This window comes from Serpula lacrymans, assembly GCF_000218685.1.
Source record: "Serpula lacrymans var. lacrymans S7.9 unplaced genomic scaffold SERLAscaffold_10, whole genome shotgun sequence".
Classification (NCBI taxonomy): Eukaryota; Fungi; Basidiomycota; class Agaricomycetes; order Boletales; family Serpulaceae; genus Serpula; species Serpula lacrymans.
The window spans coordinates 513736-635631 of record NW_006763299.1 but is presented as its reverse complement, the minus strand read 5'-3'; the positions used below and the strand labels follow the sequence as shown (position 1 = coordinate 635631).

At 45.9% G+C, this 121896-nt stretch overlaps 42 protein-coding genes across 42 annotated transcripts; 21 read left to right on the top strand and 21 right to left on the bottom strand.

Moving 5' to 3' along the window:
• Window positions 1-652: 652 nt before the first annotated feature.
• On the top strand, window positions 653-1663 carry SERLADRAFT_440287 (uncharacterized protein; the record flags this gene model as incomplete). Its single annotated transcript, XM_007320743.1, has 1 exon — window positions 653-1663. The coding sequence occupies one exon, from the start codon at window positions 653-655 to the stop codon at window positions 1661-1663; it is 1011 nt and encodes a 336-aa protein (XP_007320805.1).
• Window positions 1664-2136: 473 nt separating this feature from the next.
• SERLADRAFT_340011 (uncharacterized protein) lies at window positions 2137-2424 on the top strand (the record flags this gene model as incomplete). Its single annotated transcript, XM_007320742.1, has 2 exons — window positions 2137-2290; window positions 2330-2424. Coding segments are annotated over 2 exons (249 nt in total), but the record flags the coding sequence as incomplete, so codon positions are not given.
• Window positions 2425-7741: 5317 nt separating this feature from the next.
• On the top strand, window positions 7742-8780 carry SERLADRAFT_472834 (uncharacterized protein; the record flags this gene model as incomplete). Its single annotated transcript, XM_007320741.1, has 3 exons — window positions 7742-8193; window positions 8246-8350; window positions 8405-8780. The coding sequence occupies 3 exons, from the start codon at window positions 7778-7780 to the stop codon at window positions 8652-8654; spliced, it is 771 nt and encodes a 256-aa protein (XP_007320803.1).
• Window positions 8781-8859: 79 nt separating this feature from the next.
• On the top strand, window positions 8860-11180 carry SERLADRAFT_451135 (uncharacterized protein; the record flags this gene model as incomplete). The annotated part of the gene is made up of 8 exons (XM_007320740.1): window positions 8860-8904; window positions 9028-9180; window positions 9262-9393; window positions 9449-9693; window positions 9807-10149; window positions 10209-10298; window positions 10393-10602; window positions 10729-11180. 8 exons carry the CDS (start codon window positions 8860-8862, stop codon window positions 10759-10761), a joined length of 1251 nt encoding a protein of 416 aa, XP_007320802.1.
• A 101-nt stretch (window positions 11181-11281) lies between these two features.
• Window positions 11282-12767, bottom strand: SERLADRAFT_472831 (uncharacterized protein; the record flags this gene model as incomplete). Its single annotated transcript, XM_007320739.1, has 5 exons — window positions 11282-11708; window positions 11767-11835; window positions 11936-12092; window positions 12148-12620; window positions 12669-12767. 5 exons carry the CDS (start codon window positions 12696-12698, stop codon window positions 11463-11465), a joined length of 975 nt encoding a protein of 324 aa, XP_007320801.1.
• Window positions 12768-12931: 164 nt separating this feature from the next.
• Window positions 12932-14622, bottom strand: SERLADRAFT_472830 (uncharacterized protein; the record flags this gene model as incomplete). The annotated part of the gene is made up of 9 exons (XM_007320738.1): window positions 12932-13054; window positions 13103-13235; window positions 13288-13653; window positions 13708-13976; window positions 14036-14111; window positions 14169-14299; window positions 14350-14401; window positions 14464-14508; window positions 14571-14622. 4 exons carry the CDS (start codon window positions 13724-13726, stop codon window positions 12979-12981), a joined length of 594 nt encoding a protein of 197 aa, XP_007320800.1.
• Window positions 14623-14742: 120 nt separating this feature from the next.
• SERLADRAFT_362607 (uncharacterized protein) lies at window positions 14743-19090 on the bottom strand (the record flags this gene model as incomplete). The annotated part of the gene is made up of 11 exons (XM_007320737.1): window positions 14743-14770; window positions 14846-15023; window positions 15084-15260; window positions 15318-15518; window positions 15574-15759; window positions 15813-15882; window positions 15962-17302; window positions 17356-17733; window positions 17782-18092; window positions 18150-18375; window positions 18428-19090. 5 exons carry the CDS (start codon window positions 19088-19090, stop codon window positions 16580-16582), a joined length of 2301 nt encoding a protein of 766 aa, XP_007320799.1.
• Window positions 19091-20090: 1000 nt separating this feature from the next.
• Window positions 20091-21412, bottom strand: SERLADRAFT_409827 (uncharacterized protein; the record flags this gene model as incomplete). Its single annotated transcript, XM_007320736.1, has 4 exons — window positions 20091-20381; window positions 20444-20595; window positions 20879-20966; window positions 21017-21412. The coding sequence occupies 4 exons, from the start codon at window positions 21410-21412 to the stop codon at window positions 20091-20093; spliced, it is 927 nt and encodes a 308-aa protein (XP_007320798.1).
• Window positions 21413-22092: 680 nt separating this feature from the next.
• On the top strand, window positions 22093-23140 carry SERLADRAFT_472826 (uncharacterized protein; the record flags this gene model as incomplete). The annotated part of the gene is made up of 5 exons (XM_007320735.1): window positions 22093-22499; window positions 22550-22640; window positions 22689-22838; window positions 22897-22947; window positions 23003-23140. 5 exons carry the CDS (start codon window positions 22342-22344, stop codon window positions 23129-23131), a joined length of 579 nt encoding a protein of 192 aa, XP_007320797.1.
• A 144-nt stretch (window positions 23141-23284) lies between these two features.
• SERLADRAFT_440278 (uncharacterized protein) lies at window positions 23285-23912 on the bottom strand (the record flags this gene model as incomplete). Its single annotated transcript, XM_007320734.1, has 2 exons — window positions 23285-23736; window positions 23795-23912. 2 exons carry the CDS (start codon window positions 23910-23912, stop codon window positions 23285-23287), a joined length of 570 nt encoding a protein of 189 aa, XP_007320796.1.
• Window positions 23913-24430: 518 nt separating this feature from the next.
• Window positions 24431-25113, top strand: SERLADRAFT_409825 (uncharacterized protein; the record flags this gene model as incomplete). Its single annotated transcript, XM_007320733.1, has 2 exons — window positions 24431-24563; window positions 24626-25113. 2 exons carry the CDS (start codon window positions 24431-24433, stop codon window positions 25111-25113), a joined length of 621 nt encoding a protein of 206 aa, XP_007320795.1.
• A 197-nt stretch (window positions 25114-25310) lies between these two features.
• SERLADRAFT_472821 (uncharacterized protein) lies at window positions 25311-26167 on the bottom strand (the record flags this gene model as incomplete). Its single annotated transcript, XM_007320732.1, has 6 exons — window positions 25311-25525; window positions 25579-25688; window positions 25748-25795; window positions 25855-25890; window positions 25960-26004; window positions 26055-26167. 6 exons carry the CDS (start codon window positions 26055-26057, stop codon window positions 25489-25491), a joined length of 279 nt encoding a protein of 92 aa, XP_007320794.1.
• A 222-nt stretch (window positions 26168-26389) lies between these two features.
• Window positions 26390-27087, bottom strand: SERLADRAFT_472820 (uncharacterized protein; the record flags this gene model as incomplete). Its single annotated transcript, XM_007320731.1, has 3 exons — window positions 26390-26546; window positions 26801-26901; window positions 26970-27087. Coding segments are annotated over 2 exons (240 nt in total), but the record flags the coding sequence as incomplete, so codon positions are not given.
• Window positions 27088-29965: 2878 nt separating this feature from the next.
• Window positions 29966-30602, top strand: SERLADRAFT_409823 (uncharacterized protein; the record flags this gene model as incomplete). Its single annotated transcript, XM_007320730.1, has 4 exons — window positions 29966-30082; window positions 30125-30254; window positions 30309-30438; window positions 30500-30602. 4 exons carry the CDS (start codon window positions 29966-29968, stop codon window positions 30600-30602), a joined length of 480 nt encoding a protein of 159 aa, XP_007320792.1.
• Window positions 30603-34650: 4048 nt separating this feature from the next.
• Window positions 34651-35481, bottom strand: SERLADRAFT_451130 (uncharacterized protein; the record flags this gene model as incomplete). Its single annotated transcript, XM_007320729.1, has 3 exons — window positions 34651-34884; window positions 34947-35313; window positions 35377-35481. The coding sequence occupies 3 exons, from the start codon at window positions 35431-35433 to the stop codon at window positions 34853-34855; spliced, it is 456 nt and encodes a 151-aa protein (XP_007320791.1).
• Window positions 35482-36409: 928 nt separating this feature from the next.
• SERLADRAFT_472813 (uncharacterized protein) lies at window positions 36410-37017 on the top strand (the record flags this gene model as incomplete). Its single annotated transcript, XM_007320728.1, has 3 exons — window positions 36410-36649; window positions 36710-36774; window positions 36825-37017. 2 exons carry the CDS (start codon window positions 36469-36471, stop codon window positions 36745-36747), a joined length of 219 nt encoding a protein of 72 aa, XP_007320790.1.
• Window positions 37018-37029: 12 nt separating this feature from the next.
• Window positions 37030-39578, top strand: SERLADRAFT_472811 (uncharacterized protein; the record flags this gene model as incomplete). Its single annotated transcript, XM_007320727.1, has 3 exons — window positions 37030-37631; window positions 37691-38021; window positions 38077-39578. The coding sequence occupies 3 exons, from the start codon at window positions 37117-37119 to the stop codon at window positions 38200-38202; spliced, it is 972 nt and encodes a 323-aa protein (XP_007320789.1).
• Window positions 39579-40344: 766 nt separating this feature from the next.
• Window positions 40345-43364, bottom strand: SERLADRAFT_451125 (uncharacterized protein; the record flags this gene model as incomplete). The annotated part of the gene is made up of 6 exons (XM_007320726.1): window positions 40345-40673; window positions 40729-40756; window positions 40809-41733; window positions 41787-43006; window positions 43062-43270; window positions 43298-43364. 6 exons carry the CDS (start codon window positions 43362-43364, stop codon window positions 40507-40509), a joined length of 2616 nt encoding a protein of 871 aa, XP_007320788.1.
• A 280-nt stretch (window positions 43365-43644) lies between these two features.
• Window positions 43645-44071, bottom strand: SERLADRAFT_395149 (uncharacterized protein; the record flags this gene model as incomplete). The annotated part of the gene is made up of 2 exons (XM_007320725.1): window positions 43645-43894; window positions 43947-44071. The coding sequence occupies 2 exons, from the start codon at window positions 43962-43964 to the stop codon at window positions 43718-43720; spliced, it is 195 nt and encodes a 64-aa protein (XP_007320787.1).
• A 118-nt stretch (window positions 44072-44189) lies between these two features.
• On the bottom strand, window positions 44190-45870 carry SERLADRAFT_472803 (uncharacterized protein; the record flags this gene model as incomplete). Its single annotated transcript, XM_007320724.1, has 5 exons — window positions 44190-44329; window positions 44378-44503; window positions 44557-44715; window positions 44768-45051; window positions 45104-45870. Coding segments are annotated over 5 exons (1359 nt in total), but the record flags the coding sequence as incomplete, so codon positions are not given.
• A 2642-nt stretch (window positions 45871-48512) lies between these two features.
• SERLADRAFT_472802 (uncharacterized protein) lies at window positions 48513-48924 on the bottom strand (the record flags this gene model as incomplete). The annotated part of the gene is made up of 1 exon (XM_007320723.1): window positions 48513-48924. A coding segment is annotated over one exon (354 nt), but the record flags the coding sequence as incomplete, so codon positions are not given.
• Window positions 48925-50405: 1481 nt separating this feature from the next.
• On the top strand, window positions 50406-54094 carry SERLADRAFT_451123 (uncharacterized protein; the record flags this gene model as incomplete). Its single annotated transcript, XM_007320722.1, has 12 exons — window positions 50406-50519; window positions 50576-52364; window positions 52423-52534; window positions 52586-52704; window positions 52762-52792; window positions 52844-52988; window positions 53051-53278; window positions 53328-53390; window positions 53454-53569; window positions 53625-53680; window positions 53734-53920; window positions 53976-54094. 12 exons carry the CDS (start codon window positions 50406-50408, stop codon window positions 54040-54042), a joined length of 3027 nt encoding a protein of 1008 aa, XP_007320784.1.
• On the bottom strand, window positions 54093-54799 carry SERLADRAFT_395141 (uncharacterized protein; the record flags this gene model as incomplete). Its single annotated transcript, XM_007320721.1, has 6 exons — window positions 54093-54133; window positions 54201-54323; window positions 54379-54482; window positions 54533-54569; window positions 54623-54655; window positions 54713-54799. The coding sequence occupies 6 exons, from the start codon at window positions 54729-54731 to the stop codon at window positions 54117-54119; spliced, it is 333 nt and encodes a 110-aa protein (XP_007320783.1).
• Window positions 54800-54956: 157 nt separating this feature from the next.
• SERLADRAFT_440268 (uncharacterized protein) lies at window positions 54957-57963 on the top strand (the record flags this gene model as incomplete). Its single annotated transcript, XM_007320720.1, has 13 exons — window positions 54957-54962; window positions 55016-55094; window positions 55144-55163; window positions 55220-55282; window positions 55338-55444; window positions 55503-55872; window positions 55932-56165; window positions 56213-56494; window positions 56545-56937; window positions 56989-57126; window positions 57179-57274; window positions 57330-57809; window positions 57868-57963. 13 exons carry the CDS (start codon window positions 54957-54959, stop codon window positions 57961-57963), a joined length of 2364 nt encoding a protein of 787 aa, XP_007320782.1.
• A 117-nt stretch (window positions 57964-58080) lies between these two features.
• On the bottom strand, window positions 58081-58603 carry SERLADRAFT_440267 (uncharacterized protein; the record flags this gene model as incomplete). Its single annotated transcript, XM_007320719.1, has 2 exons — window positions 58081-58505; window positions 58558-58603. 2 exons carry the CDS (start codon window positions 58601-58603, stop codon window positions 58081-58083), a joined length of 471 nt encoding a protein of 156 aa, XP_007320781.1.
• Window positions 58604-58731: 128 nt separating this feature from the next.
• Window positions 58732-61050, top strand: ATP1 (alpha subunit of the F1 sector of mitochondrial F1F0 ATP synthase,ATP1; the record flags this gene model as incomplete). The annotated part of the gene is made up of 10 exons (XM_007320718.1): window positions 58732-58840; window positions 58900-58951; window positions 59056-59142; window positions 59196-59243; window positions 59301-59945; window positions 60004-60236; window positions 60289-60404; window positions 60459-60604; window positions 60659-60729; window positions 60781-61050. The coding sequence occupies 10 exons, from the start codon at window positions 58781-58783 to the stop codon at window positions 60952-60954; spliced, it is 1632 nt and encodes a 543-aa protein (XP_007320780.1).
• Window positions 61051-61318: 268 nt separating this feature from the next.
• On the top strand, window positions 61319-64649 carry SERLADRAFT_440265 (uncharacterized protein; the record flags this gene model as incomplete). Its single annotated transcript, XM_007320717.1, has 16 exons — window positions 61319-61413; window positions 61477-61609; window positions 61682-61688; window positions 61747-61975; window positions 62026-62080; window positions 62145-62156; window positions 62210-62418; window positions 62474-62732; window positions 62793-62879; window positions 62934-62947; window positions 63006-63087; window positions 63177-63279; window positions 63345-63587; window positions 63640-63845; window positions 63900-64025; window positions 64083-64649. 16 exons carry the CDS (start codon window positions 61319-61321, stop codon window positions 64647-64649), a joined length of 2427 nt encoding a protein of 808 aa, XP_007320779.1.
• A 166-nt stretch (window positions 64650-64815) lies between these two features.
• SERLADRAFT_451117 (uncharacterized protein) lies at window positions 64816-68099 on the top strand (the record flags this gene model as incomplete). Its single annotated transcript, XM_007320716.1, has 13 exons — window positions 64816-64874; window positions 64934-65126; window positions 65197-65282; window positions 65333-65393; window positions 65444-65695; window positions 65745-65988; window positions 66049-66249; window positions 66312-66405; window positions 66471-66563; window positions 66620-66755; window positions 66803-67513; window positions 67563-67763; window positions 67810-68099. 13 exons carry the CDS (start codon window positions 64816-64818, stop codon window positions 68038-68040), a joined length of 2562 nt encoding a protein of 853 aa, XP_007320778.1.
• Window positions 68100-68255: 156 nt separating this feature from the next.
• On the top strand, window positions 68256-69729 carry SERLADRAFT_472782 (uncharacterized protein; the record flags this gene model as incomplete). Its single annotated transcript, XM_007320715.1, has 6 exons — window positions 68256-68497; window positions 68560-68577; window positions 68633-68754; window positions 68807-68906; window positions 68958-69242; window positions 69298-69729. The coding sequence occupies 6 exons, from the start codon at window positions 68363-68365 to the stop codon at window positions 69655-69657; spliced, it is 1020 nt and encodes a 339-aa protein (XP_007320777.1).
• A 143-nt stretch (window positions 69730-69872) lies between these two features.
• Window positions 69873-71552, top strand: SERLADRAFT_472780 (uncharacterized protein; the record flags this gene model as incomplete). Its single annotated transcript, XM_007320714.1, has 7 exons — window positions 69873-70227; window positions 70287-70333; window positions 70390-70614; window positions 70675-70739; window positions 70799-71011; window positions 71067-71231; window positions 71296-71552. 7 exons carry the CDS (start codon window positions 70037-70039, stop codon window positions 71446-71448), a joined length of 1059 nt encoding a protein of 352 aa, XP_007320776.1.
• Window positions 71449-73013, bottom strand: SERLADRAFT_472778 (uncharacterized protein; the record flags this gene model as incomplete). The annotated part of the gene is made up of 6 exons (XM_007320713.1): window positions 71449-71762; window positions 71814-71883; window positions 71937-72226; window positions 72281-72387; window positions 72441-72596; window positions 72653-73013. The coding sequence occupies 6 exons, from the start codon at window positions 72984-72986 to the stop codon at window positions 71703-71705; spliced, it is 1017 nt and encodes a 338-aa protein (XP_007320775.1).
• A 93-nt stretch (window positions 73014-73106) lies between these two features.
• Window positions 73107-74836, top strand: SERLADRAFT_472774 (ribosomal biogenesis protein; the record flags this gene model as incomplete). The annotated part of the gene is made up of 7 exons (XM_007321157.1): window positions 73107-73244; window positions 73298-73407; window positions 73466-73569; window positions 73631-73743; window positions 73796-74168; window positions 74220-74382; window positions 74442-74836. The coding sequence occupies 7 exons, from the start codon at window positions 73183-73185 to the stop codon at window positions 74519-74521; spliced, it is 1005 nt and encodes a 334-aa protein (XP_007321219.1).
• A 186-nt stretch (window positions 74837-75022) lies between these two features.
• Window positions 75023-79904, top strand: SERLADRAFT_362598 (uncharacterized protein; the record flags this gene model as incomplete). The annotated part of the gene is made up of 22 exons (XM_007320712.1): window positions 75023-75155; window positions 75219-75281; window positions 75341-75473; window positions 75525-75619; window positions 75678-75817; window positions 75864-75964; window positions 76023-76110; window positions 76167-76265; window positions 76318-76549; window positions 76604-76973; window positions 77030-77542; window positions 77605-77719; window positions 77770-77841; window positions 77908-78040; window positions 78092-78201; window positions 78251-78418; window positions 78470-78539; window positions 78588-78676; window positions 78724-78906; window positions 78963-79117; window positions 79177-79185; window positions 79239-79904. 22 exons carry the CDS (start codon window positions 75023-75025, stop codon window positions 79255-79257), a joined length of 3090 nt encoding a protein of 1029 aa, XP_007320774.1.
• A 1207-nt stretch (window positions 79905-81111) lies between these two features.
• Window positions 81112-82454, bottom strand: SERLADRAFT_472770 (uncharacterized protein; the record flags this gene model as incomplete). Its single annotated transcript, XM_007320711.1, has 4 exons — window positions 81112-81454; window positions 81506-81912; window positions 81971-82061; window positions 82117-82454. The coding sequence occupies 4 exons, from the start codon at window positions 82368-82370 to the stop codon at window positions 81274-81276; spliced, it is 933 nt and encodes a 310-aa protein (XP_007320773.1).
• Window positions 82455-82639: 185 nt separating this feature from the next.
• SERLADRAFT_362596 (uncharacterized protein) lies at window positions 82640-83849 on the top strand (the record flags this gene model as incomplete). Its single annotated transcript, XM_007320710.1, has 4 exons — window positions 82640-82732; window positions 82791-82931; window positions 82996-83274; window positions 83336-83849. The coding sequence occupies 4 exons, from the start codon at window positions 82640-82642 to the stop codon at window positions 83729-83731; spliced, it is 909 nt and encodes a 302-aa protein (XP_007320772.1).
• Window positions 83850-83972: 123 nt separating this feature from the next.
• SERLADRAFT_472767 (uncharacterized protein) lies at window positions 83973-85095 on the bottom strand (the record flags this gene model as incomplete). The annotated part of the gene is made up of 2 exons (XM_007320709.1): window positions 83973-84837; window positions 84894-85095. 2 exons carry the CDS (start codon window positions 85068-85070, stop codon window positions 84421-84423), a joined length of 594 nt encoding a protein of 197 aa, XP_007320771.1.
• A 2010-nt stretch (window positions 85096-87105) lies between these two features.
• SERLADRAFT_440254 (uncharacterized protein) lies at window positions 87106-88514 on the bottom strand (the record flags this gene model as incomplete). The annotated part of the gene is made up of 4 exons (XM_007320708.1): window positions 87106-87378; window positions 87430-87711; window positions 87790-88053; window positions 88107-88514. The coding sequence occupies 4 exons, from the start codon at window positions 88512-88514 to the stop codon at window positions 87106-87108; spliced, it is 1227 nt and encodes a 408-aa protein (XP_007320770.1).
• Window positions 88515-107722: 19208 nt separating this feature from the next.
• On the top strand, window positions 107723-108199 carry SERLADRAFT_395107 (uncharacterized protein; the record flags this gene model as incomplete). The annotated part of the gene is made up of 1 exon (XM_007320707.1): window positions 107723-108199. One exon carries the CDS (start codon window positions 107761-107763, stop codon window positions 108076-108078), a length of 318 nt encoding a protein of 105 aa, XP_007320769.1.
• Window positions 108200-115336: 7137 nt separating this feature from the next.
• SERLADRAFT_472765 (uncharacterized protein) lies at window positions 115337-117082 on the bottom strand (the record flags this gene model as incomplete). The annotated part of the gene is made up of 7 exons (XM_007320706.1): window positions 115337-115932; window positions 115991-116147; window positions 116202-116287; window positions 116349-116456; window positions 116533-116653; window positions 116719-116806; window positions 116949-117082. The coding sequence occupies 7 exons, from the start codon at window positions 116989-116991 to the stop codon at window positions 115759-115761; spliced, it is 777 nt and encodes a 258-aa protein (XP_007320768.1).
• A 273-nt stretch (window positions 117083-117355) lies between these two features.
• On the bottom strand, window positions 117356-119833 carry SERLADRAFT_472763 (uncharacterized protein; the record flags this gene model as incomplete). Its single annotated transcript, XM_007320705.1, has 11 exons — window positions 117356-117686; window positions 117743-117874; window positions 117938-118021; window positions 118075-118164; window positions 118215-118542; window positions 118660-118831; window positions 118912-119077; window positions 119275-119432; window positions 119487-119581; window positions 119639-119666; window positions 119723-119833. 11 exons carry the CDS (start codon window positions 119745-119747, stop codon window positions 117606-117608), a joined length of 1359 nt encoding a protein of 452 aa, XP_007320767.1.
• A 131-nt stretch (window positions 119834-119964) lies between these two features.
• On the top strand, window positions 119965-120620 carry SERLADRAFT_440245 (uncharacterized protein; the record flags this gene model as incomplete). Its single annotated transcript, XM_007320704.1, has 4 exons — window positions 119965-119982; window positions 120037-120341; window positions 120393-120483; window positions 120549-120620. The coding sequence occupies 4 exons, from the start codon at window positions 119965-119967 to the stop codon at window positions 120618-120620; spliced, it is 486 nt and encodes a 161-aa protein (XP_007320766.1).
• Window positions 120621-120933: 313 nt separating this feature from the next.
• Window positions 120934-121788, bottom strand: SERLADRAFT_472759 (uncharacterized protein; the record flags this gene model as incomplete). Its single annotated transcript, XM_007320703.1, has 4 exons — window positions 120934-121133; window positions 121187-121315; window positions 121364-121523; window positions 121594-121788. The coding sequence occupies 4 exons, from the start codon at window positions 121762-121764 to the stop codon at window positions 121066-121068; spliced, it is 528 nt and encodes a 175-aa protein (XP_007320765.1).
• Between the last annotated feature and the right edge of the window lie 108 nt (window positions 121789-121896).

Below are 121896 nucleotides of genomic sequence, written 5' to 3'. Positions count from 1 at the left end.
CCAGGAGACTCCTTAGCGAGTCCTCCTGTTGTATACCAACAAATTCTCTGCAGCTCAAAGGGTAACCACTCCCCATTCACCACCTTATAGTGTGTTCCTGTGTGCGCCAGAGTAACTAACTCTTGGTTGTTACATTAGGACTTGCTCTTCTACTCTCTCGCATGTTGTGCAAAAAGTCCCACTGGGCACCCGGACTCCAGGGTGAAGGAGATTTGGTTATTGGTTGGGAATATCCCGCATAGCAGATAGGTGCGCTCTTTGCGACGGCCTTGTAGTGCTTTGGGAGAAGAACCAAAACCTTCGATATGCGGCCCCCAGCGTTAAGGGGAGTACTTAGCTCAGCAGTCAGCGTGGAACCACTGTTGATTAGAATTTACATACAAAACTTCACTTTCTCTTTCCTCTGACCAGGCCGGGCACTTGCCTCCGCCAGTCTGGAGAAGGGTTGACAGCTTAACAAGCGGACCACCCCCTGACAACCGTTCGGACCAGGGTTTAAATACTATAACTTTTATATAAAATTTACAAAATACTATAGTGTGGGTAGTCGGAGATTGAGATCCAATACTCAGCTGGGAAGAGGTAGATCCGCAGATAGCAAGCGGAGACCCCCAGTTACATTTTTTTTACTTTACAAAGAGAACAAGTCGACATGTCGTCGCAACAAGATATCAATGCCCTGCTGTACGCCATGCGTACACAGATTGCAATGTTAACCTCACAACTCGCCGAGCTACAGACAAACCCTCCTGCGGCAACCCCCTCGGTAGAGAAAAAGTTCAATAAAAAAGTTGAAGTTGTCGCTGACCCTGGCGCCTTTGAAGGAGACAGAGCACAATTCGCCGAGTGGTGGATCAAGCTCCAGATTTGGGTTAAGGCAAATTGGGACACATTTGCCGACAACTTTGAGGTAGCCACTGCAGTGCTATCTCGACTAAAAGGACCTGTGGCGGGTCGGTACGCCCAAGTTAGATTACAGGAGTGCTACACCACGGGAGTGTGGCCGACCTGGGACGATCTCAAGAAAGAGATCGAAAAATACTTTAAACCACAAGCTGAGCGTGACTGGGCGCGTCAGCAAATCTGTTCCTTCAAACAAGGAAATATGAGGATGGATGACTATGTTACCCGGTTCCTGGCCCTCTCCATCCAAGGAGGGCTTGAAAATGAACATGCAGTAGAACTGCTGGAGTGCAATGTGAACCCTTGCATTGCAGAACAAATCTACTTGCAGGATACAAGAAACAAGAACTTGGCCTTGGCGGCTGAGGAAGTACGACGAATCGGTAGAGCCATGGAACTTTACCAAATGCACCATGGTGGCGGGTCCACCACCAAAAACAACAAATCCCAGAGGCGCCCTGGGTCATCAAACCATCAAAACCATTCTCACGGGTTCAAGCCGTTCGGGCTGCAACCAGGGCAGGGAGCCCCTATGGATATCGGCGCGGTCCAAGGAGGACAGATGCGCAGATTCCAGGGGAACTGCTATAATTGCAGCCAAGAGGGACACATGTCCCGAGACTGCAGAAAAGGAGCGCAGGCTGCCCAACAAAAAAATAACCAAGGGCGCCAGGCGCGCCAATTAGAGTCCGAAAAACCGGACGATCGGCTCCAGACTCTGGCCGGTCGTTCGTACAACGAAATCCGGGCCTTCTTCTAAGATCAGCAAGCTGCTGAAATGAAGGCTCAGGGAAAAGAGTTCGGAGCTTAGGTCACTTGGGTGCCTTCGCTCCTATGAACAATGAAGTAAACCACAACAAGGTGGCCCCTGCTCCGGGGTGTTGCACGAGCAATAAAGGAAAGACGAGGATGGCTCCCCAATTTGTAAATAAATTTCTAAATTTGTTATCTGAAGTATGTACTTGTATGAAACATTGTGACTGTAATATTTATGATACTACCGCTGCACCAGCGTCTCCTTTGGAGTGTGGCCCCGGCGAGACAAACACTAGGGTGCTTGATTCTGGTAAAAATAAAATAAAAAAACATGTAACTTTCAATACCCCTTTTTCTTCACTGGAGCCACCCTTTCCCGAAATCCCAAGGCGTGTGTTGATGCGCACGTATTTATTCCAAAAAGAGATCTGTTTAGATGTTGGTGTGGAAAACCTTGCCCGGGGCATAGTACACCCGACCAGCACACTGCTTAATTCAGGTGCTAATGGAATCTTCATAGATCAGGTCTGGGCGGAGCAAATTGGACTCCCCCTTGTAAAATTAGATGTATCTATTCCCGTCTATAACGTTGACGGTACGCTGAATGCGGGTGGCTGCATCACGCACAAATGTTCCTTTGTTGTCGAATACCAAGGACACAGAGAATGAGTCACCGCCAAAGCTACCCGACTAGGGAAGATTAATTTAATCTTGGGCTGGACCTGGCTATTTAAACACAATCCTGAGATCAACTGGCAGACAGGGGTTGTCACATTGTCATGTTGCCCTCAGGAGTGTGTGAACTTGGGTAAACCGAATCATGTCCGTCACAATGAGCGTCTTGAAAAGATAAACGCTGGTCACGTTTATGAACTCAGATCTTTAGAAAAGATCGACGATGATGATGATGAGGTAAAACCCGAAGAAGAGATTAAGAGGCTGGTACCTGTTACAATTAACATACCAGCACCTACTTACACTTCACTTTTGTACTTCTACTTTTATTTTCCAAGTCACATGACCAGTCATGTGACCATTTACTTTACTTTACATTTTCGACTTTTCATAGTCACATGACCAGTCATGTGACACATCACCTGACCAATGTCTAGACTCATCATGTGACCGGTCACATGCTAGACATCGGACTTTGAACTTTATTTACAACTGTACAGTACCTCATGTATTTTAGTATATATACAAGAGCAATACATGGGGAAGGACTCAGCAAGTCCTCCTGTTGTCTAACACAACTAACTCACTACAGCCTAACGGGTAACCACTCCCCATCATCTTCTTTATAGTGTGTTCCTGTGTACGCCAGAGTAAATAACTCTTGGTTGTTACAGTACCTCCCGAGTTCCATGGCTTCTGGAAAGTCTTTTCAAAACACAAATCAGAATGCTTCCCAGAGGCTAAGCCTTGGGACCATGCAATAGATTTAAAGGACACTTTCAAACCGAGAAAAGGACACATAATTCCCCTCTCTGCTCCAGAAAGAGATGAGGTCTCAAGTTCCATAGATGAACAGCTTAAGAAGGGATACATCAGACCTTCCAAAAGCCCTATGACGTCCCCGGTGTTCTTCATCCCTAAAAAGGATGGTAAGAAGCGTTGTCGATGATGAGAACTGCTGTTAGAAAACCACACACAAAAACAAACTAACACACAATCCTCCCAGATTCCATGGAACTTGTTTATGGGCTTTGCCTCCTAGAACAGTGGAGTGGTCTGGTTGTTCGTGGGGTGGTACGTATAAAGATCCTTCAAAGTAAAACCCAGAGGTGTATGAGTGTGGGTTTTGAGGAAGAGGGATAGTTGAATTTATAGAAGATAGGTGCTTAGTGACAAGTATAGACGAGCACTACCTTGCTAATCGTAGCACAAGGTAGGTTTGAGAACAACAAGATGACGAGGTTCCCAGCGATAGCAGGCTCCTGACGCACAAACTGTAGTGCTCAGAAGGACTCTAATCAAAAGGGATGACAATGACTTCAAAAGTGGGAAGTGATGATGACAGCAGTTGATAGTGGTAGCAGTGGGAAGTGTTGTGACCACACTGGATCACAAGCAGCAGAGTAGTGAACTTGAATTTAGAGAAGAAGTCTGGAATGGAGTTCTTGTTTTTTTTACAAGGTAAAATACAGGGGTTTATATAGTAAAAGAAAAGTAGGCTATGCACAGTATAGCTGTGCAAAAAGAATGAGAAAGAACATGAAGGAAGGAATGTATGCTGACAAATCCTGCGTAGGTAGTACAGGACAAGATTGTCAAAAAAGGAAAAGAAAGAGATAGAACAATGAATGCTGTGAGTAATGTCACAGGTTTGTACAGCCATAAAGTAAAGTCCAATAGCAAAAAGAGAGCAGGAAAATCATGATGTCATGGGAAGATGCAGTAAAAAAAGGGCAAGGCAAAAAAAACACTATCAGTATCAACACAGTTCCTTTATTGTCAGTCAGGCATTCTAAAAAAATATGTGTCCATAAAAATGATTCAAAAATCAAAAATAATCGCACTGTAAATGAATGTTCTGCTGAAGAAAAAGAAACTGGAGCCACCGGTCCACCACCTAGTCCAAATCCGATAGTTCCATGGCCGTACCAATGGACTGGTTGTGTTGGACCACCTGATCAAACGAGGGAGGGAGAGGAGTAGTTCCAATTTGGAACAAGTGAGTCCCAGGCAGCGTGTGGTAGGTGTAGCTGTAGCAAAGACGATGGACAAAAGATAAGTGTACCCAAGTGAATAGGACAGCAGGTGACATCAGAAATAGTGGGGGTGCAAATAAGATGAGGAGGAGGAGGGTGGAGGTGACGAAAAAGTGGATTAGAATGGGGATCCAGAAACGACCGTCAGGTGAGAATAAAAAGGAGAGGAAGGGGCCCATGGTGGGGCTAGGCAAAGGAAGGGGAGTAAGGGAAACGACAAAAGCGAGGGCGCAATGCAATGTGTAGCCAGTGGCGACGCGAAAATTTGCCGAAATGCCGAAATGCCGAAAGTACCGAATGGAAAAGCAAAGGTGAGCGTGACTGGATTGCCTAATAGAGGTGGTGCTGATCAGCCACAAGTTTGAAAAAGGCAATATTAATTACTATTCCACGTGGCACTGTGCCTGTGTGGCGCAAAGGCGAGTCTTTTTGAATATTCGCTTCGTTATTGACACCTGTCCATGCTACCAATCAACTTTGGTGCATGACAGCGTCAAAGGAGTTAGGGCCTTCCTTGGCTTAGGCAATTTCTACCGAAGGTTTATCGAAAACTTCACAAAAATCACAAGACCGTTGAACGATCTCACTAAAAAGGACATTGTTTGGCACTGGGGCGCCAAAGAACAAGAAGCTTTTGACAAGCTTAAACAGGCATTTACAACGGCGCCCATATTAGCATTTCCAGAATTAGACAAAGAGTTCCGGCTAGAAACCGACTCTTCTGATTTTGCTACTGGGGCTATTTTGTCAATTAAATGCCCTGACGATCTTTGGAGGCCGTGTGCCTATTTATCACATAGTTTGTCGCCTACAGAGCGCAACTATCAAATTTACTACAAAGAGATGCTGGCCATCATTAGAGCCTTAGAGCACTGGCGGCACTACTTAGAAGGTGCTAGACACCAATTTGAAATTTGGACCAATCATAAGAATCTGGAATATTTTATGACGGCCCAAGACCTGAACCGAAGACAGGCCCGCTACATGGTATACTTGTCAAGATCTAATTATAAATTAATTCATAAGCCTGGAAGCTCTATGGGGAAAGCAGATGCTTTGTCCAGAAGAGAGGACCATGCCAACGGCATCGAAGATGATAACAAAGGTGTCACCCTGATAGACCAATCAAGGGTTGCCAATGTTAAAATCGGGCAGGATTCCGATCTTCTGGAAGTCTTCAAGAAAGACATTTCCTCAGAAGAGAAGGCACTCCTTGATGGCAACAAAAATTATCTATGGGAAGATGGGCTCTTCCATTTTAAAGACAAAATCTATGTGCCTGAGTCCACAAGGATCAAGGCAATAGACAGACATCACGACACTCCAGTGGCTGGGCAACGAACAATGGAGTTGATCTCCAGAAACTACATGTGGTTTGGCATGGTCAAAGATGTACAGGAATACATAAAATCCTGTCTGAGATGTGCCATGGCTAAAAATTCTCACCAACCGCCAGCCGGTAAACTTATGCCGAATCCTATACCAGCTGGTCCCTGGCAGGATATATCGGTGGACTTCACAACAGATCTGCCCGAGTCAAATGGGTATGATTCAGTAATGGTGGTAGTGGATTGCTTCTCCAAAGAAGTGGTATTCATACCCACCAATAAAACCATTACCGCCGCTGGCACGGCAGATTTATTTAAAGATTTTGTATGGTCTATCCATGGGTTACCAGAAACGGTTATCTCCGATAGAGGACCTCAATTCGCTAGCGAATTTACGAAAGAGTTATGCAAGATGCTGGGCATTAAACCTAAATTATCAACAGTGTTCCATCCGCAGACTGATGGACAAACGGAGAGACTCAACCAAGAGTTGAAACAATATCTCCGGATATTTATTAATGACAGGCAGACAGATTGGGCCAAGTGGCTAATAATAGCCCAGTTCTCATATAATATCAAACAGTCATTGGCTACAGGAAAGGCACCATTTGAGGTTACTAGATTGTACCTCCCCAGAATGGGTGTAGAACCTGGCAAAAGCAAGAACGAGGCTGCTGAGAACATGGCAAAAGATATGAAGTCTGTTTTGGACGAAACGTGCAAGGCACTATTTAAAACTGCAGAGCAGATGAAAAACAGGGCAGAGTGTAGACGCTCTAAGGCCCCTGACTACAAGGTCGGCGACCTGGTCTGGTTAGATACCGACCACTTAAAATTTAAAGATCGGCAGTCTAGAAAACTGACCGAAAAGTGGATTGGCCCTTACCGGATTAAGGAAGTCAAACCCAACGCGGTGGAACTGGAACTCCCAAAATGAATGAGGGTAGTACCCACGGTCAATATAAGCCGTATAAAACCCTACAAAGGGCCACTGCCGGGACAGCGTGTAGACCGGCCCGGACCGGTTGTAGTCACCCAGGAAGGTGAAGAAGAATTCGAAGTTGAACGAGTGGTGGATGCACGCTTGAAGTGTGGCAAATTAAAGTTCCTAGTCCTATGGAAGGGCTATGGAGACGAGGACAGAACGTGGGAACCAGAAGCCCATCTGGACAATTCCCGCGACACTGTTCACAAATTTTATTCTAAGAATCCCTCAGCTCCTAGGAAGCTTAGAGGCATGGATTCAAGTCTTTTTAATTCTCTTTTTCAACCTATGCCCGAAAATTTAACCACTACCTCCGGTATTTGGTCTCGCCTGGAAGTCGAGCCTTAGAAGGGGGGTAGTGTTACAATAACACAATTTTCGGACCTTCCCTTTACTTTTATTCTCCGCTTTAACCTTGTACTTTAGCTTTCACACATGGTGCCACGCGGCACTTCCCCTTTTGTCCAAACCCCTCTTTCTCGTGCCATGTTGACCTTTCTTCTTATTATAGATACAACTCTCTCACACAGTGGAGCTGGCCATGCGGGCTAGGCCCCATGACATCATCAGCCACTGCCACTATCAACTGTATAGTACATATGTACATATAACCCTGTAGTAGTATATATACCCCAATAGATCCAGGAGACTTCTCAGCGAGTCCTCCTGTTGTATACCACCTAACTCTCTGCATCCTAAGGGGTAACCACTCCCTCTTCGTTCTCTTTATAGTGTGTTCCTGTGTGCGCCAGAGTGACTAACTCTTGGTTGTTACAGTATCTTATTAATATTATGCCCCAAGCAATCTAATCATACTTCACAATTTCAATCCAACTATCCCAAGTTGGGTGACTACCTGAAATGGACATGTCTTCTGAACCAGCCTATCGGATGGCATACCGCCAGGAAGTTCACAATTGCAAATGCGCTTCAGCATAAGCGAAAATTTTGTACTTTGCAGATGGACTTGAACATTTTGCCTGTCGGAGTCCTAAATTAGCTTCTGTGACGGAATCGTGACTAAGTGTGATTTTCTGTGACGCCGACCTGCAACGTCCGAACTGACGTAGACTATACCTGTAAGAAATTAAGAAATGGGTCAAACAACGTCCTCACCAAAATCTCTCGAGTCACCTTCAAGTTGTCCCATCCAACACCAAACACTTGCCGCTTCAGGTTGCCCGATCCAGCATGACTCCTCATCCAAACCACAATGCCCCATCGACCACACCGCTACGGGGCTCAACCCACTCAACCAAATGCCCACCCTCTCCCAATCGCCCGCCCCACACCAGTCGCTAGAGTTGCCGACGCAGCGCACCGAGTCGTCCATCCCGCGTGACCCAGCTGCGAAGTGGGAGTACCCGTCGCCACAGCAATTCTACAATGCACTGGTGCGCAAGGGATGGGAGACGCCCGAGGAGCATGTGGAGACGATGGTGGATATACATAATTTTTTGAACGAGCAGGCATGGCAGGAGGTTCTCAAGTGGGAGAAGAGGACGGGAGCGTGAGTCTCTTTCATCAGTGAAGTAGGACACCGCTTAACATTTTTTTGAAAGTGAGGAAGAACCCCACCTTGCGCGCTTCAAGGGACGACCAGGGGAGATATCACCAAAAGCACGGTTCTGGCTATTTGCTGGCTGGCTTCTCCCGTCACGATTCAAGTATGCGCCTTGCTTCGTTTACATTATATATTAGTATTTACCACTTGGCTTTAGTGCTGAACCGCCATTCGATCGTCATGACTGGGTGGTTCGCCGTCCAAAAACCGGGGAAGAGGTTCGTTATGTGATCGACTACTATTCCGCACCAACCCAGTCAGATGGCGCGCCCGTGTTTTCACTGGATGTACGACCTGCGCTGGACAGCTTTGGTAGCGTAAAAGAGCGTATATCGGTAGCTACGGAGGAGGCATGGTCTACGTTCCGCGAGACAAACAATTCGCGGCCAATAGGACGTGATTCGTAGACGACATGCACTAGGATATTGAGTATTATATAGACAGCATAGCTACTTAATTACACCGCTCAGCCATTATTGAATGCACTTGCCATTGATGATTTTCATCCGTTCGGCAAGAGAGGGTTGTATATCCGCTGTGGCCACGTGACTGAAATAATTTTCCTGAGGAATGTCTGGTTTTGCTAGAGAACGCTGTCTGTCGCTGTCTACGATGCTTCCCCGCCACCTCCGCAGTGCTGTCCTTGCCCGCGCCCATGTCCTTCCCTCTTCCCGCTCATTCCCCCCGCCCTTCCGGATAGCCCCGCTCCCCCATACACGCTCCCCTCCCACCGCTCGTCCCTTCCACTCCTCCTCACCCCGCAACAACGACCTCCCAAAGTCTCCATTCCAGACATTCGTCGAGGTCTTGCGCGAGGAGCTGCGTAAAAACAGGGAGCTGCAGGACAATGTCAAGCAGCTGCAGGGAGACGTGGATAAGCTCCAGGACTCGGAGGCCATGAAACGCGCAAGGGCGGCGTATGAGCGTGCAAGAGTCGGTGTTTTTTTCTATGGCTGCCTTGCAGTTTGGCTTGAATAGTCATATTGACCTCTCCTTCTACCCTTTCTCTTGCAGCTGACCTCGAGCATAAAAGAAAACCCACGGCTCCGTGCTGCAGCTGAAGAGCTCCGAAAAACAGGTGTCAAAGTCGGGGACGCCGTCTCTGAAGCCCTCAAAACGATGGAAGAGAGCGAGCTTATGCGTGCAGTGCGTCTCAGTTCTCCTTTGTTATTTAATCCATTAACTTTTTGCGCTGGTGCAGATTTCAAAAGCAACAAACGCCGTCTCATCTACGATCGCTCACACCACGGAACCCATACGGAATACAGCAGCCTACAAAACGCTTTCAGAAACGCTCGTCGATGCGCTCGACGATAGCGGTTCTGCAAAGCACGCAGGGTTCGAGGAAAAAGAGGCTCGGCGGAAGCGGAGACAGGTCCGTCTCGCAAAAGCAGGCAAAGGCGGGGGTTTGGGGACTGGCGTGAAACCGGTGGAAGAAAACCCAGAGTGAGTCCTCCAACCTACCAACACGATCACCACGTATATGTATATCTTCATTTGATCTAATTATGAATACTCACTGCGATGCTTGTGCTAATGTGATTTTATGAACCTCTCAGAGCTGGTCAAGCTATGGTCCTTCACAAAGATTCGCCACGCCAAGAAGCATGGAACAAGCTCAAGGAAACCAACCCCCTCCTCCGGCGCCTCGTCTCTCTCCGGCAGTCTTACGACGAGTCTGAGAATCCGGTTGTCGCGTCCATGCGTTCTGTCACCGACACCGTAGGGTCATGGTTTGACGAGAACGAGACGGCACAGGTGACGAAGCTCATGCGCACGCTCGATCCTGCATTCAACAAGGAAGGCTTTGAGCGCGAGCTAAGAGAGTACATTGTGCCTGAGGTCGTAGATGCGTATCTGAGTGCGGACCAGGAAGCATTGAAGGCGTGGTGTGGAGAAGCTGTGAGTGTTCTCTTCATGTATGCGCACCAAATGCCGTATTTATTGGATCGTGTGCGTAGACGTATAACGTCCTGTGGGCTACGATGGAGCAATACCTCAAACAGGGACTTATCAGTGACAGCAAAGTCCTCGATATTCGACAAGTCGATGTAAGCATGGTCAATCACCTCCATGATTAACTTGCCGCTCATGCATCTATTACTGCATTACTGTGATATGAACTGGCTGCGTGCACACGATTAGGTATCTGATGGCAAGATTCTGGAGAACAACGTCCCAGTGTTCGTTATCACGTTCGCCACTCAAGAAGTCCTGCTCTTCCGCAACGCAAAGACGCGCGAAGTCATTGTGGGCGCTGAGGACAAGGTTGAGCAGTGTATGTATGCAGCCGTCGTGACGCGGGTGGCGGAGGAGCTCGGGAACGAGCTCACTGGTGGTTGGAAGGTTGTGGAGGTAAGTCGAAAAGTCTTTTTCCCCCTCACGTGTCTGCCCTCGCTTTTTTCTGCATACTTTATATTGTGTCATCATTCAGTCACTGCGTCTGCTTTACGACCATTCATACTGATCAACTTGTTGTAGATGGCGCGAAGGTCTTCACGCGCATATCTCTAAGCACCAGACGAAAGCCCTATCCCCTCACCATGGACATTTTCCTCTGGCGTCTTTCGCGTTCTCACCACATCCCCTATTACATCGCATCACCCAAACTCCTTTCGGACCAGGGCGGATATTCCCATCCCTATCCATGTCGCAGCGTCGGACACTCCCCACTCCCACTCCACTCATCACACATACGCAAACCCAATTGCACTCATAGTAATACTCAAATACATATCATATTGTGCTCGTCTATATAGATTTACGGCTTTCTATCCCTTTTTTTTTGCTTTGCTTTGCGGGAGATCTGTTTACTTTTATGGTTTGGATCTGTGGTGCTTCTTTGGTCGTTTGCACATGCGCCGTACAGCATACGTACATGAAAGAGTAAAAGGTTATGCTGGCAATGACAGAACACGCTGCGTATTTGATCATGCCAAGTTCACTTTATGAAAAACGCGTGTATGATAAGAGTCAGTTGTACACAAATTATTTTTATACTGTGAGAATTTGGGGTCAAGAGGATGGTATTATGAACATGAGATCGTGATACATGCAGCACGGTCCCACCAATCAGAAATATGTTCGCCAAGATCTACGATGTCCAAATATGCAACTTGTAATTATAAACACACATGAAATACAGCACAAGCCCATGTGTCATGGGCACACTTGTGTCAACCCCATGTTCTCGCTCGCTTGCGAGAAAACCTAGATCAAGGAAGAAGGTACGACCCAGACGCTCCCGGTGCAGCGATCGGTGCATTCATCGAGGGTCCTTGAAGCGTATACGCGCCCTGCTCACCATGTCCGGTGACTTGCGAGTGGAACCCGCCATGCCCGAGCATCGTCTCAGGTCCAGGTATGGTGTCATTACTCTGGGCGTGTCCCTCCCAAGCGGGCTGTATGCCGTCCGGTTCAGCCAGACCGGAGGCAATGACCTGACCGCTCAAATCGAGAAACTGTGAGGGGAGAAGTTGGTAAAAGCCCAAAGTACGGTTAGTGGACGACGATACATACGACGCGTTCCTGATCGAGGGTCTGGAGATGGAGTGCTTTGACGTTGTTTTGCATGTGTACGAGAAGAGTCTGAGAAGCGACGGTCTGTGTAAGTATGGAAAGTCCACTAAAATAACAACATAGCAAAGAAGGGCGAGGAGGAGGGCGTTGAAGCTGAATCAGTACGCACCCTGATGGACCTGCTGCCTAGGCCGCGGTAGGAAGAGACGCGCTCGAAAGCGAAAGGCTCTGTACCAACGAGCCTCAGCTGTTCGTGCAAATACATGACGTAGTGTTCGAGACATTCGAGGTAGTGCCTCTTTTTATCATGAGAAGAGATAGTGTCGCTGCGGTCGAATACTTAGGCAAACATGGTTTAAAAGAATAAAAGAAGAGACACACGGATCAGTGGCAGTGAAGCCAAGCTCCTCAGCCATGGCACGTTGGCGGGTCTTGCGCTGAGACTCTGACTTGCGCTCGCTCTGGTCGGGACCCTGTCGTTTACGGCGAACAGCCGCGTTAGCAGGGTCGGGCCAGTCATTGTGCTCTAGGTGGTCGTCGGGCTGCTGCTGCAACTGGGTATGCTGGTGAGAGCTGATGCCACCAAGAAGTTCGCTTGGAGTGGGGAAAAGGACCTGGGGATCGTGGAAGTGGTGGAAGGGGTTGAGGATGTCTGTGCTCAGCTGTCTGTATTGGTCGGCGGGGACTGTGGGAACAAAGTCATTGTGGACATTTGGGTACTGCAGGGACTGGGTGGATGGATCCGGGTAGAGTGGGCCGGGGTTGTACGGATAGATGTCCTGGGGGTAGTAGACGGGCTGGACGGAGTCTGGGTAGTCGGGAATAGACGAGGAAGGCGAAGAAGTGTCTTCGGACTGGGAGAGGCGGTGAGCACGAGTCTGGGAATGGGCTGGGAGACAGACCTTGTATGGGTTGTATGGGTAGACGGACATGGCGATGGAGCAGAGGGACACACGAGCATGGCGATATAAGTAATAAACCTGAAACCTTTACCGTTCGAGTAATATTAACCTTTGCTAAGAATGGATCGTCGAACCTTCTGTGGCTTCGACTCCGCCAAGTCCCGAATACGTCTGAGCGGACGCGGCGTTTCGAGCGGAGTACAATGAGTAACTGACCTTCCTTACTGGGCACGACCCGACGATTCGAGCGTGAGAACACTCTGAGGTAAAAACAACCACTCTATTGCGAAGACGTCATCTACAATATGCGCTATAGATCGCGGTCCCACGCCTGCCCAGACCCATCCAGTCGATCGAACTCGTAGACTCGTCCACCAGAGTCACCTCTGTGCACAAATTAGTCATGCAATCTCCACAAACAACAGACTACTCACACCACCAGACCCCTCTCTCCCGCGAATGGATCCCCCAGCGTAAAGTGCGCCACATCATACGCAACCTCAGCCACAGCTTTTCCATTCGTGTACTCCCCAGACGCAACCCCCACATCCCACATCCGCACGCAGCCTATACGCCCGTCAGTTCGCACTCCACCAGCACCAGCTATCGAGCCACTCACCGTCATTCCCTCCCGAAACAAGCCCCAGCTTACATCTATCTCTCCCCATTATCCACTGTGCTTCTACCACTCCATAACTCTTACCTGCCACTCCTTGATTCGGATCTTCGTGCGAAAAGCGGTACAGCGGTCCCCGACCAAGGTATCGCGAGTCATACACATGCAGAGTGTTGTCGCTCCGCCCCACCGCCAGAAAAATCCCATCAGGACTGAATGATGCACAGTTCACCTCATCATGGTCGTCTGCTCGATGGAACTCATGCAACTCGATCTCGCTAGTAGCCCGTCCCGTTTTTCGTCGCACGTCGTATATCCGAACAGGATGCGACCCAGCCTCGCCACATGTGAACAGCGCAAGGTTCTGACCTGCGACAATCAACATCAGCTTCGGACCATGTGGACGTTCACAGCATAACTTACCTCGAGCATCAATAGCCATCGCATCTCCTGCTTCCTTGGCACCGAGTACGAACGCCTCTTTCTGTTTGACAACGTCAAACGCGCGATGATATCCATGGTGGTCCTGTTCCCTATGCGGCTCTGAAGATGCGAACAGATAGGCAGCTGTCGCCTCCCGGCCCCACACAACCGCACCCGTCGCATGACATGTCACATTCACAGGTGAGACGTTCAACACTGCAGTGCTCTTCCGGCTAGAAGGCTGGAAAGACGGATAAATGATGATCTTTCTAAAACAGAGAACGATCAGGCGGAATTGATTAGCATACGGAAAGAGTAAAGGGCATACCCATTTTGGCATGTGACCGCAAGCACCCCACCATCGGGCTTGTACACGAGATCGAGCGGAACTCCGATGTGTTTGACTGAGAAGCAGATGTAAATAATCTAATTAGTGATAAAACCAAGGTGTACTAGCTCACCCGTGTTCAGTAGTTTCACCACTTGCGAAGAGGAATCAGGGGCGTCCGAATCCTCGCGTCCTTCGCTGTCAGAACCGTATTCCCACAATCGGACGGTACAGTCGTTTCCGGTCGAAAGAAATCTCGTGTGGCTAATCTGCAGTAAGTACATACCATAGTGTGTCGAGGATCGAGAACGTACCACTGAGGATCGAATTTAACATCGTTCACAGTATAGTACTTTGTGACCAGATCTCATCAAAAAAAAAAACACGTCAAAATAATCCAAATTCATCTTCTTCGGGTTACTACTTACTCCCATTTGCTGATCTCGAGGCACAATGTCCACGGAGTACGTGCTCTGATCGGTTATATTGTCATTAATACTTTAGATAGCGTTTCGAAAAAAACTCGATATATTACCTTGCTTCTTATGCGAGAATAACAGGGTACCATCGCGGTTATAAGGATCCACTGGCTCTGTATCGCGTCGTGCAGTCAGGAACATAATTCAGTACAGGCACAGACAGTAGTACCGTCACCCCTGGATGCATCTGTATGTCCTCCCAGTGCAGCGGAACAAACGACTATTGCTCCGGGAGCCTGCGCAATCTTGTTGATAGCTGAAACAAAGCGTCAACAAGATGTAGTAAAGGTAAAGAGCCATGTCCAGCAAATCACGGATTCCAAATACTCACAGCCGGATGCTTTGTGGAAAGATCTCACAAGCCCGTACTTGTCGAACGCCTTGTCTTTGAAAAGGTCGTGTAGGCGTCGCGATAGATAGGTCCACGGAGAAGGATTTGGCATCCTTTCCGTCGGGTGCATCCTAGGCCGCGGAGGCTTGGGGCGGCGCATGCGTTTCGATACTTCTAGCTAGAGACGTCAAAAATTTTAGTACTAGCTCAACGAAAAAAAAGTGAAGCCGGGGTTTACAATTTTCCAAGTCGGTGTGTTAAGATAGTCTTCGGGCATATTATCGGGCCATTCAGTGGGATCATCGATATACATTTCATGCCTCCTTTGGGGCGGCGGCCTTTCTGGTGACGGCGGAGCCGGAGGGTTCTCATTGGGGCATGGACTCTCTACTTCACGTCGTTTCATCGGCACCCACTATATAGCGGACGAAGGTCAGATGATGAGGGTGACGACCTTTTGGTTGAAACTGACGTTTTTCTCCTCAGACAAGGTGAGTGAGGCCATGTAGAGCAAGTATTCTTCCTCAGAGTCGCTAGAATCTACGGGGTCGGTTGGCATTGTCGAGTCTTCAGAAGACTCTGCGAGGAAACGGGCGCTCTTGCCATCATTGCAGTCATGCATTACTTTGCGTTCCGAGTCGTCGTCAACTGGAGTTTGCCATCTGGGTTTCTTCTCTCGTCTCCATGTCAGAACTGTCGTGCAAGAGAAAGTTCAACTATATGCACACTTTTATGTAATGAGTCTCATCCTCGCTATCACTGCACAGATTAATGACATCTCCATAATCTGGTTGTTTCCTCTTGAGGTCGAGACGGTTCGGTGGAGCATGGAGTTTTGCATAGTTTGCAATTGTCGCGGGGATCTTGCCAGGTGGATTTTCAAAATGCGCGCTATGCGCATTGCGTTTTCGTAACTGGAAGATTGATCAGTGCCGCTGAGCAACGGAGGGCAAATACACAAGCATACATGAGATGACTCGTCCATGAAACTTCGTAGACTCGAATGGGGGACACCATATGCAGAAGAGGGCCTTACGCTTGACACGTTCAGTCAGCACGACGCATACTCCGACTGAAATGAAGCAGCTGAGCTATGATAACAGCACGCGCACGCACCGAGCTACTTTTGGGAGTGGCTGCAGCCTCGAGGACGAGGCAACACGCGATGGGTCTTCGTTGCCATCCAAGGTGATAACTGCGGGCTTGGTACAGATATATTCGATTTCAGACGTGAAGGAGTCGACGTCAATGATCAGAGACTCTGCTTTAATAGGGCTAGGCGGCATTGTAGACGGTGAAAAGCACGATGGATGGCCTCCAGAGTGCCGAATGCTCCCAGTCACGTCAAAGAGGTTTCTGAGTTCGTATAGCGCTTATCGTCCCAGTCGTGCGTAAGCTATCCCAAAGAGAACAGAACAGTGCTCCAAAAAGCAAGCATCCAGAGGCTACAAAGGTAGCGGTAATGATTCCTTGCCAGCCACAGAGTCTCGGAAGCATTTGCCTCGAAGCAAAGGGGACTCATCACGTGACGTTTTCATGATAGCCAGAAATCAGCATTATTCTGCTTCCACATCGTGTCACCGCGTCTTCTCGAGTTCGTGAATTCTATCAAACAATCGTGTGCCTAAGATTATATTACATATCTGAAAATCTACCCAGGAAGTAGTCAGGTCGCCACCAGAAAGAGCCACGGACCGTGCAAACACAGTAGACCCTGATAATCATGAAATGGATTCATCGATTTGCCCTCAATACCATGTCCTCCAGTGTGATCGCGCGATATTCATCACCATCAGGAGCCCAAACCGCATCATCCTGAATATAGACCAGTAATCCGCCTTTTCCACCTACAGTCGATGATACCCGGAAAAGCGGCATCCTAGACTTCTCGTGGGCACGACCAGCAGGCATGAACAGCAAATTGTGCAACGAGGCAAAGTCCTCGACGATGGAGCGGAAGGTAATTTCCTGTACGCGGGCAGGCCGTGCAATGACTGGCGGAGTGCTGTGTTTGGCGGCGGCGGCAGCACTGGCTGCCACTTGCTCTGCACGCAGGTCTGGGCGCGGCAACTTTGTCGGTGCATCAGGACCCAGTTCGATGGCCTTGTTCATCAGCTGAAGCCCACGTGTAAACCCACGAGCGACATCAGGCATAGTCTGTACACTCTCAGGGAATGATCCTTTCCAGAATGAATACCATTGTGCTACTTCTTCGAAGCTGACTTTGGGCTGTATGAGCCAAATGTGAAGGACGTCTAGCCACTTGGGGAAAAACTCGGACTCGAGGAGCTGGGAGAATATGGATGGGCGAATAAGATTGGTCCATGATATGACACGTTCCAGAGGTTTCATGTCTTGGTTTCGGGGATTAATGCGGAATTCATCCCGAAGAAGTGCTCCAAGTTTAGGTATGACGTTCTTGAGTATCATGTTATCCCAGTCAGTGGGATCAAACACCTAGGCGATAATAATATAAGTCACAGCCCACTCGTGGCGATCACGATGCTTACCTCTCTCCAAACGCCGAGATCCTTCGGTACCTCGTCCTTAGCTGTCCAAGATCTGAGCAACGATTTCACTTTCCTTCTCGCATCTCCCATAACGTCTTCAACCCGCAGACCAAGGTGAGGTAACCACGGAAAAACAAGTGTCTGCAAAGAAACCGAATCCCGTCTGGGATTCCAATCAGCAACTGCCTTGTGGACTTTGGGGAGTATAAGCTGATCGAGCATGTTGTCCCGTACGAATGGCGGTAAGAATGTAGACCAAGTCTCATACAGTTTGACTGCTGGATGGGGGTCTGTGGGTTCCCAATCATTGTTTATACATGTTCGTATCTTAGGCAACCAGACATTCCAGAGGAGGCTCTCGAAGGGCGTCATAGGTTTCTCCACCAGAATAGGCGGTGGCGCAGCTCTTGCACCATAGATATCAACCTGTGTTTTAGGTGTCTCGTCAACAACGTTAACTTTGAGTGCTTGTTTCCAAGACCGGAAAGTCGAAACGAGCCCGAACGGATCTTGAAGAGGATTCCATTGTGCTATCGTTCGCCTGACTATAGGGGTGATAGCGGCCACGACGATCTCATCAAGTTTATATTGATCGAACTCGAGTGCAAACTGGGTTAGCAATTTACTGAAATGAGGCGAAAAGACATCCAAGGATGCTTCGTAGACAGAGGCCAGCTCCTTTGCCTGTGAATTAATCTCATCAACCACTAATGTGACTTGTTGCATCCGTGCAATTACTGTATAAACCGCGCATGGGTAAGAGAAGCCTATTGATAACGGAGATAAAAACATACAGTCTGCCTCGTCTGCTACTTTCTTTTTGAGGCGAGCATCTTCCTGTACAATCCATTTTTTCCGTTCTTCCAGTGCCTTAGCTTCGCGTGCGAGGCCATCAAGATCGGTTCTGCACGCATCTGCAATGAGGCGTAGGTTATGTCGAACTTCCGGTATTCGAGTAGGATCGGTGGATGGAGTCCAGGATGACAATGATATGTCGGCGATGGAAGCAACTTCACGTGGCTAGAAAAGTTGTCAGTATAAAATTGATCATAAGCTCATACAAACGACGTACAGTTCGACCAGTTGCGTCAATAATCTGTCCAATGTTCGATGAAGCAGGCTCTTCGCCTGCTTCTGCAACAATCTGCTCGTAGGTCTTGTGTTCCACCTTGACCTTGACCTTCTTTGGTCTCTTCCATGCATCGGACTTCTTTTGCTGTTGATCGCCTTTCTTCTTCCTCGGCTTTACTTCTTCATCATCACTTACTACTTCACCACGCCGCCTAGCCTCAAGTTTAGACTGCTCCGTCTTTTCCTTGAAGCCTTTGAATGCAATACCCATGCCCTTCGGCCGTAGCTTACTCTCCACAGGAATCACTATGCCTTCACCCGTAGTGCCCAGCCCAGTTCCGGCTTCCCAGCCCATCTTTGCTAGCATACGAGCGCCGAACGAACCTCCAATTTTACTAAAATGAGCCTGCTCATGGGCGGGTAAAGGAGTTGCTGGCTTGCTGGCAGATGCAGATCCACTGCGAACAAATGAACGTTGCGTTCGCGCGCTTCCAAAGGTAGAAGGTAAATCTTCTACGGCAACCTGCGCGACAGTTGGTGTAGGAGTTGCGATTGGAGCTGTACGGGCAGAACCTATACCACCTTTTGTAAATGCAGAAAATGAGGACTTGTTTTCAGTTTTTGACCCTGTTGAGCCTATTCCACCGAACCTTGGTCTTTCCATCTCTTCCTCCTCGTCCTCTTCCACTCGCACACGAGGAGATGGTGGCCGCGATGGTTCGTCTTCTGCTGACTCTTCATCGCCGCTGTTATCATCAGCCTCCTCCTCCTCCTCCTCCTCCTCCTCCTCCTCCTCCTCGGATTCATCACCACTGGACTCTACGGCATTCTCGCCATCAATGTTTTCCGCCCCTGCCTCTGTGTCCATCGATTTGTCCAGGTCTACCTTGTCTCCAGCCACAAAAGAAGGGGCTTTCGTCCAATCACTTCTTTTCTCTTGACTACCTTTTCCTTTTCCCTTCCCCCTGAAGCCTTCATCTTCACTATCCTCTCCAAATACACCATATAGCGCATCTTCCTTGCCGTTCTTTCGACGCCTTTTCCGCTGGTAAGGATCAGACCATAATGAATGCTCTTCTCGGGCAACTGGGTCGATTCCATCAAAGTCCATATCGCCGTCTGACCCCTGGGATGAGTCTGAATCGTCGTCATCCATCATTTGTCGTTTTCTACGCGCCATGCGCTCAAAATGCTTGGGGTGACTTCGGCGGTACTGTTGGGTCCGAGTCTGCTACCGCACTGCCAGTGGCTCTGAACTGCAGGTGGTTTACGTTACGTAATCTTTTGCGCTCAGCGCCTTTTCAAGGAAGGTGTTTCTCAGTAGTAAATCTAGATTTATAACTAAATACTACGTGTGAGTATACATGATAGTCGATGTATACCTTTTATAGTTTCTCAGAGGTACTGAGGCTCGTTGTGCGTGAGGCTTAACACGCTTCGTCAGCTCACGACACGGAAGGCTTGAAAAACCGTGATATTTGGCTATTAAATTGGCATGCTTTAATTCGCATCCCCATGCTTGTACACCAGTGGTTCAAGCCCTTTGGCCACGAGGGCACTTTGGGACTCCCCGTTCTTTGACACCACAGCCCAAGCATTCATGTATCCAGTCATGGCAATCAAAGAGGCAAGTTACGTCAACGCACAACCTAGATGTGCGAAGATCAACATTGCAACATCCCTCTAGGAACCTCTCGTGTCTGCAAAGGTATGTCGTTGCTGTCTCCCAGGCCTGGAGCAAATTTCAGTGAATGGATGCTTTCGTCATGGTCGACATGGTCCTGTGATGCAGAGACTGAGAGTGTGTTCGTACGGCTATCCTCCTGCTTGTTCCCTTTGTAGGTAGCCTTACTTTCTTGTTTGGCCACAAAGGTTGATAGAATGGCCGATTCCGTGTTACGGGTCCAGGCCTTTCCTTGAGCAACACGAACAATAATGAGTAGTGGAGCTATGATCTGTTTTTGACACGGGATGATATCATTAGTCACGATTCTGAAGATAAAACGCTTGTAATCACCTGCACTTCAGCTAAGGATGCTAGGAATACGAATTGCACTGGATTGTTGATGGCGTATAGAACAAGGAAAATAATTGACCACAGTGCATAGAGTGCTGAAGATTCGATTAGCAAAGTGGCGATGCCTGTATACTGAGCTGCATGAGCCGCCCCTATGTGATCTTAGATGAGAGCTAGTTAACGTATCTGAGACAAGCATGTGTCACCTAGGATAGTTTGAAGATGTCTTTTGTGCATGAGAAGGCGTATTGTTATCAGTATTGTGGTGATGATGTTGAGTGACAGCGAGAGAACGTAGTATGGCAGTACGAAGCTGACTGCCACTTGTGACCAGAGAGATTGGTTTGGCAAGGACGCTTGTACTAGAACAAAAAATCCCATAACTGCAGACGCCTCAGTCCCGTAGATCACGCAAGGATACAAATAAAAATTGACCTATTGAGGCAAGAAATAGGATACACGGGAAAGTGATGATCCAAAGATTGTACCGAATATTTTGATATAATATGATGAAACGCCAAAGCTAAAGAGAACATGAGGTCACTACGTCATTGTAGGTTAAGGGAAGCTTACTATTAAACCATCGGACATCCAGTTAGAGACGGTGTAGCTTACGGAGCCCAAAATAGTGATCGGCTGGGAGAAAATAACGAGGTCATAGGCGGCAGGACCAGCAGAATAATCACGATGATTGACATAGGCAAGCTGAATGGTCCGAGAACCAGAAACCGTGTATAGTGTGCCGAAGATGAACATCACGGACATATATCCGAACAAAAAAACAGAAGTGCGCTTCCCCCCTGAAGTTTTGAACCTTTGGTAAAGGAAATGAACGCATGTGACATAGAGAGTGAACATGATTCCGTAGGAAACGCCATTTATCGTCGTAGTACCTATCAGGTTTGTGCTGTCGTTGAGAATGTCCCAGGCGGATTCATCAGGCACGCCTGCAGAGATATTGAGTGCCATGATATCTATGGATCGAGAGTGGCAATACTAAGTACTGGTACTGACTATTATATGTAGCCCTTTAAGAGCGCCCGAGGGCTTAGACAAACCGAATACTGATACAACGAGTGTGCCTTCGTCAAAATTGCAGTGTGATGGCAAGTCGTAAGTTCATCATGAATAACCTGAACGCACACACAACGATCCAAGGAGATAATCATCAATATTATTATCGTGGAAACGAACAACTTCGAGTTGAAAAATGGAATTCAACGATTCGCCCATTTCCAAGTTCCGAGCTATCTTGAAGTAGAAAATACCATGATGCTGCTAGCCGCGGAGTTTCGAGCTTGAGAGGCAGTACTAGTATCACGTATTGCTCCGTTCATGTTACCAGTCCTGTGCCATATCAGAGCATATCACTCACCAATTCCTAATCAACTTGATCCCGTTAAGCCATGCCGATAACAAAAGCCCTGTCTTCTGTCCTTCCATGAGAACACATCATGATCATGATGACGGCCCACAATCATAGAACGCAACTGGTTTCCTGATTACTGTATCAAGATTCTGTCGTTATCGGATACAAGTCACTGCAAAGATAAGTACGTTACTTGATACAATAATATCCAATTTAAACCTCAACGTCCACAATTCGTAGCGTTGGTCACGGGGGATAGAAATCACCCAGCATGTCTCAAGGGCTAAGCACCGAAGATCACCCAGTCAACATCGTTCGCATAATTGATGCCCAGGGTTCGTTATGCAACTACGCCATTACTTGCAGCCTTGACTGACTTGTGGCATGTAGACACCAGGTTAGAAGAGGCCGTCCATGTGCTGCTTAGGGCATTTGCCAAAGGTGTGAACTGTGTACAATCAATATCCGTATTATCGAATTGAATTTTTACTCACAATAACTCCCGTGACTAGACAAAATACTTGATACTATGACTGGCTGCGTAAAAGAACTACGCGAGATGACACTACGTGCAATCGTCAGTGCAACCGTCATAGGTGGCCACTTTTACGTCGCCCTAGATCAAGAATCGGGCAAAGTTTTGGGTACCGCATGTTGGTACCCACCTCAAACCGATTTTCTTTTGGAGTGCGTATTTTTATCTATGCAACATTGATTTCTTATCCAATGCATACCAGTGAAAAGCAGCAAAAGCAAGAAGATGTAGTAAACCTACTCCGTGAGCTTGGTACCAACCATGCTCAATTGTTTAGTTGGTGGATGAGCACGGTGAGTGATTTGGCCTAGACTTAACCATTCGACGTTGAGCAAAAAAAGCTTCTCCCGAAATCGACCGAAATATATAACAGTGCCTTGGGCAACAATAATTTTATCCTGGAAAACTGGAACCTTTATTCATTTACCGTAGAACCTGCCTATCAAGGTAAAAGAATTGGTTCAAAGTTGCTCAAGATCGGTGAAGACGGTGTATGTGTCATCTTTCAGTGAATCTTGCTCTGCTCAATAGACTTACGTGTCCTTAAAGGCCAGAGAAATGAAAACGTCGGTCTGTTTTGGAACAAATAGTGGCCCGCAGGTTGCCTTAATTTTCAACTGTGTTGATATATGTTCTCACTCCTTCGTCTGGATAGACTCAACTGTACGAGCATAAAGGTTATGAGATAAAGGGTCAAGGTGATATTCCACCTCCTCCGGGTCATGAGATAGAGGGGTATACAATGTTGGTTTATGTCCAGTCTTTCGTGCATACCGAGGCTTGAGTAGATTAGATCATTTCACTGTATTATGCTACGATATACTTTCTGCAACAAATGGTCTTCACACATGTATAACAATAAAATGTCATGCACGATGATACTTCTTTTGCGTTGATATGAGTTGATTTAGAGCTACAACACAAACTACGAACATATTTATTCGGTACTATTACCAGTGTTAAAGTATACTCTATTGTTTCTCTCCGCCTCCTCATATACTTCTGTCCAATCCCGGCAGACCGCTTCATACCCTTGAGCTGACTTCGCTGAACGCGTTGTTACGGATTCCAGTCGCAGATTTGGGCGACATAAAATTGTTTGTCGCAGGTAGTTAAGGCAATGGCTGAGGAGTGCAGATGGGATGAGAGGGAGGGAGGGATCAAGATACTCGCGATGGATAATTTCCAGGCATTTTAGTTGGTGGAATAAAGTTACTGTATAGACATCGGGCGCCTCTCCAGGATTCTCGCTGACGTAGACGGTGTGTCCACTGAGGGGCATAAGGTGGGCATATTCTTGCATCCCATCCTCATCAAGCTGATAATGGGCAGTATTATAGATATCCATAACGACAGGGTCTCCTGTTGATACAGTAAAGATATGTTGTTCTACAGAATGAGCTAATTAATATAAAGCCAATCAGACCGTGATAATGAAGGTACATACTATTAGTATAGACTTCATACTGCTCGACATATGTTCTGACTATGGCAACGGCGAGTAGCAAAAGGGAAACCGAGATCGCTGCAGCATACCCCCAGCTGGAACGAAATGGCAAGGCCATTGTATTAGTAGCCAGAGCTATTCGGGTGGATCAAAGAACCGATGTTTGCAGTGAAACTATTTCCCCCCTCGAGTTTAGATCGAAGGATTATTGCGTGTATAACACTGAAAACATGCATTTCGCAAAAGGCTTTCACCGAGGTCCAATTAAGCGAAAGCACTGCGATAAGTAATTACTGTCAATGTGTACCATCATGTCAACTGTGATAATGCTGATGAGTACGAAACTGATCATCAAACATAACACCGGCGCACCCAAATAACCACCGTTCCTGTGGAATGTCACCAGCTCTGTGATGTAAGTGATGCGATGCATGAGGATGAGGGCTGTGAACCGGTTTCAATACATGGGGATACTGACAATTTGCTGAGACGCGATGATCGCATGCCAGAAGCACTCCAAGATGCTGAATGCCGTAAGGCATCTGTCCAACTTCAACGCCTCAGACAGTTTGATGAGCCAGAATGATATAACAGCATCTTTCGAGAACATGTTGTGCGTGCCTCAGATCTGGTACAATGACCGCACAGAAGAAACAACTTTCATACTGGGTGCTCTGGCTGCTTGTCGTGTCGAATTGCTGCATCACGGTTTACCAATGCCTCGACTTCTATCGAAAGCAAAGACAAGACTTCGAGTCGAAAAATCTAAGTGAGCTTTTGAAATATCACCTTTGGTTGAACTTGAAGGCTGAAATCAAAATATTGTTAAAGCATATATAGGAGACGACTACCCTATCGCGTTTCCTGTGAGAAAACTTGATACGGTAGCGTTGACTCTGCAAGAATCTGTCCATTTTACACTCAACTCGACCTATTCACTACTGGACAAGGAATGGACAACGCTCACAACACATCCGCAAGGATTGGGCCGTGTACACATGGGTCCTGACTATAGGATCTTCGCACTTGTTTTTTCTCACCAACTTCACTGTATCCGCGAGATGGAGCGTGCTTTCATGCATCGTGACCACTCGATACCGACGTCTGGTCATTTTCGACATTGTCTAAACTACCTGCGGCAGTCATTTCTGTGTGATGCCACAGACAGCCTAGAAAAGGGAGACTTTTTGAAGAGAGATTTCAATGCAGATAGGCTTGGGGATACACTCATCTGTCGAGATTGGGAAAAGGTGTACAGCAAGATGAGCGACCAGTTTTCGCAGTGGCTGCGGTGGAAAAAGGGACATGGGAAGTTGTAACTAGCATAAAGGAGCGGCGTAACTTGTGAAAATATAACTTAGAGTAATATTAATATTTCAGTGTCGGTGGGTAGACTGCTTTCCAGCTGCTGAACATAAATGAACCTGGAATAAAACGTCTGATAACCTGCAAACAAATTAGTCGTTTTCATCGTGCGGTTTTCTATGGATCGTTCATTCTGCAACTGATCCAATCAAAAGAACAGGATGTATGTAAGTACTTCTCCAACGCACCAGCCTCGAGTACTAGCCAATTTTACCTGCCAAGCCCTGATATCAATACAATGTGGAGATTGTCTGGATTCATGCCATGTAGATGATCATGGATTGCATAACATAGAACAAAAGAGAAATAGAGAAATAGCCCATCAGGTTTTATGCTTCTGTCAATTCCCGTAATCGACGAACGGTGCTAACGAGAGAAATTAATTTCGACGACCAATGAGAATAACTAACTCGACGCACCTCCGTACAGTCGCAGCTGCTGTGGTAGAAACAGTCCACGCGCCCCCTGCAATAACTTTTTTACATGCGCTACAATTCCAGATACCAACAGCCGTGCGTTTCACAGAGTCCTGGAAAGTTCAAACATAAGAATTTATCACACGTACCTGCATTCATAAAAAAGGCCTACCTTGCCACAAAATGTACAGGTGTAACGAGCATGTTGTGTGATTTCCATCTGCGTATCCCATCTCGGTTGAGACTCATTCTGTACAGCCCGAGAATACAAAAACGTACCTTTTTCACTTGCTTTCGCAGAGAGGCACCGTAACGCTAGATATGCAGGACCCATAAGACTCAGAAAACCACTATCTACTACCATATCTGAATGGGTGTACATACCGTACCATACTTTCCGGTAACACCAACTTTGCGTGTACGTTTAGTCTATCATGTACAATCAGCACCACATAATGCAGGTATAAAATGCTACGTACCATTTTGAGAATCTGTGGGTTGTCAGTGTCGTCTACTTGTCGTAGTCGGTACTACCTGGTACATTCACTTTCGGGAGGATCGAGGAGGTTTCCGGTCGACTGTACAGGTGCAAGCCACTGCCAGTTTATTACTCGGAAAGGCCCCGAAAAGTGAGTGGCTGAGGACCCCAGAAAGCGCGATACCATCGCCGACTCCCATTTATGGGAGAAGAGCTTTCAAAAATTCATTTCTCAACTGCTCGACAATGTTTTCTCACGCCTCATGTGACTGATATGTTTATTAGTATAATAATATCTTTGTTCTTACACTTGAAGGAGTAGTGTAGTCTCCCTTGCTTACCTAATTCAATATATGATAAGTCGATATGTTGTAAATAAGGTCTGCACCAAAGTAAGACCATTTGGCATGAACCCCCCCTTCGGTGCCAATAACACGAATATTGAGCTCTTTTGCACCTTGATTTTAAACTCAACCGCTCCGATTGAATATGGCTGAGCATCACAGTAAAGGCTAGCTATTGCTTCTATCACAACACAATGGGATCCACACCCGTGTACAGTGATTCTGGACCTTCTGGGCATGCAACCAATCAGTATGCTTTCCAAGTACGCCTTGGTAGCTTAGTTGGTAAAGTACCAGACCAGGAAAGCTGGAGTCCCAGGTTCAAGCCCTGGCCAATGCATGTTTTCTCATACTGTAAACAAATGAATGTCATAATTTGTCAGCTTCAACCAGCGTAACTCACCACTTAGCCTTTGTGTGAATCGGTAGAGTTGATAGTGAAGCTCTCAGATGACGAACAACACTAGTTTCAAATTTTTCTTCCATCCCAAACAGATGCTGAGCCATTGAGATAGTGAAACTGTCAGCCACTCCAATTAAAACACTGCTACAAATTGCAGACACACCTGAACCAAAACATGGGCAAAAAGAAATAGGATGATATTCAGAGTTATATGGGTTCAAGGTGCTACATAAATTGTCGTAGTTGCAATGCAATAGTAGGGATCATATACATAATATTTGTTCTCTACAGTAGCTGTTTCAGCTGAAACCTTTATGTGATTTTTTCTGGTGTGACTAGTCACAAAATGCCGAGTTCAAACCGGATGTGCTGCTCATGGTGCCTTCTCTATTACTACCAAAGCAGGGGTTCCTGCCAAAGGTCCTTACTTCGGACCAGACTAGGAGTAGCATAGAGTAAAATGTGTATTTTGAATATCTGAAGTTGTAACAACCAAGAGTTAGTTACTCTGGCGCACACAAGAACACACTATAAAGGTAGTGAATGGGAAGTGGTTACCCCTTAGGCTGCAGAGAGTTTGTTGGTTAACAACAGGAGGACTCGCTGAGGAGTCTCCTTGATCTATTGGGGTATTTATACTAATACAGAGTGTTTGTACCTATGTACTGTACAGTTGATAAAAGCAGTGGCTGATGATGTCAGAGGGCGCAGCCCATGTGATCAGCTCCACTGCGTGAGAGACTTTGTGTCTAAAAGAAGAATAAAGGCAGTGTCGTGCGAGAAAGTGGAGTTAGAACAAAAAAGGAAAGTGCCGCATGGCACGGAGTGTGAACTATAGTAAAAGGTTAAGGCGGAGAATGAAAATTAAAGGAAAGGTCCAAAAATTGTGTTATCGTAACACTACCCCCCTTCTAAGGCTCGACTTCCAGGCAAGACCAAATACCGGAGGTGGTAGTTAAATTTTCGGGCATAGTTTGAAAAAGGGAATTAAAAAGTTTTGAATCCATGTGAGGGATTCTTAGAATAAAATTTGTGAACAGTGTTGCGGGAGTTATCCAGATGGGCTTCTGGCTCCCACGTTCTGTCCTCGTCTTCATAGCCTTTCCATAGGACTAGAAACTCTAATTTACCACACTTCAAGCGTGCCTCCACCACCTGTTCGACTTCAAACTCTTCTTCACCTTCCTGGGTGACTACAATTGGTTCGGGCCGGTCTACACACTGTCCTGGCAGTGGCCCTTTGTAGGGTTTTACACGGCTAATATTGACCGTTGTCATACACCAAAGTTGATTGGTAGCATGGACAGGTGTCAATAACGAAGCAAATATTCAAAAAGACTCGCCTTTGCGCCACACAGGCACAGTGCCACGTGGAATAGTAATTAATATTGCCCTTTTTGAACTTGTGGCTGATCGGCACCACCTCTATTAGGCAATCCAGTCACGCTCACCTTTGCTTTTCCATCCGGTACTTTCCGTGTTTTCGCATTTCGGCAAATTTTTGCGTCGCCACTGGCTACACATTGCATTGCGCCCTCACTTTTGTCGTTTCCCTTACTCCCCTTCCTTTGCCTAGCCCCACCATGGGCCCCTTCCTCTCCTTTTTATTCTCACCTGATGGTCGTTTCTGGATCCCCATTTTAATCCACTTTTCCGTCACCTCCACCCTCCTCCTCCTCATTTTATTTGCACCCCCACCATTTCTGATGTCACCACTTCCTATCCGCTTCCGTCGCCGATCCGTTGACTACCACGTGCCACTGCTGATATCAGCAAAGCCCCGGCGGCCGGTTCAAATAGGGCAACAGGTCCATCTTCATGACGTCGATCTGCCATCATATACTATCAAAACATTGGTCGCTCGTCTTGCCTGGTTGGAGCGTGGGTGGGTAGTTTTTGAGCTGGAGAAGGTTCATCCCCTTGCGTCGCCCATGTTCATCGCTGTCCCATTCACTTGGGTACACTTATCTTTTGTCCATCGTCTTCGCTACAGCTACACCTACCACACGCTGCCTGGGACTCACTTGTTCCAAATTGGAACTACTCCTCTCCCTCCCTCGTTTGATCAGGTGGTCCAACACAACCAGTCCATTGGTAAGGCCATGGAACTGTCGGATTTGGACTAGGTGGTGGACCGGTGGCTCCAGTTTCTTTTTCTTCAGCAGAACATTCATTTACAGTGCGATTATTTTTGATTTTTGAATCATTTTTATGGACACATATTTTTTTAGAATGCCTGACTGACAATAAAGGAACTGTGTTGATACTGATAGTGTTTTGCCTTGCCCTTTTTTTTACTGCATCTTCCCATGACATCATGATTTTCCTGCTCTCTTTTTGCTATTGGACTTTACTTTATGGCTGTACAAACCTGTGACATTACTCACAGCATTGATTGTTCTATCTCTTTCTTTTCCTTTTTTTGACAATCTTATCCTGTACTCCCTACGCAGGATTTGTCAGCATACATTCCTTCCTTCATGTTCTTTCTCATTCTTTTTGCACAGCTATACTGTGCATAGCCTACTTTTCTTTTACTATATAAACCCCTGTATTTTACCTTGTAAAAAAAAACAAGAACTCCAATCCAGACTTCTTCTCTACTCTCAAGTTCACTACTCTGCTACTTGTGATCCAGTGTGGTCACAACACTTCCCACTTCTACCACTGTCAACTGCTGTTATTGTCACTTCCCACTTTTGAAGTCATTGTCATCCCTTTTGATTAGAGTCCTTCTGAGCACTACAGTTTGTGCGTCAGGAGCCTGCTATCACTGGGAATCTCGTCACCTCGTCATCCTCGTTGTTCTCAAACCTACCTTGTGCTACCATTAGCAAGGTAGTGCTCATCTATACTCGCCACAAAGCACCTATCTTCCTATAAATTCAACTATCCCTCCTCCTCAAAACCCACACTCATACACCTCTGGGTTTTACTTTGAAGGATCTTTATATGTACCACCCCACGAACAACCAGACCACTCCACTGTTCTAGGAGGCAAAGCCCATAAACAAGTTCCGTGGAATCTGGGAGGATTGTGTGTTAGTTTGTTTTGTGTGTGGTTTTCTAACTGCAGTTCTCATCATCGACAGCGAGTCGGTCTGGGATGAGCTGATGAAGAGGTCAAAGGCCGGGAAACCAGTGGGGAAGTGCAAGGAGTGCAAAATGTCGGAGGTGAAGAAAGACGCCGCGAGACGTGTTGCAGAGGCAGAGGCTATGGGCCAAGAGGATGCAGTGCCGGAAGATGATGTCGCGCAGGCTGATCAGCCCGATATTCAGCCAGTGAGTGATTGGTGCTGTATGTATCGTGTTCTCTTGTTGCAGGACGACTTTGTGAACAAAAAACCGATGCTACAAAAATACATCGAGGGGCGCGGTCACATTTGCATGTATCTGCCCAAGTTCCATTGCGAACTTAACCCTATCGAAATGCTATGGGGATTTATGAAGTACCGTGAGTCTTTTCACTCCCGTTTAATTCAAATCATTCTTATTCTATTTGTACCAGGCTATCGCAAAGTATCAGATGGCAAGTTCTCGACTGCCAAAGTCCTCGTGCCGCAGTGTCTCAAAATGTGTGACACAATCACGATCCGACACTTTTTCCGTAAGACATGGCGCTACATGGACTCATACTCGTGAGTTTCTTCACTTCTATTTTACATATACATCCTTGGTTTAATCATGAGCAACATTCAGGAAAGGACTTGATGCTTATCAGACTGCATTTGCAGTCAAAGTGTTCAAGTCACACCGTAGAGTCGGTCATCCTGCCGAGATTAAGGCTCTCATGAGCCGCTGATAAGGTCCCCGCCCGTTCCTCGATACTTACATGCATGTAATGCTGCATACTCTACCAGAAAGCGATGTTTCGGTACCAATAGTCATCACAGTCTCAATTTTTGTCGTGATTTTTACTTTGTTTGAATTCATCGCATTTTGTTCAGCATACCTTACAGTAGTATCTAATACGGTCCTATTGCAATAGTTTTCGCAAAAAAACATGGTATTTCCAGCGTGGAATAATGAATGTGTGTCACTGACATTTGAGGCGCCGAAAAAGTGTGTCGCGCACTGTAATACAGAGTGTTTGTACTGTACAGTTGATAAAATCAGTGGCTGATGATGTCAGAGGGCGCAGCCCATGTGACCAGCTCCACTGCATGAGAGACTTGTAGCTAAATAAGAATAAAGGCAGCGTAGCGCAAGAAGGTGGAGTTTGAACAAAATGGGAAGTACCACATGGCACAGTGTGTGAAAACTACAGTATAAAGTTAAAGAGGAGAATGAAAATTAAAGGTCCGAAAATTGTGTATCGTAACATCATCTGTAACCACCTTGGAATCTGTGTGCTTCAGCTTTCTCACCCTCTTTAGTTTCTTAGGCCAATTTTATCTTTTAAACTCCCTCTATGCTTAGCCACTCACACTCAGCCTTCCATGCCCAATCGGCCTGGTCTTGCCTTAACTCCTCAACAAATCTCTGCTGTCATGTGCTGTTAATTTTCCTTGGGGTACAACTTTGATCAGCTGGAGTCCTTTCTCTTGTCACTCACATTGAGTATTTGATTCAATTTCTGCAAGGTGAGACCTTGGATTACAATTTGTGCATTCTGTCCTGCACTTATCTTTTTGTAAGAAACAAGGTGTTGCCTTGCTAGCTGAAGTTCTTCCTCAAGCTGGTGTGCCCATTCCCACCAACACTCATTATCACCAACATCTTCTGATAAGAGCTGAGTGGGAGCCAGAAAACTCCAGTTGGGTTGTGGGAGAAGGAGAGGCTTTTGAAAGACTGGTGCTGGTATGGTGAGTCCCTTGTGCATTCTTGCTTTGGATACAAGAAATGAGCCTTATGATGTCTGGGACAGTGAAGCAGCCATCTGTTACATCCTCTTTGAAGGTGTTTTGGGGGTATTAAGAAGTTCAGTGTCATGGCAATGATGAAAGGGTGATAGAGTATGTGGAGAGGTTTCAGAAGGTGATTCAAAGCTTTCATGGAATTAGGATGGCCCTGCAATGGGGAAAACAGGGTATAAGTGGATAGGGACAGCTCAAATAAAGTTGGCTGATAGTTTGAGAATACTAACAGCATAGCACAAGCTGGACTTGGGTAAGGGAGAAAGTCACCATAAATTGAGGTCTCCATGCTTGGTTTCATCTGATCTGGTTTGATAACTTCAGGGTCAAAAGGATGCACCTCCATTACCCAGAATGCTGTCTTGACCAGATCAGGTGTAAAAGCTTGCAAAAAGCTTGCCCAAAAGTGCCAGTAAAGTCTGCTTTGCTAACCTTCTTCCAGTGCAGTGCCTGGAACTGAGTAACCTTATCTCCAAATTCAGCCTTTATTATTGCAAACCACACAACATCAAGACCCTGAAGAACATGAGTATAGTGTGGTGGGTAGCTGAGGATGCAAATGTCGTCGTTGATAACATACTCAAGAAGCTCAGGAGTGAAATAGGAGCTATGTCCATCTATAAGAAAAACTTGGGTCCTTTCTCTAACTTTCTCCCTTGTTTCAGGGTTGAAGTCATGAATCATCCAATCTAGACAAAGCTCACCATATGTCCAGCCATTTGGTGAGTGTACAATACTATAGGCACTTAGATCATGCCATGCAATGGGATTATGAGAATGTCACTTATGAAGCATGAGCTACATTGTTTTCTGCCCATTTCTGCATGAAGTTCATCCCTTTATCGATGATCATTGTTACAATCAACATACCAGCACCTACTTATACTTCACTCTTCTGTACTTTTACTTTTCATTTTCCAAGTCAAGTGACTGATCACGTGACCATTTACTTTACTTTACATTTCGGACTTTTCATAGTCACATGACCAATTATGTGATGCATCACCTGATCAGTATCTAGACTCACCATGTGATCAGTCACATGCTAGACATCAGACTTTGAACTTTATTTACGACTGTATAGTACCTCATATATTGTAGTATATGTACTAAAGCTATACATGGGGAGCGAGTCCTCTTCTAGTGTCTACCAACATTAGTATGACAACCTCCCCCCTTTGATAGGTTGTACCACTATTCATTTGAGTTGTAGCCTCTATAGTTGTTCTCCAGTGCCCCTAGATAGAATCTTGTTGGTGTTTTCACAATCATCGGACAAAGTATGGTGCCATCAGCACATATAGTGACTAACACAGTCACATCCTTGTAATCACTTGAGCCTGCAACATGCTGAAACTTGACACCATGACCTCCAATGCACTGATGAGTGTGAGTGGTTGATGACAATGGGAAGCCAGATTCATCCATCCCATATATATCCTTAGGTTGTATACCTTTCTTTACAATATGCTCCTCAACTAAGTTGAGCCAATGCTTGACATTCAGAGGATTGAGTGCCTTGATTCTCTGAAAGTCTGAGTGTCAAGGCTTTTTTCCCCAATGAGTTTGCAACTGGTCATGGTGTCAATCAAGAAATAGGAATACCCATTGCTTGCCTATACAGTCTGACTTCGGAACAAAGTCTTGTCCCTTCCTTCTCTTAATAATGGCATTAGCATAAGCCACAATTTTCTCAAGTCAAAAGTGGAAATCCATGTTTTGCTGATTTGAGAAGAAAATGGACCATTGTGAGCTCTTGTGCAGGCAAGACCTTTTGTTTTTCTCCATTAAATGCAAACATTGACATTGTTCTTCCATGGTTGTGAATAATTTTGTACTGTGTAGGAATGCCAAATTCTTCTGCAATCATTCTTACTCCCTTCCTTTTCTCACTGGGAGGCTTTGCCAGCTCAATACAATACATGACAACTATTATGATACACAATTTTTGGACTCTTAAACCTTCAATCCCCGCTCCAACCTTCTCTCTTGTGCTATATGGCACTTTCCTTTATTTTCAAACTCCACTTGTATCATTCACTTTCTCATACTGCACTGCTTCTCTTTATTTTTTAGATACAACTCTCTCATGTAGTGAAGCTAGTCACATGGGCTGCGCCCTATGGCATCATCAGCCACCACTGTTATCAACTGTAAAGTACACATGTACAAATAGTTTGTAGTTGTATATAAGCCCCAATAGATCAAGGAGACTCCTCAGCCAGTCCTCCTGTTGAATACCATCAGCTAGCTTGGTCCTAAACCTAAGGGAGTTTATCCACTCTCTCACTCACCCCTCTTTGCTTGTTCTCACTATGTGTCAGAGTATGAAAACTTTGGTTGTAACACCAACAGCCTGCTCCAGCATGTTTTTCATTGTGCAGAGCTGCTTGATATGCTTTACATGTTTAGATAGAGCACAGAAGACCATGGTGAATAAGGCAAGTAGGCACCAAATGAAGGGGAATAGAAGTAGCAGTGTACAAGAAGGATTTAAAATGTGTCCTCAGATCAGACACACTCTGCCACTCTTTGTCACACAGCAGTGCCAGCAAATCAACATTTCACAATGATTTCTATCTACAGCCCTCAGTTTTGCATAGATTATTTCTGTTCATAGAGATATTTTGTGCGGAAAATCCTGTAGATTACAGGCATACTCCATTCTTGTAGTAAAGCTGTATCAGTTGTAGCTACAAAATTCATCCAAAAGTTGCTTCTTGGTGTAATCTTGTGAAATTCCACAATGATTTGTGTCCCCAGCTTTAGTGTCACTTTGGATTTCATTCTAACTTTGTAGATACATAGGCCATATACCAAAGAATGTCCTCTGATACTAACAAGAGAACACAATCAAATCCGACAAAGTTTTATTGACAGTGTGAAAAGGAGCCATAGTACACTGTATCGATGAGTTCTGAAAGTTGCCATCAGTGTCATGATCCTGGTTTCAAGTATGACTTAGTGCAAGATGTGAGAATGTCGGGCGTTTGCACAGCTGTCAGAGTCTAGATATTCGGTACAGGCTTTACAATAATGGTCAAAAACAGGAATGTACGATGCAGTAGTAGTCTCCCAATGAGCCTATTAATCCAGAAGAATTTATGAGATGAAGGAAGTACACCATATATTGTGATGGCGATTTCTCGATTTGAGCCCGGGCCTGAACTAGCACTAGAACTCGCATATTACGATGTTAAACAGATGTGTGTTGGGTAAGAAACACAGCTGGTACGGAATCAAATTCCTCAGCAAGATCCCGACATGGAATAAACAAATGCCGAACTGACCTGGGTTTGATTGCCCCTTGGTTTGCCACCAGTCAACGTAACATTCACCGCCAGGATTCTTCGAGCTGCTACATGCAAGCTCGAATGTGATCACCTCATCCGTCGCACATGTGAAGTTGTGACTCCATGTTAAACCATAATCCACCTTTATATCGGCGATCTTACCGATAAAACCAGGACATGTTTTGTAGGACAAGGTACTAGCATCCATAGCACCAGATGCATCAAGGCGGTTCAGTTCAAGCACTAGTGAAGATGGCTCTAGTGTCGTAGATGACTTGCTTGCTACTGATGTTGGAAGGACAACTTGCAATTGGCAATGTTCCATCCCGAAGTCCAGTGCTCTGAATTGTAATATAGTTGATATCTATGTTACAGTTAAACGAACGGTTAGTGCGATAACACGATAGTATATCTATCGTAGACTAACCGTTGGAGTAATGTGAACCCTTCGGTCTTCCGGCGATATTGTCCCGATAGGAGTCATAAGCCTTCTGGGATCGCCACCATTAAAAACCTTCTCCTGTGCACCCTTGTCTACCTGAGTAAGGAGGAATGGGTAATTGACAAAGTGCTTGTGCTGAAACGATGCTGAACGATCAATTTGGTCAAAGCCAATAAATTGGGAGGGTCGGCGAAGTTTAGCAATTTCCTGCTTTGCTAATCGAGGCGTGTTCGAGAGGAACGCATACGGATGCGACTCATAGCGTGAGTGCTGTGATACAGATACGAGGTTGACAACTGTGCAAGTAATGCAGACCAGAATAGCCCAAAAGGGGAGTTTCGGGTCAGTATCCCTGCGACTGAGATTGCCTTCGTCACCTTCGTCACCCGCTACAGACGCGAGTGAAACGCTACTTGTAGATGTCAGTTGATACATGTAGGCTAAAGTTCAAGAGGAAAACCTGACCTATAAGTTCAGGGACGATGGAGGGCAAGCGTCATGATTAATGCATTACAACGTCCAGCCTTGGCTCGGTTAGCAAACATTGCGTTGAGCCTAGTCAGAATCTGTGTCAGATCAGATCGTGTGTTTTCTATGCAGCTGCGCGCATCAGTGTACTGTACTCACTGGCAGTGTACATGTTAGCGTAGTGTTCCTGGAACTTGTAGTTTTCCGGTACACTTTTTGGCTATGATATAAATAAATCCATCAGCAGGATGACAAGCTATATCGATGTTTGGATGGCACGTACAGCATTTTTTGAACACTTCCAGATCACAGATGGGGCTTATCAGTGGCTTATCTTCAAACTGATGCACGGCTGTACTATTTCCTTGATCTATTTCCTAGGATCAGAGCGTAGGGTATCAGAAATATCGCAAAATTCGGTTTTTATATAGCCATGTCGCAGGCTTTTGCACCTTTTCTGGCCTGACGTCGACGGATGCCATACATGGTAAAAACAGCTTTTTGACAGAAGAATGAATGTCATAAATAAAACGTTAGTGATAGATCCATGATATGAAACATTTTCTATTTCATTGATACGATTCAACCCTATGCACTGAAAGTTTTATAATGGCTGGCAAAGGTCTCGTACCCGGTTTAACGGTATTCTTGCAGCTTAACACCAATCTCCAGCTATCCATGTCGCCATTCTCTGTTAGCTATCGACTCTTTGCACTCCTGCTCGCTGTTTCAACTCTGACACACGCTGGAGTTATTGAAAATGCTGATTGTCCTGCAATAGAAGACGGTGGTAAGTTGGAAACTTCACCTTGAGCTGCCATATGATTTCGTAACGCCACCTATATCGCAGCACCTCCCACGTCTGACATTGGTTTGTGCCCATTCTGATGCTATACCCTTCCCCGTTCGAAAACAGTACGCATGCTGGCTTTCAACTCCACATTATTCCAACTGATGGTTATAAGGACCCCGGATGATCCCTAGGGAAGCCAGGTTGCCAGAGCGTTGGTGCCAGGTTGCGAACATGTAATTGTGTAATAACCCAGCGCATGACATGTACAATTGGTGCAAAGGGGAAATCCGAAACGTAACTCAGAACGCGGTGAAAAGCTGTGCGGCAAGCTTACGTACGCTGTAAGGAATGATGTGAAAATCGAGAAATTGTCGTACGGTGGTATTCAAGCCAACACTGCTACTCCATCGACATAAGTTCTGCGAAATCTGAGCATTGTGCTCCTTGATCCCATCCCTCTCGCCATGAACACAACATGCCAATCTTTCTATGACGGCCAGGATGTATGTACACCGGTGACCGATGTACCATTTTATTTCAGTTATCGTCCGACATTGCTCAGAGACATACCAGACTATGCCCTAGCTCTCGCTGCCCCAGTTCTTGCCTACTGGCTGCTCTCTTTTTTTTTTCATCTCCTCGACATATCCGGGTGGAAATGGCTGGACAGATATCGCATACACGAATCCGCTGAAGTCAAATCTCGCAACTTGGCTTCACGCTGGGACGTCGTCTGGGCCGTTGTTTTGCAACATTCTGTTCAAACGATGTTAGGAATATTCTGGTTGACGGATGCTCCACCATACACACTCTCTGGCCATCAGGAAGCCATGTCAACCATTGGTCGGATCCTAGTTTCCATCATTCATCGCACCATAGGGGATGAAGCAGGTCAGGATTTTCTGGAGTCAAGGGGTGCTGGGATAGTGCAATGGCTTTATTGGTGGGGAATCCCAATGGCTCAACTTTTCTTTGCTATGTGCGTCTATATGCTATAAAACTCCTTTCTCTGATCGTTTACTAAAATCACCGCTTTAGGTTCGTAATCGATACATGGCAATATTTCCTTCACCGCTTGATGCACACCAACAAGTTCTTGTACAAGCATTTACATTCTGTACACCACAGGCTATATGTCCCTTATGCTTTCGGGGCGCTGTATAACCATCCTGTGGAAGGCTTCCTTTTGGATACGATGGGTGCCATGGTTGCCGAGTATCTATCCTGTTTGACCATTCGTCAATCAATCCTCTTGTTTGCATTCAGCACCTGCAAAACGGTCGATGATCACTGTGGCTATAATTTCCCGTTCGACCCTCTTCAAATACTCAGCACCAACAACGCAGACTATCATGACATACACCATCAGGTATATTATTTGGCTTGTAATACCTTTTCGACGCTGACATCATTACTTTCATTAGACAATTGGCATCAAGTCCAATTTCTCTCAACCGTTCTTTGTTCACTGGGATACATTATTGGGGACCCGCATGACCAGGAAAGATATCGAAACTCGCAGGAACAAGACCAAGACCAAAACTACTTAACACACGCCCCTTTCACTTCTATGTACTTTTTAGATCTTTATTTTACTTTTACTGTTACTTAGCTTTCATACTTCATGCATTCATACTTCGTGCATTCAACATAGGTAATTTCCGTAATGTAATACGCTCGCGCTGTTCTGGATCCAGACCGATGACTACTATCTATATTCTCTAAGGCTTTGACAGACCCGGATTGTAAACATCATATTACAGTTTATAATATACGCCATAGTCAACTGGTGAAGTAACTGAGCCTGGGTGCATGCAATGTTCCGTAAAAGACCTTTGAGGCTTCCAAGAATCGTAATGTACGGGTATCTGAGGAACATTAAGTAGGTGCATACAAAGTCTTGACCTCATAATCGACAAACACTCAATTGCGCGAACTATTCCAAATTTCCCTTTGAAGAATAGGAAATCTGTGATTCGGGTCTCTCTTTGGCTTGATCTGGTCCCACTAGATCCAACGACAGTGGACCGCTGACATCACGTACTACCACCCCTGCAGGAAAGTCGCTTGCTGTCGTCAATGGACTAACGGGCTCTGCTACAGATTCTTCAACAGAAGATGTATCAGAGAGTCCATTGTATAGCGGGACCTGCTCGCGGAGCTGAGACTGTCGTAGGGGGGAGAATGATTCTCCAGACGGTGCGGACCGAGAACTAAAAAACCCTCCCAGCTTCTTCGCCAATGGAGCGTTAGAAGCGTTGGAAGGTGCCGGAACAGGGATGTTTGATGGAACTGTCTTCGTCGTCTCTTCCCCTCTCCAAAGTTTGAAGCCCCACCCCCCTCCAGAAGCACTACTCTTGTGCGTCTCTGCAGCGGACCGGCCGGTGCCCGCAGGGCTGTTGGATGTCTTTCTGACCAGATCGTCGCCTGGAATTGGTTGCTCGCCAACCTTATACTCCTGTATAAACTCTCGAAGAGCCTTCACGCAAGTCTCTGAAGCTTCTCTTGCTTCAGATGTCTCCCGTAGCTCATGCTTGACTTCCTCCAATTCAGTCTTAATGGCCTTGAGTTCCGAACGCAAAGACTCTGACTCGGCTATAGCGTTATCGTCTGTGTGATCATCAAGATGTTGCGGTGATGTGCGTCCGAAGATCCCTGACATTCGTCTAGAGTTTCCGGGGACGCTCGTGCTGTTGTCAGGGAACGACAAATTAGGTATATGAGGGCTTGATAAAATGTTGAAGTTGGCATCGGAGACCGAGGAAATACGTCTATGACTGTTGATACGGGAAACTCCTGGTGAGCTGGGCGGGGCGAAGGAAGTGCGTTTCGAAGACGAGGGACCTCCAAGTCCTGGAAGACTCGCGCGAGATAAATCAAGTCCCACAGGAACTTGGCTCGCTCGACGACTCTCAGTTTGCAGCCTCATGAGACCGCGCCTAATGTTATCAATGTTATATATATTAGTCTGGAACATCGAAGTAGAAGAGTGGACAGCTCCGAACCTGCTTTCCTCCACCTTCGTTCTGAGCATAGAAATGGCATCTTCATCATCCTTAATTTTAGCATTGGCTATATCTAGTTCCTCTTGCATTCTGGTATATTTCTGCGTCATGTGGGCCAGCGTGTCCTGTAAGCCGTTCTCGCGACTTCGGGTTTCTCCCAGCGAAAGCACGAGATCATCGCGCTCCTTTGTGATATCTGAGAGTGACGTCCTGAGCTGCGCGACAATGGAGGCAAGGACATGTGGATCAAGCGAATGTGGCCTTTCTGCAGTGGGCGAGTCGAGCGCATCTGGCTCGTTGTTGAGTTGGTGTTCCAGCTCAAGACTCAGGTCGATGGAGTAAGTACGAGGATTCTGCTCCTCGCCTTCGGTTTGTTGAGCAACAGACATGGCCGTAGAAGTCTGAAAGGATATAATGACCCAGTCCTGACTATAAGACAGGCAGTGTGGTGGGATGTCAGAGTTGCGCCGTAGGCAAGTGGCAGTTGTTGGCCACGTTACCCGCCTGACATGTGGCAATGTTACTACGCGAAACAACTTGAAATACGGCCTGTTTGACGTTCAGCGCTCAGCTCGTAAGCTTACCATGTAGCATCAGAGCATAGTAGGCGACATTGAGAGCATTGGATTATCAGCATACGATGATCCAGGAAGTACGATAATTGTTTGGTTTGTGCAGGGTATAAAGTATGTCACTTTTAATTTCATTTCGCATGTACAGGAACAACGTTACACCAGTACAAATTTTGCGTTATCTACCTAATCATAACATCCCACAAATACAAGCAATATAGGACCAAAGAAAGCTATAAATCAAAATCCGTTGTCTAGCTTAGCATCAAATTTGCTTTTAAGCATGTGTAAGTGCATCCACGCATATTACACCATCACGCTCGCTCCAGGGATAACCCCACCGGTGTAACCATTCTCGAACTCCAGTAGCTAGGCGAGCGCGCGATGCACCACGAGCAACGTCTTGAGTCCCGGTATGTTTTTCTTCACCGACAACCACATAGGCTGTACATACATGCATGTCAGATCAAGTGATTAAAGTGTAATTAAAAGTACGCACCCAGTCCCAAGAAATGTTCCTGCTCCAACTATAACAAAACATCAGTCTACAGCGACTTGTCAATTCACTATGCCACTTACCGAAAGCAGGAATTCCTCAAGGATCTCTGTGGCTTCATTGGAATGTAATCCGTGTAGATCCAACATGGTTTCTGTCCTCTCATCGGAGGTCAGCTTACCCTCGCCCCCAATATCTTTTCGAGCAATCCCTAGACAAACACCCAAACCACCTCCTGAAACCCGACCCCGGGCTGTTCTGTCACCTATGTCATCAGACCAACTCAGCTCCCTTGATTTTACGGCCTGCTCAGAAAGGTTTGCACGTTCCCGAACCAGTTTACCTGCGGCATCTGTCATCTCGGTGCCCATTTTGGTGTTCAGATCATGCCCCTCTCTGCTAAACCTTTTAGCAGCTGCACCATCACCGCGCCTCCATGCGTCTGCAGCGCGTGAAAGGCAAGCATTGCGAGCAGCGCCCAGCTGCAGTGCCCGTGAACGATATGCCATGTATAGACTACTTATCGATTCACCCGTAAGTAAGGTGGGCAATAGCGAAGGAATGCGCAACTTCAAGCGAGGCGATGGCCTTGGTGCAACGATAGCAGATCGGTGGTGCAGGTTATCGGCTGAACTACCCATAACTTCGCGGCGCGCAGCCAGTGTAGAGTCTGACGGAACGGGGACCTGCGGAGCACGTTTGACAGCAGCAGCGAATCTAGTTCTCCCGGGGTCGTGGTGAACCACTTCGTCGCGACCGTATCCATGTCCTCCCCTCTTGCCTCGGCCTGCTATAGCGTTACTGGTGGCGAGGGCAGGGTATTCATCCGGTGGTGGACTAGGCGAGGGGTTCGACGTATTGTTCGTACCTATATTTGTACGAGAGAATGCATTTGTAATGGTCGAAACGTCGACATCTTTGGGTAAATGATGCAAAAACTCGCAATTATCTTGCTTTGCACAGGTACCACGCAACCAAAAGCGACACAGAGCCCTTTCAAGATCGTGGCTATAAAGAAAGAAAATGAAGGTGACGGCAGCAGTAACATAACTGACACCAACCTGAATCGACAGTCCGCCCGTAAACATTCTCCCGCCACGAAGTATCGACAAACTCGGTTACCTCCTTGTACTGGGCGGCCTTGAACTGGCCTTGGCATGGGTCGTGCCGGAAAAGCAGTTGGAAGGGTATACCCAGCTCTACCAGTACGTACAGCTCCTCCTGTCCCCTCTCTGGAGACTAAGGTGACGCGACCGCCCATTGGCTGCACTCTGATTTGAGGTCCGGGGTGCTGAGGTAAGGTAGGTAGTGCACGATCCACAAGCCACGCCATAGCACGTTCAAAGTCATAGCCATTATTCGCCAGAGCTTCTTCGAGCTCTGAAGGGGCGAGAGTTGAACCGAAGACGGAACTTAGGACATCAAAAGGCGTCATGCCATCGGTCAACAATGCAGCGGCCTCATAGTCTGTTTCCAGAGCAGCATTTCCAGGATCATATGCATCTTGGTGTTGTCCTTGATCATCATTCATATATGGACTTCCAATAGAGGCATCAGATGACGGAGTAGCAGACCACTGTGAATCGAAATCGGTTATTGTTATGGGATGGAAGGATCGATTGGTCGGCTGAGTGGCAAAAGGATCGAAGGGATCGTCGTCGTCATCCTTATCGTTGGGACGTAAGGAGGAGCGAAGAGAACTCGGTGTGAGTGCTCGAGGCATAAGGCCCTGGTCAGGCATCAGGGGAGCTGCTATAGCCAGGTTTGAGGTTGCCCTCAAGGAATTATGTGCCCACAAATCTGGAGAAGGGGTTTCGGTTCTATAACCAGGAAATGAGCTTGGGTTTGAGGATGCTGCAGAGAGAGGTCTGGGTATTGGTTTGAACTCGGAAGCTTTAGCATTAAGCAAACGAGGTGACGATAACGGTGATGAGGGTAAACTCGACGTAAACTGATTGTAAGCTTGAGTTGCCTGAGCGTGCGCAAAGGTAGGAGAGTTCATAGGGGATTCGCTACGGGCAGACATATATGAAGAGGCTACACCAGCACCACCCGCCAGAGGAGAAGTTGCAGGGGTGTGAGGCCTTCTAAAGGCTATCGCGAGAGGAGAGCTAGGGACCGAATTTGGCGTGTCCGGTCGGTTTCCACCGACTCTAACAGAGTGAGACGACGCGCGAGATGAAGGTCGCGATGGACGCCGAGTGGGTGTTAAGAAGAGAAATGGGACTCCAGCAACGTCGTCGCGATGTTTATGCATCAAATCCAAAACATGCTGTTCCACCTGAAGTATTATCGTCAGGAATACAATTTACGAACTTGAGCAACACGACACTGACCATATCATTATCAACGCCAAAGGCATCCTTCAGCAGCGCCTTGAGCTCATCTTCATGCTCACCATCGAGCAGAGCAACGACTTTGTTGACAAGAGAGCTGCTGACACGAGTGGTATCGTCGCCCTCCGCATCACTATCGTATCCTTCCAATGGCTTGTGTTGACGGGCGATAGACGACAGTTGGGCACGCGTGTGAGGAAACCTGGGGACTGATAAGTCCTGGCCTGTTGCTGAACCAGTATCCGAGATACTCCCAGCCTCGAGGCCAGATAATACCGAGGGAACCAAAAGACTCTCCGGCATGCCTTGATAGGGCCAATACAAAGATAATTAAGGCTACGAATTCGAAGACCCAGGTTGGATTTCCAGTAAAGACATGAAAGCTAACAACAGCCCAAATGCAACAATTACTTCTGTTTGCTCCTTTCGTGAGACGCCCTTACTGTTTTAGGTGACTACGGATACTCTACCACAGCAATTCGGAAAACATATCGTCCCTTACCTCGAAAAATACGGCATATAAAAAGACTCTCAGACTAATGTCACTAAGAAATTCGTGCTAGTGCTGGTTTTTTACTCCAAGATTAAAATCATGCATTGTATCAATGACCACCCGAGTCTAGCATGCATGCTCAACGCCTAAGAGTTCCATACTGTTACAAATCACTACCAGGCACAGGTGGAACACCCTCCTCAACTAACTTTCGTCCCCAATCAACCCATCGATGGAGACGAGGATGTGAAATCAGCTCTTGATGACGCAGCAGAAACTTCCCAACCTGGCGGCAGAAATCAGAATAGCTGGTGTTGTCTTCCTTGCGGACCTTTGTGTGCTATATATTTCGCACGTGAGTGAGAGTCAACACATGGAGAGAGGATGCAGACCTCATACGTGTCATGCATGGTTGTGAACAAGGTGACCAAAAATCCTACAAAGGCCTGATTCTCGGCCTTCAGGCTTCCATCACTGGTATCGAGACGTAGCCTCGTAGAGAGGTTGGAGAACACGACTGACCAGAACGACATCAATAAAACACTACATTATGAAACTAATGAGATTTACCATCCAGTACTTGCAACCGTGTCGCTTTAAATTGAGCCTTCGAAGCTTTATAATCCGGTGAAAGGCCTGATACATCGACTCCGCGAAGCAAAGGATGGTGGAGTCTGTCTATGGAGAACAACAAAGACATATATTCATGTTCGAGCGTCACGGTGGCAGAGACGATGGATTCTAGTAATACTTCGACAAAATAATCCTTGTAGGACTTCTAATGTTCAATAATCATATCCTGAAAACAATTAACCATGCTTACATTAAATGCGCCTCGATCAAGTTGGAGAAGCGTAAACGTGAATCGAAGGCCAACTCTTCGACGCCAGGCAGGATCAATAATCCTTTCCCAAGACTGAGGACCAAGTTTCATGAACAACGACCAATCCTGAGCAGCTTGTCGGTAAGACAAATAGGGGCAACATTGAAACGAAGCCTCACTCTTTTTCGATTCTGGACCAAAACACTAGCACATCCCACCCAACAATCAATCCACTTATCAGCGGTGCGGCAGTAGTCTTCTATTGAAGGAGCAGAAACATCGCTAAAATGTTTGCAAACCAACCGATATATGGCTGGTGAGATGTGTTTGTCGATGACCTATGCCAATGGATTCGATAAAAAGATCTACTCGAACCGAATACATTCGTACCTTGCACACCGTTTCTTCCTTCACTTTGACGTCAGCTACTAAGGAGGATCCAGTATCGTCGCCGAGAGCAGCCAATAATTCTGGATCATCCAAGTCCCAAAGCAGTTGCCCATATTCATCTTGACTTTCCTGGCTTTCTACGGACACTGTGGTTGCCACAGGAGCATTGGGGATGACCGATGTGCGAGCATCCAGGAAGGACTGTACTAAGCGCCTGATTTCTTCACCTGTTTTCGACAAGCTTGCAAGATTCGTCGAGGCAGAGAATATCTGTGTGACCCATGCTACGGATGAAAGTGAGATTTTGAAATTACATGCGTATCAATGAGTACTTACGACCCTCCAGTAAAGCTGGGTCGGGATACTCAGCCGGCTTTTGGGTATCGTCCATGCTAGGAGTTTCGATGATACGACGAACAGAACCGAGGAGAACCTGAATGGCCAGAATAATCCTGTCTTTGACAGCATTTGTTGGCTGAGGTTTACCATCTTTGCTTGCCGGAACGTCCAATTCTTTGAATTCAGAGAGGAGTATTTCACACATCTCTGACAACCAAGCCAGAAGATCATCTAATGGCAGATAATGATGTCGCAACATGATAGCAAAGTGCATCATCCCTCGGATACATGCAAGCCTGGTGGTATCATCAGCTTCTTTGAAATTTACGTATCGACGAGCTTGAGCTAGTCGACGTCGAAGGTTCACGACAACTGGATCGAGATGAATGGCGACCACTAAAGCACTAAATCGATTATAGAGCATGGAGAGCTCATGTGCACTAGGCGGCTCGGCTTTCGTGAATGGAACAGAACCGACCGGAATGGCTAGCTGAAGTAGCTTCCTAACTTGGGATGATTTCATACGACGGGCATCTTCGTCACCATCCGGGTGATCTTGCGATGCCTGAACGATGAGTTTCAAGAACAGCTCGAAAGCAGTCTCGCCGTGATTACTTTTGGATAGCAGATTCAAATCGTTCTGCAGCATGAAAGTAGGGAAGTCTGGTCTTTCCCGAAGCAGATTGGCGAATTTACGACTTTTGAAAACTTCGATGATTTGGTTAAACACTGTCAACCCATCATCGAGGCGCCATTGCCACCTGCTCCATAGCAAGAAACATCTAGAGATGATCAGATGAATATACTCGTCCCGACTACCGAGGCTACGATCTGACAAAAGACTGTCACTTTGAGGATCTGCGGTCAGCCGAATCTGCTTGAGAGCGAAAGATACAAGCTCCCAAGAAGCAGGCAATCTACAGTGCGACGTGGTCATTCCATGAATCGAAAACTGGGACAGCGCACAAAAACTGAAAATGGTATGCCAAATGAACTCGCTCCTGCTGGGACTGATTTGAGGAGACTTCTGACTATCGTGCAATAGTTGGTATACAGTCCTCCAAAAAGGATGGCTTGGATGGCCTTGAGGTAGATCGTTCGGAGTATCGCAGCTGGAAACTAAATGGAGTAGGCAGATCCACAATTCGACTGCACGTTGAGCGGTCGAAGCGCTACTCAGGCTCCCTGGCTCGCCATCGATGGAATCGAGAGACTGGCGTAAACCAAATCCAAGCAGCCGACGTGACAAGGGTAGGACATAGTCATGAGGATCGATATTACACGAAGTCCAACATCCCTGTTTTTTCTTAAGAGCAAACATGAGACGGAAGGAAACTTCGATTGCAAACCAGTATGCTTTCAATAAGATCGCACTTAAAGGCAGTTCATCCAAGCGGGAGATTAAGCTATGTATGTGTTCTTGAACAGGGACAGCGAACGTTGTACACTCCCCCTCGTCTGCGGTGGTAGCAAACCAAGAGGTAAAGTGACATATTACACGCATGACGTTTTCCAGATCTCTTGGTACCTCTACATCGTCGAAGTCTCCAAATCCTCCGAAGAGTTGCACGATATTGTCGCAAACTGACGCCAAGGCTGATGAGAATGAAGAAGATGGTGTCGTAGGCCCTAGATCTACACCTTGAAAGCTGTATGTGATCGGTGCAGTGACGGGGGCTAGACCGGAAATTAGAGATGTGAACTGGTGGAGATAACCTTTCCCAATATATGTCGTGGCATCAAAAGCCATTCCAGAAGCGAACGGGTGAATGTCGAGGTCAACTGGGATATGACGGGACAGGCGCGAGGTTGGCATTGCGAACTCGAAGATGGATCTCTGAACTGCTGTAGAACTCTTCGCAACATCATGCATCATATGCGGCGCAGCATGGGTTCGCCGTCGCCTGGGAGGCGATAACCCTGGAGTGGAGTGCCTTGGAATGGAGTGCCTTGAGCTTACATCGTTTTCTACAATGGGACTTTTGTATCGAAGTAGTTCCTTAGCTTCCTGGTAAGCAGCACTGTGATGTACTGTGTCCTCATTGTTATTATCGCGATAACGAGATGTGATACGTGTACTATCCTCGGGTATGACATACAGATGATCTTGGATATCTGCATGTTGTCGCTTCTTCTTGGATTTAAGCTTGACATTTTCTGCGTGATTGTCCTCAGACTCAGCCCCGGAATAATGATTGTCCTGCGAAGTTGAACGTTGTCCCCCAGATGAACGAGATGGTCGATGTTCCCGACGAACACGAGGTCGATGACCTCCAGCTCCCGGCATACTTGCTCGTTTTCTGCTGCTCCCGGAATGGCCATGAGTGGTAAGACGAGTTTGGATGCTTTTAGACGGGCGAGAGCGGATGTGTGACTTCTTAGGTCGACGTTTGGATATTCGCGTGTTGCCTACTGCTCTGGTTCGTGATAACATCCAGTCGATGAGATTCTCCTCGCGGTGAGGACGGGAATGTGACGTTGAGGGCCCACTGGCGAGCCACTCGCTTATGGTATCATCGTTGACATTATCATCGCTACTGAAAACCTCGTCTGAGCTCGCGGAGAGATCTATATCACGCCTAGTTCCCCCATCCCTTGCTCTCGACTGCATCTCGACAATCTCTACTTCCGAGTCAGAAGAAAGCCTTAAGTGTTTCGTACCATGCTGAGGCGCCTGTGGTTGTTCTATGTCAGAACTTTCGGAATCTCCTCTGATCTCGAGATCGTCGAATCGGGTCCGAAATCGAGCCCTAGCTTGGCCTGGTAATAGTGGTCCTTCTTCCGCAGTTGTACGCTGCCTCTGAGACACCTGGTTTTTCGGTTTTTCTATCATCCGCGTGATCATGGCAGCCGGCATCATCCGCTTTAGAACACGAAAGCGTTTACGATCTTCTGTATCCATATCCCGACTCAAGTCCGTACTGGACGATTCCTCGGAGGAAGAATCTTTAGATGATTTGCGAGAGCGGTGAAATGACCGGTTCCCTATTGCATCATCACTTAGCCCTGTACTTGATTTTGGGAGGCTTGGTGATGACGACTTAGGGAATGTGATATTATCGTTATCCATATCACTGGGATCACCATATGCATCGAATTGATCTCCTACGTCGTCAGAATGGTGGAAAATAGGGGAATGAGGCAGGTTTTCAAGGCGAACTTTACTAGATGTTGCACTCGCCGATTGTAACAAGGGATCGGTGATAGGAGTAAATTGACGTCTCGACCTTGGTTGGCTATCAGGCTAGGAGCAAAAAAATACGATCTTCAGCGGCGCATATCAAGTTGGCGGAAATCCTCACATGGGAGACTAGTGGTGGTGATGGAAGAGGCGCTGAACTCCGATCTCTCTCGTGTCCACGGTCATCCGTAGGTTTGAATGGGAATGCCCTCAATCTCCTCGCCTTGCCTGGCATTGGTCTCTTCCCAGCTCGCCCTTCTCTCGCTTTGCGTGCTTCGCGGATTAGTTTCCGGGCGTCATCATCGTCATCGTCGCTGCTAGATAATTCTTGCAAAAATCTGGGCTCCCATGAGGAGTTGTGTGCTTCGTGTCCCGACCCTGCTTGGATATTTTCATCAGGAAGAGGGACTCTCTGCTTCCCTCCTCTGCGCCTTCCTGGAGAATTGCCTTCGTCACTAGGAACATCCTGCGGCATCGTCCACTCTTCTTGAGTCTCCTCATTAGCCGGATCCCTGACTGTGGACCGAGCGCCTCTCGTTGGACTGGCAATTTTCACAATAGCATCGGGATTGGAGCGCATTTGTTGCTTATAAAGAAGCTTGTCATATGCATAAGGGTTCAACTGTTTTGCTTGACGAGTACGCAAACTATACCGATTACTGTCCAGACCTTCAACTTGCAGGGTATGTATCACTGGTGGGCTTCTCCGTTCATTGGATCTTTCCGGGGGAACTAAAGGCTGATGATGTACCACCGGTGTTGATAGTGAAGTGAGGCTGGACGTGATGAGCGTTGGAGAGGATGGCGGGATGGTCAGTGGAGATGAATCCAATGGCAGCTCTGATGATCCGAACAGAGTATGCGATGTATATTGTGAAGTATCTGCTTCCCTGGATTCTGAGACACGTCGCGGGGGAGTAACAAGAAAACGAGAATTGTGGTCATGAGCTGACGACGTATACAGTAAAAGCGGATCCACAGAAGGCGAACGTGGAGGAGATATGTTTGGATGATATTTTTCACCATGGGACCGGACTCGAACATGATCTTCCCTTGCAGAAAGCTCTGAATACGCGTTTATTTCGCCGCTAGCCTTTTGTGGTGATACCGGTAAAACCTCAATGGAGGGTGCATCACAAGAAATACTACTAGGTTGAGCGCTCCTATTCCTGACAGCTCTGGGCGATGAAAACAAAGAATTCGCGCTGAGGCTTCGTGTCAACCGTTCTCGTACACAAGTGTCGCGTGCCGGAGGTGAAGACTCGATGGGAAAGAAAACATTCGCAGGGTGCGGTATATTTGTATTAGTCCATCTGGTAGATTCCGGCGCACTCTTATCGTGTAATGAAACCGATCCATCAATCTGACATTAAACAGGGGCGAAACAGGTGAGGTCTATTGAAAGACTATTGTTAACCATACTTACCTTTATACGCTTCCTCGGTGATGGATGATCATCCTCAGTCCAATAATCAGGATGAGAATACGCGTTAAACGCCGTGATGGCTCCTTGAGGCGCGTCGGACTTGGTCAATGGTACAGATTGTCGTGGCCTTGAGTCCTGAATATGGATGGTTGCAGATTGCTGGTCCCAGTTACCCAATTCGAGCTCCTCAATGTCAGAGGTTTCCACGACTTCATCATCCTCCATTACTTTACCAACAATAACACCAGGCAGTAATAATTAAGAGAACAGACCCCAGTAACTGAGTGCTTCATGACATGAGCCACGACTGGGCAAAGCAAAAGACTCGCTGGAGGCGAAAACATGCGTGAGATTATGTAAAGTCACGTGCTAGGCCCAAAAACACTTTATGTCTAGCGCCGAATAATCATTTCTGACGGTCCTACGCCAGACTGCAACGTCTAAGCTTCTGAGATTTCCATGGTAAAATGACCGCAAGATGGTAATTTCAACAGTACCGAAATGGACGCCCAAAGTGGTTTAGAAATGAAAAAGAGTCAGACAGTACTTCCGTGAGTGAGAGTGAAGACAATTTAGGAAATACTGCATAGCCGTGTGCCGTATGGCGTCAAAGCTGCGGATGGTCCTTGAAATCCGTGTCCAGCTTTCTACAGGCTGACATATCCTGAATCTGCAAAGTTACTGGATATTTCATGAACGGCCGACCTGATAGACCTTTGGTTGTGAAATGTACATTCGACAGATGGAACAAGCGAATCTTGTTTGCATCTGCTCGAAATTGTTCTTATGAGCTTTTGAGGAACAAGGTCAGTATCGTCCATCTGCTAGTTCTTCAAGCGATTTCCAACACGGCTGTGTTCAGGTCGAACAATGTTTTTCTCTCTATGCTGCTCCCTATGTTATCGCGTACAAGGATGATGACGGGGAAGTCACCGACATCACGACCGATACAGACCTCACAGAGGCCATTCAATATTTCCAAGCCGGCAGTGACGATCCCCCGACATCTTCAGCTGCGTCGATACTATCTGGTCGTAGCTTTGGAAGTCGTAAAATCACTTTGCGCGTGCATATCACTGTCGATTACGATGGCCCTAGCCTATCCGATACATCTTCCTTGGCCAGCATGGAGGAATATAAGGGAAGGAGCGGTAGTCAGCTATCGTTTTCCTTCAGCTCGTCTTCGCCCCCAGAGATTGACGATGATTCTGTGACCGTCAGTTCCAGAGACACTGGAGCACTTCAAGCAAGTCAACCACGTATTCGTGCCGCGTCCTCAAACATGGTAGAATCAGCGCAAGGTCGAACTGCTCGATTTGACGAGAACTATCAGAGCACAGCTTATTCTAATCAGTCTCGCGGATATGGTGAATACTCTGGATCCAAGGAAGAGTCATCAATCACGGAGAGAAAGACACCGAATGGGGTTGACAATCCTTTCTCTGATGATCATCACGCGGAAGCTGCATCCCGCTATCCTGAAGACCCAATGGCTGTCTTTGAGCGCCTCAAACTAGAAGAAGAAGCTAGAGATACTGTATCGAACTCTGATCATGCGTTTTCCATCTCAGCCAACAATCGTGGGGCGGCATGGCTGAGGGACCAGAATGCCCGTACCATAAAATCAATGCTCGGAGCAACCCCAGAACCTTCAGAATCCGACAGCATGTCACTATCTTACGACCATCAACCAGTTCCAGAGCCCATAGATGGTGACTTGGCCTTACAGCGAGATCCTCGTGGAAAATACTACTACTCATATACATCTACCTCCTCCTCCTCTGCCTCGCAAATTCAGGATTCGGGATATGACGATAGTCCAAGCCTAAAATACAGGACTTCAAATCCTTTTAGCGATGCCGCACCCCCTCGCCCCACATCCATGCAGCTGACTTGGTTGGCCTCTCAGCAGAAACCACCTAAACCACCTGCGCCTTCTGAGGTAGCTAGTTACCCTCAGACAAACGGACATGCCCCACGTTTGCTTCCTCATTCTTCCCATTCCGAGCCCCTGCCATTCACAAAACATTTTCTTGAGGAACCAGACGACATCCCTCCTGAAGTTCTTCAAGTCATCGCATTTGCAGGCCCTCCCGCAGAGCAACTCACCAATTGCTCCCAATGTTCAGCTCCTCTAGACGCTATACGATATGTATGCTCGACTTGTGGCGAGAAGAAGCCAATGATGCACTGGCAGCACCACAACTACACGAAGGGCAAAGGGAAAGTATTGATTGATGACGTCCAGAGCTTTATCTATCCACCCGTGGCTCACCGTACGCTGTCTTCAACTCCTTCACTGTCATCTCATGATGGCAGTAGCGAAGGTAGTTCACAAGGAAGACAACACTATAAGCCCCTTCCATCACTGCCTCAGAATGCTAATTCGTCCTCGAGTCTCACAATTCACAATGGATTTGCAGAACCCATGGTTGAGACAGGCTACGAATTGTGTTCTGGATGCATTGAATCCGCAGGTATTATTCACGCTTTACGTGGAAGTTTACCGCCTGGAGAAAATTTATCACCGTCGTCACCGGAAGATGCACGTGTGTTATCACAATGGCGCCGTTCTGCCCCTAAGCAAAAGGGCCAACTACGGCACGCCTACGTTGAGAAGGTATGGGGAAGTTGGGGCTGGGAGGACGTAGGTCAGTATACATCTTTCTTTTCCACCAGCATGGTATTGATGAACATGTGATTCGCTAGAACAAGATGACATGCAAGGTTGCAAGTGTTCTACATGCAATACTGCAATTATTAACAAGCGCTATCAATGCGCCTCGTGTCAGAAGTTCAATTTGTGTCGGGCCTGTTTCAGGTGAATATTACATTGCTTTTACGCTGATTTAACTGCTCACATATATGATAGCCAGGTACACGATATACATCCCTCTCATGCTTTTCTTGTGGTATCAGAAAAGCCTTCGCGTTCTTACAGTGAGCCGGATTATCTCCCTGCGACAACCCACCACAGCCTTGAAGAGCGATGTGAGTAAAGTATTGGCCTGAGTTTCGCTTAAGTATTCATCAATCCCCTTTCCTAAGCCATGATGCACCCGGGAGTTAAATGTGCTCAGTGAGTGATGATGCCACAACCTTGGGAGAAGCACTGACATTATTTTCCTAGCTGTTTGCAAGATATTGTTGGAGCTCGCTTTCATTGCGCTATTTGTGACTCGGTTGATATTTGTTCCAACTGCGAATCTGCTGGTCTTCCCGGAAACCTCGACTCAGCTGACGGAGGACACATTTCTTCTCACATTATGATCAAGGTTTGCCTATCATATGACTCGTCGGTTATTTACTGACACACCCTAATGTATGAAATTTTCAGATTCCATACCCTTTGGAAACGACAGAAGTACAAACTGTCAGCCGCAGAGCTGTCCACTTGTGGACAGGTCGCGATGCAGCCCATGCGTTATCTAATCCGAAATCCAAATCTAGTTCTGTCTATTCCAGTCATGCTCGCACCGTGGTAGGCTCAGGCATGAGAAGCCCATTGGGTTCTCCAAATGGGAACACAGTCGACCACCATATATTCTGTAGCGGGTGTAACACGGTATGCTGAATGTTGTAATCACCGACACCTTTTACTGACTTTTCGGTAGTCGATCTCTGGAATTAGATATCAGTGCACAACGTGTCCATCATCACCCACATCATATAGTTTGGTTAGTGTCCCGCACCCTACATGGAAATCTTTGCATTCTGAACTCGCTCTTCTATTGTTGTAGTGTGCTTCATGCGAAGAGATGTCTTACAGTTTGCATGACCCTATGCACATATTCTTTAAATTACCCAGACCTGTGCAGCGGCCCTTGGAGTCGACATTCCCTTTCTTACCAAAATTGTGCGCTCAAATCCACGTTTTCGAGGAAATGTTTCTCATCGTGTTTTACTTTTAGGTATAAAATGCCTGCTGGGCCTGTGGGTGGTCTGACAAATGGTACAATGCCAAATGGTACAGTGATAGTGCAATAGACAATGTGAGGATATGCTGATTCTTTCTCCTAGATTACCTAGATTCTCTATTGCATGCAGCTGCACTCTGCGACCGGTGCATGGAGCACATTCAAGGCGCTTGGTTTAGATGTGCATACTGCGCGAAGGACCTATGTGGAGACTGTGAAGCACTGGATACTCATGACGACAAGCACATATTCATGGTTTTCAAAGCTCAAGTTGATATGCCGCATTTCCGGTGAGTTTGCCAATTTCTTTCATTGTCCAGATGGCTAAACCATGGATTTCTCAAGTCAAATTGCAAATCTGGAAAACCCCAGTGATAGCCCACCTATTATTCCTTATGCAGTTTACCGTTAATGACCGAAATTTATATTGTACTCAATTTTGTTTTAACATTGCATGACATTGTAAAATACATGAAATGGATATTTCTAGCCTTTCTTAAACCCTTGAAATCCAGTTAAGTAAGTTAGTGATTGAGAAGAAAAACGAATGGATAACCATGGAGTTCTTACCTAACCTACGCCTCTCATAGAACAGATCCGTTCTACTGGCACCCAAGTTTACGATTTTAGGACAACCATCGCGGTCCTTTTCTAACCGAGTGCATTCAGCACAGTAATATGCATCTGAGATTCCTATGATGGAGATGTTGGTAAAACAAAAGCATTGGTCAATAGAAAGAATGCCTACCAGGAGAACCACATATAATGCACCTTCCTCCGTACGTGCCAAAGTTGCATTCGTCACATATGCGTACGAGTGTTTCTGGCCGGACATATGAGTCACATACTGGGCTTCAGGACCATCAATAACTAGTAATTATAACAAGGAGATGCTAACGTACCATTTCCCGTCACATTTCTCACATAGTCGTCCAATAGCTGCATAAGAAATCCTTCAGCGACTACATGTAGTGTTAATATAAGACACTTACCAATACCAGGTTGTCGCCTGCACATGATGAGATCTATGAACACAATGAATGAATATCATTTCCATATACAACATTTCTAATGACACATACCTGGGTGATGCTTTGACATATCGATTCACTGAGAAGAGGCTTGAAGGCTACAAGATGAGTGTTGAGCGAAAGAGATGGCTGTTCATTAATTCCAGCCTGAGTTGCCAAATCTGGGTGCTTTGCCATTTTGCAACTCCGACGTGAGGAATCACACCTCACTGGAATTCTCACTGAGCTAGGCTAAGAGTCTTCAACCTTTACAGCCACGTTTATCGTCTGACGGTGATTAACTATTCGGACAAGTATGTGGGTAAGTACACACAAGCATATCCTCGTAGCTATCTTGATTGATCAAGGTCGTAGACTGAGCATCGAAACCCCGAGGGACGTACTTACTGGTTTAACACCGGTACAAGAGAGAGCGTTTGGGAAAAGCCAGATGGTCAGTGCAGATATATTCTATGGGAAACAGGATCTAACTGTGCTTTTAGATCTTAAAACACCCTTTGAGGTAACTGATTTTTTCTGCTATTCTTTCATTTGCTGATGGAAGGGTCTGCTATGTAGCGTGCACTGGGTCAGACAAAATGGAAAGAGTATTTTTCTGGTGGTCGAAAATATTACTATAATGTACGTCGATCTTGTTTCAAATTCTCCTCTACATGCCACAACTGACGCTCTGCAGACCGACAACAAGGAATCTAAATGGGACATGCCCGATGAATTGTTACTTCTCTTGGAGAAAGTTGAAAAAGACAGTGCAGCTAATCAGCCTGCACCTTCTGCAATAGCGTAATCTTTGTTCTTCTGAATCTCCCTTAGCTATTCTTAAAACATTCTTTTATCTCAGTCCAGCTCAAATAACCAGTTCAAATCAAGGAGCTATGGTCCCAGCCGGATCAAGTGCATCTCCGATAGTGGCGAACCCACAGGCGACTCAGTTGAATGGAACTGATGGTGCATTAAGCTTACACACAGGTGCACTTCCCTTGACTCCTGCCAGTGCTTTGCCTGTACGGCCAAATCTTCCAGATGACCCCGTTATACCTCATAATGGATTTTTGACCGTCGAAGAAGGAGAGAAGGCTTTTATGCATCTTCTGAGAAAAGCTGGAGTTGACGCAGATTGGACTTGGGATCAAACCATGAGGACTATCATTACCGATCCTTTGTATAAAGCACTGAATACACTCGCCGAGAAAAAAGCTGCCTGGCAGAAGGTAGATGTTTTCTTCTATTCTTGTAATGATAATCCTCTAATGCCCTATGTTATGATCAGTTCACAGATGCACTGAAAGCAAAAGACCGTGAAGAGCGAGAAACTCGCTTGTCTAAGCTTCGTCCAGCAATACGGAACATGTTGAGAGGCAATCCTAATGTATTCCACTACACGACATTTGCCACTGCAGATAAGATTTTTTCCCAGCATCCGATCTGGCAACAAGCTAAGGTTGAGGCTGAGAGAAAGCTGATTTTTGAAGAATATGTCTCGGAGCTGAAACAGCGTGAAGTGGTATGGTCTCCATGTTCTTATATGCACATCATCTCACCTGGATTTAGCAAGAAACAAGGGCCGCTCGCGCTCGCAGCGTCTCAAAAGTGGTTTCCATTTTCAAGGAACTGGATGTGGATGTTTTGACGCGCTGGAGAAAAGCTCACGAACTTGTTCTTGAATCAGCTGAGTGGAAAGAAGATTCAGAGCTCCGAAAACTGCCTACGCTTGACATTCTCTTGGCTTTTGAGGATTACAGTCGTGTAAAGGAAAGAGAGTTTGAAGAGCAAATGAGACGTTCCCAAGTGGAGAAAATACGAAAGGAGAGGAAAGCAAGAGAAGGCTTCAAAGTAAGCTTGCATTTACTTGCCCCAGTCTAGATAATAATCGTCCTTGTTAGAACCTGTTAGCGGAGCTGGTCGATCAAGGTAAAATCAAGGCGAGGACAAAATGGAAACAGGTCTACCCATCATTTGCCAAAGATGAGCGCTATCTGAATATTCTGGGAAATCCTGGTTCCAATCCTCTCGAGCTTTTCTGGGACTTAGTTGATGGTCTAGATCAGAAGTTGGACGCCAAAATCGTAATCATAGAAGAAGTCATGCGAAAATATAACTCTGACATGACGCCGAGGACAGAGGCGGACACCGAGCCAAAGACGCTTGATACCAGTACAAAGGTTTTTACTGTTGGTCCCGATACAACGTACAAAGACTTCAAGACCGTCGCTTCCCTTGAATCGGATGTACTTCAGAAGTTAACAGAAGCCGACTTCCAAGAGGTATATGATAATGTAAGCCCTTACTATAATGCAATTGATCAATAATGTTAACGCTTCTTTTAGTTACATCAATCAGCCCTGAGAAAGCATGCCGACGAAAAGAGACGCATGGAGAGGAAACAGCGACATCTACAGGATGACTTACGTTATGCTCTCAAAAAGTTGCCTGAACCACTTGATATCACCTTGGCATATGAAGCTGTATTTAACTTTTTCACATTGCTTGATTGTGTTCTGACACTCCACTCCATAGGCTGTCCCACTTATTGAACATCTCCCAGAATACAAGGCAATATCAGAGGAAGAGGGGCGGCGTGCAGCTTTCGCAAAGTTTGTGAAGAGACAAAAGGTTTGCAGTCCATGTGTTTTATGCCTTTCTGATTGCTTACATTTATCTATTACAGGAGCGTCTGAGAGAGGCTGCTTCGGAGGATGGTGCATCTACGACGAGCCGAAAACGTAAGGATCCACCCCGAAGCGGCAAGGATGACCGTGATCGTGATAGAGGAAGGGACCATGACAAAGAAGCTCGTGTTAAACACCACCACCGAAGCACAGAAGATGACAGCTATGGACATCCTCGCGACCATGCAAGGGAACGTGACAGAGACCATTCTAGCCACTATGACAAGGATAAGGAGCGAGAACACCGGTCCAAACATTACCGTGATGACAGGGATGGACGGGACGAAAGATCGCGTGACAAGCGCAGTTCGCGTTCTGACCATGCCTATGCAAGTCGAGACGAAGTACCAGCTGAAACCATAGAAGTGGTTCGAGATCAAAGAGACAGAAGTGCTTCAGCGTATAAAGACGATTTGCACGAGAAGAGAGACTCGGGTACCTTGTACGACGATAAGACGCATGCCGGAAGAGCGGAGAAGGTGCGTCGAGTGTGTTAGGCCACACTAGTTGTCAGTAGCTAACTATATCCTGAGCCAGCGAGCCAAGTATCATCATGAAGATGATAGAGAAGCCAAATCAAGTCGACCAGAGAAGTCTATCAGAGAAGAAACTCCCGAGGAAGGAGAGATATAGGCTTGTTATGCAAAAGTGCAATAGTATAATCGCAACTCTATCAGAAATTATAATGAATATTCGGATTGCAATACATAGGTATTGAGTAATACTGCTTGAACAACTTCACTAGTAGGGCTATGATAACTGTGATACGTCAGAAATATGTATAGGTCCTATACGTAGACGCGTATAGGGATGCTTGTTTTTTATGGTTTTTTGGTAGCCTTTTCTCCTCTTCTTCTTAAAGACGACTTCCATCTTTCCCTTTGTGTGCTCCACAACAGTTGCCTCCACTTTAACTTTGTCGGTAGGTATGTCTGGATTTCCACGAATGGTGTACTCGCGAGAGCCCAGCTCGTGTATATTTGATAGCGAAATCACGTCGCCTACTTTAACATCTTTGAGATGCGGGACGGTTAATAGGTCACGAGGTGAAAGAAGATATTTGCGGCCTGCGATGGACGCGACGAAGTACTGGAAAGGCTGTGACCGTATGAGAGAGAGTGCGGCAGAAGTCGAGCCGGGCAACGATGGTTGCGCGTGGAGAGAACGTACTCCCACTACCCAGAGTTGCAATGAGTACAGTTGCTTATATTATGAATGCGCACCAACCTTTTCTGATGCTCCCCGAGCAAAAACGGGCTAACCAGCTAGACATTGAAGACTACAATGGTTAGAAGACTCAGCAAATAAATAATCCATATGAGGTGCCGCCGTCGGGATATATTTCGGGCGGCGAATGAAAATAATAACTTTGATAGTTTGTCCCGAGAATTCCCTAACACCGACTTACACTTGTTCCTTCTACCAACCTCATCTTTTCTTGTCGCCCACGATGCACAGAATCGCCCTCAGAAACTCAGTACGCAGGACTGCGTTGGCCGCTGCTCCCAAGGTGCGCTTTTTTCTTCTCGCGAAACGCTGAGCCCGACCGTGAACAACTTTTTCACCCAGAGCAACGCTCCCGTAGCACTCGTGTCCCGCTCTTATGCTACTGCCAAACCTGGTGGGTGTTTAGTCAAGTTTCTACACGTATTGTATCTCACAAAACCTGTTCCGCACGCCTGTCCTTTCAAAATTTTGGGTGTTTATTTATTACACGTCATTTAGCTGCATCTGAAGTCTCTTCTATACTGGAGTCTCGTATCTCCGGCACCTCAGTTGGTGGAAACGTTGAGGAGACCGGTCGGGTGCTGAGTACGTATTTCTCGTGTTCGCTCAACGTGGCGAAGCAACTCAACATGCATCAGGTGTTGGTGATGGTATTGGGCGTGTATGGGGCCTCAAGAACGTGCAAGGTTTGTGTTGTCGGGTAAAGTACTTTATTGGCCACGCTGACAAGGCGTTCTTTGTAGCCGAAGAGATGGTGGAATTCTCGTCTGGTGTCCGGGGAATGTGTCTGAACTTGGAGGCAGACAACGTTGGTGTTTCCATTTTCGGTAACGATCGTCTCATCAAAGAGGGCGACACCGTTAAACGTACCGGTCAAATTGTCGACGTCCCTGTCGGACCTGGTCTTCTTGGACGTGTCGTCGACGCTCTCGGAAACCCCATTGATGGTAAAGGTCCGATTGATGCTGCCGAACGTCGTCGTGCCTCCCTTAAAGCACCTGGCATTCTTCCCCGTCGCTCGGTCAACCAGCCTATGATGACTGGACTTAAGCCTATTGATGCCATGGTACCCATTGGTCGTGGCCAACGTGAGCTTATCATTGGTGACCGTCAAACCGGTAAAACCGCCGTAGCAATTGACACCATCTTGAACCAAAAGCGCTGGAACGATGGCAAGGATGAGGACAAGAAGTTATACTGTGTTTATGTTGCTATTGGCCAAAAACGTTCCACCGTAGCACAGTTGGTAAAAACTCTCGAGGAGAATGATGCCATGAAATACACCATCATCGTTGCTGCGACAGCTTCCGAGGCTGCTCCTTTGCAATACCTCGCACCTTTCTCTGGCTGTGCCATGGGAGAGTGGTTCCGGGACAACGGCAAGCATGGTGAGTAAAGCGCTTGCTCGACTCCATTTTTGAACTCATCATACTTCCATATTCCTAGCTTTGATCATTTACGACGATCTATCCAAGCAAGCCGTCGCTTACCGCCAAATGTCTCTTCTCCTTCGTCGTCCTCCTGGTCGTGAGGCTTACCCTGGTGATGTTTTCTACCTCCACTCTCGTTTGTTGGAGCGTGCTGCCAAGATGAGCGAGAAGTTCGGTGGAGGTTCGCTCACTGCTCTGCCCATCATTGAGACTCAGGGTGGTGATGTGTCTGCTTACATTCCTACTAACGTATGTTATTTTTAAACTATGATGGAGGCTTGTATTGACTGTAGTATCGCAGGTCATTTCCATCACCGATGGTCAAATTTTCTTGGAGGCTGAGCTCTTCTTCCGTGGTGTGCGTCCTGCTATCAATGTCGGTCTTTCCGTGTCCCGTGTCGGCTCTGCTGCCCAAACGTAAGTAAAGTCCTGTTGAACTGTTTTTACGTCATCTAATCAGGTCCCAACCAGCAAAATCATGAAGAAGTTTGCTGGTTCTCTCAAACTTTATCTCGCTCAATATCGTGAAGTCGCTGCATTCGCTCAATTCGGTTCAGATCTCGATGCCTCCACGCGTTTCCTGCTCTCTCGTGGCGCTCGTCTAACCGAGCTGTTGAGTAAGTAGCTTTTTGACCACGACCACGGGGATGCCGGCTAAATATTAGCAATAGAACAAGGTCAATATCAGCCAATGCCCACTGAGATCCAGGTCCCCATCATCTATGCCGGTGTTAACGGTCTTGTAAGTGATATACGATTATCTTGCGAGTCACTGATCTAACGTGTGACGCAGCTCGACTCGATCCCTGTTGACCAAATTACCCGGTGGGAGGCGGAGTTCCGCTCGCACTTGACTGCCACTCAGACCGCATTGCTGGAGGAGATCTCGGCCGGCAACGTTACACCTGAGATGGAGGGCAAGATTAAGAAAGTTGTTGAGGACCACGTATCATCGTTCACTTCGTAGACTCTCCTCGGTTTTTTACGCTGACGAGAATAAAATTACACTTATACCTCGGCGTATCTCATGACTATAAAACCCCGTTATCTTTCTGCTGTTTCTGTGTTTGCATAGGATTCTGATACTGTGAGAAAGGGGAAGATTTGCTATGAAACATGGGGGCACCTCGGACCGATGAGTTACGGGATTGGAACTCCGATAGGGATTCGCTATGAGGTTCTGTTTACAAGGGCAGAGCTGCTGATCTGTGCTAGTTATAGTGCAGGACAGTCGTACCATTGGTCTACTCGACACGAGTATGAAATCTTGAATGAACGCACCTTGACCAAATTCAACCACCATTTACCCTAAACCACCACCATTGTCTGCCATGTCCTCCCCAGCGTACGCCAATTTTGCAGATATACTTCCGTCTGTACGCCCAAAACGTAGGAGTGCCGCTTTATCTTGTGCCGAATGTCGTCGGTATGTGCCTAATATCGTGCCACTTCTGCTGCCTCTGCTGATATTTTCATCTTTTACCATTAGTTTGAAATTAAGGTTTGTTTATGTGTCCCCCCTGAGGTATCCTAGTCGCTCAGCGCCCTCCCCCCCAGGTGTAGTCGCGTTTTCCCCTGCAGCAATTGTGTTAAGAAGGGTTGTTCCGCTATATGCCCGGACGGTGAGCTGGTGAATGTTGATAAGGCTCCTGAAACCTCATCATGCTTCCTAGGTTCTTTGACTACGGGGAAAGGAAACAGGTTTGTCTCGGATTACCATACTCGTCTTGCTCCTCACATCCTTTCAGATTTGTTCTAGCAAATACTGAAGTCCTCCATGACAAAATCGGCCAACTCGCACATCGAGTAAGACACTTAGAGGATGCACTTTCTGAAGCACATGCTGCCAGATCCAGAGATCCTCATCCCCTTCTTGCACCGGAACTGCTCAAGATCAAGAGTCCCCTAGAACGTGAAAGGGATGATCCACAACCTTCTTCTGAGTTTAGCAAAGAGACAAATGAAGCTGCCGATGCCATTGGATCTCTGTGCGCAGCAATACCCCCTCTTTCACTTAGTTACCTCATTGCCTTCATAGGTCAATATCTGATCATGGGAGAGCTACTTTCTTCGGAAAGGCTGCCAATTCATGGGTTTGTTCATGAAGCTCAATGAGAATGAAATTCTCGCGCTGACGTCTGATCTCCTTGCTCACAGTATCTCCTCCAGGTATGTTATCTCCTCTTATTCGATCTTTCGAGGTGCTATATCTACTATAATAGAATGAAGAGGGTGGAGATCATCAAGAATCCCATATCTATCAGGAAATTCCTTTACCTTCTGACCTGCCATGGCTAAGCCATGCATTTCCCTTCTCCTCGAGCATTGCAAAGACCGCTGAGCAAACACGAGGAATCATTCTTAGCTTGCTTCCCTCTTCTGCAGTTGCTCGACATTATATCGGCATATATTACAGACACGCAGCTTGGATGTACGTTGCCTCTCTAAATCTCGTCGATTCGTTACTGAATCACTTTTCCCAACAGGTATACGCCAATCGGCGAAGAAGAATTCTATGAATCGATATTTTTCCGAATTTACCACCCTGACCTCAGTTCAAATCATGACCCTACGAACTCTCATCGTCTTGGAGTTCTCTATCTTGTTCTTGGTCTGGGCATATTGTTGGATCTTGACAAACCCTCCCATTCTCTTGAAGCGAAGCAATATTACCAGTTGGGTCGTGCTGCGCTTTGTCTCGATTCTGTCCTGGAGGAGCAATCCATAATAGCCCTGCAAGCCCTGGTAAGTAGTCATCTACGATATATAGCTTCTGATGGTGTCTGATTCTGATACCCTTCTCAGCTCCTGATGTGTCACTTCATGTTCCTTTCTGACATCGAAGGCCCTCGGTGGGCATTGATGGGTTTGGTGGTTAAGATGGCTCATAGTGTAAGGTCTAATTGACGTTTCATACCACCGAGTTGCTTACTTATCTTGGTGTAGATTGGTCTTCGTGAGTAAGCTATTATCGACTGTTAGAGCATATTCAAACTTGGTGTTTCGAGATCGCGATAGTGGCAAATGGAATCTTGATCCGGAAGAAACTTCGAAACGCAGAGCTTTGATGTGGGAAATCTATACCTACGACTCTTGGCAAGTAAGTCCGCGGCGCTAATCGTTTTCTAGGGATTAATTTCCTTAGTTTTTTGCTCTTTCATGAATTCACATTAAATAATTATATTGCAGAGTCTTACCTTTGGACGACCACCGTCCTTTTCTTTGGCGCATATTGATTGCCAGATGGCATTTAACACAACACAGAGCGAAACAGGGGAGATTGAAATGAGCTGTGCGTGACATACTTGAGAAAGGAGGCAGTTAAAATATTGCTGACTTTCCCCCCTCTTATTTCAGTTGCTGCTTGGAAACACCGCTTCTCATCTCAATGTCTCAGCATCGTGCAAGACCAAGCTTTTGGCGCGCGGACTCCGAGTTACAAAACCATACAGCATCTTGATAAACAAGTCCGAGAATTCTACTTTCCTCCTTCGCTACAAGTGCCAGGTTTTGGAAACACGAAATTAGGCAAAGAGGTGGAACAGCCACCAATTCAACTAACCATGCAAAGGTATATAGCCTTTGCTATAAAAGAGATCAGTGAGCCTCCTGTCATTACCTATTTTCGGAAATGAAATCATTAATTTTACAGCTCTATTTTACATGCATCGCGGTTTTTTTGCACGTGCAATTGAGGAAAACCCTGACGATCCCCTTGGAAGTAAGTATTCGCCGTCGGTATTGGCGGCGTATAGCAGCGCGTGTTCGTTTGTGGGATTGATTGAAAGTCTCTTCGCCCAACAACCTGCTCTCACCGAACGCATGTGGTTTTTGTTCACGCACGTTTTTTCATGTGCGGTAGGTACCTCTAAATGGTCGTTTGGTATTCTATTATTAACAGCTTCGCCCTAGATTGTTCTTGGTGCTATCGCAACCAAGAGTCATATGGCTCTGGCGCCTTCTGCTTTGTCGCATCTGGATTCAGCTCACAAATTGTTCGAGCAAGTATCAACGAATCCGCGAGCGGCGAAAATAATAGTAAGCTGTCCCTTTCTCATAGAACATAAGACAAGCTAGACTACTGTATTTTTCCAGCCCATCATCCAGAATTTAAGACGTAAAGCCCAAGTCGCTGCCGTCGAGGAAAAGCCCAGAACAAATGACAACTTCCGAGCTAGCTATTTTGGCCCTGGTGCTATCAAGCATGATAAAGAGTTCTCGTCGCTAGGTGGTATGACGCGGCTGGTTTCTCGGAAAACCCCTTCGTCTCCCCTTTCAGACTTGTCAGGGAAAGAGGAGGCGCTGGTTTCTCTGAGTCCAGTTTCTGTGTCTTCTCAACCTGCTTCAGGGAGCCCATCTCTTCCGATAAAGGAATCTACACCTCCTTCTGCTATTGAAAGTAATGGGCAATGGCAAACATATGGCCATATTCATACTTCTGATTCGGTCGCATACCCTATTGGAACATATCATTCTGAGCAAGATGTGTACGGGGGCAACCATCACGATATTCATTCCATATCTCAATATCCAAGTTACCCCACATACAATAATCCACCTCTGAAAGATTGGTACTCCACGCCGCAACCTATGCAGAGCTCACCAGACAGCTATTACGATCCAAATGCCACTTGGCAAAGTTTCGTTGCCCAATACCGATAAGTTGTTGTGTGTGGGGTTAGGGTTACATTTGGTCACTGTTGCCTGTTTTGCGTTTGCTGTATCTATCGCATAAGTAACATAATCTGTAAACTGAGCACTTGTCTTGTCATTGTCACTTTCCAAATATACCACAGGCCTGGTTATCACACATACGCACCTTGATGCAATGGCCGTGCCAGATGCCCGGACTCGAAACAAGATACGTTTGAGTCCAACGAAAGTGTCGTAAGTCGTATTCTCTGTCGTGTCTGTTAATCGTTCTAGCTGACGTGCATGTGGCATAGTGTACCAGGCCAGCTTTTGCAAAACGTACTCGTCTCCAACGTGCTCTATGTCTCAGCTCTTTATGTTGCAAAGGAATATTTGCTATCATTCGATGTCGGTATTTTCTGGGTCGTCATGAGAGTGCTGGCTTGTGGAGGGCTCGGTGTGATAATATGGGAAGGGTTGACTGGAACGTTAATGAAGAAAAATAACGTCAATATCGAGGAAAGATTCCCAGTTCTACCATGATAACAGAAAGGCTGAATCATTCCTGCTTGAGTAGTGGTCTGCTCTTGGCTTCTCTTCGGTATTGGTGCTAGTGCAACAAGGCATGCTTTACACAGCATTAAACAACATTTCATCCACTCGGTGCGCACATTAATTACATAGCATGCACCACGTACTCAATACTTTCCCAGTGTGATCATGTTCACTCACTTTTCTACAATCTGGGTGAAGCCCGCGTTGGAGCCCACTTCAGTGAGTGAGACTAGATTTGTTCAATGGGTCACTCACAAGCATATATTTAGCTATGGAAGAGCCTTGCTATAGGACTAGCCTTCGTGATATCTATGGTGTCGGATGTTGTGTCATCGGACCGTACTACATCTGCTGTGCTCATGAGCTATGGTGCCCTCGTGATATATGGACTAGCCTCTATTGCTCTTGAACACGTTTATGGAGTTCTATCGCCTAGCGTTGGGTCCCCATTTGTCACTGCTACGAGCACTCTCGGAGCTGCCTTGCTTGGCCTCCCACTATATGCGTTCCGGAAGGCTATGGTAAGCATTTGTCAGTATTTCTTGAATTCTAACTCAACACTTCTGTCAGTTGGGCTACCCACCTTCGCCTATTGTCCCACTCTCTCATTTGGCAACCCTCCCCCTCTTAACATATGTGATGCTGTTTTTGACTTCGTCTACCACTGAACCGCATCTCAGTTCACCACAATCTTCCCAGTATTTTATGTTATCATTTCCGTCCGCCTTTATCACTGCCTCTATCATTGGATCTGCTTTCTTCTCTCACTACCCGAGCTTAACTGACTTCTTGATTGCTTCAATGCTTTATTACGGTGCATACTCCTTTGAACATATTGTTCGTGTTAATAATTGCTTACAACCGATTAAAACAGGTATGCACACCGGAAATAGTTACACATTATCAGCTCCACCAGGAACAGCAAGTTCACGTTTGATGCGGACATACCTGAAAACGATATTGGCCAATCCCGAATCCAGAAAAATATTCTACTTCTTGATGTTGAACATGTGTTACATGCTCATTCAAATGCTTTACGGGGTATGGACCAATAGCTTAGGCCTGATTTCAGATGGTAAGCCATCAACCTTGCCATGCAAATCACTTTTACGATCAATGTTGACTTACTATGTTCAGCGATACATATGGCATTTGATTGTATGGCCATTGGTGTAGGTTTGTTCGCATCTATCATGGCAACGTGGCCCTCGAATGAACGATTTACATATGGGTTAGTCCAGACTTTTTCTTCAAACAAGTCATCCCAATAAACCTATCGTCACGGTTTCTTATCAGGTACGGGCGGATAGAAACTCTGTCAGGGTTCGCAAATGGTATTTTCCTTATCCTTATTTCTGTCTTCATTGTATTTGAGGCCATTCAACGGATGTTCGTATTCCAAATTTCATTTGGTCTGACTTGTCTTACCATCAGTGATTCTATAGCCTTGACCCCCCTGAAATGAACACTAGCCAATTGTTGTTGGTCAGTTCCTTAGGATTGGGCATCAATCTATTTGGGATGTTTGCCATGGGTGGTCATCACCATCACCACCACGGCCATCATGACCACCATGACCATGTACGACTTTAAACCTTATTTTCTGACCGATGCTCATTTTAGTTAAGGGCGACCACGACCATTCACACCCAACCAGAAGCATCGATGAACATCATGCTGAACACCAACATGGAGTCAATGACATTTCTGAGACGACTACACATTCACATTCTTCTGGGCATTCTCATGTCACAACTCAGTCGCACTTACACTCACCCGTGCTGTCAAACCGGCGTTCTACAGCTTCCTCTGTTTCTTCTTCTCGTGCCCCTTCTCCAAAGCCTCATCTATCTGGGTCTCCGGAACACGAAAAAAAGCTGTCGAGAGCCCCTTCACGCTCTCAAGAAGATTCAGAGGGTAGCCAAGGCACGGGCTATCACGAAACAGTAGGATCCCAAGAGCGAGTGCATCACATGCACGACTCTCCAGAAGTAACAGAGCGGGGAAAGCCATTAGCTGATGCAGTCTCTCATCACCACGAGAATGATAATTGCTGCACAAAAGAACACGACCATGGACACCATCCTTCTGGTCCCACGCAGATGGCTCACCATGATCACTCAGACCACCACTCAAATCATGAGCATCATGATCACCCCCATACTCATCATACACATGATCATTCTCACCACAATCACTCCCACCACGACCACTCGCACGACGATCACTCACACGACGATCATTCTCATCAAGACCATTCTCACCATGACCATGACCATGGACACTCGCATCATGGGCATAGTCACAACATGCGAGGCGTTTTCTTACATGTCATGGCTGTAAGTACAAAATTACTCAACTCGTTTATTGTAACTTATTTGGTCGTAGGATACCCTTGGTTCAGTAGGAGTTATTGTTTCGACACTGTTGATACAGTTTTATGGATGGACAGGCTTCGATCCTATCGCTTCTCTGTTCATCGCTGTTTTGATCGCTGCCAGTGTTATACCCCTTGTCATCGACACTGGTAAGGTCCTTTGCTTGGACGTAGGGGACCGTGAAACTAGCATTCAAGCCGCTTTATCGGAAGTAAGTAACTTTAACTCTTGATGTTCCATTACTCAACCTTTTCCAGCTCAACTTTGTGGAGGGAGTGCATTCCTATACATATCCCCGATTTTGGCCCAAGGATCCGTCAAGCCTGATAGGCTCCATTCACATCCAACTAACGCCATCTGCTCCACACGACCCAACTGGTACACAGAATTCTCGTGTTCGTGTAGACCGCATAGTGGAACGGGTAAAGAAAACTCTACGTCACAAGATAGGTGGCCTGGAGGAGCTGACAATACAAGTCGATGGATGAAGCACATCTCGTCTCGTTACAATTGTTTAATTGCATAGTAATATATAATCATTCGAAATATGTCTGCCGAGCCTCTTAGTGAATCCCTGAGGTCGGCTTGAGCTTTACCACTAGACTTCTGAGCATAGACGCGTAATTACGAAGTCGCACTACTGGATGTGGCTGTGTTGTGATATCGTATATGCACGCGCCGAGACTGAATTGGAACTTTCCCTACTCCCACTCAGTTGTTTTATTCATCGAGGCTGTTGTACTCTCATATCGTTTTAACAAGTGGCATAAACCAGAGACATAGAGGAATCATCTGGACTGAACACAAAACATGTCAAATACTGCAAATTTTCATGCTTCTGGAACAAACCACTGGGGTGGCCCGAGTGCTAGTGGCTCGCTGGGAACATCACTGAGTGACACCTTTGGACAATCGAGGACACATTATCAAGCTGGATACATGATGGTCAGTGTCTTTACGCAATTGAAAGGATTGTAAAACAATGCTGACGTGTTTTTGTTGTCTAGTCTGCCGCGCAAAACAGCGTTAGTCATTTCATAGTCATTCTCGACTTTTATTAAGCTTGACAGCCTTCATTAGCCTTTGTCACAAAGCAGTCAACGCGTCGACGAGATTCCAACGATACAGACCAAAGCCAAGCTAAATCATGGTCTCACTCGCGTACCTAACTTTGGCATGGAATCTATGTTCGAAGGCAAAAGGTGGGCAGCACCAAAGTCGTTTCCAAATCGTGTTATCTTACAAAATTGTTAGACAACGACAAGCGATTGCTGACGAAGATGCACCCCCTACCAACTCCATAAACGAGATTCCTCAAGAGTTACCTTTCTATGCTGAGAGAGGTGTACCAAGAGTAAGTCTCATAAGCCGATACCTAGTATCTGCTGGAATAATTTTCACGCAGAACGTTGCGATGGACAGCCCTTTCAATGGCTCTACGTCTCGGTCGCCCACAGCCCCTCAACAACACCAAACCCACTATATCATCGTTTTTGGTTATCCTCACGACAAGTACAACGTGACAGTTGACTATTTCAAGTCTATGGGCGATGCTACAGACCCCGAACCAAACACAGAGATTGTGAACTGTTTTCGAATTGGTTATAGAGATCCTGGGGAAGCCCTGAGAGCTGTGCGCAGAAATGGCGAAGTTCTTTCTGGCAGCTGGATGGTGGGTGTGAAGTGGGCGGTTAGTCTTCCATAAATCACTAGTTTAAAATTTTCCTAAGGTGACCTTTGTCTAGGACCCAGCACAAGCTGAGGCAATGCTTGGGCGCTCGTCGGGGTTCGCTTCCGTCTTCTCTTCACCACCTGCCGATTATTTCCCGTCGCAAGGTTCCTCTAATTCCATGGCAGTCGATACTTCTCCTCAAAAATCAAACTCTATCGCCACACCTGCGGTGGGGACGCCAATCAGACTTGCACCATCTGTCGCAGCGTTCCGTAAAGGGGGATCGAATCTTTCACCAGCACCAAAGCAACAGCAAGGTGGTGCCCAAGGCACTCCCCTGGCACCAGGGGCAAATATGCCTAGTGCTCTTAATGGCCAATCTCCTTCCAAAGGGATGATAGGACAGGTGTCTGATCTTATCTTCGGATGGTGAGAGTTTACCACGAGATTTGCTTGGGCTAGGAGGATATTCCGCCTATTACTATAAACTAAATAGTTGTAGCTGAGGTGCAGGTAGGCATAGTGCCTCGAGTAATAAGATTTCTGTTGTGATTGTGGCACTCGTGTTATGCATCTACAAACTAGGCTATTCTGGGTACACGACTGTCATTCTGTCACTTGTATGATCCTTGGTCCTTATGGCAATTCATGGTCACTTGTTCTAACCAGAACCTTTGGTTTATTTTGATCTTGGTCCCACAAAGGAGGGTCCGTAATTGTGCTTCTTCTGAGTGAGTGCAGCCGCAATAATTTCAACGCTGTAACTACCACCAGGGAGTTAAGCGTCCTCCAAGTTCCCCCACGTCCAAGTTATGTTGCGTCTTCGCCGTCGAACCGACACCGAAAAAGGACGGAAAGATGATCCTCAAGAAACCGAGAGCGTCCAGAGCGATGGGAGAGGTGCTGGTAAAGCCCGACCTGGCTCTGACTCGGAGCGGCAATCTGCTCTTTCAGTCATCGACTTCTCATTAGCTCTTTCATTGGTTTTCGGTGGTTGCTGCACGTACGTAGTACTTTTGAGAGGAGAATCAGCTCTTACTTAGATCAATATATTCTTCTCAGAAATGTCGTGGCTTATGAAGATCTCCTTAAAATGAACCGTCGCATTGGTCAGTGTTACGGTTTTTGACCACTATTCGACAGCTAATTGACAATATACTCATAGGTTCTGCATTGACGTTCTCTCAAGCACTCTTTATCACCGTGCAAGCGCTTCCTGGTTTCCTAGATTGGACCCATCCGGATCATCTACCGCGACTGAAAAAGCGAACAGTACCTCTGCGTGTTTGGGGCATCCAAGTTCTATTATCGACCACTGGATCACTATTGAACAACTGGGTATTCGCGTTCAATATACCATTAACCGTGCAGATAGTCTTTCGGTCGGCAGGTCAGTACTCTTCACTGTATAAGACTGTATAAGACAGTGTGAACTCATCCGGACCCTCAGGGCTGTCGGTTTCCATGCTCTTTGGCTATCTATTTCTCAAGAAACGATATTCTCTATTACAGGTCGTCTGTATACAGTTCTGCTTTTTTTTATTTGTCTGTTATGTATTCATTTGTGTCGAAAGTTCTCGGTTCTTCTGGTCTCACTTGGAGTTGGCCTTGCGACAATATCGAAACCGTCTGCTACAGCGGCCTGGTCACAAGATGATAGCGCAAGATACTTTGTTGGGATCTCTATGCTCGTGTTCTCGTTATTCGTGACAGGAACCCTCGGTTTGCTCCAGGAACGCACGTACAAAGAGTATGGGCCATGCTGGAAGGAAGGCGTTTTTTACACAGTAAGTACTAACATAATAAATGGACCTTCATAGATGGCTGAGATGAACCATATAGCATTTTCTATCCCTCCCGTTTTACTCATTGCTTGCCCCAGACATCATCCAGGGCTTTCGTGGTCTCTCTACAGTCCCGGCATTCCAGCTGTATCCATACGTGGTCCTCACAATCAATCTATTCTCTCAACTGTTCTGTGTCTCCGGAGTCAACAAGCTAACCTCTGTGAGTTGGTCCAATTTTGCCAATGTCACGTCCGTCTCAAACGCTATGCCCTCCTGTTTTTCAGCAAGTTTCCTCAGTCTCGACCAATCTTATCCTTACTGTGCGTAAAGCTCTCAGTCTCTGCATCAGCGTGTGGTGGTTCCAGAACGGGTGGAATGCGGACCTAGTATTGGGAGCAAGTCTAGTTTTCATTGGCTCAATGCTTTTTGCTCTGTGATTTTCTTTAAAATAGGTTTTGTTTTTGCAAGGTGAAACTAAAGTACAAAAAATGGTATTCTACATATATCAATCATATACCACGAGGCTCCATCTCTTGATTAATCAAATAAGTCTTTGGAATACGCAGATGAAGGGATCCTCTACAAGAAAAAAATTACTTTTGATATCTCATTACGAAGATCATTGTCCCTGGAAAGATTACAGATTACAGTGGAAATGATACATATACGCAGTATCTTCGGTTGTGATTTTCTACTGCTCGTTCAAGTTGTTGAGGAGAGTCGTGAGGCACCTTTTGGTGACCATGTCTCCCTAATTTTTATGGTTAGCACTCTGACATACAAGGTGGAGAATGACACAAACCTTCAAAAGAGCACTGAAAGTCTGGTCTCGCAAAGGCTCCGGAAGGCAGGCACGCAGTGCCTCCCTAGCTCTAAAAGCGTTGTTATTAGCGGGGATTATCCGAAGCGCAGTGGTATAACATACCTGAGGTTGTCGCTCAATCTCAGATAACACCTCACGACATGCTTGAGAAGCCTAACTGCCTGGGTCTCGACCAGTTGATTGACCATGTTGCTGAGGACGGTTCCAACAGCGTAGAAACGCTCATAGGTATGACAAATATATGTCAACCCAGTTTCGTCCAAGAGGATCTTCTGCACTATGAAGATAGCTACAGTTTTGGACAGTTCCGATCCGGTTTCCATGATGCGAAGGCACAGTGGTATAATTTCAGTAGAAAGGAGGAAGTGGATAACAGTGTTATTATCATTTTGCTTATAAAAATTCGTGTTAGTAAGCTAAATGTGTATCCTTGGGACATATCATACCTTGACGAGTGCGCCGATTACACCGAGAGATGTGAGTCTTAAATATTCAAAAGGTCGCGTTTTTGAAGTTGTATTCAAAAAGGGGTAGAGAAAGAGAGGGATGTGAGCTTCCGTGGACGTATAAGTACATGAAGCAACAGGTGAGTGTGAATGTACCGACCGTTCAAGAACAATTGACGGGTTTCGCTGTGAGAAGCAACACATTGTAGAAGAGCGAGGGCGTTGCACACACGATTCGATACGTGTGCGGTGAGGTTTGGGGGGGACAAGAGGGGATAGACGGACACAATTTCTTGGAGGAGAGCCGGCATGATTCCTGCCCCACCAAGAGAGTGTTAGTTAGACCACGGGGAACAGATACATGCCACGCACCGAAGGAATGCCATAGGATAAGAGCGAGGTCATCATACTGCTCTCTTTTCTTGCTCAGCTCCAGCAGGGCGGATTCTCGCACGGCTGGGTCCATCAAGTCGATTACCAGAGAGTATATCTTGCTCTCCTCCTGGGCTGCCGAGTTGTTTGACATGGTACTTCCCAGAGTCATGAACTGGCCCACAGACTGGTGTGGGACGGGATGGGCCAGCATGGAGGAGCCTATGGGTGGGGTCTCTGAGTAACCGGATCTCGAAAGGGCACGCTGGTATGGATTGAGCTGCCCCGCATGCTGCAGATAGGAAAGTGGTCTTGGGGAAATGAGCCCAGCCATGGTTTGGTCTGCAGAGACGGCGGGGACGGTTACCGAGCAGAGCCTGCTGGAAATGCGTATGCTTGGCTCAGCCTCGCGATTACCTCAGCACCTCAATCCGGTCAGTCACAAAAAATACTTGGATAGAGCGCCGCACTCATCGTCGTCCACAGCGACCAAAGCCCCTTGCTCGTCGCTCCCCTTCTCCTGAGCAACCATGCAGAGCGACGATGTTATATGGTCTGTGATCAACACTCAGTTTTGCTCGTATAAAGTCAAGTATGTCTTTCGTACCGTTTTTGTACTCTGCAATTTCATGTTTATCCTCGCAGAACTGTAACCCAAAATTTCTGTCGAAACGAATATAATGTAACAGGTCTCTGTACCCGTCAATCATGTCCTTTGGCAAACTCGCGATATGCAACTGTACGAGAAGTTGATGGTCAGTGGAATTCTGCTCGTGTGCTATTCGCATGACGTTCATCTTAGTCTCCATGTAGGTGTTCTATACCTCTTTGTCAAGACTATAGAACGTGCCCATTCACCAGCACACATGTGGGAGAAAATAAAGCTATCAAATCAGTATTCGAAAGCTTTGGAGCAGGTCAGTTGGTGTCTTGTCGCGAACTGTCCTGTACAATCTGACCAACCCCTGTTTTAATCAGATCGACAAAGAGCTCATACATTGGCCCAATTTCACCATCCACAAGTGTAAACAGCGTGTCACTAAAATAACACAGTATCTTATCAAAATGCGTCGTCTGAAGTTGACCCATCAGTACGTCCATCCTTTAGTCTTTTCTGGTACTCGAGGCTTAGCGTATATACAGGCCCAAGCTGGTTGGTGTGAAGAAGAAGATCGACCGTAGAGAGGCAACTCGAGAGAGGAAGGCGTTATCCGCCGCACATTTGGAACGTTCTATCGAAAAAGAACTTATTGAAAGACTGAAATCAAAAGCCTACGGTGATGCACCTTTGAATGTTAACGAGACCGTGTGGCAGGCAATCCTTGACCGTGAGAAGAAGGTAGATAGAGACCTGGAGAAAGAGGATGGCAATTTGGACTTGGTTGACGATGAAACGGATGGTGAAGAAGAAGAGCTGGAAGAGGAAGGAGAATGGGGAGACAGGGAATTCGTGAGCGACTTGAGTGGTGAAGAAGACGATGATGGTCTTAGCGATCTGGAAGACTCTGATGCTGCGGTAAGTGACCAGATCCGCTGTACTACCGACACCCTAATAAATGTACCACAGGCTGGGGGTTCGGACGACGAAGGAGGTGATTCCAGTGGAGAAGAGTCTGGTGAAAGCGAAGAAGATAAATCGCAAAAATCGCCGGTGGCACTTGGCAAGCGGAAAGGAAGGTCAGGACCACAACCTAAGATCCCGCGCAAGAAGGCAGGGAAGACGAGTCGAGGTAAGTAAAAATAACACATTTTTACTATGGTACGCTTACACCAACTGCGCTATACACAGCAGGACCGAGGGTTGAAGTGGAGTACGAGCAAGAAGTCGAGAGCGTCCCACTGCGTCGCTCGGCTTTGGCTAACTGGTAGAGTATTGTGTGGATGTCCGCTCAAGGTGAGGCATCCGGGAAAAGAGTATTACCACTCCGTCGCCATTGGCAGAGATACCTAGATCTGCTCTGATTTATACATCCATGATGGTGAAGCTGCGTTTTACTGGGCTGGGTAAAATTAGTTTACATTGTACAACACTACGTACTCAACTTGAGTACTTTCTGTAGTCGTAATTAAGGGATACTATACCACACTCGCAGTTGGGTACATGCCCTGATTATAACGTTATCGGCATGTACGCTAAATCCCAATATGATTTGATCGTCTCGCGATCGGACTTGGATATTCACGCCAATACTTCACTGTGGTCGTCGAGGTTTAGGATCTGATAGGAGCTTTCAGCATATCGCTATCTTTGAATCTTGATCCCCAGGAGTTACTGCGCGTCAGTCCGCTTGTATTCACAAGATCTACACATCCTCATACCGACACTTAAAGTGAACGATGGAAGTTGCTGAGCGGCACATTCGGTCATGGATGGTCTCGGAGAAAGATCAGGAAGTTGAAGAAGTCGTATCTGGTATATCTAACGGACAAATAGCACTTCTTGACATCGTAAAAGCTCTCGGAGAGTATTTGACTTCAGAGGAAGATAGTCTGCGCACGAAAGGTATCCGAGTCGTTGTTTTCACCCATCATCCAACTTACCGAATTCATTCTCACTTCAATACAGGCGTGAATTTCCTTTCTTCTGTGGTAGGAACATATCCTCCCGATAAGCTAAATCGTCAAGCAGGTGCGATCATACTCAAATGGTTCACACTCTTATAACTTTACTGATATTATGTCCGGAAGTGCGAGTTCTAGTGGCATTCTATCGCAGTAAACTGGAAGATACGGAAACGATTACTCCCGCTCTGAAAGGACTCTCGTTTCTTGTCAAATCACCAGCTTGCAATTCAACCGATGCGCTCGACATACTCTCGTCGTAATTTTCTATTCACTACTCTCGAAGATCCATATCTAAGCAGTTTTACAGCATCTTTGCACATGTTAAGATGAATGTGCTTGTGCAGTCTACCAGGTTTTTTGTATTTTCAGTCGTGGACACGCTCCTTGCCAATCACCGTGATGGTAGGTTCTTCAGTCTTATGGCATGCCCCGTCTTTTTGTTCATTCATGCGTTGACTAGCACTCAAGGACATGGGAAAACCGTTCTTTTCCGGTTATATCGGTTTGGCGGAGGGAGAAAAGGACCCTCGAAACCTCCTGATAGCTTTTACCATCGCACGAGTGTTATTAACAGAATTCGACTTACATGGACAAGAAGAGGTATGTATCCTTCGCTAAAGGCCGAAGTCTATTAATCATTTAGCAGGACTTCTTCAACATCACCTTTTGCTACTTCCCTATCACATTTCGACCCCCACCCAACGACCCATATAGTATAAGTACGGATGATTTACGGAGAGCCCTTCGGTGAGCACACTAACATGTGGCAGGCTATCGTTTGCTAAAGACCCATTATTTTGTGTAGCGGGTGCTTGTCTGCTACCCGTACGTTTGGGCCACTAGGGATCCCTCTCTTCCTTGAGAAATTGACTGCAGGCTCTCCCACAACCAAGGTATTATTTTTCCCTTGTTCATTGTAATACAATACTAAGCTTGGTAACGTAATCAGAGAGACACTATGCAGACAATGTCATACTGCCTCCCATCATATGGTGCAGATGTAGCTCGTAGTTGGGCCCTTAAAATGTGGAGTTCACTAAAGCTGGAGGTATGCTTGCTCGCGAGATCGTTCTTTTCTTCTGTTGACAACGGAGTTTCAGATTTTCCAACCAACCGATCCGCTGACCGAGAAGGAAGCATTGGAGGCGTTGCAAGCTGTCATCAGAGTCATATATGGGAACGACGTTGATGGAGACGGTGAAGGCGAAAGCGAAAGCATACAGGGACTCGCCAAGCAAATCTGTGAAGAATGTCTGCGAATTTTGAGAGAGCCGGAAAAAAGTCAAGCAAAGCCAGCTATCAAAGTTATCTGTTCATTCATTGTTACTACGCGTGAGTCATTTTCAGACCTATCCTGCAAGTAAAGTGATTAAGGCCCTTATGCAGCGACCGTCTCACGATATACTGTATCTCGGACACTTACACACCTTGTGAACCTTTTCAATAATCCCGACGAGCGATCAAATAGGCCTGCTGTCACTGCGTTGTTATCGGATGTTCTAGCCGCAGCTCAAGACTCCAAGAAGACAGCTTCTGCTTCAAATTTCGAGATCAATACTCCGTTGATGTCCTCGAAAGATGGATTGCTCGCGGTGCTTAGTGTGGCTTTGAAAACACCAGCATCATGTCGACCTGCTCTCTGTGGCCTCAAGAACATGGTGCTTCTCGATTTGCTCACTGACGAAGAGCTTGGATTCGTTGTGCTTAATGCCAATGATCTTCTACAATCTGATTCCAATGAGTTCGACGACACTAGGTCTTTCCCCAGCTTTTCCTCGCTTTTGACGCTGGCTTATCGTTCACTATTTTTAGCGACGATACTTTAGATTTGCTTTCCACGATCTCTGCCATAGCATCGCATCACGTCAAGGAGCAAACGCTTCCCCTTTTGTTCAGCTCTTTACCTGACCAAGCTCCTCCTCGAGCCGCAAATGCTGAACGGGTTAAGAACTGGCGAACGCTCTCTGCACTCACCAAACTGTGTTCCCAACAGGAGCTATTTGAAATTCTCGTCATCCGTCTATCCACTAAGCTTGATTTGATTTGTACATCTCAAGTGACTCCGAAGGAAGGGGATGCCGATCAAGAAACCGTCACAGCTTACGCTCACTCGATCTTGACGGCCATCGTTAACACACTAACGGTCAAAGTAAACGGACAGCATGCTGATGTAGCAAAATACGTTGACCGTTTACTTCCCCGCATCTACAACCTCTTCGTCTATGCTGCATTGGTGAACGCTGAGACTTCTTTCATGTCGGATCCACGAGTGATACGGGTTGCCGCTCGCGTAATCTCCCTAATAGTGGAGACGCTTACTCCTCAGTGAGTGTGTCCTCTCAGTTCTGTAATTACAAGTTTTATATTGATGGCACATGTTTTCGAAGGAGACAGGAGCGTTTTGCTTCAGCAGTTTTCTCTGCATATCTAACTGGGGACGTCAAGGCGGTCGCAGAAGGTCACCAACCCATTCCTGCTGTCCCAAAATTCGAGCCATTTTCAGTGGGTGATGATTCAAACCTATCAGTTGCTTTGTTGACACAAAAACGTAGCCAGAAGCGAATGAATTACAAAGGAACACAGTCTTCCTGCTGTCGGCAGGTATCACCCCTTTACGAAAAGAAGTAAGATTTGATGTGCAGAGATAAACTCATTGGCGCTGATGGTCTTTACCATACAATTACGTTTAGGTTCCCATCCCAGTCCCAGATCTCAGCGCATTTTTAGACAAGTTGATCGCGTGGAATATTTCGTCGAGCACTTTATTGCAGAAAGAAGCTGCATGGCATATTGTGTCATCTATCGTGAACAAGCGATCAGAAGGTGGTGTTTTCTCACAATTACGAATATATTTTACTGAACGACCTTGCAAAGACGTATCTCCCTTTTTGGATAGCCAGTTGAACCAACATTGGTCGGTAGCCATTGAAAATCGCGAAATACCGTCAGACCTGCGACGACACACACTCATCTCTTGGACTTGGGTTAGTCCGTAACTTCTTTTTGTGTAATCGACCCTAACACTGCGTGAAGATATCAAAAGCCCTTCTTATTCGAAATCATCCGCGCGTCGACAATTTTATCGATTGTCTGTTTTCATTATTTGTGGACGAGGCTATCAACTGGGATGCTGGTAGGGCTATAGGAGAGCTCTGCGGCGGTGACCAGCTGTTGTCCAAGCGGAATCATTGTGTCGTTAGGGTGAGGTCCCTAGAATTCTGAATTGGCTCGTATATTTACTGTTCAATTCAGATATTGTATGCCCAGAAATTTTTCGTCCGCATCCTTCCCCGGCTTATTGAAAGTGCCAAGGCATCGGAAGGTGATCATATATCCCTCTCCAGTCGTCAAATGCTTATTCGATTTCTAGCTTCCCCAAGTCAGGTCGCGAGTTTAGTGGCTATCACATACCTGCTCAAATCCGTGCCGAAAGAAGTGTATATCGGTGAATTATCTTCCGTGAGTCCTTTGCTCTATACCTGCTTTATAATCTGACGAAATTGCAGCTCATGCCTTTGCTTATTCGCTGCCTTGATCTACCGGATCCTGACGTTCGGTCCAACGTAATTAATTGCCTTGATGCGGTCCTGGAAGGGACTTCCAAGGACGTAGAAGCCGTGTCTGAATATGCGTCAACTATAGTCTCGACAGTGCTAAAGAATTGTATGCGAGACCAGATGCCAGACTTTGTGAGCCGCGCCCTAGTTAACGTGGAGCAATGATTTTGACCATCTTTCTTGAACAGAAGGTCCGAGTTGCCGCACTGCGCTACCTGGGTCGTTTGCCGGAGGTTGTGCGCTATGACATATTGCACCCATACAAGCCAACTGTCCTTAAGGAACTGGCAAAGGTGCTCGATGATCCTAAACGATCAGTTCGAAAAGAAGCGGTAGATGCAAGGTACGTCAGTGTCATCTCAAGGTTGAGACCACGCTCACTCTCGTTTCCGTTTCTTGCAGAACTAGCTGGTAAGGAGCTATGCATGGATCAAATGTACAGGATTAGCTGACCTCGATTCTAGGTTCAAATATAACGGTTGAACGAGGGCTGATAGAGACGTGTGGTTGAGATTGACATTTGCATCTAGAGAATCTAGAGAAGTATAGGACACAGTGCTGCATGATCTCACATGGCAGCACGCCTTCTTACATGGTATTACAATGTGACCGTAGGAAGATAAAATGTGTAATTAGATATGTTTGAAACAACTACATGGTATAAAAAAAGGAAGGGAGATGCAACGGTCCACAGGTAATAAGATGCACTCGAAATCCAGACTCAAGACAGGAGCGAGAGATCATATGATAGATGCAACCATGGCTATTTCGCCATTATAGCTTGAGTTTTAAGACCAGCTTCTTTCAGAGCCGTCTCAAAAGCACGTAAATGCATATCAACCAGCTTTCTACCATCTTCCCTTTTTGATGGACGGGACCGTGAAGGAGTTCCATCTTGTACGTCTTTATCTGCGATTCCAGCCTCCCATCTCTCGATCTTTACTCTACTTCTTTCTGCATTATCCTGATCAGTTCGCCACCCTCCAAGTTTATTCTTCAGAGCACGGATTTTACGACCGGCTTCAGTGGTAGCAGCTCCATTGACCTGTGCATGTTCTGAGATAACCGTCAATGAAGAAACCAAAGAGGTGGTGAAGGTGCGTAGGTCGGCAAGTTGAGGTATGGTATTTGCAGGCGTAGGAATCCCGATAACAGGAGGAGGGGGGAATGAAAATGAATCCTTGATTGGGGACATAATATTGGTATACGCATCTTCCTCTTCTTCTTCAAGACCACGTAAGTCGGGATCGACCTCCCATTCTCCGTAGCTTATAGCTGTTATAGCTGAAGGTGGAGGCTCCTCGACAACAGGATCTAAAGTTCGCGTTTCTGGTTGAGACATTTCAGCGGTTTTCTGGTCTAAGAGGTCACCCAAATCTGTCAATTCGTCCAGCTGACCGAGAACGTCATTCCCTCCGACCTCTCCGGCAATTTTCCTAAACTCTCGCTCGTACTCTAGCAGTTCGCGTACTTGTCCCTCTCTATCTCGCGTTGTCTCGTTTATCCGTCGAATGATATCTGATGCTAACGTCTCTAGGGCTGGCTGGCTCGTTAACGATCCAGTGTCTAAGTCCAGCCGACGTAAATGTGATAGAAATTTGTCTGTAGAAGAAAGATTTTGTGCAAGAACCTCCATCGCATCCTGTTCACTAGGTTTGGAGGGCCGATGGGCCGATGGAGAGCTGAAAGGACTCTGGTCATAGGCTGGGGGTGTGAGGATAGACAAGGGCGAGTCATTCTGGATAGAGTCATTGGCGGATTGGGCAGCTGCTTCATCTGCAAATGATGGTGCCCGTGGAACATTCTGGTCGTCCTCGTCGATGCCCTCTGCGCCTTCGTCGTACTCAATGCCGAATTCTTCAGCCAAAAGCTTTGACCCTGCGCTAGGTTCAGGCATAAGGGCCACCGCCAGTTCATGGGCTAGAGAGTGATGCCGTCCGTTTGCACCGACATCTTCCATGGCATGAGAAGAACCACGCAAGGAAGCTGTAGATCTGTGAGCGTGTAAAGCCTGTCGCGAAGACGATTTCATAGGTGAGATATGAGATGGAGACAGGAAGTGAGAACTGGATCCGAAGACATCGTCAGCGGTGGGGTAAGCTGTCATGGATAGATACTGAGGGCGGGGAATGGGATACAAATCTATAAGCTAGAAGGCGATATTCTGCAGTGAGGACGCCTTGCAATGGGACGCGTATCGAACGCGGTGTAATAACTTTGTAAGGATGCGCTTTAGTGGCGGACAGCTCAAAGACGGCGTGAGTGCTGAGATAGGTATATACGGGACCTCGGCCACCAAGGAAACCGTTGCTTTGGGGTCATCCCCTTTCACATATCTTTACGAACTGCTACAATTTCACTATGCATCTGAATCATACTAGTAAGGACATTACAGCCAGCCCAGCTCGCACGATACAATTTACACCAGCACTTCGCCAGACAGTGGTATCGTACCAAACAATAACACATATCGTATACGGAGTCCAACAAACAAATCTGTTACGACAAGGGCGTTCTGTCGATCGCCGAATTACGAAAACTGGATTTGTCTTGCATAGAGTCTACACGCCGAAATAAGTTTGGTCGTATAAGCCCCTTTCTGCACCTAAACGTACCGTTGTTAGACTTGTACTCCATTATGGTCGAGGGAGGAAGATTAAGGACGGTCCGTATGGTGTCGCTAGTGAAGCATCAGCACAGAGTTGGTGTTTGGTAGGGCACTGGCACATACCGGATCTTCTCTCGTACTTTGTGATCGCCGTCAACTCTGTTCCATATGCTGATGATGTCTTCACTCTGCCTAACACTGATCGTGCACCCGCAAATCTCAGGCCACTCGACATTGTCACCACCGTTCCCGATGCTGCTGTCAACAGCGGAGTGCAGGATAGACTCGTCCTTCCCCCCATCTAGTTTACACTCGTCGAATTGGTCGCCGATGATCGCTACAACCAAATCTTCCCATATTCTGTCAGCTATACCCTTCCTGAGGCGTATAATCCATTTCCCGCCTGTGATGTTGAGCGGGTCTTCCCACACAGGCCGGCGTACTCCCAGATGGAATAAAAGATAGTCAGTGGTAGGGAGAAGCGCTGAAGGAGATTGCAAATGTGTCCATAGAGACCAAAAGGACTCGACCTGGCCGGGAATGTGATGAGCACAAACAATCAAAGAGCATATATCCCGGAAGACAAACAGAACTGAAGGACGAGATCTTTTTGATTCCTTCCTCGTAATTAGTTATTTTATTACCCGGAGCACGCTGTTGACGGAACCAGAAGACCCATCTGCATGACGTTTGAGATTCGGAGACAGTCCGCGAGGACAAGAGTACGAACATACGTGTTTCTGAGAGGGTGCACACCCGGACTGAGAGAGGATGCGGAAGAGAGAGACTTTTCTTTGGAGTGTAATTTGTCGTCTCCAGACGTGGTCAGCGACGTTGCAAAGTGCTTTGAAGATGGTTGACGGCGAGATGCAGATGGAGGAGCGGTCCTTACTGGAGAAGGGGAAGGTGTATTATTCTGAGAGTTGGAGCTAATGTCGCGGTTAGCCAAGAGACGAGACTGGGAGTGGTTGGAGAAGTAGCCGGCCATAAGATATGAGGATTTAGCGCAGAGAAAGGGTCAAGAATATAGAAAAGAGCAAAGGAGTGGCTACAGATTAACAGCGTATGATACACAATTTCCACCACTCTGAAATCTTTGAGGCTCATTTCAAGACTCGTTATGTAATCCTTGTATAAAATCAGGCAAGTCCCGGCGCTGTCCCGCTCCTTTCTTTTGCTGGCTCACATCCCTTGCTTTGTCCATCGTTCTCCAACAAAAACTCTTTTAATCAGATACATGACTCTCGTATGAAACTCATGCTTCGTCCTGAATGGAGGCTGTGGCCTGTTTCCTCGTTTCTCGGTGCCTTTGACCTCAAGACGGGTGTCACTATAGTTCTGCTTTTTGCTGTACGTCCCATCTCTCAATTCCACTGGCTTTCTCATCGATAACCAGCTCTTTGCATAGTTGCTTAACAAGGTTGCTGGAGTGTATGGTTTGATTGCCTTGTTGACGGGTGCTGGAGGCTCTTTTGCTCAGCTAAGTTTGTACATCTACTCCGTCCTGGGGTTGGTAGCATTTGTATGGGGTTTGAAAGTAGTAAAGGAAGTGAGTGTTCGTCGTGTCCGAAGGCATTGATAACATGTTTCTAATATATCTCATTTCTTCGTAGGAGGAAGCCAAGCACAGCCTCTATGTTGCGCATCTTTTCTTTGCAGATCACGTATTCTCCACATCTTGGACTATCTTTTTTGCCGTGGTGTGGTGGTTGTATACTCCTCATGACGGACGGCGTCAAGCAAATTCTCCAGCTCAAGACCAAATCAGAAAGGGCGGAATCGGCCTCAATCATACCTTAACTGACGCAGAGCGCGAAGTTGCAGCGAACATAATATGGAACCAAGAAAAAGGCACCGCTGCAGCTGTCATTGCTATATCGTGGTTGGCCAAAGTGAGTCTCTTGACTGTGATTAGTCGTACACCACGTTTATAGTTGTGTACCATCCCACAAGATTTACTTCGCAATCCTTCTCTATTCATACGCCGCCCATCTTCGAAAGGGCTCATATCGCTCTCTCCCACACTCGCGGCCAAATACTGCAATGCCATCTAATACCTATGAAACGGCGCTGACAGAAGAAGACGAAGATATCGAGCAGTTCTATCGAACCCCCACAAGACGAGAGGGGGCCGGGTCCGTATCTAGTATGACCGACTTCTTAAGCGCGCCCGGACGGGGAAGACGGGGCTCTACGAAGAGCTCGTTGGGCAAGAACATCGCATCTTACAGTTCGAGTTCACAAGGCGAGGGATCTCGCGAGGTCCTATTTGACGAGGATGACGGACGGATGAGTAGTAAAGATGGCGATGGAGGTTCTGAAAGCTCGAGTAGTCGTGTGCGACGATGATAAAGCGTCAGGTAGAGTTGGTGGCATGAATCTAGTACCTAATTAATTTTGATACATTGGACACCAAGGCTCTATTGATAAATCCTATTTATCGAGGATATACCCTTCCTTTGCGATCAACATGCATATGAAACTAGTTGCGAGCATTTTAGCCAGTTGACGACACTTACACTTAAGCTTGCAGTACCATTCATATCAATATTTCAAAATTATAGACTTAGTTAGGCAGGACGGATAGTTACAGATGAATGACAATTCATACAATTTCAACGTTAGTGGGACTACAGGCAATTTGAACATTTATACAATGCACTAGGAATACAAATTATCAGATGAATGCACGAAAGAAACCTAAAAAATTCAGTATTCAAGAATAGCAATGAGACGAGAATAAAGCCAACGAGGGAAGACGAAGGCAGACATTACAGAGAATGACTCGTTTCATCTAAGTCCATTGCTCTGCGCACGTCTCCCAACTCCAGTGCCTCTTCCTTTAGCCGGGGTAGTACTTCGCCTCCTCCCAGTCTGACCCCTCCACGAGCGATTGCCCACGCCTAACCTGCCCCTGCTTCCACCAGATCTTGTCATACCCCTGCTGCCTCTCGGTGTCTCCCCTACTTCGACTGCGGGTACTTTGTCGAGTTCTACTACTGATGGGCTCGCTCCTGTCGCTATGTGTAGAACGGCCTCTACGTATTTACACGCGGCTTGGGATCATTATCGGTAAGCCATGAAGAATACCTCACGAAGCCAGTTTCAGCGATACCACTGGCAACGTGAGACAGAAGAGACTCCCAGGCATAGGTCCAGTCGTTACAACATCCGTTCTTCGCTTGTGCGGGAGGAAGGGACGAAGAAGAAACGATGGGAGGTGGTAGTGCAGCTGGTATAGGCGGCAAGCCGAACGTCAACTCGTTCAAAGCATCCTCACAGATGCTAAGCAACTTCGGTGCAAGTTCCGTGTGAACCCTCATCCCATAATATCGCGGTATAGACTCGTCGTCGAGAGCGTTCATGATACAGGCGATGCAACCACTGAGTTGATTGAAGTCGTCCTGCAACTTGTTGATTTTTTCAATATTTTCCTCCCTCTGCGGAAGCACACACTGTGAATGGATGGCATTAGGGTCTCGGTGATTAATACATAAACGTATATACGCACTGCAGATACCATATGCTCCAGTTTAGTGTCACGTTTGTTGACCAGGAATATCTCCACCTCGAAAGAGCCAGTAAACTTAAGTTTGTCGACAAAGGCTTGAACAGGACCCAGAAGGTCGTCCTTTCCCCCTAGGCCTGCTTTCACCACTTTACCAGATGCATCGAGACTGTTTGACATCAGGTCCGATAAAATTTCCTCCCGGGTGACCCTGTCGTTGGCACTGGGCCGTCTAGTAGGAGGCTCGTATTGCGTTTCGGTGATGTTGACGATAATGGCAGCCAGAAGGTATGGGTTTCGGGAAAGCATGGAACAAACCTTACGCTGGACATCAGCTAGCGACTGCGAAAAGGAAACCTCTAAGTAGGCCAGATCTGCATGCATGAGCAGCATCCTGAATCCCGCTCGAGTAAAGATCTGCAACATTAGGATCCCATCCGGCACCCGAGCCTTCCTTGGATCGAACGTATCCGCACCAATTCCTTCCATCCTGGTTTTCCCCCACTGGATCTGCAATCGAGGGCGCGCTGTTACTACTAATATAGTCCTGCAAGATGTTCTCGAAGCCAATAGAAAGATGAGTCGTGTACGGGATGAGGCGCCATTAGCTGAATCTCTCCAATATCGTTGTGGTATGTCCACCTAAAGCGCTAGTAAGTGATCATATCATCGTGCCTCGTGCGCGGTGAGACTATATTACCTGATTGCCTCGTGTTCCTCCTCCAAAATCTTCAGTAGTCGATAATAACAAGACTCATCCAGTTTGAATGACTTGCGAAGATTTAGAAGATTTAGAATGATGACGAAAAAAGATAGTAGAGACCTACTTGATACACGGACCGACGATACAATGGCGTGTTCAGCCACTGTAAGATATCAAGAGGGATCCCTTCATACTTTCTGTCTATTTCCCAGTCACTTTGAGGGGAATTTCTAGGCGGAAAAAAACCATTTTTGTTCTGTACGCCCAATTTACATGCATATGAGTGCTCAAACGCCGCTCTGTTGGAGGCTCTGGTGAGAGATGGTGGTGGAGTGGCAGTGCTTGGAAGGCCACCAAAAGAGACAGAAGAATCGGGAGAGTACGTTAATGTGTTTTGTAGGTCATGTAGTTGGTAGGATGCATATGGGCGTTGTGAGACTTTGTCGAGTAAATGCGGAGCCATAATCGAAAAGTAGTGTGTTTGAAGTATCGAGCTTAATGAAGCTAACTCGTAGTCTCGTAAACCATCCACTACTATCGTTGGACACCGGATGCAACCGGTAAGAGATATGCACTTGGGCCTCCAGAGGCTCAACGATCACTGTACAGGTAGCTAGAAAACTGTCAGATGTAGAATATAGTATAGATAATATAATTGTGAAAGAATTTAGTGAATAGCTTATCTGTAGCAACAACGACAGACCTGACACTATGCTCTTGAACTCCAGAAGTGTGAATTTTGAGGGAAAGATGGCCAGATTTGACCAGATCTCGTGCTGGGAATATTGCAATATCTTTCTAGAAAACGTCAATAGGTAGGCCCCTACAATGCCAGATACTTACTGAGCTGATTGGGGCCTCAAAGCGTCTGGAGAAACGAAAACAATGATGGAGTCGTGACTAGGCGACCGAAACAGGCAATCACACACCAAGATAATCAATCAAGGACTGCTAGCTCCACTTCGGTATGTACCGCACATACCACCAGCGTCAGGACTTGGTGTGACGCTAGTCTCGAGCCAGCCGTTTTGGGAAGGCGCGGAATAAACCGCGCTGGAGCCACTCAAACGTCTGGAGACATTTGATGGGCGAATCGTGTCACGCCGGGACTTTTTGCCTCTATCAGTTGATTATCTTATCTTATCTGTCGGTCCTTGTACATACTTATGCAGTTTCTCCGAGTTGCATTTTGTGATCAATGTAACATGAGTGAAGACCAGACATCTGATGACTCCCTCAGCTTCTCAGATGTTAATGAGGATACTGACTACAATCCTTTCATTGCTGATGGTTTGTTTGAGCCAGATTATGATCCACTGGCAGATAGCAACAGCTCGGAGTTCCCTTCATACACATCTTCCCCCATTCAACTTGCCAACACTCGCCATTTAAAGGAGAACCTAACAGGAAGTCCCGCAGCCAAAGTCCGAGCTATCCTGGACTACATGAATTCAGTAGGCCTTGACTTACCATTATTTTTGGATTTCCTTAGTTGGGGTGATCACGAGTCTATCATTGTATTTTCTTGCGGTACATTGGATCTTTCTCTATTCCAATCTCGTGGTCTGAGTCTTCAAGCTCATCTTCTGACTCTAAGTTCTCTTCTCCAGTTCTGCCTTTCTTTTTTTTACTAACGCGTTGAAGCACTGACGCTTCAACCATCATTATAGCATGTCCTTGAAGACTGAAGTTGCGGACAGCTCGGCCTGCTCTTTGGAGCCATACTGGCAGTGATGATGGGACTCCAAATTGGATCACCAACTCGACATCTGGTATGTCGAGTCCCTGTTTAATTATTAGACAAAGCAAGCTTATTAGATTGCTTCGAATGCTAACCATGCCACCTATTTTGGTCACAAACATGACCCTTATTTTTCCTTCACAAAAGTCACGCAAGACAGTTTTCCTGGTGCGTGGCGAGCGCCTGGCATTCAAATAACTGATTTGACTCTTTAGTTGGTCAGATACAATTCCGTGGAGTCTCCAAAAGCCAGCCTGGGACTGACTAACAGTGTTAACAAAGATGAGTGCCCGTGGTATTTCATTGGCAGCCTGTGCATCTTTGACAATGAAATCAAGGGCTGAATAGTCTGTGGAGCCAGCAATGATGCAAAGCTCCTGCGTTACATTAGGTCGGTCGTTTCCCAAGTTCAAATGAAAGGATTTTGATGCGCTAATGTGCAGTGTTTTTCAAACCTCGGCCAAGACAGCAGGGGATATTGTAGCTGACATTGCATATATAGGTGTGCCTAGAGGCACAAATGAACAGAGCCTATCTAATTTAGCATACACTGGCCGAAAGTCACCTCCCCACTGTGAGATACAGTGGGCTTCGTCAACTATGTATCCAAGTACATGTTTCTGAAAAGCAGGTGAGCACAACAATGCATTGAATTGGGGGTTTTCAATTGTCAATTCTGGTGATGCTAACAATATTTGATATTTAAGGTCCTCGAGCTCCTACACATGCCGATGAGTTCAAAGCAACATAGAGACTCGAGAAATAGACTTACCTTGTGTAAGTCTTGATTATATGTGTCTCCATTTACTGCAACTGACTGTATGCCCCATGCACGAAACTGATCGGCCTGTTCCTCTTCTATAGTTTTCAACGGCGATATAACGACTGTCATGCCATCCTTCTGTATGAAGGATGGCATGACATAAGCCAAAGTCTTTCCAGATCCTGTGCCAGCAATAATGGTGCAGTCGAGTCCCAAAGTAAAGGCCTCAGCGGCGTCCACTTGCCATGAATAGGGGGTGCAGCCATTGCATTGTTGGCGGACAAAATTTCGAATTGATTCTTGTAAGTCTGCTTCTTGGCCTGCCACTTCAGCTTTCTGACGAGCCTCTACAAGGTTGGTATAGGATTTCTTTTTGATGGCTTCATGGGATAGATATTCTGTAGGGACAGTGACCATTTAATGAAGCATGGAGAGTGACGAATAATTGAATGATCATTGAATATGGGACTCGTCAATATTTTCTGATTTCTGTACTACTAAGCATAATTACATCATGATAATCTTAGTATAAAAGCGGCAATCATTGCCTAAAAGAGTCGAGTGTCTGTGACACTGTGACTTGATGCACTCGTCCTAAGACAAAAGTCTCCAGGCATTTTGGGAACCTCTCAGCGTGGCTTATCCCATGCCTTCCCAAAACGTCTGGTTCAAGACTAGTGTGACGCGGAATTTGACTTGTAAGCTCCGCCTGATTTGGTCTGTGAGTGCCGCTGTGACCCAGTGTGACCAGACATTGCAGAACCATTCCAAAACATGTGTCATCTTTTTGGTTTTGTTCCGCTGCTCCAATGCTTCAAGTTCTTGCTTATTTTTCTACATAGGCAGCTAGAAAACTAAAAATTATATCTACTGGTCAAGTTCCGACAGTCTATAGCTCAACTTCTGGTGAGTTATTCAACATCTCCCCAGACCAATTGCACCTATTGTCCAACGATAGTATAGGACTCAGTGGTGCGCTTCGCCATGCGAGTGCCACAGCAGAGATTGAAGCTGAGGCAAAAAACACGAAGGTTCACTCGCGCACTTTCAGTCCTATAACAGGCAGCTTCGCCATAGCAAGGAAAGTCAAAAATTGGTCGACCGATTGACCGATTGACCGTTCTGACCGTTGGTCACGTGACCTGAACAATTGTTTTTTCCCTAGCACTAGGTATCCCAGATAAGGTGAAAATCAATCGGAAATGCACACACTTTTATGGTGAATAGCCCCACTTTAGGGCTCGTATGGGATTGGGGGTTTTTTTTTTCTTCTTTTTTTGAGATTTTCCTCCCTGGCCAAAGCCTTGCCGCTCTAGCGGAGATGCAATTGTAGAGTCCTGCGACCCGTCGATAAGATAGTACTACTAGGACACCATGTCATCAGCTATCAGCTATACCTCCTATATGAACTCAGACACCAATCCTGTCACTCGTACGGAGGGAGATGATACTCGTGATTCAGAGGGGCAAGATGGTTTGAATGTTGTAGCTAATGACCAGCTAATGACAAGCCAACAGCGGATGTACTTGGCCCATTTACAGATGTCAAAACTAGCTTCTATTGTCGTCAAATCAATCACACATACTACTCGGGCTATAGTGGAAGGACAAGTGCAACACCCCAAACCAAGACCGTACCACAACTCGGTCCTGACAGGCTATGGATGGGTCAGGGAATTGATAGATGGGCATCCTGATTGTATCAGGACGGAGCTTGGGGTGCGGCAGGAATTTTTCTCGAAGTGGTTAGATTTATTGCAGGCCAATAGATACTCAGATTCAAAGCATGTGTTGATTGAAGAACAACTTGCCATTTTTCTGTACACTTGTGTGACAGGATTGTCCATCCACCACATCGCCAAACATTTCCAACGATCCAATGACACAGTCTCTAGATACTTCAAGAGAATGCTTGAAGCTTTCACTTGCCCTAATATCTACAACGTGTATGTATGTCTACCAGATGCCAATGCCCCTACGCCATTTGCCATCAGCAATAACCCAAAGTTTTGCCATTTTGCGGGTGCCATCGGTGTAATTGATGGCACCCATATCGTTTGCAGTCCTTCCGCTGCAGAACGTGCAGCCTCTCGCAATCGGAAGGGTTCAGTCACCCAGAACTGCTTGATGTGCTGTGACTTTGATATGAAGTTCATATACGTGCTTAGCGGCTGGAAGGGGTCAGTTGCAGACACCAGCCCATGACCTGTACATCCCTCATCATCGCTACTATCTCGCTGATGCGGGATTTCCTTCATGTGACCAATTGCTGGTCCCCTACAGAGGTGTCCACTATCATTTGGCCAAATATGCTTGGGGAAATCACAGGTAATGTACAGTGTCTATTTACTAATAAAACTAAGTGAAACTCAGCCGCTGCTTGAGAGGCTATAGAAACGACTTTATTATTTACCTAAGTGAAACTACAATGGATGTTAGTTTAAGGTGATCTCTAATAAATGTAATGTAACATACCTCAGCCGCTGCCCGAGAGGCTATAGAAACGACTGAGGTATTTCTATACTAAACCCCCTACTACTTATAGTCGGAGGTGCTACTCACTACAGTATAATGACTCCTAGGAGAACAATGGCTGCTTTGGCAGAGACCGGGTTTATCCGGTTTTGTCATTTACTATGTTACAGTAGACTAAAAATCATTTTTTAGACCTCAAAATCCTGAGGAATATTTTAATCTACGCCATGCATCTGCCTGAAATATTGTGGAGCAAATATTTAGTGTTTTGAAGGGCCAATTTGGGATTTTGAGGGTCACTATAGAGTATAACATGTCCATCCAAGCCAAGGTTCCACCTGCAGTCTGTATGCTGCACAATTTTATCAAGACCCATGATCCCTCTGACATCGACACTCCCAATGACATCGAGCTCCTCAACCCTACTCCTGAGGTCGACAACGATGAGCTTTCTCACACCCCACTAACGGAGGCAAACCGTCATCAGGAAAAATGGGGGTAGCTATATAGAGCTCTATAGCACTATAAGTACTCATAAAGCTGTTATAGTGGTCAAACCTGTTATAGAACCTCTGCCATCTATAGAGCCTCATATAGCTCTATAAATGCTCTTATAGATGTTGGAAATTGTTGTGTGGCTGATTGAAAAAAAATAACACAGGCAGAATTTGAACTCTCAACCTGCTAGTCAGCTCTTGGGTGACTAAGTAACCTACAGCCACACATCACATTTATCCACTACACCATGAGAGCTTATGAAATGCATTATACAGGTGTTATATTTTGACCTTTCATGGACTTAGTTATTTTTTTACTCATTGTCACTACTTATATTTGGATAAATCATTATTCTTATTTTGTGAGTATCAGGGATACAAACTACTATTTCACTAATACAGGCTACATGATAAATTAATACTGGATGATTTATTAGCCCTTTTAAGCACCTTGAACTATATTAAAACTATGACCTTTACAGCTATAGGAGCTATGTAGGCTGCTATAGGCTATAAGAGCACTTATAGTATCTTGCCTATAATAATATACTTGACTCCAAACACTTTTGGCCTTTTTCTATTATTGAACAAGTTTATTAGATTAATCCAGAGTTTCAGGGAATTATAGATACTTCTCCCCTTCATTAAAATTTGCCTACTACTGTGCTATAAGAGCTATAAGAGCTATGATTGCACTGATAGTACTATAGTTTCTATGAATGCATTTATATATATAGGTGGTGGCTATATAGCGCTATATAGCAAAAGGGTTTTTCCTGATGGTACTGCCACCAATAATCGCTGTGATTGGATCGCTCACGCTATGTGGATTGATTATCAGCAGGAGCTAGGTAGAAGGGGCCTACTTTAGTTTACATGTTTTCGCATCCTTACAATGTGATTTGTTACTGAGAATGCATTCAGATTCAGTCAACAAAAGCAAAATCTTAGATTCGTTAAGAGACACAGTACTACAAGATAACAAGATAAATGATACAACGAAAACACAGGTATGCAATACAGTACACTAAAGTCCATCCACATCGTCTATCTTACTCCAGCTTTGACTTTACATATGCCTTGCGAAGTTTGTCGGATTGTAGGAGACTGAGGTACATGTCCATGGCTATGATGTCAGGCAACGAATATGAAGCTATATAACAAAATACAATGCCTGGTCAAGTCCTTGCTGGAAGGCAGTGAATCAGGGTATGAGTTTTGAAGAGTATCGGTATAGGCGCGAATCCAAACTAATATTGAACTAGGGAATAATACATCGAGTATGTACTTCTTTATATAGTGAACGGTGTCATGCACCAAAGTTGATTGGTAGCATGGACAGGTGTCAATAACAAAGCGAATATTCAAAAAGACTCACCTTTGCGCCACACAGGCACAGTGTCACGATCATACCCATCTGACTCAGCTTTCTTATCTAATCGAGAGATAGAGACTCTTGTTTCACCTTATCTAATCTCTCTCTGATCTAATCTTATCAAAGTATCACGTGATCTATTAGTAATACACATTACCAATCAGCCTCACTACATACACATGTTAGTTACCAATACGCTACGTCATACCTCCCCGTAGCCTCATGCCCTTTCCTATATAACTAGCTCGACATCCATGTACATACCCCAGTTGTAGATTTACTCTTTTATACTTGCTTGTCCAACACTTGTTGAGATTTAAGTCCTACGCTGCTCGGGTCACCGGCATACAGCTAGGGTCTTTACACAATCTACAACTTGGGAACGACACCTGTTGATGAGCAAAATCATAGCTATTCTTATCATCACCCTATTCCCCCTCATTGCACTCATACTCTTTGGCATTGCCAAACTCTACGTTCACCTCACAAAAACTACCATCATAACACCTATCACCCGACCCAACACCATCATATCATTTTTTCCTGCCAATGTCTCACCCACAGAGTCGTTTGTTAACATCCCCCTCACTCCCCCTTCCAACCCAGTAGCTAGAACCCTTGACGGCGTGGAGCCCGATAGGTATTACTTAGTTTAAAGTAGCTTCCGTACGCTTCTGACCAGGCCGCTCATTTGAGTCCGCCAGTCGGAAAAGACCTGCACGCGGTTACTCGCTGGGTACCTCTGAGACAACCGTTTGGACCTCAGATACTATACAATTAGAACACCGATATCTCAGATTAGATTAGTTACGTACACAGTCAGTGCGGGACAGAAGAGGAACCGCTTGGCTAAAAGAGAAAGATAGTCTGGTTGAACTTATTCGAGAAAGTGTTGATCCGATTTATCATCGGGGAACTCTCGTATATGCAACCTGGTGATTTCGAAGAGTGGTTAGCAGAACAACGCTTCCATTCCGAGAATAGAATAGCCTGGGAAATATATTTCACATTCCCAGAGATAGAACCAATCCAAATCCGATACAACACCCCTTACCCTGATCATGACAACGGCAGCATTCAGAGAGTGGCGAGGTCCACGCGAAGAGCGGGACACACCAGAAATGGGGATGGGAGAATTGTCGGACGCGCTCCCGCCATTAGAACCCCAACCCCCGACATCGCAGGAAGCTGGACTGGAACAGTATGTTCAGACCAGAATAGAGCAGGAGCAGAGGAGGCTCCACGATTTATACGAAACGCAGCTGAAAGAGGCCAAAGAAGAAGTAGACGAATTGCTAGCCAAGCTGAGGTTAGCTACGTCGAATACTTCTACGTCCGCTCCAGCCACATCCGCACCACCGCCGCCCGCTACGCAGCCGAAACGCGTAGACAGAACCAGAACGGCTCTCCAGAAGCCTGAGAACTTCGATGGAGACCGAAAGAAGTATAAGGCTTTCCGCGAAGCCCTAATGCTCAATTTTGAAGATGACGAAGAGTATTTCGCGGACGAAAGAAGAAAGATCGCTTATGTGCTTTCTTTCATGACAGGAGGAGCAGCGGCTGCCTTTAGAACAGAGTGGATGGAGACGAAGATGGAGAAAAGGATGCGAGGAGAAAGCATCAAAACCACTTACGAGAAATTTGAGTGGTTCGCTACGAAGATGGAGACTCGGTTCAAGAACGTTCACGAGCAACTCGCCGCCCGCAACGACATTATGATCTTACGACAAGGAAAGAACACGGCCGAGAAGCACTTCGAACACTTCGAAGAACTGAGAAGGGAGGCTAGTTACCTCCAAGAAGCCAATGAGGACTTCCTCATTTCACTTTTACGTAGGAATATGAATGAACCCCTGGTCAATCAGGTGATATACGGCGGCCGAGAGCCGGCCAACTACGAAGAGTGGAAGAAGGAGCTAATCCGCATTGACTATCTATGGCGTCATCAAGAGGCGGAGAAAGAGAGCTTCAGGAGTACGGAGAGAAAGAAGCAAGACGGAGGAGGAAAGACGACCGAACCAAAGGTCGAGAGAAAGAAGGATGCAACCGGGTACCTATATACCCAATCCGGTGACCCCATGAAGGTCGACAAAGCAGAGTACCGACAGAAGGGACTTTGCTACCGGTGCGGTGAAAAGGGACATCGGTCCTTCGAATGCAAGAAGGAGGCACAAGCAAAGCCTCAGTTTAACGTGAGAGAATTCCTGCAAAAGATGACTGCAGAAGAAAGATCAAAAGTCCTTCAGGGTTTTTGAAGAGGCCAGCGGTGACACATCAACCGGCTGCGCCTAAGGACAAAAGTTTTGTAAATAGTTTCTCTTCTCTTTTGATCGAAGATTCTTGTCTGCCGTCTACCATGAGTTGTATTAGTACAGATCATGAAAATAATATTGCATTGGCCAAAGACGCAGCAGATCTGAGATTAAAAGAGAAAGAAACAAAAAGAGATGTGAACCTGAACAGGGAACGGGTTAGAAAGATCCCTAAAACTTCAGAAACAACAGAACCACAGAAAGCAGTGACTCAATTGGGAAGCACTGATGTAACTGATGGTTCGACCAGTTCCAAAGAGGTCAGGAACACCTCTAATAAAAACCTAGACCACAAAGAGAGACAAAGACTGACAGCGGCATGGATGCCACTTTGGGTTGCAGAAAGATTACGAGACCAAAAGGAAGAAAGATCCATTGGTATTCTCAATATCTGGACGCACCAAAAAAGAAGTAGAGAAGTCACAATAGAGACAATACGAGAGCTGAATGCATTAACACTGCACGAAGCAGAACTTGCTCTATTAGAGTTACATACCCCGAAAAAGTACATTAGGGGAACGCAAGGAAACCAAATGAACATTACTTGCAGACTGACAACTCTTGACACGAATCGATCAACGACGATTGAAGCTCTCCTAGATAGTGGATGTACGGGGAGCTGCATAGACTCTACGTTCGTAAAAGAACAAAAATATGAAACAAAGAAGATACCGAGACCAATTCCAGTATACAATGCTGATGGCACGCTTAACAAAGACGGTGCTATCAAAGAATTTATAGAACTACGGATGAGCATAGGAGACCACGAAGAAAACATTCACTTCGCCGTAACAAGCTTAGGGAGTGGACGCATGTTCCTCGGACATGAGTGGTTAACGAAGCACAATCCCACTATAGATTGGAAAAAGTCGGAGTTGAACTTTGATAGATGCCCGAAAGAATGTAAACGACAGGTTGACTTCCTTGATCCGGAAGAAGACCCTGACACATACTTTTCGGAAGTAGATCACTCAGATGGGGATCAGCTGATCCAAGTGAATCTAATGGACTATGAAGATACTTCTATTGATGATCATTACTACCACATTAGGGCCCAAGGCACAACAGCTCAGAAGCTCGCCGAAGCCGCTGGTAAAGATCAGAAAGAAGGAGGATTCGAAAAAATAGTCCCCAAACATCTCCACGATTACAAAGACGTATTCGATAAGGAGTCATTTAATGCATTACCAGAGAGACGTCAATGGGATCATGCCATAGAACTCATCCCAGGTGACCACACTCTAGACTGCAAATGTTATCCATTAGCTTTAGGAGAACAAGAACAACTAGATGCGTTCATAAACGAAAACCTCGAATCAGGAAGAATCAGACCTTCCAAATCACAATTTGCATCACCGTTCTTCTTCATCAAAAAGAAAGATGGAAAACTCAGACCTGTCCAAGATTACCGGAGATTGAATGACATCACCATCAAGAATAGATACCCGCTACCCCTGATAAATGAACTTGTAGACAAGCTCAGGGGCGCGAAATACTTTACGAAGCTAGATATCAGATGGGGATACCACAATATCCGTATCAAGGATGGAGATGAACACAAGGCAGCCTTCAGAATGAATAGGGGGCTCTTTGAACCGTTAGTGATGTTCTTCGGACTCACGAATTCACCAGCAACATTTCAAACGATGATGAATGCGCTGTTTAAAGATTTGATTGACGACGGAAAGGTAGTAATATACCTCGACGACATCATGATCTTCACAAGAACGATTGAAGAACACCGTGCAATGACGCGCAGAGTGTTAGATATCTTAAGGAAGAACAACCTTTACTTGAAACCCGAAAAATGCGATTTCGAAGAGACCTTGACAGAATACTTAGGTCTCATCATCTCAGAAAATGAAATTCGCATGGATCCAGTTAAAGTGAAAGGAATTATGGAATGGCCAGAATGCAAATCCAAAAAGGAAGTACAAGCATTCTTGGGTTTTGTAAACTTCTATAGAAGATTCATCGAAGGCTTTGGGTTGATCGCCAAGCCATTAACTAAATTGACCGGGAAAGTAGAGTTCGTGTGGGAACAGGAACAGATCGACGCCTTTAACGGATTAAAAACCCGTGTCGGATCGACTCCCGTACTCGCCTTACCTACCGATGACGGACAATTTAAAATTGAAGCTGATAGCAGCGATTACGCGATGGGAGCAGTTCTATCACAGATGCAAGATGGGAAATGGAAACCTATTGCATATCTCTCAAAAGCGCTAAATCCCACAGAGCGCAACTATGAGATCTATGATAAAGAACTCTTAGCCATAATGACTGCGTTAGACGAGTGGAGACATTATCTTGTTGATGCAAAAGAGGTGTTTGAGATCTGGACAGACCACCAGAACCTCCTATACTATAAACAACCTCAAAAGCTCAACAGACGACAAGCTAGATGGGTTATGGAATTGAGCAACTATCACTTTACGCTCCACCACATTCCAGGAACAAAACACATCAAAGCAGATCTTCTCTCGAGACGAGCAGACCATGAAAGGGGAGTGGATGATAATGAAGACGTAATCGTGCTAAAAGCAGAGCATTTCCGTATGATGATTTCACACACTGAAAGACAACGCATGGCAGAGCAATCAGCCGATGCAGTGGAATTGTACAAATGGATTTGCAAAAGAATGATGAACGTAGATGAAGTAGCGTGGAAGATGATAGAGAAAGGAGAAGACAGAGAGAAAGGAATTTGGATGGAGGATGAGATGTTGATCTTCAAAGGAAGGATCTATATTCCCAAAGACGGGAAATTACGAGAACATATCATTAAAGAAAACCATGATTCCACGGTAGCAGGACACCCCGGACAGTATAAAACCAAAGAACTGGTAACTAGATGGTATTGGTGGCCGTACATGGACAGAGATATCCGGAAATACGTAGAAGGCTGTGAAACGTGTCAACGCACTAAGATTAACCATCAAAAGAAAGCGGCACCGTTACACCCAAATGAAATCCCAACTAGACCATGGGAAATCATCACCACAGACCTAATCGGACCATTACTGGAATCTTTCGGTTATAACATGATACTCGTAGTGGTAGATAGATTCTCGAAGATGATAAAAGTCATGCCGACTTATGACAAAGTGACATCGGAAGGAGTAGCCAGATTATTTAGAGACAATGTCTTTAGAAATCACAGCATACCAGAGAAGATCATCTCGGATAGGGGACCGCAATACGTCTCCAATTTCATGAAAGATCTCTACAAACTCCTTGGGATAAAAGGAAATCCCTCGACCGCTTATCACCCACAGACAGACGGACAAACGGAACGAATTAACCAAGAGATAGAACAGTATCTCAGAATATTCGTAAACCATAAACAAACGGATTGGGCAGAATGGCTACCTTTAGCGGAATTTTCATACAACAACAAATCACACTCCGCAACCGGTTACAGCCCCTTCTTCCTAAATTCCGGACAACATCCGAAAGTCGCAAAGGGAATTAGAAGTACGGTGAAGACGGAAAGTGCGGAAGAGTTTGTGAAGAGGATGGAAGAGACAAGGAAAGAAGCAGAAAAATCGCTGATAAAAGCAGCAGAAAACATGAAAAAACAGTACGATAAAGGGAAAAGAGAGGCTATCGCTTACAAAGAAGGCGACAAGGTATATGTTGAAGCAGAACATATTACTACCGATAGACCTGCAAAGAAACTCGACGACAAAAGACACGGACCCTTCTCCATCGAAAAGAAAATAGGCGAAGGAGCCTATAAGCTGAAACTTCCCGGACGATGGAAGAATATACATCCGGTTTTTAACGAGAAACTGCTAACACCATTCAGAGAACCAGAATTCGAAACACAGAAAAAACCAAAAACCGCACCACCGGTGATAGTGGACGGAATTAAAGAATACGAGGTAGAAGAGGTTCTAGACTCACGATTGAAACGTGGGAAACTAGAATATTTAGTACATTGGAAAGACTTTCCTAAAGAGGATCGCACATGGGAAACCGAGTCAAACCTAAAAAATTCATCGAAACTCGTAAAACAGTTTCATAACAAAAACCCTAGTGCACCTCGAAGGATAGAATTTATCTTAAACTATCAACCCTTCGAAAACTTTACTATTCCAACTCGAATTCAAAAATCACTATACAATTGGGAAACGGGCAGACTAGACTCTCACTTTCGGGACGAAAGTCCTAAGGAGGGGGTAATGTCACGATCGTACCCATCTGACTCAGCTTTCTTATCTAATCGAGAGATAGAGACTCTTGTTTCACCTTATCTAATCTCTCTCTGATCTAATCTTATCAAAGTATCACGTGATCTATTAGTAATACACATTACCAATCAGCCTCACTACATACACATGTTAGTTACCAATACGCTACGTCATACCTCCCCGTAGCCTCATGCCCTTTCCTATATAACTAGCTCGACATCCATGTACATACCCCAGTTGTAGATTTACTCTTTTATACTTGCTTGTCCAACACTTGTTGAGATTTAAGTCCTACGCTGCTCGGGTCACCGGCATACAGCTAGGGTCTTTACACACAGTGCCACGTGGAATAGTAATTAATATTGCCTGTTTCGAACTTGTGGCTGATTAGCACCACCTCTATTAGGCAATCCAGTCACGCTCACCTTTGCTTTTCCATTCGGTACTTTCTGCATTTCGGCATTTCGGCAAATTTTCGCGTCGCCACTGGCTACACATTGCATTGCGCCCTCGCTTTTGTCGTTTCCCTTACTCCCCTTCCTTTGCCTAGCCCCACCATGGGCCCCTTCCTCTCCTTTTTATTCTCACCTGATGGTTGTTTCTGGATCCCCATTCTAATCCACTCTTTCGTCACCTCCACCCTCCTCCTCCTCATCTTATTTGCACCCCCACCATTTCTGATGTCGCCACTTCCTATCCGCTTCCGTCGCCGATCCGTTGACTACCACGTGCCACTGCTGATATCAGCAAAGCCCCGGCGGCCAGTCCAAATAGGGCAACAGGTCCATCTTCATGACGTCGATCTGCCATCATATACTATCAAAACATCGGTCGCTCATCTTGCCTGGTTGGAGCGTGTGTGGGTAGTTTTTGAGCTGAAGAAGGTTCATCTCCTGGTGTCGCCCATGTTCATCGCTGTCCCATTCACTTGGGTACACTTATCTTTTGTCCATCGTCTTTGCTACAGCTACACCTACCACACGCTGCCTGGGACTCACTTATTCCAAATTGGAACTACTCCTCTCCCTCCCTCGTTTGATCAGGTGGTCCAACACAACCAGTCCATTGGTAAGGCCATGGAACTGTCGGATTGGACTAGGTGGTGGACCGGTGGCTCCAGTTTCTTTTTCTTCAGCAGAACATTCATTTACAGTGCAATTATTTTTGATTTTTGAATCATTTTTATGGACACATATTTTTTAGAATGCCTGACTGACAATAAAGGAACTGTGTTGATACTGATAGTGTTTTGCCTTGCCCATTTTTTACTGCATCTTCCCATGACATCATGATTTTCTTGCTCTCTTTTTGCTATTGGACTTTATTTTATGGCTGTACAAACCTGTGACATTACTCACAGCATTCATTGTTCTATCCCTTTCTTTTCCTTTTTTTGACAATCTTATCCTGTACTACCTACGCAGGATTTGTCAGCGTACATTCCTTCCTTCATATTCTTTCTCATTCTTTTTGCACAGCTATACTGTGCATAGCCTACTTTTCTTTCACTATATAAATCCCTGTATTTTACCTTGTAAAAAAAACAAGAACTCAATTCCAGACTTCTTCTCTAATTTCAAGTTCACTACTCTGCTGCTTGTGATCCAGTGTGGTCACAACACTTCCCACTGCTACCACTGTCAACTGCTGTCATCGTCACTTCCCACTTTTTGAAGTCATTGTCATCCCTTTCGATTAGAGTCCTTCTGAGCACTACAGTTTGTGCGTCAGGAGCCTGCTATCACTGGGAACCTTGTCATATTGTCGTTCTCAAACCTACCTTGTGCTACGATTAGCAAGGTAGTGCTCGTCTATACTCGCCACAAAGCCCCTATCTTTCTATATTCCAACTATCCCTCCTCTTCAAAACACACACTCATACATCACTGGGTTTTACTTTGAAGGATCCTTATACATACCACCCCACGAACAACCAGAGCACCCACTGTTCTAGGAGGCAAAGCCCATAAACAAGTTCTGTGGAATCTGGGAGGATTGTGTGTTAGTTTGTTTTTGTGTGTGGTTTTCTAACAACAGTTCTCATCATCGACAACGGCAATGGTCAGACCGAGAAAGGGAAGAACTAAGAAAGTGGTCTGACCAGCTAGCTAACCAATAAGAAAAGAAAGAGAAGGTGGTCCGATCTATCGTATTTACTAATCGTATGAGAAAATGTATTGGTAAGGGGTGTGCGATTGGCTGTATCAGTAAGCCCATAAGAAGGCGCTGACTCACAACCTTCTTTGCTTATCAATATCCCTCCAAAGTATTCCCAGACATAGCACTGGATTGTTGCTATGTCATTTGGATATCTTCTTGAGGATTTACAACAAGTCTCCTTCGTTGTAAGTACGATAGGACGTGAGTGTGAAGAGAGAATAAGAAGAAAAAGGATAAAAGTAATAAGACACCTGCTGTGATCTCTAGTCCAAGGGCAAGAGGAGTGACAGGGATTGAGTCTGTTAACCACGACATGACGGGAATGCAATAAGAAAAATTGATTCCTCACATTAGCTCCCCTTTTATAAGACTCGTGTCCTCATGAGTTCGGATGCGGCACTCTGGAACTTATTGGTAATCCAATCAAAAAGCATCGGAGATTTAGAACTTGCGGTGTAGTTTTCGTAAGGACGGAAATGAAGAGAAGCGGTAATGATGCGAGGGGCGGCGGGATTCGTTTTGTGGAAAGCGGCGAGCAAATCAGAGACATGTGTAAGATTGGTGTCGGTTTCCCAAGTGCGTTCGGAGACTGGATAACCATGCCAGTGAATCAGGTAGTCGAGTTTACTACCTTTCAGTTTGATTGGTCTGGAGGCGATTATACTCTCTACTTCGTATTCGTCTATTCCTTCCACGATCTCGGGTGGTGGTCGTGAGGAAATTGGTTGATTGAGGAATTCGGGAGCGTGGTACGGTGAGAGGATGGCTTCGTTGAATACTGGATAAATGGACTTCCAGCTCTTCGGGATGTCGAGTTGGTAGGCAGAGGGTCCGACTTTTTGTGTGATTTTGAAAGGCCCGAAGCGTTTATCGTCCAATTTCTTCATTGGTCTATCCGTCGTGATGTTGTGTCCTTCTAACCAGACTTTATCGCCAACTTGATATTCCCGGGATGGGGATTTCTTACGATCGTAATATTTTCTCAGATTATTGTTTGCTAAAAGAAGGGAAGATTTCGTGATGTCATGGAGTTTTTTCATCTGTTCTTTAAACTCTGCTGCAGAAGCGGATCAAGGGGATGATGCAGTGGTGGTATTCGTTCTTGAGTGTAGTCCATAGTTCAAAAAGAAAGGTGTTTGATTTGTTGCAGTGTGGAGATGATTGTTGTATGTAAACTCAGCGATGGAAAGCCAGTCTGCCCAATCATTTTGTTGATGATTTACAAAAACGCGGAGGTAGTGCTCTAGATCCTGGTTGATCCGTTTGGACTGTCCGTCTGTTTGAGGGTGATAGCCTGTAGAGAGGCCTAGTGTTATCCCCATCAAATCGTAAAGGTCTTTAGTAAATCGAGACATAAATTGAGGACCTCGATCCGAGATGATCTTTTCAGGGATTCCATGGAGTCGTATTACATTGTCTCGGAGTTGACGTGCATAACCAGCAGAGTCAAGGGTAACAAAAGTGGGGACAAAATGGGCCATTTTGCTAAATCGGTCAACAAAGACCTGAACGGCGGTGTAGCCCTTGGACTCCGGTAGTGCGCCTATGAGGTCAGTGGTGATAATCTGCCAAGGCCGATCTGGTATCGGGTTTGGGTGTAGAGGGGCGTTAGGCTTTGTCCGATGTGCCTTGGTGCGTTGACAACTCTCGCACTCTCGTACATATCGTCTGATATCTGTACGAAGACTCGGCCACCAGAGCTCTCGGTTTACTCGTTCAAACATTGTTCTCTCTCCTGGGTGTCCAGCCAGAACTTTGTCATGATGATCCTTCATTATCTGCGCCCGTAATTCGTGATTTTGAGGAACATATATGTGGTCAGCTAATGGGATCGGGTAGGAACTCGTCGCGGATTCTCTCTTGATCCAGATGATCCTATCCTTCACCTTCCAGGTATCCGACTTCTCTTTCAAGTTCCTCTTCACTATGTCGTTCTGTTTCTGGAAGCTTTGACATATATCTGGTAGGTATCCTTCGTTGGTGTCAAGTACTTCAAAATGTACGTCTGGGAGAAGTGTTTGATTCTCGTTATCGTTTGTGCCTCTAGGATGATCGATTCGTCTGCTTAACAGGTCAGCCTTCGTATTTTGATTTCCTTTGACGTGTTCCATTTTGAAATTATAATCTGCAAGCTGAGATGACCATCAAGCTTGACGTCGATTGTATTTCTGAGGTTGACGGAAGTAAAGAAGGTTTTGGTGATCTGTGAAGATAGTGAAGGGGTGTTTCAATCCTACAAGGTGATGTTGCCATTCGTCTAGCGCCGTCATGACTGCGAGCATCTCTTTATCGTAAATTTCATAATTTCGTTCTGCAGGGGTAAGAGCCTTCAAGAGGAATGCTATGGGTCTGAATTTATCATTTTGTTTTTGGGATAGGTCGGCTCCTACAGCAAAGTCAGAGGCGTCGGTTTCTAATTTAAACAGGTCGTCATTGTTTGGTATGGCGAGGGTGGGAGCAGTAGTAAGTGTCTTCTTTAATGTTTCAAAAGATGTCTCTTGTTCGTCTTTCCAGGTCCAGTCAACTTTTCCGGTGAGCACAGTGAGTGGTTTCGCAATTTGTCCGTAGTCTTTGACAAATTGTCGATAGAAGTTGGAGAATCCCAGGAACGACTGGAGTTCTCTTTTGTTCTTTGGTGCGGGCCAGTCAGCAACCACTGTGACTTTTAACGGATCCATATGGATAGTGTCTTTGGAAATGATCATGCCTAAGTACTCGACCTCCTGTTTCTCGAATTCGCATTTTTCTGGTTTAAGATACAACTGGTTTTGTTGCAGGATACGGAGGACTTTGGTGACTATTCAGCGATGTTCCTCTAGTGTTTTGGTGAAGATCATGATATTGTCTAAATATATGATAACTTTTCCTTCAGTGATCAGTTCTCTTAGGAGGTGGTCCATCATTGTCCGGAAGGTCGCTGGCGAGTTGGTAAGTCCAAAAAACATAACAAGGGGTTCAAATAGGCCGTGATTGGTCCTGAAAGCGGCCTTGTGTTTGTCTCCTTCTTGGATTCAGACATTGTTGTATCCCCATTATACGTCTAGTTTTGTGAAGTAGTTGGCACCTTTGAGTTTATCGATGAGTTCGGATATGAGGGGGAGGGTGTAGCAATTCTTTATGGTAAGCTCATTCAGCTTGCGATAGTCTTGGACAGGGCGTAGTGAACCATCTTTCTTTTTGATAAAGAAGAATGGGGATGTGTAGGGTGATTCAGACACTCAAATCCGTCCACTTGTTAGGTTTTTGTTAAGGAATTCGTCTAAATGGTGTTGTTCGTCTCGGCTAAGAGGGTACATTTTGCAGTCAAGACCATTAACCTCGGGTACTAACTCAATTGCATGGTCCCAAGGACGTTTTGGGGGAAGTTTGTCGAATGATTCTTTGGTGAAGACGGGTTCGAACTCATGGTAGATCGGGGGGACGACGTCTCGGAAGGTGAGTTTTGACTTTGCTTTTTCGGAAGGTTCAGCTATTTGTTGACTTTTAGTGGCAAAAACATTCAATTCTAGCTGTGTTATCTCCATGATTCGTGTTTCAAGATCGACAGCTAGGATTTTATCCCCTTCTTTAGGATGATACTCCGGATCATCGGCAGGGAAGGTAATCTTGTTGGCCCGCCAATCAATTGACGGATTAGTAAGTATCAACCAGGCATATCCAAGCAGTATGCGCGGCAAAAGTAGTGATGCTACGATGACATCCATTAAATGTTCTTTCCCTTTCATATTGATGTGAAGGGTGACATAGCGCATTACTTTCTGGGATCAACCATTGGCTCCTGCAGCGTCAAGAGGGACGGGCAGGGGCGTCGTATTGAGGGTGTACTTGTCAATCAGGCTTTGATCAATAACTGAGTTGGTGCAACCGGAGTCGATAAGGGTTGGTACGGTAAATGTTTGTTTGTCGTCTGTGGTAGTAACTTGAGAAATGACATGGAGGCTTCGTTTTGGCATGGGGTTGTGCGGCGAGGTATAAGCATGGATGTGTTCCACAATATTCTCTTCGTTGTGATTCTTTAGCATCTGTATTGCTTGCAGGGTGATATGCTCGTAGTGATCTTTATGTGCCCAGTTTCATAACAGAGCTCTTGCTCTTTCCGGTTTCTGGTCTTTGATTTGTCTGGCTAACTATTCCGGTGAATGTGGCTTTGCGTAGTTTTTGGTTACAGCACGCAGATGTTGATCAACTCATTTTATTGCAGTTGTTGGTATCATACGAGATTTAGGTACAACATTACGGGTAAGAGAGTCCGTGCTCACTCCTGACCTTTCTGATAATCCTTTGGAGGCACTTCGATTTCTTTTAATGATGACGTAGTGGGAGTGTCTCTGGTTTCCTCTGTTTCCATATAATGTATTGCCATCTTTCCATGTGGGCAATTTCTAGCAATGTGGCCTTGCTCGCCACAATTGTAACAAATAATGTTCGGGTTGGGCCGACATTGTCTCTGTGTGTTGGAACTCCCAATCTCCATAGGTACACCTGATCCTCCAAATGTTCCTGCTGTGTTTGGATGGACTGCATTCTGGGACAGTGGCCTTTGTGATGGAGTATGATATGGTTGTTGTTGGATATATCATGGTCTCTGCATCTCTGTACGCGGTACTGTTTGTCGATGCTGTGGTGGCGGGTAGTTTTGGTTCTGTTGATAACGCGGTTGATATCTTTGGTACTGAGGTGACGGCCTCTGTTGTGGGGGTTTATCCCTCCTCCTTTCCAGATTGAGTTCTTCGTTTCGCTGCTCCCATTTCCTGGCTGCTGCCTTCCACTCTAAGTACATAGTGGGTAGGTTTTCCTATTGCGAGATACAATCACGAAGGAATTGAGAGAGATTGCGGCGAAGGATACTGTGAATGAACGGATAACTTTCATATGCATCTGGTGGTAACCCTGCTTCCATAAGTTTGGATTCAAGTCCTCCAAAGTATGCGTCCACCGTCATTTCTCGCTGCTCGTAGTTATGAAGGGCAATTTCTGCTTTCAACTTGAGATGGGGGTCCAGGAATTCGCTATCTAATTCCTTGATAAATTCCGAGATAGTTCCCCAATTCCGTGGTGCAAATAGGTCTCCTAGCACTGCGGTTTTGTTGTTGAAATTCGCCTTCCATGTGTGATAGGCGTCATTGGCTTTATCGGATGAGATGCGGGATAATGCGAAGAGGATTTTAGAAGAGTCGGTTTGGAAACTTTTGGGATAAGCAAAAAAGTAGTTCACTAATGCGTTCTTCCAGTCAACGTACATTTCTTTTTTGCCAATGAATTCAAACGGAGGAGAGGCAAGGACAGCCTTGCTGCCTTGATTTGTTTTGTCTGTCATTCCTGCTGCTAGGTCAGGTTCAATGTTCAATGACTCTTGGTCGGACCAGTCGTTAGATTGGTCTTCGGGTGATGGATTCTGAGGTGGGGGAGGAAAGTCTCCTGGTCCTGCAGATTGATAGAGATTGTCCGGTTCTAGGGCTTCTGCGGCTGCTCCTAGAGATTGTGGGGGTGGTGTTTTGGGAGTGACAAGAGGGCGGGGTTCTCAATAAGGCTCCAGCTTTTTAACGAGTTAGATAACAAGTCTTAGATAACAAGTCTTAGATAACAAGTCTTTTAATCAAAGTCCGGGTCAAATACAAAGTTACTAGGGAAGTCTCCTCCTTCTGCTTCATGAGGCCTCCAATACTCTATACTTTCAGTAGACCCTTTGCTTTCCGACTCAGTTCCTTCGTCTGATTCTCCTCCAACTATATCTGCTAACAAACTTCCTGTTTCTTGTTCGATCCTTTCTGAGCAAGGTGCGAAAAGCTGCTCAACCGATGAAATGAGCGGTGCTTCCCCTCTGCGACCTTGGTAGGTGTATGAGTATTGTGAATAAATACAAGTTTGTGGGCTATAATTAACAACGGCCCAGAAGTCGCTTTGGATCACTGTAACGATGAAACGTTCGGGATGATCAGATTGCTGATTGACGACGAATGGTGTGAGGATTTCTAAAATCCAATAATATTGCTCGACGTATTCTGAAACGTATCAGATGTTGTCAATTTTGGTCGTGTAGTCTTCTCCGTCACGGAATTTCCTCTGAGCGGTTGCGATGAGCTGATCAAATTGTGCTAACGCAGCAACAACTCGTCGAATATGGTAGAGGGCGTGACAATTACGATGGAAGTACTGTGTTGAAGACCAAACCGTGGTCCGAATGCGTCAAGATCTTCAACTTCGGGGAGGTAGAGAGTTTGGCAAAGTTGTGTCAGATATTGGATGATGGAAAGGTTGTCAAGGTGATTGCTGATACAAAAGTATTGGATAGGTTGGTAATGGACAGGAGAGGCGGAGTAGGTGTCATAGTAATCTGTTGTAAAAAACAAAGATGGGATATCGTAGGTGGGTTCTTCGTGAGGCCTCTTCCTTAGAACAATGCCACAAAGCAAGGTGTGTTTGAAGTCATAGGGGAGGAGGCGGCTGGGTATGTCCGGGAATGAAAGAGGGCGGATTCGAGAAAGTTCAAGGAGATCTGGAATATGGTCCTGCGAAATAAGATGCAGGTTTCATTCCTGTACGTTGGCTATTGCCTTCAAAAGCTTAACCCTCTGAGTATTCTTGTAACTCGGGCGTACTAGACTCTCAAAGTAGTTGATCAACGGAATTTGTCCGTGCTGCAGGAATATGAAGATTAAAAGTTCTCTCCATGCTTTGTCGGAGACGTTGGAGTACCTCCTTGAGGCTCTGAGAATTTCTCCTACAGATGGCGGAATGATAAAAAATGGACTGGGTGAGGGCGAGGGCGTTGTTTATGTCGAGGATGATTTCCTCGATCAGATCGATTGGAGAAGACGAAGCAGAGGAGTCCTGATACAACTCAGTGATCTGTTCGACCATTCCTTCCGCGTCTGGAGTACGGACTTTGGTAGGGACGGGGAGGACCGGGAGCGGCTTGTTGAGGGCTGCAAGGAAATCTCTCTGGTGTCTGCGGTCCGCGTCTGATACCCACTCTTCTGAGTGCTGTTGGGACGTAGACACGGTGGAGGTATACGACGTCGCTTACGAGTCCGGTTTGAAGGTATCTGATGATGGCAAAAAATGCAAAGAACTGGACGAGAGCGGTGATGGTAGATAAGACATCCAGTTTGAGAGGACTGAACAACAATAGGTGTAGTGGTGTGGATAGCAAGAGGTCGATGACGATAGTGAGGAGAGGGATAGGGATGATAGAGATGTGGAGAAGGTGATGATGAAGGTTTAGACCGGTGCAGTGGCAACGACAGTCTTTTTCAGGGTGTAGGGAAACAGTTTTCCAAAGTAGGGCTCTGGAAAAGGATTCAAAGTAGGTGAGTTCAATATTCTGTCAGGCAACAAATACAAAGCTATATAACAAAATACAATGCCTGGTCAAGTCCTTGCTGGAAGGTGGTGAATCAGGGTATGAGTTTTGAAGAGTATTGGTATAGGTGCGAATCCAAACTAATATTGAACTAGAGAATAATACATCGAGTATGTACTTCTTTATATAGTGAACGGCGATGGTCAGACCGAGAAAGGGAAGAACTAAGAAAGTGGTCTGACCAGCTAGCTAACCAATAAAAAAAGAAAGAGAAGGTGGTCCGATCTATCGTATTTACTAATCGTATGAGAAAACATATTGGTAAGGGGTGTGCGATTGGCTGTATCAGTAAGCCCATGAGAAGGCGCTGACTCACAACCTTCTTTGCTTATTAATATCCCTTCAAAGTATTCCCAGACATAGCACTAGATTGTTGCTATGTCATTTGGATATCTTCTTGAGGATTTACAACAAGTCTCCTTCGTTGTAAGTACGATAGGACGTGAGTGTGAAGAGAGAATAAGAAGAAAAAGGATAAAAGTAATAAGACACCTGCTGTGATCTCTAGTCCAAGGGCAAGAGGAGTGACAGGGATTGAGTCTGTTAACCACGACATGACGGGAATGCGATAAGAAAAATCGATTCCTCACATATGACACCTTGCTCAAATAAATGTAATAACTTAACAGAGCTGTCAACTCCCAGATATTTGTTGTGTTGCATCATGAAGGTGATAGCGGCACGACAACAAGCATGGGCTGGCTGCATAGACAAGCTGCCTTGTAAGGCATCAGTTGCAGTAGGGGAAGTAATGGAGGTAGTTGCGATGGGTGGCACAGTGGTAGACAGGGTGGAGCGGTTTTCCACCGAAGCCGTGACAAAACCGGATAAACCCGGTCTCTGCCAAAGCAGCCATTGTTCTCCATGGAGCCACCATTGTTCTCCTAGGATCATAATTGTACTCCTAGGAGTCATTATACTGTAGTGAGTAGCACCTCCAACTATAAGTAGTAAGGGGCTTAGTATAGGAATACCTCAGTCGTTTCTATAGCCTCTCGGGCAGCAGCTGAGGTATGTTACATTACATTTATTAGAGATCACCTTAAACTAACATCTATTGTAGTTTCACTTAGATAAATAATAAAGTCGTTTCTATAGCCTCTTGGGCAGCGGCTGAGTTTCACTTAGTTTTATTAGGTTATGAGCCCTGGTGCGCAAAAGCTACGCAGGAAATAATTCTTATTTGAAACGGCAACCTCGGAACCATGACCACAACACGCGATACATCCGCATGTCCAGTTCTCACTGGACCCAACAATTTTCAGATATGGAAACTCCAGATCATCTCAAAGCTACATTGGGAAAAGGTTCTCCGGGTTGTTACTGGAGAGGAGCTTAAGCCCTCACCAGGAAAACCTACCTCCTCGGAGGATCCTGAGATCACCTGGATACTTAAGGATGAGAAGGCACATGGAATCATCCAGGACCACATCTCTGATGCCCTCCTAATGAGGACTGGAGACCTCACCAGCTCCAAGGAGTTATTTGATAAACTTGTCTCACTCCATCAAACATCCAACATTGCCTTGGCCTTCTATTCATTCCAGCAACTCACCAAATTGTCCTGGGATGGGACATCACCTATCCAGGACCACATTGTGAAAATCCAGACAATTGATTCACACCTCTCCGGAATGAAACTAGGGGTTGATACCAAACTCATGGCTTTTGCTCTTCTCCAATCACTCCCATGCACTCCTGAATGGCAAATATTTCAGTCATCAGTAATCAACACGATTGAAGAAAATAAACTTACCTTTGATGCAGTTGAGATCTGGATCACTGCAGAAGTTGCACGACAGTCAGGGAAGGCCCCTGGAGGTTCCAAATCAGCACTCAAATCCGAGGAGAAATGGTGTAACTTCCACAAAGCCAAATCACACAACACCTCGGAGTGTCAAACACTTCAGTCAGCTGAAAAAGGTCAAAGGAAGAAGGGAAAGGAAAGACACAAGGATAAAGGAGAAGAGAAGGAAAAGGCAAATACAGCGGAGCAATCATCCGGATCTGACTCCAAGGAGGAACAGAGTCATATTGCATTGGAACATGTACATATTTCCAAGCCCCTTGCTAAACGCATTCAAGCTTACCTTGTGTCAGAACCCGATAAGACCAAAACAACAATTATTATTAACTCCGGAGCAACATCCCACATGGTCCCTCACCGCTCCTGGTTTGAGCTAGGAACATACCATGTTCTGCATCCTCCAAGGACAATCAGTTTTGGGGATGAATCCTCTGTAAATGCCATTGGCATTGGAACAGTAATCCTACAAGTAACTGTTGGCAATAAGGACTACAATATTGCACTGTCAAATGTCTTACTTGTGCCAAACTTCACTTTAGCACTCGTCTCTGTCCACAAATTGTCCAAAACAGGGTTATCAACACTTTTTCCAGCAGGGTCAAATGCTTGTGAAGTTCGGAAAAAGGAGGAACTTATCTTCACTGCGTTACACAAGTGAGGACTTTATCACATCCAAGCAAAACCCGAAATCAACCCGGAGTCAGCTTTTGCAGCAGTAGATGTAAATTTATTGCACAGGAGAATGGGACACATTGGAATGGACCGCTTGCAACGAATGGTTACAAAAGGACAGCTCCAGGACATAGACACCCTTACCGGAACCCCGGAGTTTTGTGAACCTTGTGCTTTAGGAAAGATGAAGAAATTACCTTTCAAGTTCACTGGAGGAAACCGAGCCAAGCGCCCCATACAAATTGTGCACACAGATGTTGGAGTACCAATCAAACCAACTTCCAGGGAGGGTTTCCAGTACTGGATTATCATTGTAGATGATTTCTCCAAATTTCCATGGATATATTTCCTAAAACATAAAAGTGAAGCACTGGAACGATACAAGCAATGGAAAGAAGATGTCCAAACATTCTTCCGGACTCATTTGGGAGAAGAAAACTTCACTCCACTATACACAGAATTCCTCTGGAGCGATGGGGGAGGAGAATATACTGGCAATGCAGTCAAAAATCAACTCCAAGGAGATGGTGTCATCCAAGAAACTACAGCTGCAGATACTCCGGAACAAAATGGCATTGCAGAACGCATGAATCAGACATTGGCTACATTAGCAACCACTATGCTCCATGATTCCAAGCTCCCAAAGTCATTTTGGGTAGATGCCATGCAAACAGCTGCATATATCACAGCACACAGCCCAGCATCAGGACTCCATGGAAAGACCCCATATGAAATACTGTTTAAAAGGAGAGTTGATCTAACTTTATTTCGCCCTTTCGGATGCCAAGCATATGCCTTGATTCCGAAAGACAAAAGGCAAGGGAAGTTTTACTCCAAGGGGCGCAAAGCCATAATGATTGGCTACACACATGGAAAGCAAGCCTACAAACTCCTAGACACTGAAAAACGGACTGTGTTTTCCAGTCGGCATGTCATATTCAATGAATCCGGAAAGGTACAAAAGGATGACACTGCTCCCTGGAACACAGACACTAGCACAGATCAGTGGGAGGGACTCATTCCAGAGAATGCTCACTATCCAGACCAAAAAACATTGGAGGAGGATGATCCTGACCAAGATCCAAATGAATTGCAAATGGAACCACATCTCCAAGGAGATGTTCCACAAGCAATGGAACCATATCAGCATGAAGATGTTCCGAGAGCAGTGGGGCAATACCTCCGTGGAGACGTTCCGAGAGCAGTGGGAGCACCTGATCAGCTAAGACACCCTCCACAACAGTCTCTACAACCAAGACCTGAACACTGGCCATCTTCAGAACGGAAAGCCAAAGTAGAGTTACAGTCAGTGGGAGGACAGCCCCTCAACATACAGTCAGCTGATGTGGAAAAAGTCCGAATACAGCTAGACAGCCTGTCCATTGGATCAGCTTCTGGAAGGCATACAATACCTCCAAGGAGTCATCCAACACCTCCAAGGAGTGATTCAACACCTTCAGGAGTGAGTGGGGCAACAAATACACAAATGTGTCTACTCCCTGGAGTACCTGCACAAGTTCCTAAAAAGAGCAGTCATGCCTGCTGAAGTCCTAGGAGTACGCAGAAGCAGTCGCCAGACCCGTCCTGCAGACAAAAACCGAGATTATCAAAGGACTCTAGATGAGGAACGTCTCTAAAAGAGCAGCATGACAACTCCATGGAGAAACCTAACACTCCTGAAGTTCATGAAGAAACATCTGATACAGAGGAGACATTCTTTGCTGGAATAGCAAGTACTGGTCCATCTAACACAGACCTTTCAAGGACACTAAAGGAAGCCTTATCACGTCCGGATGGAGAATTATGGAAGTCTGCCTTGGAGGAGGAACTCCTAAGTCTCAATACTAATGCAGTATATGACACTGTTCCACTTCCGAAGGGAGTAAAACCCATCACATCAAAACCTGTGTTCCGGATCAAGTTTGATCAAAACGGAAACATTGAGAGATACAAACTCCGGATTGTTGCACAAGGTTTTACTCAAAGGGAGGGGATTGATTACCAGGAGGTTTTTGCTCCGGTTGCAAACTTAGAGTCAATCCGAATTATTCTAGCCCTGACAGCAAAGTACGACCTAGAACTTGATCAAATGGACGTATCCACAGCTTATCTCAATGGAGAACTTGAAGAAGAACTGTACATGCTTCCTCCAGGGGGTGTTCCTATCTAACCTGGATACTGCTGGAGATTGAAGAAATCCATCTACGGGTTAAAACAAGCTGGTCGTACATGGAACAAAACTTTTGATCGCAAGCTCCAGGAGCTCGGTTTCACAAGACTAAATGCAGAAACATGTCTTTATGTATTCCGGGACAACAAACAAATATACTTTGTTGTTGTCTATGTAGATGACCTCCTCCTAGGAGCTTTATCCCGGAAATTCATGGATATCACAAAAGCCAAACTCGAATCCATATTCAAATTGCGGGACCTTGGAGAAGCAAAATACATCCTCGGAATAGAAATCCAACGTGATTGTTCAAACAAAACAATATCCCTATTGCAACGCCAATACATTAACACAGTCCTGGAGCGTACTGAAATGAAGAACTGCAAACCAGTATGGACACCAATGACCCATGGATCAAAACTCCTTGCAAATGCTCCAGGGGAAGATATTGTGCAACACGAGATGCATATTGAAGGGCGTCAAGTGTCATACCTCTCAATTATAGGCTCCCTCATGTATGCCATGCTTGGAACCCGCCCAGACATTTCCTACGTTGTTGGAATACTAAGCAGGCATAGCTCAGCTCCAAGGAGCCATCACTGGGAAGCTGCAAAATGTGTCCTCCGATATCTGAAAGCAACCAGGGACATGGAACTACGATATGATGGCACAGATGTCTCCATGGACATGGATTTCTATGGATATTCAGATGCAGATTGGTCTGGAGACCCAGACACGTCTCGATCAACATCAGGGTTTGTCTTTATCACCATCCGAGGAGCAATCTCCTGGACAAGCAAAAGACAAAGCATGGTCGCTTTATCCTCCACAGAGTCAGAGTACATTGGATTGAGCAATGCTGGACAACACCTTGCATGGCTTCGGACATTTTTTGAAGAAATTGGACATGCTCAAAATGGACCTACAACATTGCACTGTGACAATCAAGCAGCTATCATTCTTACACGAGATCCACAGTTCCGTGCTCGCACAAAACACATTTTACGGAAATATCATTTTATCCGAGATGACTTAGTATCAAAGGGAGAGGCAGTAATCAGATATGTTCCTACAGGAGATATGGTTGCAGACGTTCTCACTAAACCCCTCACTCATGAAAAACACTGGAAATTCTCTAAAGCTATGGGAGGAAGAAGAGGCAGTAGAGTATGAAAATGTACAAGCACTATAAGTGACAAAACTGGATAAACCCGGTCTCTGCTAAAGCAGCCACCACTCCATGGAGTAACCATTGTTCTCCTAGGAGCGCAATTGTACTCCTAGGAGTCATTATACTGTAGCGAGTAGCACCTCCAACTATAAGTAGTAGGGGGCTTAGTATAGGAATACCTCAGTCGTTTCTATAGCCTCTCGGGCAGCAGCTGAGGTATGTTACATTACATTTATTAGAGATCACCTTAACATCTATTGTAGTTTCACTTAGGTAAATAATAAAGTTGTTTCTATAGCCTCTCAGGCAGCGGCTGTGTTTCACTTAGATTTATTAATAAGGACTTGAGTGAATAATTGACTATGCAGTTAACAGTCTCATAATACATGTGGTTGTAATGTATGAATCTCATATTGCATAGCTTTTGGCTGGAACCACCATAGTGTGCAGGAGATATACAACAAATGACCAATTTTGCATATATATAGACTAATCATGAGTAGCACCAGGTTAGTGTTACAACTAGAGTTTTAATACTCTAGCACATAGCCCAATCAGTCTGTCTGTTGTTTATAAATAAATGTAAATATTGCTTCAAATCCCGGTTGAGCCATTCATGTTTCTGGCAATGGGTTGACCAGACAAAGTCTTTAAATAGATCTGCCATTCTCACAGCAGTAGATGGTTTTGGTAGTGGGTATGAATACCACTTCTTTGGAGAACAGGTCCACTTCTACCATAACAAAATCATACCTGTTTGACTCAGACAAATCTGTAGTGAAATCAACCAAATTCACATAGTATAGTAATAACTTTTTGTCTTAGAAAGGGTATTATTGTGCCCATCCTGGACAATCTGGCTGGGTGAGAGGATGCTTGTCCTAGACAACCCAGCTGGGTAAGAGGACACCTGTACTTAGAACACAGTAAATAGACACTATTATATGACATTATAACTAATTATCCATGAACTGAACAAAATACCTTTGTTGAATAGCTGGCTATCTAATTACACTTACTTTACATAATTACAAGTGTCCATTTTTCCTGATGAAAGTGGAGGTTGATATTCAGATTAAGTACACAGTTCCATGTGCACAAGTAAACTAGTGAGGTATTGTATGATACTACAATCATAGGTAGGAGAAATCATGTGGAGGTCAGGTATGGAGTAGGGCCTGGGCTAGAATTGCTGGATTAGAGACCAATGTATTGCATGCGCTGAGGAACAAGCAGTGCTGAACAGCAGAGCACAAATGAATTCAGTCCAGGATGATGAGAATCACAGTGGATGAGTAGTAAAGACAGTGATGGGATTGAAAGCTCAAGTAGTCATGTGGAACAATGATAAAGTGTTAGTAGAGTTGGTGGCATTGGTACCTAATTGATTTTGATGCATTGGACACCAAGGCTATAATGATAAATCCCTTTTATCGAGGATATACTCTTCCATGGTGGTTACTCTAAACTTCTCTAGGGGTAGCTCCAGTGTACCTGCTAGCACCTGAAGCCGTTTCTATCATTGCCGGGGTAGAATTCGTTGCTGATTCGGATGCTATCGTGGATTCATACATTCGTCTTCTGTGTGCACGAGGGTTGAGGATCAAGGCAGAAATGATAACCAGACCATCCATAACCTGTAGAATCAGATGTCAGTGCTCTCTAACATGATGTACTATAGAAGGAGTTGCTCACGATAACAACAGAGTACGTGACACCTGCGATAACATCGAAATTTGACTTGAAGACAAGTGAAAGGTCGGAAAATACACCTCCTAAAAGGTCGATGGCCATGAACATAGTTGATATTCCAATGACCTCTCTATGTTTGTAGATCTCGTAGTATTGAGGACTGGTAATACCTGATAAGCACAATCGTCGGATAGATGGGTATACAGTCACTTACAGTAAAGCGAGCGCAATGATGACGGCACTGAATATGCCGAAGAACCGCAACGCAGCATCGTTTCCTGTACCATCATGGTAAACGGACTGCAATAAGTAGGAGGACGAAATCAGTAACTGCAACTCCAGAAACATCTGCCAGGCTCACCCTAACTGCAAAAACCATACCAGTTTGGAAACCTGCCATAATAGCGGCAACAGCCACGAATAACATAATGCACACCGTACGCGAGCATTTACGGTTGTAATACAAACACTGAATATGGACAGACGATCAATTGGTATATCAACTATGAACTTGCGAGATGGGTTAACACAGAATATAGACGTACTTGGCACCAAGAGACAAGAGAGAGAGCACTAAATAGTTGAGGTTGTAGTATAAGAGGGATGTTGAGGTTCTGCACGATAACATAGACTCCCAAAAAAGGGCCAGATACGGCCCAAAGAAAGCTATAAGGTTCGACATCAGCGACGTTTGCAAAAGCTGTGACTGTTGCAATGCAGACGCTACTTACACAAACAAAGGTGATAAGCCTTCCGCAGACTTGCTCCTATACGTCTTCCATATCTGAGGTATGAGCTGAATGGTCCAACAAACCGTGCCTGCAGCAGAAAAGAACACACCAAACTTTCGTCAGCGCATCGTTCAAGCAACATTTTACTTGAAAATAATATAAAGGAATCTGAAGATGAGGGGTAACGGCGAGGACGACCGAGTCAAAATGAAAGACTCAAAATAACTCACCCAGGGTTCCAAACACATTCTCTGCAACTGAAGAAACGACCATGGTGCTCGCCGTTAAGAATGATGACGAGCTCGAGCTACCGACGATAAAGCGTGCTGAAGAAGGTGGGTCCAGAGTACTTGTATTAAAACCCGAAGGTCCGATACAGCATTTTTATGAGTTATTTGTGAGTCGGCCACAAAATGCCCGCATCCGAGGATTTGCTCTGAGATTCTTTGCGTCCGACAACACGTAAAACAAAATCAGCTGGTCTAGGCTGAAACCTAGATATTACGACAATGACGGTAGCAGAATGGAGTTTGCAGAGAGCTTTTTTCCGATTCTTGCACGACTCTGGGAGACATATCACTGCATCTGGCATTCGTTCCTCCGTGGCTCCGCTAAGATTCCCACCGAACAACCTGTCAGTGATCAGTGTGCAGTAGCACCGGGCGATTATCGTTTCATGGCAGCTAGACAACTCTTACTGTAATTACAGCACTTGACACACAGAGTCACGTACTCTCCCTGCACGAGACTAAAAAAACGATGGAGTTACATGCTTATTTGTACAAATGGTAACTGCTATGAGTCAATAGACTATAATGTCGAGCGAAATGAACTCGAGCCTGAGCCCGAAGAAAAAGCACACCATCGGGATTAGAGGGGTTCTAATGTCATTCTTCAATCGCATACTCGTCTTCGTCTTCGAAGTATTCATCATCGTCTTCTTCGCCTTCGTCCATCGACTCTTTGAGCTATGCCAAAGTATGGTAAGAATGGATGCCATAAATTATCATAGTAGGCGACGTACCATCTCCAAGAGTTCATGACATTCATTCAGGTGGGCCATAACAATTCCCTGTCCTTCCGGTATACTACCGTCTACCCCAACAAACTTCCCTTCTTTACGCATAGAATCAATCTGATGCAGAGCAAGTTGATACTGCGGAGAAAAGAAGAAGTTATCAATTGCTTGTTTACTCAGCTTCTCGGAATCGTTACTAACCGGGTAAAGATCACGGGGACTGAATGGGCCGCCATATTTGAGTACCTCGTTCAAACATTTCTTTACAGTTGACAGTTTATTTGCCTGCCAGAAACTATCAGCAATGAGCCAACTCCGACACAATTTTCAATACACACCACCGGCATGAGCTCTTCCGAAACAGGCTCACTGGATGATAGCAGTCGATAAATAAGACCGTAACATCGTCTCAGAAGGTAGAGCAGAACCTGAGAGCACGGATCAATCATTTGATCTCATTCGTGTGAAAAGTACCTACATATTGTCCTGGCGGACGATTGCCTTCCGAGTCCACGAACTTTCCATCAATTCTCATCTTGTCAATTTCTTGTAAGCTTAGAGAATAATTCCACAAATCTGTCTCTCTGAGACTCCAACGATGGGTGAGGACCAAATTCTCCAGCTCTGCTCGAATTCCGCTCAGACGGTCATAGATTGCCTTCAAAGAAAATGCTACGTTCTTGGATTCTTCTTGCGCTTTGATCTCTTGTAGGATATCAAAGCACTCCTCCAAAAGTGATGAACAAAGAGCCTGTGAAGCCGGTACGATGCCTCCGGGACCCAAAAATTTGCCGTCAACGCGTTTACTATAGCACCATCGCGTCCAGACGGTGGTGGAAAAAAGCATGGTCAGCATTTGTTTGATTTAGCATTACCCTAGTAAATAAGGGTAACAGACTTCATGAGCAGAATTTGTACTCAACGAATCTATCTTGCGGAGTTCTTCGTGCAGCGGCTTGAGTTCAGCTTTGTGGGAACCCTCCTTTGCAGCAAGAGCAACAAGTTGACGTCGAACTGTGACTAGACGCTCGTGAATGGGAATGAGTTCGACCGAGAGCACAGATAGCGACTCTTGTAGTGACTCCACGATAGCATCTATGAGCAGACGGTATAATGTGAGACAGATATTGAACTGTTAGTTGACTATGAATGAAATCCGATATGAAGTTACATACCGCATTCGTTGAACTGGCGCTCGAGAAGTTTAGTCATTGCTTCCGGGTGCTTACCGCTCTCGGCATCATGCTGGACTATTTGTCGAAGCTCGTGCAATCGCCGATGAAACGGGGCAAGATCCGACTCGTTGTATACAGCAGATTCATTCATATGATTGAGGATTTGCTGAGTGAAAAGGCATCGACGTCAGTAGTCTGAGCAACTGGAAGGTGAGCATGGAAGAGCGAGTAGTGGAGTCATAGATCAAACCGGGCGGATGTTTACGCCTCTGGCAATAAGTGCGCGTGTGCACATGCCTGAATTATGAAGAGCGCGACGCAAAGCATCGCAAACAGATGCAGAATTAAAGCGTAGAAACTGACCCGCATTGAAGCTATTTGGGAATACACCGCAGGACATTCCTTTGTACGTCCCAAGGTGAGGTAACATAACGATAGGAGGCTGAATACATCAGCTAAAGTTGTATCAACACGATTGTTGTATGTAGTGTTGTCGTCTCGAACGTCATTTAACTTTGTCACTGCATACCAGATTATAAGTATACTGCCACGGGCCGGGAGGGAGAGAACAAGACCTTGTTTGACGACAGCCTGGTAAAGGGCATTGACATCAGATGGCTTGATATATTCACCACGGTCTCTTTTCAATGCGGTGAGGCGATTTCGAATGCTGAAAGGCAAAGGGTTGAGCGGGCTGGCTGATGCTGGAGATGCATGCGGCACTTACTTGATGACAGCCTCGAGGATGGGAAGCTCTGTGTTATAAAAGCACAATGAGATGCAATGCAGCCAGACAAAAGGCTGGACGAACCTTCCTGAGCTACAGGTGCAGCCATGAGTATGTCCTGCGTTTATCGTTTGGGTCCAAGACGCTGACTCCTCTGAAAGGACCCTTGCCGCGGGCCGAACATACGACTACACCGGTCAAAAAAGGTGATTTAACACTCTATTTTCTCACGGGTGTTATATTATTTAATACTCAGTATTTATTCAATCTCAGGTTACCCTACACCAACCGCGATCAGTGCTTCAACTGTACATCCAACAACAACCATGGAGAAAATCAAGGAGGTTGGCACACGCACACGCCGCTCTTTCTCGTGCTAACAACGCCTCTATATCTAGAAACTTAGCGCGTTGCGTGCTGAAGCTGACAATGCTGTCACCCGAGCTGAGGATGCGGAAGCCAAGAACAAGAAATACGAACAACAGATCTTGGAGAAAGATCAAGAGATAACATCCCTCCAACACAAAGTCTCTGTTCTGGAATCTGACCTTGACAAATCTGAGGCTAAACTAGCTGAAGCCAAGACAGCACAAGAGGAGGGTGAACACTCCAAGACGACAAACGATGGTTTGACAAGGAAGATCCAGCTTCTGGAGGAGGAGTTGGATGCTGCGGAGAAGAACGTAAAGGAAACAATGGAGAAGTGAGTTTAAGCTCCGTTCAACTTGGTTCATGGCTAACAAGGTTTTGTCAGACTACGACAGGTTGATGTCAAGGCTGAGCATTTCGAACGTCAAGTTCAGCGCATCGAGCAGGAGCGTGACGAGTGGGAGAAGAAGTACGAGGTACGTATCTATCCTTAGGCTCGCCATAGTCCGATATAATGGCTCAACCACGTCACATTTCATAGGAAATGCAAGGGAAATACAAGGAGTCGAAGGCAGAGCTGGACGACCTGGTTCAGAATATGGAGGGACTGTGATAATGCGTGGCATCATTGTCGTTCTCCGCTCCAAGCCTGCCACCGGTATTTTGACATTGTTACGACGAGACAGTCAGAGTTGGCTGTTACGATCTCTTTGTTTTTTCTCCATCTAGTCTTCACCTTACACTACTCGCGGTCAACCAATGAGATAGGCAGGCAATTGTGGAATGACGCCTTTTGTATAAAACATAATACCTGAGAAATTGACATTAAACCCAATTGTCTTCTAACACATTTAGTGATAACTAAGCTCAAAGAACGTACTGCAGTGTGCAGGACATAGGCTGGCTTCAAACGTCTCACTGGTATATTCTGTCTCAGCGCCACAATGATTGCGTTGATTCATGAGTGTCGTAAGGATACAAGCTAGCAATGCAGAACAGGCTACCATATAGCAAACTATACGTGTGTGCATACATGATTAAGCTGCATCCTTGGTTGCTCAATGTTTGTCACCTCCAGAATCTGAGAAACTAAGTGATATTGAATTGACACAATGACGTTCGTCAGCTGCAAGTCTCCATCAATACAGGTGGTGCATATAATCTGAAGGGCAAACATACTGGGGGTATCGAATCCCTCGCCCTTGAAAACATGGCCAAGGTGTCCTCCACAAGCAGCACAGGTGATCTCGGTTCGGGCCATGAAGAAGAGACTATTATCCTCGTGTCTATTCACAGCCCCAGGAATGGCTGAATACATCATGAGCCACTGATTTGCATAAATAACACTGTTCTCACCATCAAAGAATGCGGGCCAACCACATCCACTACTGAACTTGGTCGTGCTCTTGTATAGGGGTGTCTCGCAAGCAGCACATGCATAAACACCATCTGCTTTGTGCTTATCGTATATCCCTGAACCTTGTGCCTCTGTACCTTTTCTACGGAGCACCCTGAACTAAAGAGTTGCAGGCAGTTATACATACATATGCGTCTGAAGATGGCTGTCCACCCAAATCATGACGAACCTGTTCGGGGGAAAGGATGGTGCGCCATTCCGAGTCCGGTTTCGATTTGTCTGACGACATATTCCTTGATAACAGTGTGCGCGTGTCCAACGAAGAAGCAATGTACTGGAATTTGTGCAATGATGGGGTGAGCCCTCTGATTTGTGAGCGGAAGATCCGAGTCAAAGGCATGGCAATCGCCTTACTAACGACACCGTATATAAGGTTTACATAACGATAACGATAAGAATTGTCCATAATCAGATAAGATTGGAGCACGGCAAGTAAATAATCTACCCGATCCCCTTTTTTGATTTGCCCTTG